The sequence below is a fragment of the Bubalus bubalis genome, chromosome 5, assembly GCF_019923935.1.
Source record: "Bubalus bubalis isolate 160015118507 breed Murrah chromosome 5, NDDB_SH_1, whole genome shotgun sequence".
Classification (NCBI taxonomy): Eukaryota; Metazoa; Chordata; class Mammalia; order Artiodactyla; family Bovidae; genus Bubalus; species Bubalus bubalis.
Genome location: NC_059161.1, coordinates 48,831,483 through 48,975,661, shown reverse-complemented (window position 1 = coordinate 48,975,661; position 144,179 = coordinate 48,831,483). Strand labels below are relative to the sequence as shown.

The window sequence follows — 144,179 nt, the reverse complement described above, 5'->3', positions numbered from 1 at the left end:
ATGCTACGGGATGAGATACTAAGAGAATCTTGTACACCTTACCTAACCCGAATAAGGAGTGAGCATTGATCGGCAAGGAGAGTTTTCCACCAGATCTAGCCCAGAAGCTGAACAGTTCAGTCCCTGATCACAGAGATGATCTTAGAGCCAGCTGCTTTCCTCTTTTGTCTTCCCATGACTCCTTCCTTAGGTCAGTGCTCACCTCCTCATAACGAGGGTGATGGTGGTGGTGTCCACACAGGATGCCACCTCAGGTCTCGCCCCAGCCCAGTAAGTCTTCCAAGGAGGTGCAGACAAGCCACCCCCTGCTTAGAACTTGAAGGGTACCCTTTATCTAGGGCACAGGGCCCTGGAGGAGGATGCCCCAGCAGACACTTTACAGCCTTTGGAGGGGCTCTTTCCAGCTACACCCTCTACTGGAGACTCTCAAACCACCCTCCTGGGGCTGTGCGTTCCCTCCCAACCTGAGAACAGTGCATCTGCACAACAAACTCCTTTGCGTGACCTTCAGGGCCCTCCACGACCGGGCGCCAACCCAGCCTCTCCACACTTAAATCTCTGCTGTTTTCTTCCACAGACCTAACATCCAACAAAGCTGAGACCCTCATTTTCCCCCCACACACTGTGCAACCTCTCATTCGTGTATCTGTTTTTGCCTTTGCCTAGAGTGGCCTTCCTCCTATCACTCCTCCACACATTCAGTCCTCCCTCCTACAACAACCCTCTTCAATGCCACCTCCTCCAGGAAGCCCTTCTCTGAGCCCTCCACCCAGCTGCACTGTCTTGCCTGAATCCCCACGTCTGTCTCATGTGGGCTCCTTTCCTGTGAGAAGGTCCTTCTCTCCTATCAGACCATGACCTCACCAAGGGCACTGGTCAGTCGCATCCTTATTGGTTCCTCTCCTGGGGCCTGACACATGTCATTAGGGTTCAGAGTTTGTTAAGTCAATGAACAGATATGACAATCATTTATGAGAGTCAAATATATAACTAGAAAATCACTCAGTACAGGGACTCCTGGAAACGTCAGGATCATATTTGTTTCCCTGCTCTATGCCTGCTGCATGTCACCTTTATGATCACATGCAAAATTCAATGAGGTAACAGAAAAACATGTCTGAACTCTTATCATAGGTTTGTATTAACTCTCAGGTTCTCAATTGCCTGTTTTTTGCCTCAGTCCTACTCCAGATTTTTAATATCTTACTGTTTATCCACTCATTTTACTTTTTTTTACAAAACAAAACCGAAAAAGAACTTTAAATTTTGCCCGATACTCCTGAGAAATTATCCTTTACACTTAAGTCAAAACAAGGGTAAGTTAACTGTAGCGGATTGAATTAGAGGTACCCCAGGAGATACAGCTAAATCCTAATGCTCCCCTCTCACCTGTAAATGTAACCTAATTAGGAAATAGAGCTTCTGCAGGTGTAATTAAGTAAAGGATCTCAAGATGAGATTATCCTAGACTTGGAGTGAGCCCTAAATCCAGTGACTGGTGGAAGATCTGAGACATAGACACAGAGGAGAAATACGGGCGAGGGCAGGCCCTGAGAAGGTGGAGACAGAGATGGGAGTGATGCTGCAAGCCTAGGAACTTTTGGAGCCTCCAGAAGGTGGACAAGGCAAGGAATGGTCCCTCCTGGAGCCTTTGGCGGGAGGATGGCCCTGTCAACACCTTGATTTGGGGCTAATGGCAGAACTGTGAGAGAATAAATTTCTGCTGTTTGGAGCCAACAGGTCTGTGATAATTCATTATGGCAGCCGCAGGAAATTAATACATTAACCCATTGTGCTGCTGCTGCTGCTGCTGTAGGTCGCTTCAGTCGAGTCCGACTCTGTGTGACCCCATAGACGGCAGCCCACCAGGCTCCCCCGTCCCTGGGATTCTCCAGGCAAGAACACTGGAGTAGGTGGCCATTTCCTTCTCCAATGCAGGAAAGTGAAAAGTGAAAGTGAAGTCACTCAGTTGTGTCCGACTCTTAGCGACCCCATGGACTGCAGCCTACCAGGCTCCTCTGTCCATGGGATTTTCCAGGCAAGAGTACTGGAGTGGGGTGCCATTGCCTTCTCCATAACCCATTGTATCAGTCCCCAAATAACACCCAAACCCAACTCTTCAGCCAGTTTCCTCTCTTCCTATTACTCTTAAAAAAAAAAAAAAAAAAATCATCCCATCTTACTCGGCTTTCCTCTCTCCCACCTTGTACTTGTCAGTGCCTGCCTCAGTGTGAGCTGTCATAAAAAAGAAAAAATAAATAAAAAACTCTATGGACTGGGTGGCTTAAAAAATAAATATTTATTTCTCACATCCTAGAAGCTGAAGTCTGAGATGAGCATGCCAGCAAATCTGGTTCTGGGTAACTTCTTCCGGTTGCAGACTGCCGACTTCTCCCTGTGTCCTTGCTTGGTAGAAAGAGGCCCATCTATCCCTCTGCCTCTTCTAAGGTCAGTGATCCATTCCAAAGGGCTCCATCTTCATGGCTGATCTTCTTCCAAGGCCCCACCTCCAAACACCATCACACAGGGGAGGGTGCATCAATATTTGATCCATAACAGTCCCCTTTCCACCTTTCGGTTTTCTTTCTCTACTCGCTGTTTCTTTCTGGTTTGGGTGCCACTATTCCTAACCTCGCTTCATCATGCAGGTGGGACTTCTGAATCACCTCCCTGGAAGTCCCTGCATGATGAATGTTGGATTTATACTGCACACTTCACCACGTGAGAGTTGAAACCTCTCATTTGGAGCAAAAGCCACAGGAAACAAGCAAAAAGCTACTCATCATGTCATTAGAGAATCTTAGCCCACTTCCAACCTATCCACTCCCTTCCCACAGCTTCAGGCCATCATCTCTCCTGATAACCAGTAATTTCAGTCATTTTCTACATGTGTTTCTGTTGGTCTTCTGAGAATTCTCATTTCCCAAAGTAGAAAGGCCACACCGTCTTTGGTGAGCCTGGGTGGTACAGTGGGTTGCTGTGCTGGGGGAGATTATAGTGTGACCAGGAAGGGGGTGAGATGGCATCACCCCACTTTCTACCCACCCTCAGCTGAAGGGAGACAGCAGAGCAAACAGCACCTGGGAGAAAGGAGAGATTTCCAGTTACTTCCTTCCCAGGTTCTTCCCCGGAGCCTCTGTTATTCCTACCCATCCTGAGCCAGAAGAGTTTAGTGAATGAAGAGTAAAATGTCTGAGCCTGGTAGGATGCATGAAGGAAGTCATCAAACCAGGATGGGAGGCCCCCAGCAAGAGTCTGTGTTCACCTGGTGAAACACCACTCAGAAGTCCCCGTGTGTGTGTGTGTGTGTGCACACGCGTGCGTGCACATGTGCAGAAGTCCTCTTTTTTTGGCATCCTTTAAATTTTCTTCATCAACGAAATACATGTACATTAGTTTAAAGTCAAATAGGCCAAAGTATTTTTACGAATCCTCTGTCCCACTCCCCTGTCCCCAACCTGTGCCCCTCTTCTCTGGAGCAACTTTTGAACTTCTTGAGGTATTTAGCTTCATTTTTTAAAATGTGCCTGTGCTCTTATTTCTGCCACCTCTTGATTTATCCATTGCAGACACTGACTCTTCACTCTGCATTGTGATGCATGAAGTTTTAGTTCTCTGCTCTCTCCCTCGTCCCAACAATGGTATTAATAAAAACCAGAACAGGCTCCTAATTATGGGGCCTTGCACAGCTGGTCACCCTTTCCTCCCAGATCCCACACTCCCTCCTTCCCCACCCCCCCCACCCCCCGCCACTGGTCACTCCCTGGGTCACCTCTGCCAGTTCGCTCTCTCTTCCCTGCCCTCTTAGGGATGGAGCATGCAGCGTTCAATCCCTGGTCCTCTCTTCCTCTCCATCCACTCTCCCTGCTTGGTGGTCTCATCTAAGCTCACAGCTCTAAGTCCATTTGTTGATGACTCCCAGGGATTCACGTCTCTAGCCCTGACCCCTTCCCTGACTCCAGACCCCTGTGCCCACCTCTCTTCTTGACCTCTGCACTTAGATGGCCAATAGACACCCCACACTTAACACAACCCAGGCCCACTCTGGCCGATCATTCCAAAAGCCGCTCCCCTTGCTGACCTCATCATCCCTGTGATGGCAGCGCTGTCACCGTGGTTGCACAGGCACAAAAGCCGCAGGAGGCTGGGGTGCAGACAGGAGAGTCAGTGAGAAACTCCCCACGCACATGTGGTACAGACATCCTTAAAACAAGCTAATGTCCCCAACATTCACAGCAGGATCATTCATAGTAGCTAAAATGTGGAAATACACAAGCATCCATCAATAGATGAATGGATAAACAAAATGATATATACCCATACAATGGAATATTGTTCTACCATAAAAGGAATGAAGTTGATAAATGCTCCAACATGAATGCACCTTGAAAACCTTATGCTAAGTGAAAGAAGCCAGACACAAAAGGTCACACATTACATGGTTCCATTTATATGAAATGTCCAGAATAGACAAAGAGCAGATTATTGGTTGCCAGGGTGTGGAGAGAGGGGGGACGTGAAGAGGAACACTGATGGATACAGGGTTTCTTTCTGGGATGATGAAAATGATATGCGATTAGACAGTGGTGATGGTCGAACAACTAAAAACCACTGAATTGTACACTTTATAAGAGTGAATTTTATGGTGTATGAACTACATCTAGAAAGCTGTTTTTTATGAGCTAACATTCAAATTTAAATAGCATGCTGTAACGTGTTACAAAGTAACTCATTCTCATCACTCCAGCCTTCAGCTAAGGACTGCCATATACACTGCTTCTCTTAGAACACGTTGAAGCAAAGTAAGAGAAAAGAATGATGTTCTGTGTTTGGGTGAATATGGAGAAAAGCAAACAGTCACACAAGGACTGTAGAGAGGAGATCAAGGGTAAAGGAAGCAAAAACAGATCAAGAAGTAACGAGGAGAAACCTAAGACCTGCGATGCTCCTACAAGGATCTGTGGTGAAAGAAAGTGAAAGTGAAGGTGCTCAGTCGTGTCTGACTCTTTGTGACCCCATGGACTGTAGCCTACCAGGCTCCTCCGTGCATGGGATTTTCCAGGCAAGAGTACAGGAGTGGGTTGCCATTGCCTTCTCCAGAGGATCTTCCTGACCAGGGAACGAACCCGGGTTTGCCGCATTGTAGGCAGACGCTTTACCATCTGAGCCACCAGGGACCTGTGGTAGGTGGTGCCAAAGACAGAACCTGCTGGTTTTCCTCCCGTTAGAGGCATGGGGACTCTAGAGATATTTGCTGATTTCCTCCCAGCCTCCAAAGTCTCTAGTTTTGTTCAGATACGTACCTCTCCCTGACAGTCCATATACTGCATGGAAAGCCTTTGGTTTTAGGGGCAGGGTATTGGCCCCGAACTAAGCTACTCAGTGCTGGTCCCAAGATGAACTCAGTGTGCCAAGTCAGAATAAAGTCAAAACAGGGGATGGAAACAGGGTTTCCTGATGCTCTATCTCTGCAAGGGAGAGTCCAGGAACTGCCTTCAGCCATCTTGAGAGGAGATGGTTTGAAACTGGAGCTAACACAAAGAAGAGAACCAAGACTTAGACACTAACTCTGACATACGAGCCGTGGGCCAAGCTGCATCTACACCTTTGTCTACTATTAGACTGTTCAGTTATACGAGCCAGTTAATTCCTTTTTATGGGGTGAGCTTTCTGTTACTTGGAGCAGCAAAGATCACATCTATAGTCAGGTGATGATGTTTGAGAGCACGCAAAGTGTGCAAACTACACCTTTCTATTTCCCTATTTTATTTGTTTTTTTCATCAGAGGTTTATAAAAAGGGGCATAAAACCTCCTGAAAATTCTGCTTATGAAATCCTTGTATGGGTTTCACGATAACTAATAGAAATCGATAAAGCTTTCAAGACTAAATAAAAATGTAGCTGACAAAATTAATTTTGATTTGTGTTAGCCTTAAATATTTTGAAAATATAAGTCTATACTTGACAAACCCAAGTTCGAGCCACATTATTATTCCTGTCAATACATCCACCATTTGGTTTCTGTGGAAGGTCAGGTGCTGTGTTGTTTTGGAGTGTGTGTGTGTGTGTGCGTGCGCGCGCGCGTGCGTGCGCGCGCGCGCTCAGTTGTGTCCAACTCTTTGAGACCCCGTGGACTGTAGGCCACCAGGCTCTTCTGTCCATGGAATTTTCAAGGCAAGAATACTGGAGCAGGTTGCCATTTCCTACTCCAGTGGACCTTCCTGCCCCAGGATCGAACCTGAGTCTCCTGCACTAACAGATGGGTTCTTTTCTGCTGTGCCACCTGGGAAGCCCATTGGAGTTCAGGGGGCTGCAAGTCAAAGTTGGCCAGTCAAAGTCAAAGGCCCAGGCTTGCCCTTAGCCTGTAATCCACCCAGACTCATTACTCCACACAGTTCATGTATCAGCCTCTAGGGGCCGTCCCATCCCAGAAACTAGCTTGGACACTTCATGTTTTGCTCCAAGTGACAGATGTCTCTGTATGGAAAATGGAAAATTACAGCAATCGCTGGAAATGTCATCATCACTGCCTGAGTATGCAAGAGACGCGCCCAAAGCAAAATGCTTAAGCAACATTGAAAATAGAGTATGAGCAAAAACCTACCAGGCAAATGAAATGAGGAAAAACATGGAATATTAATGGTTTTAACAGCATGGAATTTTCCCACCCCCACACATTGACCAAAAGCATGCGTCAGGCTCACCAACACCTCACAGTCACCAGTAACCTGAGAGCATCGAGTTCTCTACCACCTGGGCCCAGCTCCTCACTGAGTTAGTGAATCAGGCCCCTCTCCCAGCTGAGGAGCTGGTCAGCTGGCCCGGCTACTGCTGCTGCTGCTGCTACTGCTGCTGCTAAGTCGCTTCAGTCGTGTCCGACTCTGTGCGACCCCAGAGACGGCAGCCCACCAGGCTCCCCCGTCCCTGGGACTCTCCAGGCAAGAACACTGGAGTGGGTTGCCATTTCCTTCTCCAATGCAGGAAAGTGAAAAGTGAAAGTGAAGTCGCTCAGTCGTGTCCGACCCTCAGCGACCCCATGGACTGCAGCCCACCAGGCTCCTCCATCCATGGGAGTTTCCAGGCAAGAGTACTGGAGTGGGGTGCCATCACCTTCTCCACAGCTGGCCCTAGGCAGGCACAATTTTCTCTTTGTACAATATCTGCTATAAATCAAAGGTTCCAAAAAAGCCCTGAAGGTGGTAAGTAGGATGTTTCCAGTTCTCCAGAGGAAGCTGGAGGAAGCAGGAAACCTCACTGCCTCAGCAGTCCAGCCCAGTCCACCTGCCACACACTGTTCTCAGCCCCTTTTCTTTCCTTCAAGATTTACTGATGCCTTCCTGGAAGGATTGCTGTTGCTCTGTCGCTCAGTCATGTCCAACTCTTTGCAACCTCATGGACTGTATCCTGCCAGGCTCCTCTGTCCATGGGATTCTCCAGGCAAGAATGCTGGAGTGGGTAGCCCTGCCCTCCTCCAGGGGACCTTCCTGACCCAGGGATCGAACTTAAATCTCCTGTATTGGCAGGCAGATTCATAGTTTGTTCTAATTCCCTTCTTATCTATTTCTTATGGCAAATGGTGGATATATTTTTACTCTTGGATCCTTAATTTGCCTGTATAATGTAAATAGGGAGCAGTGCAGCCTGCCTCATTGTTTCAAAATTATTCCAATTTTGCTCATTCCTGCGTGCTGTAACTGCAGCTTCTGCTTGAGTAGCCACTCCCTGCCTGGTAGTTATTTCCCATTAGAGGCATATTTAAAACCATGCAGATGTGCTTTAGTCTTGCTGTTATCATTTACCAATAAAAGGAAGCCAGATTCAGTGACAACAAGCTCTCTGCAAATTGCTTCACACTGGATATCTTTGGGAGCTTCTCAAAACTGATTTTTGAAAAAAGAATGAAGAAAAACAGCAATTTTCTTTACAGTGCTTAGAGGCTTTTCCATGGATATTTCTGAATGTCAGATAAGATCATTGCTGCCTTTGTAAGTATTAGCCACAAGAAAAGAGATAAAAACAAATACTTTCTACCACCCTGCACACAATAAAGAGCTAAAGAGCCAGGATATTATACAGTTCATCCATGTATTGATATTTAGTTGATAAAATATTTCTACAAGACCAGCCTTCATGCTATTTTGACAACATGAATCTTTGTGTCTATAGATTAAGACAAAGAAAGATTTTAGCCAGATATTTAAGGTGGCTGAAAGCTTTAGAAAAATATAAATAAAGATTTTGTATTTATGGTACAAAATAGAAACAAGAAACCCAGGCACTCTCTCCTGCCCTTGGTGGATATCTTTGCTTGAGGCTTGCACCTGTTTGGGGCTTCCCAGGTGGCACTAGAGGTAAAGAACCCACCTGCCAATGCAGGTAGACTTAAGAGACGTGGGTTCGATCTCTGGGTCAGGAAGATCCCCGGGAGGAGGGCACGGCTACCCACTCCAGCATTCTTGCCTGGAGAATGCCAAGGACAGAGGAGCCTGGAGGGCTATAATCCATAGAGTCAGACATGACTAAAGCAAAGTAGCATGCAGGCCAGCTGGCTGGCTCCAGAAGTTCTGTGCCTTTGCATGTGCCATCTCTACCTGAAACAACCTCCCCTTCCCACGACTTGGCTGGAACCTCCTACTTATCCTTTAAGACCCAGCTCAGATGGCACCTCCTGATTTCTAGACTCCCCAAGCCAGGGTTGCTGGTGTCTTCTCTGCTCCAGCAGCTCTTTGGCCATCGCTTGACCGTGGCATTGGCCATTAGTATTGTGATGCACCTGTTTGCATGTATGTCCCCTTCACTACACAGCAAGCCCTGTGTGGGCAGTCTCCGCAGATTAATCTTTAAGGCCCACTACATAATTTGGTGTGCCTCACTCAAGGAAGGTGCTTATTGATGAACAAAAAAATGAATGAATGAGTGACTGAAAGATTGACTGAGACACACACATCCAAGCTGGCAAACCGCTGGCTGAGAATGATACATCAGTTGTCACCAGGTCCTGCCCACCACACTGCTCCACTTAAGAGCACACCCCTCATATCACTTGTGAGAACTGCCTTCCCAGAAGTAACAGCCACTCCTGAGGATCCAGGAAGTAACTCTCCTTCTAAAGAGTGGGGAACAATTTTTTTAATAATAATTTAAATTAGTTGATTGATAGCATTTCCCTTTAATGAATTTCTAAGAAACAAAAGCTCTGCCATAGACTGCCTTCCAATCAGGCATGCTCTTCAAGCATCACTGAATTCCCTCTTGAATAAGAATGGCGAAAATGGGCCTCTGGCCAACCACTGAGCTTTGCATGGTAACTTCCACAAGAAAGGTGTACAGGGAAGGACCTAGAGACAGCCTCAGAAGACACTTTTTAGAAAAGAACTCTGGCAGGCAGACCAGTAAGACACTTGGCAGGTGAGGCCAGGGATTGTATTATGCAAAACCTTATGTCATCTTTTCAGATGTTCTTCTAATAAATTTCTCCTGTTTCATTTTCACTTCAATAAAAAAAAAAAAAGTGCAAAATCAACTCTCTTTTCTTTCCAAACTAGACATCCTGAATGATAAAATGGTGTACCAAAGGTTGGCCTAACAATGATGATGACTATAAGCGTGGACCCTGAACTCAGACAGATTTGGGTTGGAATCCCCGTTTCATCACTTCTTAGTTCCATGCCCTTCCTCTCTGTGTGTCAGCCTTCCCCACTGTAGGATGGAGAGAACACCAACCAAGGGTAGGGTCTTGTGAGTAAAGTCCCTAGCATGGTGTCTAGCATGTGGTTAATGCTCAGACTGTTGGATCTTAATACCGTTATTGCTGCTGTTGTTCAGTCTCTCAGTTGTGTCCAACTCTTTGTGACCCCATGGACTGCAGCATGCCAGGCTTCCCTGTCCTTCACTATCTGCAGGAGCTTGCTCAAACTCATGTCCATTGAGTCAGTGATGCCAACCAGCCATCTCATTCTCTGTGGCCCCCTTCTCCTCCTGCCCTCAATCTTTCACAGCATCAGGGTCTTTTCCAACGAGTTGGCTCTTTGCATCAGGTGGCCAAAGTACTGGAGCTTCAGTTTCAATATCAGTCCTTCCAGTGAATATTCAGGGTTGATTAATATGCTAATATTCCAGAACATTAATCAGAATGTATTAATGTTCATATTGCATGTTCATAAATGGCATGTTAATTTTAGACCGGAAACCACCACGTTTTCAGTGGCCAGCTCTAAATGGAATGTCCCCTTTCTGCTGCATTTTTCCTCAAGGAGCTGCATTATTGCTCCAGAATTCTAGGTACATTCTTTTTTTTGGCCATGCCACATGGCCTGTGGGCTCTTAGTTCCTCAACCAGGGATTAAACCAGTGTTCCCTGCATTGGAAGTGCAGAATCTTAACCACTGGACCACAAAGAAGGTCCCTAGGTACATTCTTAATAGCTTTCTCAGAATCTTTATGGAGAAGTACCTGGAAACCTCATAAAACTAGCATTTCAACTGTGTCTCATTTGGCTGACTTATAAGACACTGTGAGGTACTTTTCAAGGGTGGGGAGAGACTGCATGGGAAAAATAGTCTTGAAAACACAGCATGATGAGCAAACATTATTTAAGGATCAAGTAACCTGTATCCCATTTTTCAAAATCTAAGCCTTTGTTATAAAATTCACATTCACAAAGTGTACAGTGAGGACCAAAAGTTATTGTTTCATGGGTACAGAACTTCAGTTTAGAATAATAAACTTCTAGAGACAGTTACACACCAATGTGAATGTACTTAGTGCCACTGAACTGTATGCATAAACTGGTTAAAATGGTGAATTTTGTGTTACGTGTATTTTACCACAGTAAAAAAAAAAAAAGGAAAAAGAAGTTTAACAATCATATGCTTTCACACATCTTTCTAAATGTATGAACACACACGTACAAATTTCAGTAAGCTTCTCCCACCCAGCTACAGATATCTCTTTAAAAAACTCCAATAATCTTAAAGATGACCTTAAAGGAAATAATTAAAGTAATAAAGATCATCCATTTAAAACAATGATAGTCAAATCCTTCAGATCAGCAGGTGGGCCACAGGGCTTTAAGGAAGTCCCCTGTCTGTGTTCCCTTAAATGAGCTAAGGTACAAGAGGCAGCATGTTCTTTTTTCAGGAAATTTCAAAGTCAGGAGGGAAAAGCTATCTTTTATCAAAGTGGAGAGAAAGGGGACAAAGAACGTAGGCACTGGAAATATTTTCAAGAGGTAAGGAAGCCAAAATAGAAGTCATGAAACTAAATGATTCATGCAGCCTTCATTAGTCTTGCTTTTCGCAGCCCCAAGTGCACTGCAAAGAAATTGTTCGTAGCTCCATCCTTTGCCACAAATGACTCATGGGAGACCAAGGGTGTGAGAGGCCCAAGCTTTTCCTCTACAAAGGCTCTGTCCCGCAGTCAGCAGGTGGACAGGGGCTCGGCACTGCCGTCCTCTGCAGGTCTCCCGCAGTTCCCGGCACCAACCCACCCACGCGCAGTTGGCAGTCTCAGCGCAGCGCACATGAGTGCCAGACACCCACCCAGGAAAGGGTGAAGAAAGAGGGGGAGGGCTGTCTCCCCTCTGCCTTTCTTTTGTCTTTGCTGCTCTTTCTCATTATCCCCTGTTGCCAGAGAGTAAATTATAAAGTTAGTTTTTAGCAGCAAAGTCTGTGTTTTTTGGTCTTTGTTTTCCTAGGACATATTTATCAGTAGGTTCAGTCTTTGACCGTGTAGTCAGGCTTTTATAAGTTTGCACATGCAGTTCTTTTCTTTTGTTTTTATTAAAGAGAAAAGTATCATTTTCTCAACTCTCCATGTGCTAGTCTATTACAGTAGACCTGGGTGGAAGTTTCTTCCGGTGAGAAGCTGTCTCCCTCCCATTTTAGGATGGATGGAAGGTCCACACTAAAACCTTAAACGCTTTTGCTCATGTGAATTCAATAAACTTTTACGATGGCAGAGCTCTGGAGGGTGAGTGGTCCACTGACACCTCCTCGTCTTGCCTCTCTATGACCACAAGGCACCGGCCAGCCTGACTCAAACATGTCCTGTCAACATTCCCAGGACAGGCAACAAAGGCAAAGACAGACAAGTACAACTGTATCAAGCTTTAAAACTTCTGTGCATCAAAATCAGTGGAGGGGAAGACAGCCTAAAAAACGGGAGATAATATTTGCAACTTGAATATTTGATAAGAGGTTAATATTCCTTCTCCAGGGGATCTTCCCTATTGAACCTGGGTCTCCTGCATTGTAGACAGACGCTTTACTGTCTGAGCCACCAGGGTCCCCTCTAATGATTAGTGATGCTGGCCATCTTTCTACATGCTTCTTGACCACTTGTATATTGTCTTTTGGAGAAATATCTATTCAAGTCCTTTGGTCATTTTAAAATTGGATTATCAGATTTTTTTGAGTTGTAGGAATTCTTTGTATAGTCTGAATATTAACCTCTTATCAAATATTTGAGTTGCAAATATTATCTCCCGTTTTGTAGGCTGTCTTCCCCTCCACTGATTTTGATGCACAGAAGTTTTAAAGCTTGATACAGTTGCACTTGTCTGTCTTTGCCTTTGTTGAAATCACTAACCATTAGGGAAATGCAAATATAAACACTCGTTAGAACGGCTGCTATCAAAAAACCGTAAAACAAATGTCGACAAGGATGTAAAAAAATCGGAAGCCCTGTGCATTACTGGCGGGATGTAAAATGGTGCAATCACCATGGAAAACAGTATGGCAGTTCCTCAAAACATTACTATCATATGATCCAGTAGTCCATTTCTGGGTATATGTCTGTAAGGGCTGAAGACAGGCTCTTGAAGAAATATTCCATATTCACCTTGTTAGCAGGATGATTCTCAATAGACTAAAGCTGGAAGCAACCAAGTTGTTGTTGTTTTGTTGCTAAATTGTGACTCTTTGTGACCCCATGGACTGTAACCCGCCAGGCTCCTCTGTCTGGGATTCTCCAGGCAAGAATACTAGAGAGGGTTGCATTTCTCTCTCCAAGGGATCTTCCTGACCCAGGAATCGAATCTCTGTCTCCTGCTTGGCAGGTGGCTTCTTTATCACTGAGACACCAGGGAAGCCCAACCAAGATGAACGGATAAAAAAAAAATATATATATGATATGCACATGCAATGGAGTATTATTCAGCCTGGAAAAGGAAGAAAATTCTGACATATGCTATGACACAGATAAACCTCAAGGATACCATGCTAAGTGAAATAATCCAGTCACAAAAAGACAAATAATGTATGATTTCACTTACATGAGTTATCTAGAGTAGACAAATTTACAGAAACAAAAGGAGACTGGTGGTTACCAGGGGCTAGGGCAGGGAGAAAGGCGAGTTGTTATATAAAGGATTGCGAAGATTTGGACATGATGGAGCAACTAACACTTTCACTTTTCATACCATTTCAGATATACAAGATGAAAACGTTTTGGAGATCTGTTTTATAACATTGTAAATATACTTAACTGTACACTTAAAATGGCTAAGATGGTAAATTTTATGTTATGTGATTTTTTACCATGATTTTTAAAAACACACTCTGAATCACAGAGCTTAAGAGCTTTAAGGAATTTTTTATTTAATGTTTTGGTCTTCTATACATAAACTAAGAAGAAAACAGACTCTCCCGTAATGTGAGTAAGGGTTTTGCCTCTGTCCCCAGGGGAAACCCCCTCTAGATCGAAAGCCACCTAATATTTCAGGGGCTTTCCAGAGGACCCAAACCTTGCACCAGTGGGGTTATTGTGCCTGTTTCTTTCCTGCCCAGCAAAACGTGTCCAGAACAGTCAAAGCAGGCCTCTATTTTTTTTTTTAAAGAAGTTTCCTTCCTCAGTGTTTGTGTGCATGATATTAAAATGAAAGTCCAATTTTAATATTAATTCAGCTTAATTGTAATTTTAAAAGTTAATGAAGGCCTTTAGTCCAAGTTATGCAATGGGCCAGGCATTCAAGATGAAACATGAGGGACTCAGACTAAAAGGCAAGTCAGATGAATGAATAAATAATTGTGCTACACAATAACACCTGCTATAAAAAGGCATATACACAGAAAGGTACAGCACACCATGGGAAGCTGAGGAGAGAACATTTAGTGGGGTTAGAACGAGTAAGGACAGGTCACCGCGGTGAGCAGAGTCCACAAGCATGAGGCAGTTCATCGTAGTGGTTAACCCACGACACAGACTTTGGAGCAGAGGAACCTGGATGCCAGAACACGGCCCTGCCACTGCTACCTGTGTGCCAATAAGCTTATTAGTTAACCTCTCTGAGCCCCAATTTCCTTACCTACAGAAAAGAGATAGTAATTTTTTTAAATATGTAAAGTTATTATAAGGGTTACATTAAATAAACTACCATAAATAAGTGACCCATGCTCGATACATGTTAAGTGTTTTCAGTTAGCCTAAAAGAGAAGGCTCACGTGGAGGCAAGAGCAACACGTGTAAAGGCACGGAGGCACAAGAGGTCTTGTGTTCTGGCCAGTGTGCATGGCAGGTCTTGCCAGGAGGGAGCAGGACAGGAGGCTGGAAAGGCTGTCTGTGGGCAGTGGGGCCCCGTGGAGGGTTTAATCAGGAGGATGATGAGGAGACGTTACCTGTGTCTCTCACATTGCCTCATCTTGTTGTTCAGTTGCTTAGTCGTGGCCGACTGTTTGCAACCCCATGGACTGCAGCACACCAGGCTTCCCTGTCCTTCACTATTTCTCAGAACTTGCTCAGACTCATGTCCATTGAGTCAGTGATGCCACCTAACCATCTCGTCCTCTATCATCCCCTTCTCCTCCTGCCTTCAATCTTTCCCAACATCAGGTGGCCAAAGCACTGGAGCTTCAGCTTCAGCATCAGTCTCTTCAATGAATAGTCAGGGTTGATTTCCTTTAGGATTGACTGGTTTGACCTCCTTGCTGTCCAAGGGACTCTCAAGAGTCTTTTCTCACACCACAGTTCAAAAGCATCAGTTCTTTGGCACTCAGCCTTCTTTATAGTCCAACTCTCACATCCGTACATGACTACTGGAAAAGCCTTACCATTTCAATAACTGGTCTGACTTCCATGTCTGAGGGCTTCACAAGCTCCCTTCCCCCAAGTACTGCAGGAGGATCATCCACTGCTACAGAACTGGCACCTCTCCCTGATCCAAACCAAGCCTGATGAGAGCTGGAACATAAATACCCCTGCTCTCTCACCCCTCAGGTAGGATAAATCTGAAGCATGTATTCCACAGTGACTCCACTGGCTCCCCAGCAGGACTCACATTCCAGTTACTCACATTGGTACCTGGCTTGATAACACATCCCTTACTGGCTGGCTTCCCTTCCCCATCTCACCTCCCTACTTCTATGGTACCATATCCTGAGATTACCTCCCAAATAAACCAAGAACCAGAATCCTTATCTCAGGGCCACTTTTTAACAAAACCTATACTAAGATATGTGCCATGACCTTATCTGTTTAAAAAGATGCTTCTTGAAGCAAGTGAAGAATGGATTGGACTGAGTGGAGCTAGAGGCAGAGACTCAGGAGATCCCTGCAGTAACCTAGGAAGGAGGTTGTATTATAAGAGTAGAGTGGAAGCGACACTCCGGAGACAGTGAGGCAGGTCCTTAATGATGATGCATGTCACTAGGTTGGGACAACAAGAGTTGAGGAAGAGCCTCCTCTTGCAGGTTTCGCTGCATATAAGGGACCTGCAGGACATTCACTGGTGAAAGCCTCAGTGACAGATTGGATCTCGAGGTTTACAACTGCAAGTTTTCAGCTTGGAAGTAGTAGATGAGATCATAGGGATGAATGAGGCCACGTGGAGAGAGGATTAAGGAAGAAAAGCTAAGACTAGCATCCTGGGGATGCTAATATTTAAGGATAGGAATAAAATAAGGCACCAGTCAAAGGTAAGAGAAAGTCAGTCATCAACAAAAAAGGAGAGAATCGGTCAAAAGTACGTCTTTGAATCCAACAAGCATGAAACACTGCAATGAATTCAAATTGGTTAAGGCCTGGAACAAGGTTACCAGCCTTGGCAGCTGCTGTGTTGGTGGCAGCATCTTGAGCAAAGTGATGAAGGCGGAAAGTGGGAGCCTGCGAGACAGAGGGAGATGTGGATGTGAGCTCAGAGAGGATGGAACCCTCTTTCCAATTGGTGAGCGAGATGGGATGGAGAGAGAGAAGACCATGGACCCAGAGGAGAGGGATGGGGGATAGGAAGGAGAACACCTCTAAGGGAAGGGAAAGCGGCATTTTGTTCTGTTTTGTTTTTCCCAAGCTTTAAACTTTTAATTTTTAAAGCTTAAAAAAAAAAAAAAACTTTTAATTTTATATTGGGGTATAGTTGATTAACAATGTTGTGGTAGTTTCAGGCAAACAGCCAAGGGACTCAGCCAGACACATACATGGATCCATTCTCCCCCAGCTCCCCTCCCATCCAGGCTGCCACATAACAGTGAGCAGAGTTCCATGTGCTGCACAGTAGGTCCTTGTTGGTTATCCATCTTACATATAGCCGTGTGTACATGAGGGAAGTGTCTTTTAAAAGATGGGGTAGACCTGAATAAGATTATGGTCTGAGAGAAATAAACACATGGATAAAGGTAAACACAAAAGAATAAAGAGAATATTTGATGGCGAAAGGTCAGCAGTGAGGCAGCTGGGAGTGGGGAAAACCGCACAGAAGGAGGCTGGCTTTGAAGAGGGTGGGGATGTCTGAGAGCAGAGATTAAGAGGTTGGGATGAGTGAAAACAAAGGTAAATTTAGATATTAAGAGGACTGCACACTGAACGGTTGCATGTAGATGAAATTTGGGCTGGCACAGGGTGGTAATGGAGAGTGTCTTGCATTAAAGTGCTACTTTGGGAGCCTGGGGGCTTCCCTGGTGGCTCTGATGGTAAAGAATCTGCCTGCAATGGGGAGACACAGGTTCGAATTCTGAGTCAGGAAGATCTGCTGGAGAAGAGAATGGTTACCCATTCCAGTATTCTTTCCTGGAGAATCCCATGAACAGAGGACCCTGGAGGGCTACAACCCATAGGGTCACAAAGAGTCAGACAGGACTGAGCAACTAACACTTTCACTTTCCACTTTGGGGAGCTTGTGGAGTGGGGGGAGGGCAGAGAGAACTGGAAGGCCTGGGAACCAGGAGAGGGCAGTGTGGAGGCAGGAGCTGGGGCCAAACCCACAGAGCAGACACTCCAGGACACTCCTTTGCCTGGCAGCTGCACCTTCTGGCCCTGGATCTTAAAGGTGCCATTTGGTCTTTGACGAGGGAGACTGAAGAGCATGCAAGCCTAAGGGTGTATGTTTTCTGTAAAATAAGAGACCAGGTTCTCCAATCAGAACAGAAGGCCCAGGGGTAGGGTGGGAACTTGAAGAAGAGTTGTATAGATCTGGAGCAGCCTTTGAGTTCATGTTGATTAATCAGGGGGTTAGTGATGGGATGCAGTGTACCGTCTCAGAGTGCCTGGCCCAGAGAACAGCTTGAAGGCCACTTGGCTCCATAAAGTCTGTTACCTGAATGCACACACATTTCTTTTTCCACATCTTGACTCTTGGCTCCACTCCCACTTCTGCAACTTGCAAGCACCTCAAGCCAATAAAACTCCCTGTGCTGACTTTCCCTGCATGGCACCCTGTAGGTCTCACAGTGTCCATACCCAGTTATGGACACAGTGGGATGACTCCCCAATCACCTTCCTCCCAGAATGGTTTTCAGTTACTGACTGTGCCTTTTAGGCCCATGGGGCCCACTTCTCTCTGTAGGTGGAACTGACCCCGCCCACTCACCTTCACTAGGGCTTCACTGCTCTCGGGACTAGTGCCCTGGATCTTAGCCATGTACTGGGATAACGTCCATCAAGGAATTAGAAATGCAATCTTTCTTTGGAGTTAGGTTACCACTGTTTGGAAGTAGTTCTGTTTCCTATAGCATATGAATTTTTAATCACGAAAGAGAAATTTTAAATTATCTGGTTAATCCTGATTATTACAGAAATTATCTCTAATCTCTACCTGGTTTATAACTCCAAACTCAGTGGTAACCAATATATGTTGTCAAAAGGCCAAATTTAAAATGGAAGAATGACAGTAATGATAATTTGCAAGTATGAGTTGTGTGAGTGATTTTCTTCTTTTTTAGTATATATTATTTTCACATACAATTTAAATATATTATTGATAAATATCCAAATATATTGTATGTATTAGTTGATTAATGTATTTAGTTAGGGAAGAATTGTATTCAGAATTATTATGAATTCTTGCTGTGCTATTATAATTTATATAAGTCGTTATTCTAAATCACTGCTTCCCTTGTAACTTTATGATGTTTGAAACCCGTTTCATCAACCTGCAACAGCTTTATTAAATCAAGTCAAACCCAAACACTTCACTTCCACCTACATTAAAGATAGACTCACTGTGACAGAAATAGCAGTGTAAGTGCTAATACAAACACTGTAAATGCCGGAAAATAATAAGGTAAGAATGTTACCCGATGCAGCCTTGGCGGCACAGGTGCCAAATGGGGGCTTACACTTCTGATAAGGACACAAGCAATTTCAAGCCCCACCTGTCACACACACAGGTAGAAAAATAAACTGTGTGTTTTTAAAAGAAATGAAGAAGTACTTTTGAAAAATTAAAACAATGAAGCGAACTGCTGTATCCTTGCTAGTACAAACTGCATTTCAAAGAAGCCAAATGGTCCCTGAAGGAAAATTATCCTAAACAAAGGAATTGCAGCATATATATGCAAAAAAAGGATGATAGGATTTTAAAAAATCACATTCCCCAACTCCTACTAACCCATGTTTATAGGCAAGTGTTAGGGAAAGGTCAATGAGGAACATTACTTTGGCTGGATTACATGGACAGCAATTGAACCTGAGCAAGCGACAAAAAGAGAGATGACAGACATCACGTGCCTTCACCTGAGGGAAGGCAATAAAAATACACCACCTTCAATGAAGCTATTTGTGGTGGTTTAGCTGCTAAGTCATGTTCAGCTCTTGCGACCCTATGGACTGTGTAGCCTGCCAGTCTCCTCTGTCCATGGGATTCTCCAGGCAAGAATACTGAAGTGGGTTGCCATGCCCTCCTCCAGGGGATCTTCCCGACCCAGGGATCAAACCTGGGTATCCTGCGATGTAGGCAGATTCTTTACCAACTGAGCTATGAGGGAAGCCCTACTTCCTACAAGGAAGCCTTACTTCAATGAAGTTGATTTACAAGAAAGCAAAAACAAAACTGACCTTGAACTCGATCAAGCCTCTAGATAAAACAATGGGTCTACAGAGAATACCGGGAAGAGAGGGACATGTCACTTAACACCACAGAAGTGCATTCAAACAAACCCAAAATGTGGGGAATAGAACCAATTCAGAACCAGTGGCCAGGGTTCTCAACAAATAAATGGCAAGAACAAAAGTGGACAGGAGTGTTAGAGACCGAAAGACACATTAACCAAACTCAACTTTTAGGCCTTGTTTGGATCCTGATTGGAATAAACCACTAGTAAAACGGCATTTATGAAGCAACTGTGGAAATTTGAATAATGTTTGTGTAGCAGATGTTATTAAATAATCATTGTTAAATTTTTTGTTACAAAAAGAGTTTCAAGATTGTGTGGGGAAAAGAGGAGGAGGTCCTTATCTGCTAAAGGTATTATCAAAGCCCTTATGGATGTGATGTCCTGGAATTTGTTTTGAAATAATCGAGCAAGGGTGAGGGTTGAAGGTCAGGGAAACTGTGGAGGGGGACAGATAAAGCATGATTGTTGCTGCTGCTAAATCACTTCAGTCGTGTCCGACTCTGTGCGATCCCATAGATGGCAGCCCACCAGGCTCCCCCATCCCTGGGATTCTCCAGGCAAGAATACTGGAGTGGGTTGCCATTTCCTTCTCCAATGCATGAAAGTGAAAAGCATGATTGGCCATATGTTAATGGGTAATGGCTACATGGGGGTCTATTAACTCCATTCTGTGTTGAAATTTCTTAATAGGAAGTCCTGTTTTTAATCACCTAAACTGGTGATCGGGCTTCTCTGATAGCTCAATTGGTAAAGAACCTGCCTGTAATGTAGGAGACCCCAGTTCGATTCCTAGGTTGGGAAGATCTGCTGGAAAAGGGATAGGCTACCCAGTCCAGTATTCTTGGGCTTCCCTTGTGGCTCAGCTGGTAAAAAAAAATCCTCCCGCAATGCGGGAAACCTGGGTTCGATCCCTGGGTTGGGAAGATGCCTTGGAGAGGGAGAGGCTTCCCACTCCAGTACTCTGGCCTGGAGAATTCCATGGACTGTATAATCCATGAGGTCGCAAAGAGTCAAACACCACTGAGCAACTTTCACTTTCACAAACTGGTGATCAGTCCCTTGCAAAGATAGTTCCAAAGCCACTTGAACTTGGTTGCACTCCATTCATAGACCGTTCTCTCGTGTTGCCACCTTCTCCATCAAAGCAAGCACCCTTTTAATTTTAATGTCCCCATAAAGGCACTTGAAACCAATTCCTCACTGTCTTCTGACTCTGTATGTTCAGTCTACTGCCCCATGCCTCTTTTTACTGTGTTATCCCCAAACCTACCCTCCCTCCTTAGGTCTATTTTTATGGATCTTAGACGAAGAATGTGACTTCTTTTGCAGTTACCCTCTTGCCAGCCTCCAGCAGCCCATGCTACACATAACCATTCTTCTTCTCTCCACCTTTCCTTCAATGAGTCTCACTCCTGATACCAGGGAGTTTTCAAGCCCCTCTATGGGGTCGCTGAGAGTCGGACAGGTCACTGAGAGTCGGACACGTCTGAGTGACTTCACTTTCACTTTTCACTTTCATGCATTGGAGAAGGAAACGGCAACTCACTCCAGTGTTCTTGCCTGGAGAATCCCAGGGATGGGGGAGCCTGGTGGGCTGCTGTCTATGGGGTCGCACAGAGTCGGACACGACTGAAGTGACTTAGCAGCAGCAGCACCAGTGGAAGCAAACAGTCTTAACCACTGGTCTATCAGGGAAGTCCCAACAGCCTTTCTTATTCCCAGAAATCCTGTAAGTATCTGGACCCAACCTTGTTTATAATTTTAAAAGATTGAGAACATTGGGGAAATATTTAAATTCATCATTCAAAGGATATTTCCTGAGTGCTTTGTAATGGTAGATACCACTTATCAAGTCCTAGGCAGGTAGCCCTTAATGCTCGGGGTGACCCGACTAGGGTATCTACAAGGTAGATACAATTATCGCCATTTTATACCTGGGCAAGAGGTACAGACACATCAAATGACTTTTCCCACTCACATATTCTGTACCTGGCACAGCTGTAATCCAAAAGCAGGCCTATTATCCTCCCAAAACCATGCTATCACTCTATGTTAGCATGAGCCTCAAGCCACCCCATTCCGGAACATTCTTTCCCTCCCAGGACTGCAGCAGTGCTGCCAGTAGGAACACAAAACCACTGCGGGTTCATCCTATCAGTTCCTCTAGGAAGCTCTCTGAGTTCCACCAGCAGAGCTGGCAGCTCTCTGCTCTGAATCCTAAGCACTTTGCTAGCATTGCTGAACAACCATTCCTTGCTTGTAATTGTCTCCCACAGGAAGGAAATCTCTCAAGGACAAGGGCCATGTCTCCTACTTATTTTGGCACCTCTGGTGCCGAGAACAGTGTCTGGCCTGTAGTGGGAATTCAATAAAGGTTGGCTGAATGAGCAAATGAACTCCACTGGGAAACATGTTCCCATCCCAAGAAGCTAGTAGTGGAGCAGATGGCCAGTTGGCTTCTTCTTCTGGCCTTGGTGATCATTCCTCACTCATTTGCATGTTTATTTCCCAAGGTCCTATTTCTTCGCTTGAATATCTGTGACATCTCCTGCTAACAGTTCTCTGCGACAGTGGCTCATTCTCACTAATCACCTTCTCCAAGTGTTAATCATTCAGAATGAAAGTGTACCTCTTAAATTCAGAATCTGCCCATACTGCTGTGTTTTGTGGGATCCATTTCATAGCAACCAGAGGGGTTCTTATATCTGATGGGAAACAACCTGTGAAGTTCAAATTTGGTGCCTCCTTGAGCTAATCCAATTGAATTCTTCAGTATACATGGTCATGAACCTTTAGAAAGTTCAAGTAATGAACAGAATGCAAATTTCAAGAAATCAATCAGATTATTTTTTGCCTATCAGTTTGGCAAAATTAAAAACAAAAAAAAATGCTGATGAGGTTTGGGATATGAGAACAACCTTCCTCTGAGATACCTTGAAAACACATTAACAGTAGACTTTTAAAAAGATCTCCAGCTCTTTAAAGTTGATCCAACAGTTCCACTTCTTGGAATATGTTCTAAGCAAATAATTAAGATTTAACTACCAGAAAGTATAGAGCAATTTATTATAACAGAGAAAATTTGAAAATTATTTAAATAACCAGGAATAAGAAATGCACAATGGAATATGACTCAGCTATAAAAAAGAACACATTTGAGTCAGTTCTAATGAGGTGGACGAAACTGGAGCTTAGAGTGAAGTAAGCCAGAAAGAGAAATGACCAATACAGTATATTAACACATATATATGGAATTTAGAAAGACGGTAATGACAACCCTATATGCAAGACAGCAAAAGAGACACAGATGTAAAAAACAGACTTTTGGACTATGTGGCTTGAGAAGGCAAGGGTGGGAAGATATGAGAGAATAGCACTGAAACACGTATATTACCATATGTAAAACAGATGACCAGCGCATGTTTGATGCATGAAGCAGGGCACTCAACGTTGGTGCTTGGGGACAACCCAGAGGGATGTGGTGGGGAGGGAGGTGGAGGGGAGTTCAGGATGGTGGGACACCTATACACCCATGGCTGATTCATGTCAATGTATGGCAAAAACCACCACAATATTGTAAAGTAAATTAGCCTCCAATCAAAATGAATAAATTTTTTAAAAAGAAATTAGTTAAATCAGTTAAGGTACATCCCAACAACTAGATGCCATTCAGTGATTAAAATTTGTATTTCCGGACTTCCCTCATGGTCCAGTGGTTAAGAATATGCCTGCCAATGCAGGGGACACAGGTTGGACCCCTGGTCCAGGAAGATTCCACATGCCATAGGGCAATGAAGCCCGCAGGCCACGGCTACTGAGCCCACCTGCCCTAGAGCCGGCGATCGGCAACAAGAGAAGCCATCACAATGAGAAGCCTGTGTACCTCTGCTAGAGAAAAGCCCACTCACAGCAAGAAAGACTCAGCACAGCCAAAAATAGATAAATAGTTTTTTTAAAAAACCTGATGCAGCCAAATAAATAAATATTTTTTAAAATAATAATAATTTCTGTCACACTCTAACCTTTAAAGAATTTTCACTTTCATTATCTCAGACAGTGGGTCTTACACTTTAGCATGCATAAGACTCCCCTGAGGATGTCTGTGAAAATGTGGGTTCCTAGACCTCTGGAGGGTCTATTCTTGAGGTCTGGAATGGGACCTGGGAATTTAAATTTCTAACCAGCACCCCCTCCCAGGTGCTTCTCAGCAGGTGATTGGTGACCTATACTTTCAGTAGGTGCAGCCCCAGGGGACTGTCACACCTGGCATGAGGCAGGCACACGTGACCAGGAGGTTCTCTGCCTACTTAACCTGCCCAGAAGAGACAATGTAGTAACACTGATCTTCTACAGGGAATCGGCTATATAAACAAAGTAACTTTCTTAACTGGAAGCGGCTAGAAAAGGGAAAGGAAGGAGACAGAGCCCTAAATGCACTCCATTCCACAAAAAACGGTCCTACCAGTAAAAATCCCAACAAGCCTGCTATCTTGGACATTCTTCTTCATCTCTTACCATTTGACACTTGGACATTGGGTACATGCACTGCTCTTGGAAGGTGGAAGGAGAACTAGAGTGGGGCTCTTTATTTTCCAGACACAGGCACATAGGAGGGAAGTGCCTGACCCAGAATGGGTCACAGGCGAAGCAGAGGTCAGGGCAAGAGGATCTCCCGATGCCAGGCTTGCACCCCAGCCCTGAGTGATGGAGCTTCCCCAGCCCCAAGGAGTTGAGAGCAGATTTGGGTTTCCACAGGGCCCAAGATGGTGGGCCCTGCACAAGCCTGGAGTCACATGGACAAGCAAATTTTCTACACAAGAGACCGAGCTCTCGTCTTGCCAGGAAAATGCCATTGTGACTTAAACTGGATGTTGAGGGCTAAGATGAGTGAAAGAGGTAAAATATGAATCTAAATGGTTAGAATATAAAGAAAATTGTTCCTTTTGCAAATATGCCACAATTATTCTGCAATTAGGAGATAAAATAAGAGTTTTGTGGGAAGCCTGTTGTACTTTTTCATGGCCTTATAAAAAACAAATTAATGCTAAAGATAGAAAAATGAATCATACATAAAACTTTTAATTACTAAAGAGATAAAATTTCCTTGAGATGGGGTGTGAAGTTTGACATTAGTCAGAACTTTTGAAAGTATTCTAGAAGGTGAGACTTGGGGGTACCCAATCCTGAAGCATCCTTCCCCAAAAGAGAATATGACACTTATGAAGAATGCTTATGGATTGTATGTTCAGTCATGCCCAACTCTTTGCAATCCCATGAACTGCAGCCCACCAGGTTCCTCTGTCTATGGAATTTTCCAGGCAATAATATGGGAGTGGGTTGCCATTTCCACCTCCAGGGCATCTTCCCGGTTCAGGAATCAAACCCACGTCCCTGGGGACTCCTGCATTGGCAGGTGGATTCTTTACCACTGAGCCACCTGGGAAGCCAATTTATAAAGAGACGGGGGCTGATTCACCAGCCCATATTTCTCTGTCGTGACCAGGGTCACGCATGGTAATGGGCTTAGAGAAGACAACTCAGAGCTGCCTTGTGGGCTCCAAACAAGTCTGTGCCTGGGCTTCCGCATGGGGCACCAGTGCCCACTTTCACGGTGCGTGTTGCTGCCGGCTGCTGCTGCTGAGTGATATGCCCCTGGATATGCTTCCACCTTCAAGGGTGTTGCATGCCTCTGGCACCCTCCTTCCCAGCTGCAGTGTGTCGCCTATCAGAAACAGCCTGTCTGCTAAGGCTCTGGGGGTCACCACACCCCCGCCTCATACTTCTCTGCCCTGGCGTCAGGGCACGTGGCTCATGCTCTCTCTGGGTGGTGATTCTAACATGCACGGCTGGGTGAGAGGCACCTTACACCTTCACTTGGCTCTCACCTCAGCACAATCTCAGGACACTAGTGAAGAAAGAAATGCTTCCTGAGAAGCACTTCACAGTATTCCTTCCTGTGAAGAAATACAGTCTGTGGTTACTTTTTCATAAAACCTTCTGTTAAGATGATTCCTCGCCACCGTTTTGATGCACTGTTTTTCAAATAGGAAGACCACATATTCATCATCTACACAGGGACACTTCTAAGAGGGGAGATCTGTTAACAACTACAATGGGACAACAAGTGAATGCTGAGACCAGCCCAGGTAGCCTGGGACACATGGTCACCCTGCTTAGGAAGGAGATGAGCTGCCCAAAGACGCATGTGAGGCTGAGTCCCAGCTGACCCCAGGTCACACAAAACAACTCTTCATGCAGTAAGTCACTGAGGTTTTGGGTTATTTGTTACCAGGGCATCACCCAGCACAAACTGATGAATACAGCCTTATAGCTGTGTATGTAATGGAGGTAACGTAACACAATCCACATCACTGGGCGTTTGTGAGGGTTAAAGGAGCTAATACAGAAAAAGCACTTAGTCGGTGCCTGGCACATAGTCATCAGGCACCAGATGTTAGCTAGTGTCATTAATTATAACAACAACACAGGAGAATGAAGGAACACTCTAAGAACACAGGGAAGTCAAATTTCAAACCAAGCACGCACTTACTCAGGAATGGCAGGAAGGCCAATCGCCTCTAACATCCACCCCACAAGCTGTTTGCCCCTCTGGCCATTGGAGGCCCTGCCTCCTTCTTTCAATCCAGCAGCCCACTCCTACCTGTATCTCTCCTGACCCATGGACCAGAGACCATCATTACAACGGCTCTCTTGTGAATTCCTCCGCTCCTTGACCTTGGGTTGCTTCCATCTCACCCAAATGACAAACCTTAATCCTGAATCAATACAACGATCCAACATTTTTGCTCCTAGGCCGTTACTGAACAAAATCCTCCCGCATTTCTTGAAGTCTTTATATGGGCTCTTTCTCAATTCTTTCTCCATTTCCCACAAGAGATATTTCCAAATTTCACCATTCTCCTCGAGCTCTCAGCCCTTTGAATATAAATGTGCCTGCTTGTGTCCACCTTCCAAAAGTAACTCCCTCAGCCTGCTCTCTCCAGCCCTGCGTCTCCCCTTCTTGTCACGGCCAAGTAACTGTCCTCTGCGCTCTTCTTCCTCACGCCCCCGCTCCTCCACCACTGGACTCTGCATCCTGCCGCTTCCCAGGCTTCCCCAGCAGAGGTTATCGATGAACTCTGTTGTGATGGACGTTTTCTCTGTCTTTAATTGACCTTGCCTCCCCCTGACATTTGACAGGGTTGGTTACTGCCTCCGAGTGTTTCTCTCCTACCTTGGCTTCATGACGCTTCTCCCCTGCTGGACCTCCTCTCCGACTTCTCGTTCCCAGTATCTTGTGGCTCCTCTTCCTCTGCCCTCTCTTAAATGTTGGTGTTCCCCATGCTTCCCTGGGACCCTCTTTTCTTTCCTTGCCATGGCATTAACTACTATTTAATGCCGAGAACTCAGAGATTCATGTCTCTGCCCAGCTCTTCCTCCTAATGATCCAATTGATTATTGAATGTCTCCACCTGGGTATCTCACTAGCTCCTCAATCCCCTGGTGTCCAGAGCCAAACTCATCATTTTGCCTACCAACCCTGACTGGCTTCTTGGATTTCTGAATGAATGACACTACAATTCACTCACTGTCCAAGCTAGAGACCTGGCACTCAGGCTTGACTTTTCCTAATCTTGCTCCTCCCATCAACCAAAGGGCTACATCTGGTCTCCCTACTTATAGTCTTCACTCTTCAAGTCTATTTTCCTTACTTACAAATGATCTTTCTCTGTGATCTTCAGAAGAAAGTTCAAACTCTTACACTAAAACCTTAACTGTACACTTAACCCAATACCCTTAATGATACAGCTCCTGACTGCTACCCCTCTTTCATCTCTCATGTCCCCAAATCTCCTCCATTCCAGACATACTGAACTATTAGTACTTTAAATTTCCAGACTGTTCCATGTTTCATGACACCTCTGGATTTTTTTGTTTTTGTTCTTGCTGCTCTTCCGAAATACCCCATGTCCTGCTGCCCACTTAGTAAACCACTCATCTTGAAGTGAGATGTTACTTGTTTTCAGAAAGCATTCTCTACTCAGAGTAATCTTTTGTCTCAGAGAAAGTTCCCCACTCCACGCTGTGTCAGCTGCCCTCTTTGGTACTTCCACAGTCCCCTGAACATGCCCTGTCTGGAATGTGATTGCTGACTGCCTTGCAGGTCTCTCTCACCAAACTGTAATCTTGACTAGTTAGGGACTGATTCATGTGCAACTCCAATTCCCAGTACGTTATCTAATGTTGTTGTTGTTTAGTCACTAATTAGTGTCTGACTCTTGCAACCCCGTGGACTGTAGCCTGCCAGGCTCCTCTGTCCATGGGATTTCCCAGGCAAGAATGCTGGAGTGGGTTGCCATTTCCTTCTCAAAGGGATCTTCCCAACCCAGGGATTGAACCTGCATCTCCTGCACTGGCAGATGGATTCTTTACCACTGAGCCACCAGGGAAGTCCGACATTATCTAATAATTCTCAGTAAAGGTTTCATGAGTAAATAAACAATAATAGTCTCTTGAGTAGCAGCCCCCTGCATGTCTAGGAGGAACAATCACGAGCAACATTAAATGTTTATATGTTTATATATACATGCACATGTAGTGGTGAAGCACCTTTAAATAAAGATCAGTGTGTGTATGTATGTGAAAGAGCGATACAGGTTATGGAAGATGACTCATTTACCTTTACCTGACTTTCCTCTTTGCTTTTCCATTGTGATTCTTTGTACTCAGATAACATTATTCTGCTCCTTCAACACTTGTACCTCTTATAATACCATAAAATTTCTCAATATTCTTACTCAGTATTCAGAACAATATTCTCATGCCAGGTATTCTGAATAGGTAAGATTCTAAAAACCACAAGAGGACTGCCACTTCCACACATTATCAGTTTCCAACCAGTCTTCTTTTCTCAAGGGTCAATCATCTCAACTCCTTGGTAACATGCTAGATCAGCCAATTTAAATTTTTACATACACTAAGTGACTATCATCTCAAATGAGATTTGAAATTGGCACCCACAAGAAATTAATGATTAATATCCATTTCAATGACTCTCCTTCCCCACTCTGATTGACAAAGGGTTTGTTGTTTTAAAAAGAAGCTGTCATCCCATTACCACTCATTTTCAATTTGTGGTCATCCTACCCCATCCCAAGATCTTCATATGCTAAACTTTAGGTCTTTCTAATCAGTCTTCACTTTTGTCAGCTTAATTAATTTGCAAGCAACCTGGGTTTTATTGTAGAACATTAACAATAATCCATGGATAATGTTAACTATTTTATGAATAGCTTAAAAGCAATGTGTTTAATTAGCAATGTAATGTGTCATTCCATTAGGCTAGACATGCTAAATAGATCTGTATTTTAAACTGTATGATCACCTTTAAAAAACAAAATATCTTCAAATAGTTGTCACAAGGAATTAATTAGCAATATGTAGGAGTTATAAGATAAAATGTGAAATTAACAAGGACAAGCAGTCTTTAAAATTATACTTTCAATTAGAAATGAAGTCTTTAGAGTGTTTAATTCTCATCTATCACCATCATTGTTATGTAGTCCTTATAATGAATTGAATTCGATTCTGGATCAATTGCAGCAGACAACATTTCTTCCATTTCCTCCTGAGAAAAAGGCTCACCTGGGAGGAACAAGAAGGGACACTCATCATTTGCAATCATCTGACTTTTTTTTTTTCTTTCTCTTTCCATTAGTCCACTCAATTGCCGTGGACCCCCACCATCCCACATTGTGCTGCCGGTTACTCTCCCTGGGGCCATGAAGCCAGCACATTGTGATTTGAACCAGAGGTTCAAAGAGTATGCTATCGTACTCCTGACAAATTTTGGAGTTATTTTACCTTGCAGATAGCATAGTTCAAGCAACCTTTAGCATCAATCATTTCAGCCAAAACAGCAGGAGGACATGAAAACATCATAAATAAGGTTTTTTATTTATTTAAATTAAAATCACTAAAATCACCAAAAAGGCAATTAAAAGGATTAACCTGAAGTCACAGTTTTATAGGAAGTCTAATAGTAAACATATGAAGAAAGGATTAAATGGTTGCTATGCAGAAAGGCTGAACAACAAATAACATGGTTTAAAACTGTAAGTGAAAGTGCAAGTGAAGTCACTCAGTCGCTCTTTGAGACCCCATGGACTGTAGCCCACCAGGCTTCTTCGTCCATGGGATTTTCCAGGCAAGAATACTGGAGTGGGTTGCCATTTCCTTCTCCAGGAGATCTTCCCAACCCAGGGATTGAACCCAGGTCTCCCACATTGTAGGCAGACGCTGTACTGTCTGAGCCACCAGGGAAGTCCAAACTGTAAGAATGTCTATGAATATCCTCTAACAAGGGTAGGGCAATTTAGTGACTCAGCTGCACCCAGTGACCACAGATGCCATTCACCAGTCATTTCAAATCAGTATTCTTTGTTATAGTTTGGCTCAGTGTTGCCGTCAAATGAAACCCAAAGTTGGATAGAAAATCTGTGAGCTTTAGTTGGGTTCAGATAACAACTGAAGGCCATCTTGGATACTGGTTTCACCAAGATGAAAAGCAAATTTAGGAAGAACATTGGAAAGGCTGTCATCTATTTAAGACAGAACTTTGTTCTGATATTAACCCAAAATACAGAAACATCCAAATTCTCACCTTATTCCTAAAGAGTATTAATCCAAGTAGATATTTTACCAAGGCCTGAGAGTTACCTACCTTACGAACTTAAGTCACCTGCTACTACAAACCATGCCTTCTAAGGCGGAATTCAGTTACTAATACAGAAATTATTCAAGTGGGGGTTTTTATGACAATGATGATAATATCACCAAACAATGGAACATGCTTGTGTTTTTTTGAAATCATCCTAAGGAAAGAAAGAATGCCTAAAATGTCTAAAAAGACAAATTCTGAATCTTTCTTATAACCTAATTGCTGCTGCTGCTAAGTTGCTTCAGTCGTGTCCGACTCTGTGCAACTCCACAGACGGCAGCCCACCAGGCTCCCCCGTCCCTGGGATTCTCCAGGCAAGAACACTGGAGTGGGTTGCCATTTCCTTCTCCAATGCGTGAAAGTGAGAAGTGAAAGTGAAGTCGCTCAGTAAGTGTCCGACTCTTCGCAACCCCATGGACTACAGCCTACCAGGCTCCTCCATCCATGGGGTTTTCCAGGCAAGAGAACTGGAGTGGGGTGCCATTGCCTTCTCCGATAACCTAATTGGTAAATACTAAATCCACTGCCAATGAACTTTGATGGATATGCGAGTCCTTATGAGAACACTGACAACAAATATTTATCAAGAACCACTGTTTGCCAGGCACTGATCTAAGTGCTTCACAGATATCAAGTTAATCTCCGAACCACCTCATGAGAGGTAAGAACTGTGTATCCCCGCTTAGAGCTGAGGACACCAGCACACGAGGAAAACAGGCAGGCAGCCCCAGCCGGTGACTGGAGGCACTGGATCTGCACGCCAGCAGAGCAAGTCAAGGTCCAGGAACCACGCTCGGTTGCTTGGAACGAGGCCTTGTTCACAGTGAAATTCAGAAGGTGGTCACTGCTTCCTCAAGCAAGGAAAGAAACAAGTAGTATTTGATTAAGGATGGGAGGAAAATAGCTTAATCGTTAAAAGCACAGCCTGGGGGCCAGACTGCCTGGGTCCAAATGCTCAACTGTTTCATTAGCTTTAAGATCCCGGGCAAGTCCCTGACTTCTCTGTGTCTGTTTTCCTGTCTGTAAAATACTATCTCGTGGGTTTGTTGCTGTGGTTCCAACACTCAGTCATGTCCGACTCTTTGCGACCCCATAGGCTACAGCACGCCAGGCTACCCTGTCCTTCACCATCTCCTGGAGCTTGCTTGAACTCATGTCCATTGAGGCAGTGATACCATCATCATCTCATCCTCTGTCATCCCCTTCTCCTCCTGCCTTCAATCTTTCCCAGAATCAGGGTCTTTTCTAATGAGTCAGCTCTTCGCATCAGGTGGCCAAAGTATTGGAGCTTCAGCTTCATCATCAGTTCTTTCAATGATGTTCAGGATTGATTTTCTTTAGGATTAACTGGTTTGATCTCCTTGGTCCAAGGGACTCTCAAGAGTCTTCTCCAACACCACCACAGTTCATAGGTTTGTTATGAGTATTAAAATTGTTCTTATTTGAATAGCACTTAGAACATTGCCTGGCACATAGGCAGCAATATGTGTTAGTTCAAAAAAGTTCTTTTGAGATCTTTCCTGCTAATAAATACTACTTGACACCATATACATACCTAGACACATGTGGACTTCTATCGTGTAGGAGCTTGATTCAATGTGACTTATTATGTTCATCATATAACATCCCGGGCATTTAGAATGCATTCTCAAACTGATCAATATTCTGTGGATATTGTGAAAAGCTGCATTGTCTCTGGATGCACTGCGGTCTGATTCCTCTATTTCAGTGAGTACCATTACCCTAATACCCACTACCCAGGCCAAAGCCTTGTTATGTTGACTCAGCTCCCATCTTGGTGCCCTGCACTTAGTTGCTCATCATACATAACCTGTGGATCTCTCTGCAGACAGTACTATTGTATCAAACCCTTCTCTCCATTCCCATTGCCACTGCTAGATATAGCCCTCATTGGGATACCCTCAAAATGCTGAACCAGCCTCCTAACTGGTCCCCCCAGTCTAACCTCTTTCTTGCTCTACTCACAAGCCTACCAGCACCAGGTCAACCTTCCCACAATCCCTCTTGCACTGTGCAGCTCACCTGCTTAGAACCCTACGGTGCTTCTCCATTGCCCATAAGACAAAGTTTCCAGAGCCTCAGCCTCCACAATCCAGTCCTGCCTAATCTATCTAGATTCATTTCCTACTGTTTGCCGACAAGACCCTCTGAGTTTTCTCAGTCTCCCAAAATATCAAGCTCATTCCTACCTCCCAGTCTTTGGTCATGCTTTTTATCAATCGATGTCTTCCTGTCATCAGCTCCTTCGTCCATTCTACCTCACTCACTCATTAATTTAACGAGCACTTGCTGAGACGTATGATGTAAGGGAGTGCTATAATGCATAATATTTTAGCCCTTCTCCTGATAACTCATCCATATTATTCTACCATCTTTAGAAACCTATTTTCTCTTAAAGTCTTCCCAGACCAAGCTTTCCAGGCTGGTCCAGACCACACTGATCTTCTGCTACTCACTTTTTTCTACTATCTTACATTTTGAATTGTTTTATTCCCTCCTGTAAGACTAATCTCCTTGAGAAAGGAGCAGATTTTAGTATTATTACCTCTCAGTGCTCTTGTATCCCTTACCCACACACAGTAGGCACATCCTGTTAATGATTTGGCCATTTTGACTAAATTCATATTGCCTGATATAACCTAGTATTTATTTCCCTTAGCTTAATCCCTCAGCTGATGCTTTGAAACATCACATTTCCATCAAAGTTCACCCCTGAGATAATTTTAAGAGGGTCATGCGTTCTTGGGTGGCAGCTCTAACAATCACAGCACACTCACTCTCACCCTCTGCATTCTCACCTAATGCTGGAGCAAGTCAAAATGGTCAAACCAGCGGCACATGGAGATGCAGTCTTAGTCTTCCGTACTCAAAATTTCATGCACTTCTGATTGTCTCAACTGATTAGCAGCTCTGAATTACTCAGGACTCATCTGTGAACTAGTGAACTGAACAGAGAAAGAGTTCTAACTTTATATGGGAAGAGGGCAGGTGAGACCATGAAACCATATATATATGAAACCATGAGAATGGTTTCAAGAGCATGTCCATTAGGCTACTGACATTCAGGGAAAACAAGTTTACACATCAGACTAAATAGAGAGAATTCCTAAAGAAAATATGTTGGCCTACAGAGGTGTGCAGGTATTATGTATAAATATGTGTGTGTGTGTGTGTACAGTTTAAGTGCAAAGCAAATATATTCACTGTCATTAGCATACAAATGAAAAATTTAATGGAATTCATATATACATTTGAGGCTGTATTGCCCCTAACTTTACCAACTGAAAAGTTCTCTAAAAAACAAATTTGGGGGCTTCCCTGGTGGTCCACTGGTTAAGAATCTGCCTTGTAATACAAGGGACACCAGTTTGATCCCTGGTCCAGGAAGATTCCACGTGCTGCACAGCATGCTGTAAGTGCCTGTCCACAACCACTGAGCCCACACACTGCAACTCCTTAGAGCCCATGCTCTGCAACGCGAGAAGCCACTGCAATGAGAAGCCTGTGCACGGCAACTAGAGACGCAGACCCTACTCACCCACTGCGACTGTAGAAAGCCTGCACATAGCAACGAAGACCCACCACAGCCAAAAAGAAATATGAACAAACCTTTTTTTAAAAAAAGGAATTTTTATAGACTCCAGTTGAAATCTTCAATCTAGTAACAAGAGTGATTGATAGTTCATGTTTTCCTGGTGACATACCTTTTATTCTGGAAATACTCTAAGTGAATGAAATGACTTCAATTTATAGAAGTATCATTATACTTTACAAAATCCTATAAGGCAATAATCTATCCCCTCTTAACTTACCTTTTGTCCTCTTATCCACCACAAAACTCCAAAACCAAAGTGATAAGAATACTAAGTAAATTCTTTTAACTGGAATGATTAAAGTATCTGCTAGAACTTTTGCATAATTGTTTTAAAATTATTAATCACTTAAATAAGTCATTGTTAACAAGTAATAAGACTTCCCTAGTGGCTCACACAGTAAGAATCTGCCTGCAGTGTAGGAGACCTGGGTTTGATCCTTGGGTGGGGAAGATCCCCTGAAGAAGGGAATGCCAACCCACTCCAGTATTCTTGCCTGGAGAATTCCACGGACAGAGAAGCCTGGTGAGCTACAGTCCATGGGGTCGCAAACACTGAGACACAACTGAGCAACTTTCATTTATAAGTAACGAATCACTCTCACCTTCTTCAGTCATATACTTTATCAGTTCATCCTTAGAAAGAAATCCTCGTTTAGCTGGATCTAATACCTAGGGGGAAGGAAAAGATAGATACTCTATTTTTTGATGAAAATTCCACATGATGATTTTTTTCACATAAATATAAATATATGTAAAATTTGTGGTTTACATACCTCAAAAGCTCGAAGAAGGATATCTTCCGGAATTGGTCTGTATCTAATTATGCAATAAAAGAAGTAAACACCACAGTATTTAGCTCAATCTCCAAATAACAAATGATCACATTTAAAAAAATAAATAAAGCTGCTAGCATACTAGGATAATAATTCATCCTTCACTGAAATATTTTTGGATTTCTAGATAATAAAGTTGAAAGTACCCATACCCACAAGGAATACTTACTTAAATGTTATCTGTTAGCTTTTTTCATCATTATAGGAACAAAATTCCTACAGTAAACAAACTATGGTAAGCTAATGCTACATTTTCTCTAGAAAAATAATTAGGCTTAATTCTTATTTATCATTGATAATTCAAACAGAAGCTAATAAGAATGTTGTTGATTTATGCTTTTTGCAGCTTATGTGCCCTTTAATTACACTTTGCTTATTAGATTAATACTGAAGTGGTGGATATTTCTGAGAACATACCAACTGGCAGTTCAGAAGTGTAGAGAAAAACTAGGAGGAAGCAATTCTGTGATAAACATTGGCTGAGTATAACATACAAATTGAAAAGGCCAAGTGTTTTGAAATTAATGCAGTTCTAATCATTACCTTAACAATTCTATTTACTTTCTTACCTTCTTTCCAGTAGCACTTCAGTCATCACTGGTAGAAATTTTTCAAATCGAATGTATCCGGTGGGTTCTTCTTCCTCTACCTGGACAGTCAGTAAAAAACAGCCTCCTATTCATTCAGCAAATGTAAGTGAGCAGCTACTTTTTCCAAGCACTGTGCCAAGTACTGGGGATTTGATAATAGGGAACATTTCATGCAAAGATGGGCTCGATAAAGGACAGAAATAGTAGGGACCTAACAAAAGCAGAAGATATTAAGAAGAGGTGGCAAGAATACACAGAAGAACTGTACAAAAAAGATCTTTACGACCCAGATAATCACGATAGTGTGATCACTCACCTAGAGCCAGACATCCTGGAATGTGAAGTCAAGTGGGCCTTAGAAAGCATCACTACGAACAAAGCTAGTGGAGGTGATGGAATTCCAGTTGAGCTCTTTCAAATCCTGAAAGATGATGCTGTGAAAGTGCTGCACTCAATATGCCAGCACATTTGGAAAACTCAGCAGTGGCCACAGGACTGGAAAAGGTCAGTTTTCATTCCAATCCCAAAGAAAGGCAATGCCAAAGAATGCTCAAACTACCACACAATTGCACTCATCTCACACGCTAGTAAAGTAGTGCTCAAAATTCTCCAAGCCAAGCTTCAGCAATACGTGAACCGTGAACTTTCAGATGTTCAAGCTGATCTTAGGAAAAGCAGAGGAACCAGAGATCAAATTGCCAACATCTGCTGGATCATCAAAAAAGCAAGAGAGTTCCAGAAAAACATCTATTTCTGCTTTATTGACTATGCCAAAGCCTTTGACTGTGTGGATCACAATAAACTGTGGAAAATTCTGAAAGAGATGGGAATACCAGACCACCTGACCTGCCTCTTGAGAAATCTGTATGCAGGTGAGGAACCAACAGTTAGAACTGGACATGGAACAACAGACTGGTTCCAAATAGGAAAAGGAGTACGTGAAGGCTGTATATTGTCACCCTGCTTATTTAACTTCTATGCAGAGTACATCATGAGAAACACTGGGCTGGAAGAAGCACAAGCTGGAATCAAGATTGCTGGGAGAAATATCAATAACCTCAGATATGCAGATGACACCACCCTTATGGCAGAAAGTGAAGAGGAACTAAAAAGCCTCTTGATGAAAGTGAAAGAGGAGAGTGAAAAAGTTGGCTTAAAGCTCAACATTCAGAAAACTAAGATCAAGGCATCTGGTCCCATCACATCATGGGAAATAGATGGGGAAACAGTGTCAGACTTTATTTTTCTTGGCTCCAAAATCACTGCAGATGGTGATTGCAGCCATGAAATTAAAAGACACTTACTCCTTGGAAGGAAAGTTATGACCAACCTAGATAGCATATTCAAAAGCAGAGACATTACTTTGTCAACAAAGGTACATCTAGTGAAGACTCTGGTTTTTCCAGTGGTCATGTATGCATGTGAGAGTTGGACTGTGAAAAAAGCTAAGCGCCGAAGAATTGATGCTTTTGAACTGTGGTGTTGGAGAAGATTCTTGAGAGTCCCTTGGACTGCAAGGAGATCCAACCAGTCCATTCTAGAGGAGATCAGTCTGGGTGTTCACTGGAAGGACTGATGCTAAAGCTGAAACTCCAATACTTTGGCCACCTCATGCGAAGAGGTGACTCATTGGAAAAGACCCTGATGCTGGGAGGGATTGGAGGCAGGAGAAGAAGGGGATGAGATGGCTGGATGGCATCACTGACTTGATGGACATGAGTTTGAGTAAACCCCGGGAGTTGGTGATGGACAGGGAGGCCTGATGTGCTACAGTCCATGGGGTTGCAAAGAGTCAGACACGACTAAGTGACTGAACTGACTGACTGATACTTGGACATGGTCCCCACTCACAGGGTTTATATTCTGGTAGTGGAGACATAAATCCATCAAAAAAACAACAAAGCTGAGTGTCTAATTATAAGTTTATATAAGAAACAATGAAGTAAAGGAGCAAGGGTCTACTAGAGCATAGAAAAAAGAAAACTTTTCTTGGCCAAATTATCAGGAAATGCATTCATAAAGAAATCACACTTGAGTTGATTATTATAAAGGATGAGCAAAAGGTAATCAAAAACGGCAGGGAAAGACACTCCCAAGTAGATGAAATTACAGGTACTAAGACCTTGTGGGATGCACCAGAGGCCAAGAGACTGAAACATACGGAGCAAGGAGGAGAATGTTTTCAGATGAGGCTGGAGAGAGAAATGGAGACTAGACCATGCAAGGTATTACCATCCATGAACATGACTTTGGTTGTTATCCCAAGACACTGTTACCCTAAATCACTGAAGGTCTCATAGATGTGTGTCTAAAAGATCACACTGGTTGTGGGTAAGGCAGCTTCTGCAGTAGTCTGAGCAGATATGATAAGGGCTTGGATTAGAGAGTGGTGGCCATGGAGACAAAAGGGGGTGTTTTCTAGAAACACTTAAAATATAAAACCAAGAAAACCTGGTACTGTATCTATTACAGGCAAGGATGAGGAAAAAAGAAGAGGGTCAAGGACAACTCCCAGGATTCTGACTTGCACAAATGAGATGGACTAATGCTTCCCCTGACATAAGGAACACTGGCTAAGAGACCAGATTAGGGGACCAATCAATCTCAAGGACTGTACTATTCATTAAATAACTAGATGCTCTGTGGAACACTGTTACACCACCACTAATTAGGAGAAGACAACACCTAACAATTTTGGTACCCAGAGCTATTAGATGAGAATGAGGAAGACTCATGCTCACAAGGTTTGGCTTTGATGGTGTGGCTGAACAGTACCTTATTGATTTTAAATTTCATGTCAGGCTATTTATGAGAAGTTGTGCATTTTCCACTCCCTTTCAAAAATCCTATTAAAAGGCTCACACATCCCAATTCAACAGTGGCGATTTTAAAAGATTTATTCTTTGAGCAAAAGATAAGAAATCTATGGGTGCTGCTAAGTGGAACACACTGTCATCAAATGACAACTATTTTTTAATGTTTATACTAGATTCTCACCTAGTATGAGGCAAGCCCTTGAACGCCACTATCAGTAAAAAATGTCATCCATCTAATGACAAAATGATGTGTTTCAGAATTTCTGAGGCCATCGATACATGAGCAATTGCTTTCAGCTGCCTCTAGATCCAAGGCAAGCAATTTGCAAATCAATGGTCATGTGGCTCTGGTTCAGATGTGCTTAAGTAGCACTCTAACTCCCAGGCCCACAAACTGCTTAAAACTAAAATGCCAATCTCATGAGACTGCCTCCAGAAGGATAATTTTTAAATTAAAATGTTGTGTTTCTATTCTGATTAATCCAGAAATCTGCTCCAGAAGCTAGAGCTATAGTTTGTTTCCCTTTCCCTGCACCCTCAACAAACTGCGGAGCCAACAGTTTTGACCATGGAAGATCAAAAATCCTATGTTATGAGCATCCTCATCAATCCACAAACGGTTCATAGTTTTTCCAAAGGGAGTTCAACTCTACAGCACGCTCTCCATCATGTGAGAAGTCACAGACACATCCTATGTCCCTCATAACGCCTACCCCACCGTGGTCATGCTCCTGGACAACTTCCACAAGCCCTTGGTGCTCTGAACACAGCTGAAACGCTATTCTGTGTACAGCCAAATGGACTGATGGATCTGTATCGAGCTAAAACTTCACAAAAATAATAAGTTAAAGCAAAACTCCAATGAATCAGGATAGCAGATGAGGCATATATTTTCCTTGATTTTTTTTAAAGACTGATAATGAACAAATAAAGGCCTTGGGGTTAAAAAAGGAAGAAGAAAAATATGTAAGTCCATCTTCAACTTGGACAGATTGTGAAAATCTTTCTATGACTCAACACTGTCCTCTAGAGGCCACATCTAATCTGCTCTTTTTGTATTAGAGAGATAAGCAATGGCATAAAAATAGTACAATTATATAATATTTCTAAATACAGCATTAATGAACTGTATAACATATACTAGACACTACCTTAGAGAAGGCAATGGCACCCCACTCTAGTACTCTTGCCTGGAAAATCCCATGGATGGAGGAGCCTGGTAGGCTGCAGTCCATGGGGTCGCTAAGAGTCGGACACGACTGAGCGACTTCACTTTCACTTTTCACTTTCATGCATTGGAGAAGGAAATGGCAAGCCACTCCAGTGTTCTTGCTTGGAGAATCCCAGGGACCGGGGAGCCTGGCGGGCTGCCGTCTATGGGGTCACACAGAGTCGGACACGACTGAAGTGACTTAGCAGCCGCAGCAGACACTACCTTACATTATTAAAAGTTTTTATTATTTAAATAAATGTATTTTAGAATAGATTTAGATTTACAGATAGCAGAGAGTTCTCATATACCTCCCAGTTTCCTCTGTTGTTTACCCTTGCATTATTATGGTACAACTATCCTTGGTTCATTGTAACATCCATTGAACCAATACTGATGTATTATTATTTACTAAACTCCATGTTTTATTGTGATTCCATTGGTTTTTTAAAAGGCATTTTAAAAATATGGTACATTTCTCTATCATAGAAGAGAAGCAAGAAAAGCAGGGTAGAACAACCTGCCTGACAATCTGGAAATGGGTGGATAGAGGGGAAGATAATAAGTGCTTCTATTACTTCTGGTGCAGGACAAACTAGTTGACTTTATGAGGCCATGAGTAAGACAGGACAAAAACACTACTTTCTATAAATGTTATGCAATAATGGCTCAATGATTATTTAAATGCCTTTAAAATTTAATAGAAATATATCAAATATTGAACCACACTCTATCATATATTGTATATAAATATATATATAGATAGTTATGCATTGAGTTATATCTTCCCCAAGTTCATATGTTGAAGTCCTAATCTCTGGTACACCTCAGAATGTGACTTCTTTGGAGACAGGGTAATCAAGTTTATCCTCAGTGAGGTAATCAAGTTAAAATGAGGTCATTAGGGTGGGCCCTACTCCAATATAACTGATGTCCTAATGAAAAGAAGAAATCTGGACACAGAGACATGCACACAGGGAGAATGTCATGTGAACATGAAGACAAGCCTCTACAAGCCAAGAAGAAAGGCCTAAAACAGATTCTTCTCTCCTAGCCAACAGAAGGAACCAACTCAGCTAACACCCTAATTCTGCACTTCCAGCTTCCAGAAGTGTGAGACAATAAATCTCTGTTGTTTAAGACACTGTCTGTGGTACTTTGTTATAGCAGTTCTACCAAACTTTATACGCTTGCACACAAACGTTCTGAGAGATATGACATAAAGGCACTTTGTAAACCTTGAGTTATTATGATTATTATTATTTAATCAGTAGTGTACACACTTCTGGTTCTATATTCTGCAATGACACCTCCTCCTAACAGAATCGATCTCTGGTGCTAAAATTTTAGACACAGCCTCCTTGACCCACCATAGGGAGCCATTTTTTACAGAAGTCTGATCCTGCCTGCTCTCTGTAAAATGCCACGTGGAATGTGGCATGAATGTATTAAACTGCTACGCATATCTAATCCCTTGTCCCTCGCCCCTGAACCCTGGCCTAGAGGAGAGGGTTTGTAGATCAGCAGCCAGGATGTCTCCACTCTGCTGTTCCCCTACTTGCTTCCTGGACTGAAAGGAGAGGAGAGCCATCTGTCACATCTTCCTCCTCTTCAAAAGACAAAAACAAAACAAATATATCTTGTTATTGTGTACGTGAATGAGGCAAAGTAAGTTCTAATTTGGTCTGTTTCATCTAAGAGAAAGGCTAATGTGCTAGAAAGGAGGTAATAATTAGAAAGTAAGCTCGGGAGCATTTATGAATGCAGAGAAAATAAAACCTCTTTGTAGGAAGACCTCCAGCTTAGCCTTCAAGTACCATTTATAGGAGGAGCTCATCTTAATAGCCAGCAGGTGTCTTCCTGGAAGAAGACTGAGGCCCCAACACACCTGGCTTCTCTTCCTCCAAAGAACTATGGTGGCAGAGGCAATCGGAAGAAAATACCCTGCTTCCCTGACACACGAAGGGGCCCGCCTCCACAGGCTAGCACAGGGCCTCCAGCCATTCCACAGCCTCTTTGCTTCCTCCGGCCCAATAAGGAGCCAACTCAATAAATATGTAAATACTGTGGTATTATTTTTAAATCAACATTTATCTAAGTTTCAAAGCATGAGGCAAATACTCTTTCTCACTCTACCTTGGTAAAAGACAGTTTTTTTCACCTGTTTTGCACCTGAGGCCATTCTGGCACAGAGAGGTAAAGCACCCCTCGTGGTCCTCAAGGGCAGTCAGGTGCTGTGATGGGACCACAGCCCAGAGTTCTTTCTCCCATTCCCACAGTGAAGTCATCAGGCCATCTCTTTTCTCATTAAAGCATTATTTATTTTAATACTGAATTCTCTGAATAGGCACAATAAAACACACTGAAAATTCATTTCTCCCCAGGGACATACAATCTGTCAATAAACTGAACTATTTCACGCTTCACAAAAGCAAGATAATACCAGTTAGTTTAGATGGTTTATAAAGCACCTACATTTCATCTAGCTCCAGGTCACCAAATCAGACATACATATGAATTTTTCAACTATTTGTAGTAAAAATATAAAAACAATGAGATATTTCAAGTTAGACTTGAATATCACATATGCAAATTTTGACATAAATTGTGTTTCAAAACCAAAACACTAATACAATTTAGAAAATACTTCTCTGCCTTGGATAGAATAAAATGATAACAAAAATTCACTGGCATTTACCAATTAGTCCTACAAATAAAAAATCCTAAAGTTACCTGCTTTAGAAAAATTATTTACTCCAAACATTTCAGATGCTGTTGTGTAAAAATTGGGATAAGTACTTCTTTGGGGTTATAAGTCCCTTTCTTATTATAAGAGGTATCAAAAAAGACTAACTCATCTTTTGGGTGGACTATCAGAGAGTCTAAGAATCAACAGGTGGCTAGACCATGTAATCAAAAAGGTCCTTTCCAACTGTACATTTCCATAATTTGAAGCAATGGCAGTCAGTTTCTGTCAGGCTATTAATCCCCCCAATTTACCCTCAGGCGCAGCAGGGGCAGGAGAGTCAGGGCTCCACTTACACTAATTTGTTTCACACTAATTTGTTTCACACTAATTTGTTTCACACCCTTCAGTCTCAGTTTCTCACCAACCCTTCCCGAGTGTCCCTCCCCACCCCACGTAGACAGAGGCAGTAAGTGTTGAAGCAATTGTCCCTCCAAGGTAATCTACTATTTATATCAAAAGTAACTATTTAAAATTGTGTTTCAATAAGATTCGAGGAAAACTGGATTGAGACTTGGTTAGCATAATGAATATCCAATATCACATAAGCTTTATTAGGTCCAGAGACAGTTCTAAAATCACACTTATAACAACATGTTAGTTTAAAATATTACTTATTCTTACATTTCATGAAGCAATTCAAACCCTCAACATATCTTCAACAACAGACTTTCTAAGAGTTTGACTACTTTAGATACCTCAACTAAGTGGAGTCATGAAGTACTGGTCTATTTTGTGACTAGAATTTTCACATAATATCTTCAAGTTTCATCCATGTTACAGTATATGACAGGATTTCCTTCTTAAAATGTTAGTTTTCCTTAAATTAGATAACAGTATGAAACAATCACTTTGATGTAATATTGAGTAAAAAGGTAAAATATTCTGGTTGTGTTTGAGTGATGGAAACAAGAGCAATCACTCCTCTATTTTTTGAGCATCCAATTTTAATCAGCATGCATTTCTTAAAGAATGAAATTTTTATAATAACATTGGAAATGATTGTGATATAACTAGCAAAAAAAATCAAGGCTGAAATTGTACATACTAAATTGTACTATAAGATTGCTGCTAAGTTGCTGCTGCTAAGTCGCTTCAGTCGTGTCCGACTCTGTGTGACCCCATAGACGGCAGCCCACAAGGCTCCCCCGTCCCTGGGATTTTCCAGGCAACAACACTGGAGTAGGTTGCCATTTCCTTCTCCAGTGCATGAAACCGAAAAGTGAAAGTGAAGTCGCTGAGTCTTGTCTGACTCTTAGCGACCCCATGGACTGCGGCCCACCAGGCTCCTCCATCCATGGGATTTTCCAGGCAAGAGTGTTGGAGTGGGGTGCCATTGCCTTCTCCAACTATAAGATTACTATTATGCTAAAAACATGTCAAGGAAAATAATATGGGAGGAAGTGCACTAAATTACTAATACTGATTATATTAAGGTGATGGATTGGGGATGTCACCAAGATGGCAGAGTAGGAAGACTCCATGCTCCCATCTTCCCACAGGCACATCAAAATCCCAACTACTTGTAAAGCAACTCTCTATGATAATAATTTGAAGACTATCAGGAAAGATGTTTCACAACTAAAGATAAAGAAGTAACCATAACAAGGGGGCTTTCGAGGTGGTGTTGGTGATAAAGAATGTGCCATAACAAGACAGTTAGGAGGACTGGAGACACTGCATTGCCAGGACCCACACTCCCAGGTGTATGACACACGCCCAGGTGTATATACGACAAACCGAGACAGAGTATGAATCAAGGCAAATTGGAAGTGGTCAAACAGGAGATGGCAAGAGTGAATGTCTACATTTTAGGCAAACTAAAATGGACTGGAATGGGTGAATTTAACTCAGATGACCATTATATCTACTACTGTGGGCAAGAATCCCTTAGAAGAAATGGAGTAGCCATCATAGTCAACAAAAGAGTGAAATGCAATACTTGGGTGCAATCTCAAAAACGACAGAATGATCTCTATTCATTTCCAAGGCAAACCATTCAATATCACAGTAATCCAAGTCTATGCCTCAACCAGTAATGCTGAAGAAGCTGAAGTTGAATGGTTCTATAAAGACCTACAAGACCTTCTAGAACTAAAAAAGATGTCCTTTTCATTATAGGGGACTGGAATGCAAAAGTAGGAAGTCAAGAAATACCTGGAGTAACAGGCAAATTTGGCCTTGGAGTACAGAATGAAGCAGCGCAAAAACTAATAGAGTTTTGCCAAGGGAATGCACTGGTCATAGCGAACACCCTCTTCCAACAACACAAGAGAAGACTGTACACGTGGACATCACCAGATGGTCAATACCAAAAAAGATTGATTATATTCTTTGCAGCCATAGATGGAGAAGCTCTATACAGTCAGCAAAAATAAGACCGGGAGCTGACTGTGGCTCAGATCATGAACTCCTTATTGCCAAATTCAAACTTAAATTGAAGAAAGTAGGGAAAACCACTAGACCATTCAGGTATGACCTAAATCAAATCCCTTAGGATTATACAGTGGAAGTGAGATATAGATTCAAGGGATTAGACCTGATAGAGTACCTGAAGAACTATGCACAGAGGTTCATGACATTGTACAGGAGACAGAGATCAAGACCATCCCCAAGAAAAAGAAATGCAAAAAGGCAAAATGGCTGTCTGAGGAGGCCTTACAAATAGCTGTTAAAAGAAAAGAAGTGAAAAGCAAAGGAGAAAAGGAAAGATATACCCATTTGAATGCAGAGTTCCAAAGAACAGCAAGGAGAGAAAAGAAAGCCTTCCTCAGTGATCAATGCAAAGAAACAGAGGAAAACAATAGACTGGGAAAGACTAGAGATCTCTTCAAGAGAGTCAGAGACACCAAGGGAATATTTCATGCAAAGATAGCTGCGATAAAGGACAGAAATGGTATGGACCTAACAGAAGCAGAAGATATTAAGAAGATGTGGCAAGAAGACATAGACGAACTACACAAAAAAGATCTTCATGACCAAGATAATCACGATGGTGTGATCACTCACCTAGAGCCAGACATCCTGAAATGCAAAGTCAAGTGGGCCTTAGAAAGCATCACTACGAACAAAGCTAGTGGAGGTGATGCAATTCCAGTTGAGCTATTTCAAATCCTAAAAGATGATGCTGTGAAAGTGCTGCACTCAATATGTCAGCAAATTTGGAAAACTCAGCAGTGCCCACCGGACTGGAAAAGGTCAGTTTTCATTCCAATCCCAAAGAAAGACAATGCCAAAGAATGCTCAAACTACCACAAAATGGCACTAATCTCACACGCTAGCCAAGTAGTGCTCAAAATTCTCCAAGCCAGGCTTCAACAGTACATGAACTGTGAACTTCCAGATGTTCAAGCTTTAGAAAAGGCAGAGAAACTAGATATCAAATTGCCAATATCTGTTGGATCATCAAAAAGCAAGAGAGTTCCAGAAAAACATTTACTTCTGTTTTATTGACTATGTCAAAGCCTTTGACTGTGTGGATCACAACAAACTGGAAAATTCTGAAAGAAATGGGATTACCAGACCACCTGACCTGCCTCTTGAGAAATCTATATGTAGGTCAGGAAGCAACAGTTAGAACTGGACATGGAACAACAGACTGGTTCCAAATCAGGAATGGAGTACGTCAAGGCTATATATTGTTTATTTAACTTATATGCAGAGTACATCATGAGAAACCTTGGGCTGGATGAAGCACAAGCTGGAATCAAGATTGCCAGAAATATCAATAACCCTTAGATATGCAGATGACACCACCCTTATGGCAGAAAGCAAGGAGAACTAAAGAGCCTCTTGATGAAAGTGAAAGAGAGTGAAAAAGTTGGCTTAAAACTCAACATTCAGAAAATTAAGATAATGGTATCTGGTCCCATCACTTCATAGCAAATAGATGGGGAAACAGTGGAAACAGTGTCAGACTTTATTTTGGGGGCTCCAAAATCACTGCAGATGGTAACTATAGCCATGAAATTAAAAGACGCTTACTCCTTGGAAGAAAAGTTATGACCAACATAGACAGCATATTTAAAAGCAGAGATATTACTTTGCTAACAAAGGTCCATCTAGTCAAAGCTATGGTTTTTCCAGTGGTCATGTATGGATGTGAGAGTTGGACTATAAAGAAAGCTGAGTGCCGAAGAATTGATGCTTTTGAACTGTGGTGTTGGAGAAGACTCTTGAGAGTCCCTTGGACTGCAAGGACATCAAATCAGTCCATCCTAAAGGAAATCAGTACTGAATATTCATTGGAAGGACTGATGTTGAAGCTGAAACTCCAATACTTTGGCCACCTGATAAAAAGAACTGACTCACCTGAAAAGACCCTGATGCTCGGAAAGATTGAAGGCAGAAGGAAAAGAGGACGAGAGAGGATGAGATAGTTGGATGGCATCACCAACTCAGTGGACATGATTTTATGTAAACTCCTGGAGTTGGTGATGGACAGGGAAGCCTGATGTGCTGCAGTCCATGTGGTCACAAAGAGTCAGACATGACTAAGTGACTGAACTGAAGTGAACTGAACTGAGACAGAGTATTAAAAAGCAGAGACATTACTTTCCAACAAAGACCCATCTAGTCAAAGCTACGGTTTTTCCAGTAGTCATATTCGTATGTGAGAGTTGGACCATAAAGAAGGCTGAGCACCGAAGAACTGATGCTTTTGAACTGCGGTGTTGGAGAAGACTCTTGAGAGTCCCTTGGACTGCAAGGAGAGCAAACCAGTTAATCCTTAAAGGAAATCAACCCTGAATATTCATTGGAAGGACTGATGCTGAAGCTGAAGCTCCAATACTTTGGCCACCTGATCCACAGAGCTGACACATTAGAAAGGACCCTGATGCTGGGAAAAATTGAAGGCAGGAGGAGAAGGGGACAAGAGAGGATAAGATCGTTGGATGGCATCACCAACTCAATGGACATGAGTTTGGGTAAACTCCGGGAGATGTTGAAGGACTGGGAAGCCTGGCATGCTGCAGTCCACGGGGTCGCAAAGAGTTGGACATGACTGAGAGACTGAACAACACTCCCAGGTAAGTCGCCCACAAACAGGAGGGCAGTCACAATTGCAGAGGTTCCCACCAAGGAGTAAGAGGTTCAAGCACCACTTGGGCTTCCCAGTTCAGGGTCCTGCAGCAGAAGATGAGCCCCCAGCACGTCTGCCTTTGTGAACAGGAGAGCTGGAGGGCTATAGGAAACAGAGACTCCTCTCTTAAAAGGTGCACATAAAATCTCACACTCTGAATGCTCAGAAGCAGTAGTCAGAAGGAGCCTAGGTCAGACCTACTTGCTAATCTTGGAGAGCCTCCCAGAGAGGCAGGAAGCAGCTGGACGTCCAAGGGGTGAAGACACTGGTAGCAGCCTTTTCCGCGAGCTTCTTCTACCACAGTGACCCCAGCACTGCCGAGCTCCATTTCAGAACCCTTCACTAGCAAACCTCTGCTGGGGGCGTATTCACCCGCCAGTGGGCTGGCGGCAGCCCCTCCCCCACGTGTTCTCCCCAGGCCACACAGACAGCTGCGGATGGACTCAGCCCTGCCCTCCAGTGGTCCAGCAGCAGTTGCACCCCTCACAGGGCTGCTCAGCCAAACCACACAGGAAGCCTATCCTACCCTCCAGTGAGAGGCAGGGCCTTGCAACCAAGTGAACTGGGGGCCAGTCCCCTCACCAGCATGCCCACAGTAGTCAGCCCTGCCACAATAGAAGGGCACACGCAGCCCACACAGGGGGCATACAGCTCTGGTGATCAGAGGGGAGCATGCTGCTGAGCCCCCAGGACATCTACATAAGGCCACTACTCCAAGATTGGGAAACAAAACTGACCTACTTAACACATAGAAATAAACAAAGAAAATTAGGCAAAATGAAGAGAGTGTAACAAGAGACAGAGAAAGACATTACATAGTGGTAAAGGGGTCAACCCAACAAGATATAACAATTGTAAATATATATGCACTGAACCCAGGAGCACCTAAATACATAAAGCAAATATTAATAGACATAAACAGAGAAATCAACAGTAATACAATAATAATAGTAGGGAACATTAACACTCCACTTTCGTCAATGGGCTTGCCAGCATTTAACATTTCAGACTCAAATCTTAGACATTCTAGCGGATGTGTAGTGGCACCTCATTATCCCCACTGACTAGAGACATTCATCATCTTTTTATGTGCTTATTGGCCACTGATACTTTTTCTTTCACGAAATGGCCATACAAATCTTTGGCTATTTTAAAAATTAGGTTGAAACATTCATATGGGCTTCCCTAGGGCACCCCACTCCAGTACTCTTGCCTGGAAAATCCCATGGATGGAGGAGCCTGGTGGGCTGCAGTCCATGGGGTCGCTAAGATTCGGACACGACTGAGCGACTTCACTTTCACTTTTCACTTTCCTGCATTGGAGAAGGAAATGGCAACCCACTCCAGTGTTCTTGCCTGGAGAATCCCAGGGATGGGGGAGCCTGGTGGGCTGCCATCTATGGGGTGGCAGAGTCGGACACAACTGAAGTGACTTAGCAGCAGCAGCAGTAGCTCAGCTGGTAAAGAATCCGCCTCCAATTCAGAAGACCCCGGTTCAATTCCTGGGTTGAGAAGAGCCCCTGGAGGAGGGCATGGCAAACCACTCCAATATTCTTTCCGGGAGAATCTCATGAACAGAGGAGCCTGGTGCGCTACAGTCCATGCGGTGGCAAAAAGTCGGACATGACTGAGCGACTAAATGCAGCACAGACATTCATATATTATCAAATGAATTATACAATATCAAATAAATTATCTTTCAAATATTTTCCCCTAATCCATGACTCAAATTTGTTTATTTTTACTTTTGGCTGTGCTGGGTCTTCATTGCTGCGTGTGGGCTCTCTCTAGCTGCGTGAGCAAGGGCTACTCTTTGCTGTGGTGTGCAGGCTTATCATTGTAGTGGTTTCTCTTGTTGCAGAGCATGGGCTCTAGGGCGCATGGGTTTCAATGGTTGCAGCTTAAGGGGTCTAGAGCTTGGGCTCAGGAGTTGCGGCACACAGGCTTAGTTGCTCCACAGCATGTGGGATCTTTTTCAGGCGAGGGATTGAAATAGTGGCCCCTGTAATACAAGGTGGACTCTTAACCACTGGACCACCAGTGAAGCCCTGTATGTTTTTGGCTCTGCCCTTTGATGGGCAAAAGTTTTTAATGTTGAGGAAATTAATCATTGTTGTTCCTTTATGGTTCATGGTTTCTTGTCTCTCTATCTAAGAAATCTTTGGCTAACCCAACATCACAAAGTTTTCCCTATGTTTTATAGATTTAGCTCTCATGTTCAGTTCTATGATCCATTTCAAGTTAAAAGAATGTTGAAAAGAGTGTTGTTTCTTTCTATTCAGATAATCATTTGTTCAAACGCTATTTATTGAAATGATTACCCTTTTCTCATTGAATGATGTTGGCACCTATGTCAAAGATATCTGTGGTTCTCTTTCTCAATTCTCTAGTCAGTTCCACTGATCTGTATGTGTACCAGTGTACAAAATATCACACTGTGCATGATACCACACAATATGTGTACAAATATAATACTCAAGATTACTGAAGCTTCATAGTAAATCTGCAATCAGTCCAGTTCAGTTCAGTCGCTCAGTCGTGTCTGACTCTTTGCAACGCCATGGACTGCAGCACGCCAGGCCTCCCTGTCCATCACCAACTCCAGGAGCCTACCCAGACTCATGTCCATTGAGTCAGTGATGCCATCCAACCATCTCATCCTCTGTCATCCCCTTCTCCTCCTGCCCTCAATCTTTCCCAGCATCAGGGTCTTTTCAAATGAGTCAGCTCTTCGCATCAGGTGGCCAAAGTATTGGCGTTTCAGCTTCATCATCAGTCCTTCCAATGAATACCCAGGACTGATCTCCTTTAGGATGCACTGGTTGGATCTCCTTGCAGTCCAAGGGACTTTCAAGAGTCTTCTCCACCACCACAGTTCAAAAGTACCAATTCTTTGGTGCTCAGCTTTCTTTATAGTCCAACTCTCACATCCATACGTGACCACTGGAAAAACCAGAGCCTTGACTAGACAGACCTTTGTTGGCAAAGTAATGTCTCTGCTTCTTAATATGCTGTCTAGGTTGGTCATAACTTTCCTTCCAAGGAGTGTCTTTTAATTTCATGGCTGCAATCACCATCTGCAGTGATTTTGGAGCCCAGAAAAATAAAGTCAGCCACTGTTTCCCCAACTTTTTCACTCTCCTCTTTCACTTTCATCAAGAGGCTCTTTAGTTCTTCTTCACTTTCTGCCATAAGGGTGGTTTCATCTGCATATGAGGTGGTATAAATCCATCTTTGTCCTTTTTGTCAAAATTATTTTGGTTGTTTAAGGTCTTTCACGTTTCCATTCAAACTTTAGAATCAGTTTGTATATTCCTTCAGAAAATGTTGCTATGATTGGTTGAAAATGTGTTGAATCTAGAGATCAATCTGAGAAGACTATCTTAAAAATATTGAGCTTTCTAATTCACAAATATGTATATCTATTCATTTATTTAGATCTTAATTTCCCTCTACAATGTTTGCTGTTTTCAGTATATGAGTCTCGTCTAAAAAAAATAATAAGTCTCATCTATCTTTTGTTAACTTTATTATTTCACTTTTTAGGCTATTATAAATGGAACTGATTGCTTAATTTTTCTAATTGTTAACTTATAGTTTATAGAAATATAATTAATTTTGTATGTTGACTTTATAGCCTGTAGCTTGGCTAACTTCATATATTAGTTCTAATGGCTTTTTGGTAAATTTCTTAGGATCTTCTACATGCACAATCATCTTGAAACATAGTTTTACTTTTTATTATCCAAATTGTGTATTTGTTGTTATTGTTTCTTGCCTTGTTGCACTAGCTAAGGTTTCAAGCAGCATGATGACTAGGAGTGATGAACATAGACACTCCTGATTTTAGGCAGAAAACACTGAGTTTTCACCAATGAGCAAGATGTTAGCCTTAGGGCTTTTTGTAGATGTCCTTAGCTAGGTAAAGAAGCTTCCTTTTCTTCTCATATTGCTGGGTATTATTATCTTCAATGAGTGTAGAATTTTTTCAATGTTTTCTCTGTATTTATTCAAATGATCATATCATTTATCTACTTTGTTCTATTAATGTAGTAAATTACATTGATTAATATTAAGCTAACCTTAAATTTCTGGTATAAACGGCACTTGCTCATGATGTATTATCCTTTTTAACATATTGTTGAAATTAATTTGATAAAATTTTATTAAGGATTTTTTTGCATCTATGTTAATATGGTCCATAGTTTTATTTCTTGTAATATGATTGCTTGGTTTTGGTATCAGAGTGATACTAGCCTCAAAAACTGAGCTAGAAAAGTGTTCTTTCCTGTAATATTTTCAGAAATATTTTTGTATAGAATTGGTACTCCTTCTTCCATAAATGCTAGAGCAAATTCACCAGTGAGTTCATCTGAATCTCTAGTTTTCTTTGTGAGAAAAATTTTAATTATAAATTTAATTTTGGTAATCGATATGGGACTATTCAAATTCTCCAGTTTTTGTTGAGTCAGTTTTGGTCATCTCTATCTCTCAGGGGATTTATCCATTTATCCAAGTTGTCAGACTCATTGGCATAGAGTTTTTGATAATGATTTGTTATTATTTGAGGATAATGAAAACCCATTCTTCATCTTAAAAATTTTTTATACAGAAGCTACTCTTTAATTTCTGTTTCAAGAAGTGACTATAGCTCTAGTACTATTAAGAACTGGTAGAAGGGAAGTTTCATAATTAAATAAAAGATAATTTAAAACATTTTTTATTGAAGTATAGTTGATTTACAATGTTATGTTAGTTTCAGGTATACAGCAAAGTGATTCAGTTTTATATTTATATATACATATGTATGTTTATATATATTCTTCTTCAGATTCTTCTCCATTATAGGCTATTACAAGATATTGAATACAGTTCCCTTTAATCTTGATATTGATAATTTGTATCTCAATGTACTTAGCTATAAGTTTATCAACTGTATTTGAACAGATTCATGTTTCCTTTCAGTGATTTTTCTCTGTCCATTTTCTATTTCACTGATTTCTGATCTTTATAATTTTCTTCCCTCTATTTATATTGTGTGTATGTTGGTCTTGTTTTTCTAGTTTCTTATGATGAGAATTTAGATGATTATTTGCCGATTTTTTTGTCTTTTCTAATATAAACACTTAAAAGTGGTAAATTGTCCTCTAAGGGATGTTTTACCTGCATCCCACAAAGTTTGACATGTTGTATCTTCACCATCACTCAGGACAAAATGTTTTCTAATTTCTTTGTGATTTCTTCTTTGATTCATGAATTATTTAGAAGTATGTTGCTTATGGGGAGACGAGAGGAGAGGTGAGATGTATGGAAAAAGTAACATGGAAATGTACATTACTATATGTAAAATACATAGCCAATGGGAATTTGCTCTGGGCTCAGGAAACTCAAACAGGGGCTCTGTATCAACCTAGAGGGGTGAGATGGGGAGGGAGATGGCAGGGGGTTTCAAAAGGGAGGGTATATATGTATACCTATCACTGATTCATGTTGAGGTTTGACAGAAAGCAACAAAATTCTGTAAAGCAATTATCTCTCAAAAAATAAATAAATAAAATTTAAAAAAAAAAAAGTATAATTCCAAGTACTTGAGGATTTTCTAATGATCTTATTCTCAATTGCTCTCTATTTAATTCATTTTTTGGGGTACTAAAAGCTACTAAGATTTGTTTTGTGGCCTAGTACTTAAACTTCTTAATGAACACTCCATGTACACATGGAAAGAACATGTATATTGCAGTTATTCAGGGTTCAGTTCAGTTCAGTCGCTCAGTTGTGTCCGACTCTTTGCGACCCCATGAATCACAGCACGCCAGGCCTCCCTGTCCATCACCAACTCCCGGAGTTAACCCAGACTCAACGTCCATCGAGTCAGTGATGCTATCCAGCCATATCATCCTCTGTCATCCCCTTCTCCTCCTGCCCTAATCACCCCCAGCATCAGAGTCCTTTCCAATGAGTCAACTCTTCGCATGAGGTGGCCAAAGTACTGGAGTTTCCACTTTAGCATCATTCCTTCCAAAGAAATCCCAGGGCTGATCTCCTTCAGAATGGACTGGTTGGATCTCCTTGCAGTCCAAGGGACTCTCAAGAGTCTTCTCCAACACCATAGTTCAAAAGCATCAATTCTTTGGTGCTCAGCCTTCTTCACAGTCCAACTCTCACATCTATACATGACCACAGGAAAAACCATAGCCTTGACTAGACGAACCTTTGTTGGCAAAGTAATGTCTCTGCTTTTGAATATGCTATCTAGGTTGGTCATAACTTTCCTTCCAAGGAGTAAGCGTCTTTTAATTTCATGGCTGCAGTCACCATCTGCAGTGATTTTGGAGCCCAGAAAAATAAAGTCTGACACTGTTTCCACTGTTTCCCCATCTATTTCCCATGAAGTGATGGGACCAGATGCCATGATCTTTGTTCTCTGAATGTTGAGCTTTAAGCCAACTTTTTCACTCTCCACTTTCACTTTCATCAAGAGGCTTTTTAGTTCCTCTTCACTTTCTGCCATAAGGGTGGTGTCATCTGCATATCTGAGGTTATTGATATTTCTCCCGGCAATCTTGATTCCAGCTTGTGTTTCTTCCAGTCCAGCGTTTCTCATGATGTACTCTGCATATAAGTTAAATAAGCAGGGTGACAATATACAGCCTTCACGTACTCCTTTTCCAATTTGGAACCAGTCTGTTGTTCCATGTCCAGTTCTAACTGTTGCTTCCTGACCTGCATATAGATTTCTCAAAAGGCAGATCAGGTGGTCTGGTATTTGCATGTCTTTCAGAATTGTCCACAGTTTATTGTGATCCACATAGTCAAAGGCTTTGGCATAGTCAATAAAACAGAAATAGATGTTTTTCTGGAACTCTCTTGCTTTTTCCATGATCCACCAGATGTTGGCAATTTGATCTCTGGTTCATCTGCCTTTTCTAAAAGCGGCTTGAACATTAGGAAGTTCACGGTTCACATATTGCTGAAGTCTGGCTTGGAGAATTTTGTGCATTACTTTACTAGCGTGTGAGATGAGTGCAATTGTGTGGTAGTTTGAGCATTCTTTGGCATTGCCTTTCTTTGGGATTGGAATGAAAACTGACCTTTTCCAGTCCTCTGGCCACTGCTGAGTTTTCCAAATTTGCTGGCATACTGAGTGCAGCACTTTCACAGCATCATCTTTCAGGATTTGAAAGAGCTCAACTGGAATTCCATCACTTCCACTAGCTTTTTCATAGTGATGCTTTCTAAGGCCCACTTGACTTCACATTCCAGGATGTCTGGTTCTAGGTCAGTGATCACACCATCATTTAGGGTAGTGTTCTATAAATACCAGTTAGGTTGGAGTGGTTGATGGTATTGTTCATATCTTCTATATCTTTGCTAATATTTTATATAGCTATTCCATCAGTTACTTAGGGAAGTCTACTGTAGTCATCATCTGGGATTATGGAATTGTCTGTTTTTCCCTCTAATCTATCTATGTTTGCTTTATGTATACTAAAGCTCTGTTATTAGGTGCACACACATTTTTGATTTTTAGACTTTCCTGATAACTTGACCTTTTTAAAAATCACTGTGCAATGTAATAATCTCACCAGCATTGATATTATTTTCCAAACATCTTTTAGTTCTCTTTTGTAATTACTTTAAATTCTCCATAAGTACACTTAGGTTTGAACTTCAAAGGACGTAGACCACTAAATATTCTTTCCACTTGTACTGAAATGTCATTATCTCCTCCCAGCTCTTGCACACTGAAGATCCCAGGTGGCTCTAACTTAATATCAAAGGAAAAATTGTTTAGTAACCTGTATGTTGATAAGATTTTCATTAACCTTTCTCATTTTTGCTGGGTTTGTGACATTCCAAACAGACAGAGATTATGTGGAACCAGTGGTTAACTACAGAATATTAAGTAGAGGGATCAATGCAGAGTGATTTTTTTAAATGATCTATTTCAAGAGAAACACTGGATTTCAAATTGATCTCCAGGAAGTGGACAACTGAAAGTTAGTATGTATCTACAATAAAATTCAATTAAATGACAATTAGAGAACCAAACACAGACTCCAATTTTTTATAGAAGAATTTTAAAGTATAGTCACTATTTCACTTCAGAACAAATGAGGCAGAAACAGTTTCAGTTCTGAAACTACTACAGAGCATTTAACAATATGACATCTACCTCTAGACATTTACTATTATGTAGCTTTGTATGTGGAGAAGGAAATGGCACCCCACTCCAGTGTTCTTGCCTGGAGAATCCCAGGGACGGGGGAGCCTGGTGGGCTGCTGTCCATGGGGTTGCACAGAGTCAGACCCAACTGAAGCGACTTAGCAGCAGCAGCAGAGCTTAGATAGCTCAGTGATCTTCATGAGACCATAACTGTTCTAAATATCTGTAATTTTCAAAAGTTGTGTCAATGTACCTAAGAAAACAGTAAAGACAAAATAAAACACTGGGACCTGAACACCTACTGTGGCTAACTGCTCAAATTGTGTGGGTGTTTTGGTAGCAAGTCATCTACACAGCAAGCAAATCCAAATATGCAGAGTGCCCACCAAGCAACAGCTGATTCCTTACAGTTATTAAATTTAATACTCATAAATCACCATGGTATTGCTGCATTCCTTTTGCATGTGAAACCAGACTTCGAAAGATTAAGTGGCTCACCAAAGGCCACACAGCTGTAAGCAGTAGTTATGGGATCTGAATTCCAATCTCCTAACACTAGACATAGTATTTGGTCTACTTTGCCAGAGAAACCTATATATAGATCAGGAGTTGGCAAACCTTTTCTGTAAAAGCCACAGCCTTTAAGCTTTGCAAATCATATGGTTTCTTAACTCCACTCTTGTAGTAAGTAAATAGCTATAGATATTATGTAAGTAAATAAGTCTTACCCTGATGATGGGAAAGATTGAAGGCAAAAGGAAAAAGGGGCAGTGGAGGATAAGATGGTTAGATAGTATCAATGACTTAATGGACATGAATCTGAGCAAACTCCAGGAGCTAGGGGAGGACAGAGGAGCCTGGCGTGTTGCAGTCCATGGGGTTGCAAAGAGTTGGACATAACTTAGCGACTGAACAACAACAACAACAAAATGAGTCTAGTTGTGTTCCAATAAAACTTTACAGAAGTAGGTTGTGGACTGGATTTGGCCCAGGATTTGTGGTTTGCTGATCCCTGCTATAGATTAAAACACACAAGCAAACCATAAAAGAATTAGGTTCTAAAGTTTCAGAGGTATTTTTCATTACTGCTCCACTTAGTCTACTCAATTACAAACAATAATTGTGATTTCACTGTAAATTCATCTTCCAGTTCATAGCTCTTCCACAGTGCCAACTTTCCTCTCCGCAATACAAATTCTAGCTTTGATGATAGTCACTTTAAGGGAGTGATCAACACTTTTTGTTAGTGAGGACCAGTGCAGGAGATGCTTTTTCCCACTATTCAGGAAAAATGACTTTGCTGCTGCTGCTAAGTCGCTTCAGTTGTGTCCAACTCTGTGCAATCCCATAGACGGCAGCCCACCAGGCTCCCCCGTCCCTGGGATTCTCCAGGCAAGAACACTGGAGTGGGGTGCCATTTCCTTCTCCAATGCATGAAAGTGAAAAGTGAAAGTGAAGTCACTTAGTAGTGTCCATACTACTATGTATAAAACAGATAATAAACAAGGACCTACTGTATTGCACAGGAAACTCTACTCAAGATTCTGTAACAACCTATATAGGAAAAGAACCTGAAAAAGAATGTATATATGTATGTGTATAACAATCACTTGCTGTACACCTGAAACTAACAACACTGTAAATAAACTATACTCCAATACAAAATAATTAAATTTAAAAAGTGTTAATGTGGAGCAACAGTCATCTTTCCAATCTATGTACTTTAGGATTCAAAACTTGTCTTCTTATACATTATTTCATTTATCTTTGAAGCAAATTCTGAAGTAAGTATTATTATGGAGAAACTGATGCAGAGGTTAACGACTCACCCAGGGTCACTTACTTCTCTTCTGGGTAAAACTGAACAGGCAAGTACTATGCTGGGTGCAGGGAATAAGGAGATAAATAAAATCATACATGCTTGCCTTTGTCCCTATCCTCTTTGTTGATACTTGGCCTTCACCAAAACCCACATACCTAATAAGCAAGTTTGAAAAGAGTTTTCTAGTGGCTGCCCAGGTAGTTTTTTTCCCTCCAGGCCTCTGCCTTGTTGAACTGAAAGTTGTACTTGAAATCTGATCAGATACTCTTCTGGAAAACCAAACAAGGCATGAAGCTCTCTGGTTTGGGGCTTCTCATCACCATTTATAAGATAAGTCCCTCCAGCAACTCATCTACACTATTACAAATAAGCATTTTCAAAATTCAATGTTAAGTGAGTTATTATTTTATTTACTACTATTTCGGGAAGTTAGTTTTATTTCCTCAAATAAATTCTGTACAGTCTCTACTCTTTCTATTCCCTGTAAACTGACATTTACTATATTCTTTTCATCTGTCAATATTCATTCTGCATACAGTCAGTCCTCTGTGTCTACTGGCCTTTCTTCAACTAATTACAAAGAGTGTAATATCTAAAGTGAGGTCCTTACTTGATCCATTGCATTACCTGGTCATAAACATTTCTTTAAGATCTGATATCAATTCTTGCAGATTCTGTTGATTTGCTAATTCACATAGCTGTCCTAGGGCTTCCCTGGCAGCTCAGCGGTAAAGAATCCACCTGCAATGCAGGAGTCACGGTTTTGATTCCTGGGTCAGAGAGATCCCCTGGAGGAAGGCGTGGCAACCCACTCAAGTATTCTTGCCTGGAGAATCCCATGGACAGAGGAGCCTGGCGGGCTACAGTCCATGGGGTCGCAAAGCGTCAGACGTGACTAAAGCGACTTAGCATGCACGCACATTCATAGCTGTCCTAATGTCTTCACTGAGTACATTTGGTAATTTAGGGCATTTTTCACTTCAGGTAAGGATTTTTTTTTTCTTATTACAAGAAGATAGATCCACGCTAAGAGTCATTCCATTTCAATCAGCCATGTATGAAAGTTTCTTAGCCTACTTACCTCTGCAATCAGATCATGTAGCTCTCCTTCACTAGGGCAGCATCCTAATGACCTGATAATTGTTCCGACCTCTCTGTGGGAAAAAAAGTAGTCAATTGTTTTAGAATATAAACTCTGAAAAAACAAGCACTATGTTTCTCTAAATTATTTCAGAGCAGGTGTAGCACAGCAAACAAAGTCATGTAATAAACATTGCCTCAAGAGGATGGAAGATACTTTCTGAGGAAAGGAAAAGGCAGACAAGTGAACCCAAGAGAGAAGAAAGAAGTGTTTGTGCTGACCAGCAGGCACAAACCCTGCCACTTCCTAACTGGTTTTTAAGTGTTCGCTAATTCTTTTGAGCCACAGTTTCCACATCTGTAAAATGAGGATGATAATGTCTAGTGAGGGGAAGTCTAGAGGCAGGGTGCCTAAAAGTAGGGCCTCTAGAGGCAGACTCCTGTTGCTGTTTAGTCGCTAAGTCACGTCCAACTGTTTTGAGACCCCACCGGCCATAGGCCACCAGTCTCCTACATCCTGGGATTTCCCAGGCAAGAATACTGGAGTGCGCTGCCATTTCCTTCTCCCGGGGATCTTCCCAACCCAGGGATCAAACCCTCGCCTCTTGCATCTCTTCCTTTGCAGGCAGATTCTTTACCGCTGAGCCACTGGGGAAGCCACTGGCAGACTGCTAGGGTTCCAACTCCAGCCCTCTAATTTGCTAGACTGGGCAGGTTAATCTGCATGCATAAGCCTTCCTGGTAGGTGAAACACAGATTCTTCCTTGAAATACTCAGAACTGGGCTGAGAACACTCTAATGGTCAAATAATATGAGCCACCATAACATAAAGCACAGCTGTTGACAGAGTAGCCACTCAACAAATATTAGTTATTCCTCACCCCCTCCCCCATAGGAATGTAATTCAATTTAACAATAACCTAAGAAAAGTATAAGCTATATTCAGTACTCCCTGGATGCTCAGACAGGGGATTTATAACAGATTATTAAATGTTTTCATTTAAAATGGTTAAAAAAGTTGTGATATTTTGAAAGTTAACTTGTTCAACTTAACTAGATGTTAATGTTAACTAATGTTAACAACTTAACTAATTACAAAGAGTGTAATACCTAAAGTGAGGTCCTTACTTGATCCATAGCATTATTGGATGGATCAAGTAAGGTAGATAGATAGATCAAGTGAACTAATGTTCACTTAACTAAAATATTTAACTTCTTACCATTCTGGCTAATATCTGTGGTATTATATTTACTCTATTTTACAGAGAAAACATTTTAAATAAGAATTTTTAAGTTCTTCACTTCAGGAGGCTTGAAGGATGAGTATCAAGAGAAAAAACTGAAGTCAATAACCGTGGAATACAGGATTCTTGGTGTTCACTGATCTGAGAGCCAACTAAACATGTAATGTTTTCATGTCAACCTCCCTGAGCTCCTTAGTCTCACTGCTCTTCATGCCCACATGCCTCTCTGAGGCAGGATCTGAACATGATGCTGTTGCTAGAGACTAAAAATATTTTACGAGATTATACTTTCTCTCAAGCAGCAGCTAAAGATGACCCATGAAACTGGCTAACACCAATGTAGTAATATTCTTATAACATCAGACTGGCTATTGCATACATCAGAACAAATAGTTAATGAGGCAGGGACAAAAAAATATAATTTGATAAACAGTCATGGATTTATCTCCTCCGTAACCTTCTAGGCCTTCTGCTCTGTGAATCAGAGAACCGCTTCAACTCCAAACTCAGAAGGATAAGGATAAAGGCTGCCTTAACTCACAGAAACAAAGGGAAGGCAGGGAAGTGAGGAGGGTAGCGTTTGTATGCCCTTGCAGGCTAGAAATCTTGGGGAGGTGGGCTGGGGGGAGAAAGAGAAATTTCAGGCCTGCACCATGCAGTACGGCAGCCACGACCTCTACTGGCTATAGAGCACCGGAAACGTGACTAGTTCAGATTAAAATGGGCTCTAAGTGAAAAATCTATATGCATTTCAAAAACTAGTACAAAAAAATGTAAAACATCCATTAATAATTTTTAATTGATTACATGTTGAAATCATATTTTAGACATATTGGTTAAATAAAACACATTGCTTAACCTGTTTCTCTTTTACTTTTTGAAAATACAACTACTAGAAAATTTTAAATTATATATGCAATCCTCCTTTTGCTGGTTCTTTTCTAGGGAATAGCTGCCATCATGAGGCACTTTGTGAAGACAGGTACAGCACATAAAGAGAAACTTAGAATTGCATCGTGCCATGTCAGCAATGTAACTGATCCCCCGTGCCACTATGAGAAACTTTCAACCTTATTTATTTATTTACTTATTTACTGGCCACATGTCAAAGCATGCAGAATCTTAGTTTTCTGACCAGGGGTCAAACCCATGCCCCCTGCAGTGGAAGCACAGAGTCTTAACCACTGGACCTCCAGGGAATTCCCTCAACCATATTTAAATGAAGTCCTGGGTCGCTGACCCAGGTCTCATGTCTTCTGCCTATATCCAAGAAACAGTAACAGGCTAACTTACTAGCTTTCTAAGGGGATAAAATCAAAGGGTAGACTTGACATGTATAAAGATGCATAGGAGAAAATCTGGGCTGGAAACCCAGATCTGGTAACAAAGCCACAAGAGCAGAAGAGCTCCTCTAAGAAGAATGCCTTGGCTGGAAGGATGGTGACCCAGGAAGAGCTCACAGGAGTACCCCCACTGACACAACGGTCCAAGGATGAGGAATCTGCACTAGACTCAGAAAAGAGGAGCCAGGAAATAAGCTAAAACTCAGGACAGGGTGATGTCATGGAAACTAAGGAAAGAGATGGAAAAAATTGAGTCATCTTTGGTGTTAAATGCTGCTGAAAGGTCAAGGAAGATAAGTTCTGAAAAATGTCCACTGGAATTAGTAAAGAAGGAGATCAGTTCTGACTTTTGACCAAGGATATTTCACTTGAAGGCTGAGGAAAAATCAGGGTTGAGGTGGATGGATCTGTGCAGTGAAGGGGAAGAATTGATGTCTGGAGGGGGACATGGTGTCAAGGAAGATTTTCTATTTTTTAAGACCAGAAAGATGTGAGCATGTTGAAATACCAATGAGAATGAACCAGGGTGAAGTAGAAGACTGATTAGGGCACCATCAGCTGAACAGATGGGCTTCCCGAGGAGGTAGGAAGGGCTGGGTCGGGTGCTTAGTGCTATATCCACATGGCCATCTCATCTGAAGACCTGCCACCAGCAAGCTGCTTCCTATGAGAAGGTGGTAGATTCCTCCTTGCAGTCTTAGAAAATTTTACTGTCCCTCTTTCCACTTTGCTCTGAAGAACCCATCACCATCTTCTGCTTTCTGAGGGCATTGAGCTAGACTGTCTCACTTTGCCCAGGCAGACCACAGAAAACAAAGCCTAATGTCCTCTGAGCATCAAGGAACTTCTTTCTGTCTAGTCCTGATGATATAAGAGAAAAGGGCAAAGACCCTTCGGCTGAGGAGTCCACAGTGGCCTAGAGAACAATACAAAACCTCAAGAGCTCACGTGTACTCAAACCACAGGTTCTCTAGCTCGCCCACCCTCCCTTTCAGTGGAAAGCTAATTCCTCCTCTGTGCTCTGGGCTCTGGAAGCTGTGGTCCGGATCCCTGCAGCCGACCTGGGCACAGAGGAAGGGGGTGATGCCCGTGCCTTCAGGCCTAGACATCTCAGCAGCACAGTGGTTTTCTTGCCCTTGTTTTCCCTAAAGACTGCATTAGCCTCCTAGTACAATGTGGTCCCTGGTGACTCAGACAGTAAAGAACTGGCCCGCAATGCGGGAGACCTGGGTTCAATCCCTGGGTCGGGAAGATCCCATGGAGAAGGGAACAGCAGCCCACTCCAGTATTCTTACCTGGAGAATTCCATGGACAGAGGATCCTGGTGGGGTACAGCCCATAGGGTCGTAAAGAGTTGGACAGGACTGAACGACTAATACTAACTAACTGAGGACAATATGAGAGAAGAAGAGAAGGAGCCACCAAATTGCTAATGTTGAACTTTTCTGGTCTTGCACATGGTGAAATGGAATTAGATTCGATTTAGAAAAATACAGGAACGTGACACATCTTTTACCTCTAGCCTACTAGACCACTCTAGATACAATTCATGTCTATAACCCTAGTTCGTGGTTTGGGAATGGGATGCGAAGTCTTCTCTTTCTCTCTCCATTCTCTTCTGCTCCGCTTCCCCAGGGCCTGACCTACTGCACCAGCTCCCTTGCCCCCAGGCTCCCGGTCCCAGCTGCCCAACACGAGGTAGAGCATTGCAGGTTTCCATTGCTGGATCACACACTGCCCAAAATGTGGGGGCTTAAACAACAACGAGTTCTTATTTTTCATAATTCTGTAGGTTGGCTTGATCGTTCCTCCACCGGTTTCCCCTGGGGTTCACTCATGCAGTGTTTAGCACTTAATTAATCTACACATCGGGTTGCTCAATATTCCACAGTCAACTATTCAAAATTTCCATTATCACAGCCCCGGATTCTGGGTCCCTTAACGTTCCATCCTGCCTGCTCTATTGATCCATAACCCTGAGCATCTCTACGTCTCTAATTTTAATTTCCTGTTACTGCAAAGCACTGCTGGAAGAAAACAACAAAAAACTTGTGGCCCACTACAGATTCATGCCATCTAGCATCAAGTGTCCTGGACGGTGCCTGACAATCCATTCTCTCATCTCCTGTTGATGCCCTAGCAAACTTCCCAAAGAGCTATCCTGAATCCTCTCTGGTCTCAAGCTCCAAAGCATGGCCTCCCTTAATCTCAGCAGAAAACCCTATCACCTACTTCACCGAAGAAATGAAAACTGCTGAAGTCAGCACCATCACCGACCTTCCTCACTCAGCTCTGGTTGCTCTAACAACATGCCACAGACTAGGGAACCTAAACCACAGACACTCATTTCTCCCAGTTCTAGGGGCTTAAAGTCCAAGATCAAAGCACTAACTGATTTGGGGTCTGGTGACAGTCCATGCCCCAGCTTGCAGATGACCTTCTTCCTGCTGTGTCCTCACAGAGCAGAAAGAGAGCAGGCTTGGGTCTCCCTCTTCTTTGAGGGGCTCCACTCTCATGACCTCATCTAAACCTAATCACTTCTTAAAGGTCCCACCTCCAAATACCATCCTGTTGAGGGTAAGGGCCTCAGTATATGCATCTGAGAAGGACTCAAACCTTCAGTCCATACCACCACCTTTCCATACACTTCTCTCACACCACCACAAGTGTGTACATGAAAGTGAAAGTGTTAGTCACTCAGTTGTGTCCGACTCTTTGTGACCCCGTGGACTGTAGCCCAGCAGGCTCCTCTGTTTATGGAATTCTCCAAGCAAGAATGCTGGAGTGGGTTGCCATTCCCTTCTCTAGGGGATCTTCCCAACCCAGGGATCAAACATGGGTCTCATGAATTACGGGACTCTTTACCATCTGAGCCACCAGGGAAGCAAACCTCCTTCCTTACGCTCTCAACCGTGGCGGGAAAAAAAGCACTCTTCCTAACAAAGCTAACCCCACTCTGTTTTTCTTAGTTCCAGTCTTGGCTCTTGTTCTTGACATACATGCCTCTCTTTCAGCATCTTCATTCTTTCCTTTATTATTTGCTACCTCTTTGGCTGTAAAACATTTACAATCTTCCTTTTCTTGAAAGAATTTTGATGGGTGCCCGACCACCTCCAACTATTCTATTTCTCAGCTTCCTTTTGCTATTACAATACTTAGAAATTATTCCTCTTGTAACTGTCGACTCCATTCCCCACTCATCCTCTCCATGTCTAACCCCTCTGCAAAATACTTCCATCACTGGCTCTCTACTCATCAGTCAGTACAGGTCTCTCTCACTCCCTCATCTCTTCCCTTCCCTTCCCTTCCCTTCATCCGACCCTCTCTTCTTCCCATAACCCCTTTAAGTGTCCCCTGCTCAGTACCTCTGTTGCAGGATGATCTCTACTGTTAAAAATATTAAAAATGCCCAAAAGAATAAGAACTATCTTAGATTTGGACCAAAGAAGACCACTGGTATCTTAATATGGAGTAGGAAATGGCAACCCGCTCCGGTATTCTTGCCTAGAGAATCCCATGAACAGAGGAACATGGTGGGCTACAGTCCACAGAGTCACGAAGAGTTGGACACCAACTGAGCAACAGAGCACGCACATGCGGTATCTTAGTGACAGCATTCATAGAATAAAGAGGAAGAACCCCCCCCACCACCAGCAAGAGTGCCAGTGCTAAGAAAATCTAGACCAGAAGTACAGAATACACAGTTGTGGGGGATGCCCACTGAAGGGGACGCAGATCACACCTGACAGCCCACAGCTCCAGAGCGCTCACTCCGTGTCCAGCACGTTCTACCAACTCACTTCATCCTCAGGAAGTAGGCACTACTGTTACCTCCATTTTCAGAGGAAGAAATTAAACCCCAAAAGCATTAAGGAATTGGCCCGAGGTCACATATAGCCAATATGTTAAAGCAATGACTTCCTTGGGACTAGGGAAATCTCGGGAGCTGTGGAGAAGTCTGACAAGGGGGCTAAGCAGAGAACAGGGATGAGAACAGAAACTAAAGCCCTCACGATGTGAGAAAAGTAGATTAACTAGCCTTCTGGCTTAGGAATGGACATCTCCTCTAAGACTTCTAGAAAGAACAGACTTTACATCTCATTCATCTCCCTTATAATATGATCATGACCTGTATGGATATGAGAAAAAAATATCTCCTCACAATAGCTCTGTGGGGTAAGCACTGTTATTTTACATATGGGGGAAACTGAACCACAGAAATGTCTGGTAATTTCCCCAAGATCCTAGTAAGTAGTGGAAATGGGATTCAGACACACACACAGGCTGGATTGGACTCCACATTCTTAACCACTGCACACCACTATCTCTCATAAATCACAACTGCATAATTAGTTAGGCTTAAAAAAGAACTTGACTGTAACAAGGTGCTTCTACAGAAAGCTGTGGGCATGCCACCCCATGAGAGCCTTGAAGATAGATCCAGAGATCACAAACTGATGACCAAAGGAACAAATGTGGCCCTCAGATAAGATTTTGTTTAGCATAGCATTCGTTTGTTTCTTTGTTTACAGGGACATATGTAAACATCGTAAGAATGGTCCTACACTTCTGATTCACATACTCTATTACAGGCATGTTCCATGTAGAAATCTGTATATAGCACTCCTGAAAAATACCAATTTTGTACTGTTTAGGAATTTACCTGCAAGAAGCAGGGGAAGGAGCCAAATGGCTTCTTAAAGTTCTCCTCAAGTGCTTGACTCTAAGATTATTTTTAAACACACACACACACACACACACACACCCCACACACACAACCTATGGCTTATAAAAGAGAATGTTCTTGTTCTCAGAGGATTTACACTCAAGTACTTAAGAGAAAAGGTCTCAGTGTCTACAACTTACTCTCAAAGTCTAGTAAAATGATACAAATCAATACCAGAAAAACAAACAACCCAATCAAAAAGTGGGAAAAAGACCTAAACAGACATTTCTCCAAACAAGATATAAAGATGGCTAATAAACACATGAAAAGATGCTCAACATTGCTCATTATTAGAGAAATGCAAATCAAAGCTACAATGAGATATCACCTCACACCAGTCTGAATGGCCATCATCAAAAAATCTACAAACAATAAATACCAGAGAGGGTGTGGAGAAAAGGGAATCCTCTTGTACTATTGGTGGGAATGCAAATTTATACAGCCACTATGGAGAATAATATGGAGAATCCTTAAAAAACTAGGAATAAAAACACCATATGACCCAGCAATACCACTACTAGGCATATACCTTGAGGAAATAAAAATTTTAAAAGACACGTGTACCCCAGTGTTCACTGCAGCTCTATTTACAATAGCTGGGACATGGAAGCAACCCAGATGTCCATCAACAGATGAGTGGATAAAGAAGCTGTGGTACATATTTAAAATGGAATATCACTCAGCCATAATAAAGGAACACATTTGAGTCAGTCCTAACGACGTGGACGAACCTAGAGTGAAGTAAGTCAGAAAGAGAAAAACAAATGCCATATACTAACGCATAAATATGAAATCTAGAAAGATGGTACTGATGAACTATTTGCAGAGCAGCAATGGATATACAGACATTGAGGATAGACTTATGGACACAGCTGGTGGGGGAGGAAGGAGAGTGTGGAAGGTATGGAGAGAATAACATGGAAACATACATTACCATATGTAAAACAGATAGCCAATGGGAATTTGCTACATGACTCAAGGAACTCAAACTGGGGCTTGGCAACAACCTAGAGGGGTGGGATGGGGGGGAAGGCGGGAGGGATGTTCAAGTGGGAGGGGACATGAGTTAACCTACGGCTGATTCATGTTGATGTTTGGTGGAAACCAACACAACACTGTGAAGCAATTATCCTTCCATTAAAAATAAAATTAAAAAAAGAGTCTAGTAAAATGAAAATAATAATAAAATACAAACATAAATATAAACATAATAAATATATAGGGAGACAGCACACACATCAAAAGCAAGCGTGGCAAAAATGTTGGGAACTGGTGAATCTCAGTGAGAGTACACACGAGTTCAGTGTACCACTTATTATTTGTCTGTAAGTCTGAAGTTTTTTAAACTTCATTTCATTCTTGAAATCAAAACCAAAGTAGTAAGAAACAATAACTGAAATTCTGCCTTGTATAAACTATTCATGAAACAATTTGCTCCTTTCATGTTATACAGTTTTTTATCATTTTGACTTAAAAAGTTGATTATTAAGGATGTCCTAGCCTTCAGTTTCACAAGAAAATGTACTAGTTATAACCTTTTCCCTCAGTATTTTAGAATTTAATATTGAAAACTTAGCAAGATGATAGATCTGTTTCCAGAAGTACAGGTAGAGATGAAGCTGGATACCAGTCTACCGTGTTTGCAGGTAGAAGAAAAGTGTATGGAAAGGATGGAGCCCTTCTCATCCCTTCACCAAATACCAAGAAGGCAGCACCTGAACTGCTCCTGCTGTTGCAGGGAAACAGCTGGTTTTTGTGTGACTCTAACAAGCACTGGGCTCAAGCTCTCCAAAGACAAGCAATGGCCAGGTCAGCCTCTGGCCCAGAAGGCAGCTTACTGGGAGGTGCCCTTCTGTGGCAGCCCGTTGGTTGCACTGCCCAGCAAAGGCCACAGAGAGGGCGACTAAGAAGAAAATTACACAAAGGTGAGTGAAGTGGAGAAGGGAGGTGATGTTTAATACATAGCCCCTTTCTCTCACATGTGCTCTTTCTTCAAATGACACCGGATGAGGTGAGCATATTTCAGGAGGCCTCTCGAGTTCCTAAACAGAGCCCCCGAGAGGACAGTAAAGGGAAATGACAGCAGAAACAAACGTGATATGAGCTTTTGTTTCCAATGTCCTGAAATACGAGGCCAGAGCACTGAAGACCACGTGATCCCCTGAGCTACTCTCACATCATAATTCTAGTGCCAGAACAAGGGACATAATAGGAGGGTTAAGGTGCTCTGAAAAACTCCAGATGGATCTGAGACCCTGGCCATTCTGAAGGAAATCATACTGCAAACATCCAGCCCCAGGTGTTGTAAGGCTCCTGAGAGTGAGCTAAGGAAAAAAGAGAAATGTAAGAAAGAACAGAGGATATAAAAACCCAGGCCATTAACTTTTTAGAAAGAGAAAGAGGTCTGGAAAGAAAGACATCTGAAAAGGAAAATGTAAGAAAACACTGAAAGAGATGAAAATATAGTTTTAAGAGATAAGGAATAGAAATGTCAAAGCTTAATGATGAAAATTAATGAAGCTCAGAATTAAAAGGAAGTATGTATTAGATAGGAACTAGAAAATGAAATAAAAATATTAAAAAGAAATATAAAAAATATGAAATAAAATAATTATATATAATATTAAGGCAGATTGGACTATTGAACTTCGACTAAATAAGATTTTGAATCAAGCTAATTGATTGAAAAATATTTCAAAATAACCTTTTAAAATTATTGTGAAAGTGTTCAGTTGCTCAGTCATGTCTCACTCTCTGTGACCCCATGGACTGTAGCCCACCAGACTCCTCTGTACGCGGACTTCTCCAGGCAAGAATACTGGAGTGGCCTAGGCAGATACCCTAAGGAATCCAAAACTGAGACACATGTATCCCATTGTTCACTGCAGCACTATTTACAACAGCTAGAACATGGAAGCAACCTAGATGTCCATGACATCTAGACAGGTGAACGGATAAAGAAGTTGTGGTACATATACACAATGGAATATTACTCAGTCATAAAAAGATATATATTTGGGTCAGCTCTAATGAGGTGGATGAACCTAGAACCTATTAATACAGAGTGAAGTAAGTCAGAAAGAGAAAGATAAATATCATATTCTAATGCATATATATGGAATCTAGAAAAATGGTACTGAAGAATGTATTTGCAGGGCAACAATGGAGAAACAGACATGGAGAACAGACTTATGGACATGGGAGAGTGGAGGAAAGGTTGAGATGTATGGAACGAGTAATATGGAAACTTACACTACCATATGTAAAATATATAGCCAATGGGAATTTGCTATACAGCTCAGAAAACTCAAACAGGGGCTCTGTATCAACCTAGAGGGGTGGGATGGGGAGGGAGATGGGAGGGAGTTTCAAAAGGGAGGGGATATATGTATACCTATGGCTGATTCACGTTGAAGTTTGACAGAAAACAGCAAAATTCTATAAAGCAATTATCCTTCAATAAAAAATAAATTAATTAAAAAAAAAAAAAAAAGAATACTGGAGTGGGTTGTCATTCCCTTCTCCAGGGGATCTTCCTGACCCAGGGATCAAACCTAGGTCTCCTGCATTGCAGGCAGATTCTTTACCATCTGAGCCACCTGGGAAGCCCTACTATTATTAAAACGATTAAAGTCCTAAAAATCATTAAAGTCATCATTTAAAAGAACTATTAAAAACATATTGATGTCAATGCAATAAAATTAAAATAGTTTTTAAATTTTAATAGTTTCTTTTAAAGTCTTTCTGACAGGCTTTTGGAAAAGGAGAGAGAGAGAGAAGGCAGAAACAAACTTATTTGTGTACAGTAGTGTACGGGTGATCAAGTGGTTTCCTCAGGAGAAAAAGCCCTGATCAGGAGCATCTGCATCTTCATTGTGCAAATCTACCCACCATGGCCAGTTTCAAGCTACCAATCTGACGTCACTCACGATGGACTTAGTGACAATAGCCCTATCACATGGTACCCTCCCACACATATATCATCTCCGGAGCATAGATAAAATAGAAACATATTACAGTAATTAGGAAGTGGCAAGCTCTCAGTGTTTGTCACCTTTGTTATTTTTTCACTGGTAATCAAACGACAACTTGAAAAAGCATAGAACCCTTCCTGAGTTTGTGTGTCACCCTTGTGCAGGGGCCACACTGATTTCTCTGCACCTGGCTTCCCTGGTGGCTCAATGGTAGAGAATCCACCTGCCAATGCAGGAGACACAGGTTCCATCCCTGATCCGGGAAGAGCCCACATGCGGCGGAGCAACTAAGCCCGCGCACCACAACTACTGAGCCTGTGCTCTAGACTCTGAAAGCCGAAACTACTGAAGCCCGTGCGTTCTAGAGCCTGTGCTCCACAAGAGAAACAACCGCAATGAGGAGACCATGCACCACAACTAGAGAGTAGCCCCCACTCTGCAACTAGAGAAAGCCCACACAGCACAGGCAAAGATAAATAAATAATTTTAAAAATTTCTCTGCACCATTCCAATTTTAGCATAAGTGCTGCCCAGTGGGCTGCCGTCTATGGGGTCGCACAGAATCAGACATGACTGAAGCAACTTAGCAGCAGCAGCTGCCCAATGGAGCACATTTGTTTTTAATAATAATTAACGTGTAAGTTTATATAGCTTATTTTTTACATCAATTAGGTTTAACAGGGGCTTACAGAATTCCTGAAAACTTACTCATCAGCTCTGCTAACCTGGTACAAGTCAACATGACTTCACTCCAGCACACCACTGATCCTGTGAGTCCCAACCACCTCATGTAACAGGTCAAGTGACTTCTGCCCTGCCATCTCAAGACAGGAGCATCTTCTGAACAACCAGCACAGTTAGGTCCAACTCACTTAGTGTTCTATACACATGTATGCAAAACAGAAAGCAAATACAATCTATGTTTAAAACAAAAAAAAAATTGAAACTTTTTCCTTTGGAAAAAAATTTTTTTTCTTTTAGATAAATTTCATGAGATTTTTTAAAAATTACCAACACCTCAATTTTGATAGGCCTTTCAGAGAAAATGAAAATCAACTGTCGTCTCATCTAAAGTCCTTAAAATTTGCAGAGACTTTTTTTTTGTCAGAGGTCCTATATTGATAAGAGCTAAAAGTCAGTCAGTCAGTTCAGTCACTCAGTCGTGTCCAACTCTTTGCGACCCCATGGACTGCAACACGCCAGGCTTCCCTGTCCATCACCAACTCCTGGAGCATGCTCGAACTCATGTCCATCGAGTCAGTGATGCCATCCAACCATTTCATCCTCTATCATCCCCTTCTCCTCCTACCTTCAATCTTTCCCAGCATTAGGGTCTTTTCCAATAAGTTAGTTCTTCGCATCAGGTGGCCAAAGTATTTCAAGAGCTATAAACTTAAGTCCAAAAGCCTTTTTGGTTAAATACTAAGAATTTGTTTCCACTCCTGCGTTATGTAAAGAATAGTAGACATGGAGGTGAAATCATTTCACAACAAATGAGTCACAATAAGGTTGTCCAATAGTGGCATCATCATTTAGTTTACACACAGCAACTGGACTATTTAAAACGTTTGGCCAGGGGCAGGCGGGCTCTTGGTAGGCTGACTTTTGGTGAGTGCAGTACCACGTTCCTGACACAAGGTGGAGCCAGTGGCATTGAGTTAGGTTGTGAGTCTTCAGTTTGAGGGCAGTCTAAGGTCAAAAAGATCACAAAGTGAAGACTCGATCCTGCAGGTCTAGGAGAGAAAAGAATTCTAGACAAGAAAAGATTAGGCAGAATATTGCACCTTCTCTATGAAATAGCCGACACTAGGCTAAGTACAAGAAAATGTTTAAAGCAATTCAAAAATGTCTTAGAAGGAACAAAGGATTTGAAAATGATTTTTATTGATGTAATAAATATTTATTGAACACTACTATGCCTAGCATATTCAAAAGCAAAGACATTCCTTTGCCAACAAAGGTCCGCCTAGTCAAGGCTATGGTTTTTCCTGTGGTCATGTATGGATGTGAGAGTTGGACTGGGAAGAAGGCTGAGCGCCGAAGAATTGATGATTTTGAACTGTGGTATTGGAGAAGACTCTTGAGAGTCCCTTGGACTGCAAGGAGATCCAACCAGTCCATTCTGAAGGAGATCAGCCCTGGGATTTCTTTGGAAGGAATGATGCTAAAGCTGAAACTCCAGTACTTTGGCCACCTCATGCGAAGAGTTGACTCACTGGAAAACACTCTGATGCTGGGAGGGATTGGGGGCAGGAGGAAAAGGGGATGACAGAGGATGAGATGGCTGGATGGCATCACTGACTCGATGGACGTGAGTCTGAGTGAACTCTGGGAGTTGGTGATGGACAGGGAAGCCTGGCGTGCTGCGATTCATGGGGTCGCAAAGAGTCGGACACGACTGAGCGACTGAACTGATGCCAGGTACAACAGAAAACAAATGAAGACTTTGCCCTTGTGGAAGTCACTTTTTCACCGACTAATTCCTGGCAAAGCCATGAAATGAAGCTTAAAATCATGCCTCATAACACCTATGGCTAATTCATGTTGATGTACGGCAGAAAATCAAGCCAATATTGTAAAGCAATTATCCTTCAATTAAAAATAATAAATTTTAAAAAGAAAAAAAAAAGGAGAATCAAAGCATTAATTCCTCTGCCTAAGAGCCCCCAGCACGCCTCATTGCACTGAGAATCTAAACTTTTTCATGGCCTATAAGGCTGTACATAATTTGGCCTCTGCTGGCCTTTGCAACTCGATTTGTACCACTCTCCTCAAAGCTACACTGTCCTTAATGCTTCTCTCCAACACATGAACCCCTTCCCTTCATAGGGCCTTCATATTTGGTCTCCCCTAGTTCATCACATGGCAGGCTCCTAGTCTTAAAGATCTTAACTCAAAAATTACCTCCGGAGAAACTTTCCCTGACCAGAATGTTTAAACTGTCCCCACAGAAGTCATGTATGGATGTGAGAGTTGGACTATAAAGAAAGCTGAGCGCCAAAGAATTGACACTTTTGAACTGCGGTGTTGGAGAAGACTCTTGAGAGTCCCTTGGACTGAAAAGAAATCAAACCAGTCCATCCTAAAGGAAGTCAGTCCTGAATATTCATTGGAAGGACTGATGCTGAAGCTGAAACCCCAATACTTTGGCCACATGATGCAAAGAACTGGCTCAATGGAAAAGACCCTGATGCTTGGAAAGATTGAAGGCAGGAAGAGAAGAGGATGACAGAGGATGAAATGGTTGGATGGCATCAACAACTCAATGAACATGAGTTTGAGGAAGCTCCGGGAGTTGGTGATGGACAGGGAAGCCTGGCGTGCTGCAGTCCATGGGATCGCAAAGAGTCGGACACGACTGAGCGACTGAATGGAACTGAATCCCATCTAAGCACCCCTCTGTCTCTAATACATCAATCCTATTTTCTCTATACCATATTTTATTTCCTCATCCTGTTTTATTTACTTTATGACACTTATTATGTGAAATTGTATCTATTTATCTGTTTGCTTGTATACCATCTGCCTCTTCTTTCTAAAATACAAGTTCCATAAGGACAGAAGCCTTTCACTGTTATATTCCAACCCTCAGAAGGAGCTCACACCTAATAGAGACTCAGTAAATATTTGTTAAATAATAAATGAATACTTTTCTATTTCTCTACATTCACTCATTTAATTCTCACATCAATCCATATCTCATAATCTCCACTTTAAAAATAAGGAAACTGGGACTTGGAGAAGTCATACTGATGCACTCTCTAGAAACATAACTAGTATGGAGCAGAATAGGAAGCTGGTTCCCAACCTCTGACTCCTGCGAGTCTATCTCTCCGCTCTCTACAGTAACATCTTAGAACAAATCATGGTGGTGAGTGTAATTTGGGAGGAAAAGTAGTGACAGAGAAAAAGACTCAGATGCAGATCGGAATCACTCTGCCTTTTGCATATTTCTCATGGATGTTTTGGTTATAACAAGAGTTTAATAAATGCTAACTAAATTGACTTAAACGTTTTTCAATATTGCAAAAGGTCTAAATAATTCCAAATTCAACATTGCCAAATGGCAATAAGTGTCATAAAGTAAATAAAACAGGATGAGGAAATAAAATATGGTACAGAGAAAATAGGATTGATGTATTAGAGACGGAGGGGTGCTTAGATGGGATTCAGTTCCATTCAGTCACTCAGTCGTGTCCGACTCTTTGCGATCCCAATGTTTACTGCCCAAACAAAGCAAACAAATAAAATGTCCAGTCTCATGGAGCTTCCTGTTTAAGAAGCAACACTGAAACGCCTTTTGGCAGACACTACAGTCATGGGGGGAAAAAAATCAACCAATAAATGCTAAAATTAGTGGGCAAATTTGGAGGAGAAATAGGATGTTTGCGTGGTCTTGACGTATCTCCCCAAGATATTTACTAATTAACAAAGTGAAAAATAACAGCCTCATAGTGGGAAAACCTGGCAGACACTATCGTAACCAAGACAGCAAGGTTATAACATTGAGCACAGCATCACCCTGCGTGGTGCACTGAGAAAAATACAAAACCACTTCTGCATTATTCTTGGCAAAAATGCATTAGCTCAATCTACGCGTGAGAAAACCTCTAATACACCCAAACTAAGGAACATTCTACAAAATTACTGAGCAGGACATTTTACAAGTATCAAAGTCATGAAACAAAGACTGAGGAACTGCCACAGCATGGAGGACCTAAAGACATACAATAACTAAATGCAAACAGGATTTTTAATTGGATCCTGGAAGAGAGAAGGGAGATTAGCAGAAAAGCGGGTACAAATCAGTAAGATCTAGCATTTTTGTTCACGATTCTGAAAAAATGTTAATTTTTCTTGATTTTAGTAATTGTACTACAGTTATAAGACGTGACCATTAGGAGAAGCTGGTTGAAGGAACACTCTGTACTATTTTTGCATTTCTGTAACTACAAAAGCAATTTCAAAATAAAATGGTTTTAAAAACATTGAAAGAATTAAATTTTAAAATATTGGCATTATAAGGTCCTTTCTGCTCTATGGGCAAGGAGTGGAGATTTCTGGTTAATCAGATATTTTTAGAGTTACCACTTCTACATGTTAGGGATATCAGTCATTTGTAATACAACATTTTCTCAAGTTGTCATTTATCTCTGGATTTAAAGTTTTGTTTTGCTTTTAGCTAAAAAAAAACTTATATGTGCCTGAATGTGTCAGTCTTTTTACTTCTAGATGTTATTTTGAGTCATTTTTCTCTACTCCAAGTTCATAAAGGAATTCACCCACATGTTTTTTAATACTTACACAAAATTTTGTTTTATGGTTAGATTTTTTGTTGCCTACAACCTTAACTTGGTACATAACCTGAAGTACAGATCTAATTTTACACTTTTCAAATGGCTATCTAGCTATTAAGTCTATCTTTTCCCCACTTACTGGAGATGTCACCTATATCATGTATTATATCATTAATCATTAATTGCCATTGGCACTTGGCAATTATTTCTGAACCTTCTGTTCTATTTCATTGGTCTGTCATGCCACACTTTTAATTTTGTAAAGGACTGATAATATGTTTTAATATCAAATAAAGCTAAACTGGAGCTTCCCAGGTGGCCCAGCGGTAAAGAACTTGCCTGCCAACGCAGGAGACTTGAGTTCAATCCCTGGGTCAGGAAGATTCCTTGGAGAAGGAAATGGCAACCCACTCCAGTATTCTTGCATGGGAAATCCAATGGACAGAGGAGCCTGGCAGACTACAGTCCATGGGATCGCAGAGTCAGACACAACTTAGGAACTGAACAACAGCAACAACATAGCTAAACTTACCTCCTTGCTCTCCTTTGTCCGCTTTTTATTGGCCATTCTGCTTATTTATTTTTTAACATGAACATTAAATTCACTTGTCTAGCTCCAGAAAAGTCTTGTTGGTATTTTAACTGTGTTTATAAGTTGATTTAGGATTACTTGACACCTTTATGATTTCAAGTCTTCCTATCCAAAAACATGGTATGTCTGTCCATTTGTTCAATTCTATTTGTATATATTTTTCAGGTTTTCCTAATGTAGCATTGTATTTTTTGTTATGTCTATTAAATTTAAACTTTTTTGTTGCTATTGTAAATGGGTCTTACCTCTGATTATGGGCTTCCCAGATGGTGCTAGAGGTAAAGAACCTGCCTGCCAATGCAGGAGACACAGGAGACATGAGTCCAATCCCTAGGTTGGGAAGATTCCCTGGAGTGGGAAAAGGCAACCCAGTCCAGTATGCTTGCTTGGAAAACTCCATGGACAGAGAAGCCTGGCGGGCTTCAATCCACAGGGTTGCAAAGAGTTGGACACGACTGAAGCAACTTAATATGCATGCACCTTTCATTATATATCACCTAGCAGGTCATTATTTGTATAATTGAAGGCTTGATTTCTGTATATTAATTTAATTTCCTACAACTTTATTAAACTTTGTGGTGATTTTTCATTGATTTTTTGGGGTTTTCTAGATATTTCCTGATTTCCTACATGTAAATAGAGACTGTTCTTTTTCTTCTACCTTTTCGTGTCCAATATTTATGCCTCTGTTATTACTTGTCTAATTGCTGGCTAAAGTCTCTAGTTAATACTAAATAATAATGATGAATATGGATATTCTTATTTTGTTCCCGACTTTAGTGGAAACGCTGATTGTGCTTCTTCATTAAGTAAGAGACTGGATTTTAGGCTGAGATACACGTATTTCATGTTATGGAACTATTTCCTCAAGATGTACTTCACTGAGTGTGATGGCTAATTTTGTGTCAACTTGATTGGGCTTAAGGGATGCTCAGTTGGCTGACAAGACATTATTTCTGAGTGTATCTGTGAGGATACCTCCAGAATCCAGCATTTGAACGGGTAGACCTAGTAGAGAGTGTGACTTCCCTGGTGACTCAGACGGTAAAATGCCTGCCTACAGTGCGGGAGACCTGGGTTTGATCCCTGGGTTGGGAAGATCTCCTGGAGAAGGAAATGGCAGCCCACTCCAGTGCGCTTGCCCAGAAAATCCCATGGACGGAGGAGCCTGGTAGGCTACAGTCCATAGGGTTGCAAAGAGTCTGACACAACTGAGAGACTTCACTTTCACCTAGTAGAGAAGATCACCCTCACCAACTTGAGTGGGCTTCATTCAAGTTGGTATGCTAAGCAGAACAAAAAAGCAGAAGGGCAAATTTTTTCTCTCTGCTTAAGCTGAGACACGTATGTTCTCCCATTCTTGGACAACCATGCTCCTGGTTCTCAAGCTTTAAGGCTCAGAATGATTTACACCACTGGTTTTTTATTCTCCAGCTTGCAAATGTCAGATCATGGGATTTCTTGGCCTACATAGTTATGTGAGCCAATTCTTAAATTCCTTCTTCACTTTTTGTGTGTGTATTTTAAAGATACACATATCATCAAAATTAGGAATGTGTGCTGAATTCTACCAGATGCCTAAGTATTTATAAATATGATCCTACGCTATTTCTTCTCAGATCTACTAGTATGATGAAATACACGTATACTTCCCAACAGAGAACTATTCTTTTATTCTTGATATAAACCCCTTTTTGCTTTAATGTGCTATTGCATTTTGTTGCAAGTAATTTATTTGTAATTTTTGTATAGAAGTTCTCATAAGTAAGATTGTTCCTTAGAGTTTTTTTTAATGCACTCTTTATTAAAGTTTTGGGTATCACTATTATATTCATTTCAGAAAAATAATTTGGAAGTTTTTCTTCTTTTCTTATTTCCCAGAAAAGAGTAAGTACCATTGTGACTAAAATTTTTTAAGTCTGATAGAATTCTCCTATGAAACCATTGGTATTGAAGCCTTTCTGTGAAATAACTCTTTGAAAACTTGCCTTTTGATTCTATGGAATTTAGTATGTTTAGATTTTCTATGTTTACTGGGATCAATTTGTTTTGTTTTGCTTTTTATTTTTGGTAATTGACTCTTTTTTTAAGTGTATAATCCAGTGGTTTTTAGTATATTCACAATGGTGAGCAGCCATCACCACTACTGATCCTAGAACATTTCATCACCCCCAATAGTATCCCCATACCGGCCAGCAATCACTTCTCATTCCCCACTCTCCCTGCCGCCTCGTAATCATTAGCCTATGGTCTGTCTCTATATATTTGTCTGTTATGGGCATTTCATACAAGCATAACACAATATATGGCCTTTCCTGCTTGGCTTCTTTCACTTAGCATAATGCTTTCCAGGTTCCACCATGCTGCAGCACAGGTCAGTACCTCATTTGCTTTTTATGGATGAATAATATCCATTATATGGATATATCACATTTCTTTATCCATTCATCAGTTGATGGACATTTGAGTTGTTTCTGCTTTTGGAATATTATGAATAATGTTGCTATGAACATTTATACACAAGATTTTGTGTGAATGTATTTTTTCGTATCTCTTGGGCATACCCTTAGGAATGAAATTCTTGGGTCATATGGTAACCATGTTTAAAATTTTGAGGAACTACAAAACTGTTTTCTAAAGTGACTGTACCATTTTAGATCTCCACCAGCAGAGTATGAGGGTTTCTAATTTCTCCACATCCTCACCATCTTTTGTTATTTTACTTTTTAAAATTACCTTAGTAGATCTGAGGCAGTATCTCTGTAGTTTTGACTTTCATTTCCCTAACAACTAATGATGTTTTGCATATTTTCAGGTAAGTAAGTAAGTAAGTAAGTGTTAATCGCTCAATCGTGCCTGACTCTTTGTGACCCCAAGGACTGTAGCCCACCAGGCTCCTCTGTCCATGAGATTTTCCAGGTAAGGATATTGGAGTGGGTTGCCATTTCCTTCTCCAGGGGATCTTCCCAATCCAGGGATCGAACCCAGGTCTCCTGCACTGCAGGAAGATTCTTTACTGACTAAGCTACAAGGGAATTCAGGTGTGTATTAACCATTAAATGTGTTCTTTGGAGAGATAGCTATTCAGATCTTTTGCCCACTTTATAAGTGGGTTATTTGTATTTTTATTATTGAGATAAAGAGTTCTTATAAGGGACTTCCCTGGTGGCTCAGACGGTTAAGCGTCTGTCTACAATGTGGAAGACCCAGGTTCAAGCCCTGGGTCGGGAAGATCCCCTGGAGAAGGAAATGGCAATCCACCCCAGTACTATTGCCTGGAAAATCCCATGGACAGAGGAGTCTGGTAGGCTGCAATATATGGGGTCGCAAAGAGTCGGACACAACTGAGCGACTTCACTTTAACAGTTCTTATATATTCTGGATGCTGGACCCTTATCAGATATGTAATTTGCAAATATTTCCTCCCATTCTGTTTTATTTTCTTTATTACGTCCACTGAAGCATGTAAGTTTTCACTTTTGATGAAGTCCCACTTACCTGTTTTTCCTCCCTAGGTTGCTTATGCTTTACTTGTCATATCTAAGAAACCACTGCTTAATCCTTGGTCATAAAGATTTACGCCTGTGTTTTCTTTCAACAGTCCTATAGTTTTATTTCTTACATGTATGTTTTTTCCTCTATTTTTAGTTAATTTTTATATATGGTATGCTATAGGAGTCCAACTTCATTCATTTGCATATGGATATCAAGTTGTACCAGCATTATTTGTTGAAAAGCCTATACTTTCTCCATTGAATTGACTTGTCAACTTCATTGGAGATCAGTTGACCATAATTGTAAGGGTTTATTTCTAGATTCTCAACTCTATTCCATTGATCTACATATCTAGCCTTATACCATAGGCCAGTATCACAGAATCTTCATTACTGTAGCATTGTAGTAAATTTTGAAATCAAGAAGTGTGAGTTCAACTTTGTTCTTTTTCAAGATTGTTTTTGACTATTCTAGGACCCTTGCAGTTCCATAGGAGTGTTTAAAAGCGATTTATTTATCTGTGGCTACACTGGGTCTTGGTTGTGGCGCACGGGCTCTCTGCTGCTGTGCACAGGCTTTCTCGAGTTGCGGTGAGCCAGGGCTATTCTCGAGTTGTGATGTGCAGGCTTCTCCTTGCGGTGGCTTCCCTTGTTGCGAGCGTGAGCTCTAGGCTGCGCAGGCTTCGGTAGCTGTGGCACAGGAGCTTAGTTTTCCCACATACGTGGGATCTTAGTTCCCAGACCAGGGATTGAACCCACGTGCCCTGCATTGGCAGGTGGATTCTTAATGACTGGACCACTAGGGAAGTCCCTCCATATGAATTCTAGGAAAAGGCTGTCAATTACTGAAGGAAAAAAAGATGGAGCTTGGATTTTGATAGGGATTGTGTTGAATCTGGTGATTAATTTGGGGAGTACTGCCATCTTAACAGTATTAAGTGTTCCAACTCAGGTACAAAAGACTAGAACAAGCTTTGACAAATAATTTTTAACTAGAAAGTTGCTTTTTTCATTTGGATTCTCAAATTTGCTTATCTAAGTTGTACATACCGTTCTCTTATGATATTTTAAAATTTCCTTTGTTTTGATGGTTATTCCTCCCAAGTCACCAATGCATTTGTGCTTCCTAAAAAAAAAAAAAAAATGCCAGTGGTTTATTGTTTTTTTTTTTAAAGCCTTTTGTAAAAATCCGTCTTTTCATTTTATTCACTAGTTCCGACTATTGCTCTGTTTTCCAGTCCCATTAATTCTGTTTTTATCTTTTCTAATTCCTCCCTTTTGCTTTCTCTCAGCTTACCCTTTTCCCCTAGCTTTTTGAGTTGAAAGTTCTATTCATTTTTTATGTCTTTCGTTTTTCTTTAGATAGGCATTTAATTTGGTTACAACACATAGATTCTGCTGTCATTTCCATTTTCATATCTCATTTCCATTACAGCTGTTTTCTTGATGTTTTCAATTTCATTGTCCTAAAATTTCCCCTTTGACCTAAGAATTGTGCCTGCGTGCATCTGTGTGTGCTAAGTCACTTCAGTCATGTCCAACTCTGTGTAACCCTATGGACAGCAGCCCGCCAGGCTCCTCTGTCCATGGGATTCTCCAGGCAAGAATACTGGAGTAGGTTGCCATGCCCTCCTTGTGTATAGACTTTAAAATTTTTCTAGGTTGACTTTGAAATTTGGGTGTAAATGAGATTTCCCAGAAAAGGGTGTAAAGTAAAAAGACAGAAGGAGATGAAACTCTGGTGGACATTAATAAGTCAAATGGAGGGATCAGTTCAGTTCAGTTCAGTCTCTCAGTCGTGTCTGACTCTTTGTGACCCCATGGACTGCAGCACGCCAGGCTTCCCTGTCCATGACCAACTCCTGGAGCCTGCTCAAACTCATGTCCATCTAGTCGGTGATGCCATCCAATCGTTTCATCCTCTGTCATCCCCCTCTCCTCCTGCCTTCAATCTTTCCCAGCATCAGGGTCTTTTCCATTGAGTCAGTTCCTCACATCAGGTGGCCAAAGTACTGGAGCTTTGGCTTTAGCATCAGTCCTTCCAAAGAATATTCAGGACTGATTTCCTTTAGGATTGACTGGTTTGATCTCCTTGCAGTCCAAGGGACTCTCAAGAGTCTTCTCCAACACCACAGTTCAAAAGTATTAGTTCTTCGGGGCTCAGCTTTCTTTATAGTCCAACTCTCACATCCATACGTGACTACTGGAAAAACCATAGCTTTGATTAGACGGACTTTTGTCAGCGAAGTAATGTCTGCTTTTTAATATGCTGTCTAGGTTGGTCATAGCTTTTCTTCCAAGAAGTAAGCATCTTTTAATTTCATGGCTGCAGTCACAATCTGCAGTGATTTTGGAGGCCAAAAAAATAAAGTCTCTCACTGTTTCCTTTGTTTCCCCTTCTATTTGTCATGAAGTGATGGGACCAGATGCCATGATCTTAGTTTTCTGAATGTTGAGCTTTAAGCCAGCTTTTTCTCTCTTCTCTTTCACTTTCATCAAGAGGCCCTTTAGTTCTTCCTTGTTTTCTGCCATAAGGGTGGTGTCATCTACATATCTGAGGTTATTGATATTTCTCCCAGCAATCCTGATTTCAGCTTGTGCTTCATCCAGCCTGGCATTTCGCATGATGTACTCTGCATTTAAGTTAAGTAAGCAGGGTGACAATATACAGCCTTGATGTACTCCTTTCCCAATTTGGAACCAGTCTGTTGCTCCGTATCCAGTTCTAATTGTTGCTTCTTGACCTGCATACAGATCTCTTAGGAAGCAGGTAAGGTGGTCTGGTATTCCCAACTCTTTAAGAATTTTCTACAGTTTGTTGTGATCCACATAGACAAAAGCTTTGGTGTAGTCAATAAAGCAGAAGTAGATGTTTTTCTGGAACTCTCTTCTTTTTTGATGATCCAACAGATGTTGGCAATTTGATATCTGGTTCCTTTGCCTTTTCTAAATCAAGTTTGAACATCTGGAAGTTCACGGTTCATGTACTGTTGAAGCCTGGCTTGGAGAATTTTTGAACATTACTTTCCTAGCATGTGAGATGAGTGCATTTGTGCAGTAGTTTGAACATTCTTTGGCACTGTCTTTCTTTGGGAAAATAGAGGGATAGTTGACCTCAAAAGAAACTGGGAAGGAACAGTCAGAGACATTGGATGAAAACAAACGGTGATGTCATGGAAAACAAGGCATAAGACAGTAAGTGACCTCAGGCAACACAGTTAGAATGGGAATAGTGTTGAGAGATAGAAGCCAAATAATAAATTGCATGTTGAAGAATGAACAGAGTGATGGTTATCATTAAAGTAAACTCCTTTTCTTATTAAGATTCTTGGCTATGAAGAGAAAAACACAGAACATTAGCCTGGGTGTTACTGGGTAGAAGTTGTTGTTGTTTTATGTTTTACATGGAAGACACTTACACAGTGGGATAGTTTAGAACAATAATAGAGGTTCTTCCATTCTTAATTCTTTGTACCCTTCCCCCAACCTAGGTGGCTAGGGCATTCCAGGTCACTGCCTCAGGGGAGATGGAGAAGGCAATGGCACCCCACTCCAGTATTCTTGCCTGGAAAATCCCATGGACGGAGGAGCCTGGTAGGCTGCAGTCCATGGGGTCTCGAAGAGTCGGACACGACTGAGCGACTTCACTTTCACTTTTCACTTTCATGCATTGGAGAAGGAAATGGCAACCCACTCCAGTGTTCTTGCCTGGAGAATCCCAGGGACGGGGGAGCCTGCTGGGCTGCTGTCTATGGTGTCGCACAGAGTCGGACATGACTGAAGCGACTTAGCAGCAGCAGGAGCAGCAGCCTCAGGGAAGAAAATTTAGCAGAATACAGAGATCAGCATGAATGCCAAAGCTTAGTTATCAAGAGATCATTACCTGTGTGGGTGTGGCTCAGGCACTTCCACTATCCATGCATGCCCCTACAGACATCCCTATTTCTGCCTGGCTTTAGGCCAGGGCTCAGAAAGCCACCAGGCTTTGTTAGCTTGGAGAGCTCTCAGCTGCTCGACTGCTTTCAGTCCTAACAAATGGGGCTTGTGGGCAGCGCTGTAAGACCACCACATAGATAGGGTCATCCAAAATTTTTCCCAAGCTCTAATTAAGATTCCTTTTCGCAGAGTATGGGACTCCCTCTTGCTCCATTATACCCTTGTCTACACCTGATACTGTGAGACTTTGTAGCGTTGAAGTTTGTTCTTCAGGTCCCTGGTTCAAGTCTCCGCCAATTTTTCTGTAGTTTTTAGCTCCCTAGCACCCGGAACTAAGAACCACTGCTCCAGTCCATGCGCCGACTCTCCCCCATCCTGCAGCTAGTTTCCTTTCTAAAAACTCAAGTCTGGTCTTATCACTTTTCAACATTTATGAATTTATTTTTCCTGTATAACCAAATCCAGTCTCCTTAGGGCAGCAAGCAATCACTCGCTGTCTGGCCCCTAACACACCTTAACACTTTCATTTTCTAATAATTCCTCACAGCTAGTTACATACCTTCTGCTAACATCATCAATGCTGTATATACACAAAGACAGTGTTGTACATATTACACAGCCCAAATATTAGATACATTTGTCTTCAATAAGTTTATAACTTAAGAAGACAAGAAATACAAACTTTCAGGTAAAAATATAAATATTTAACTTAGAGTTAAGTTAGCAAAGAAAAGCCTAAAATGAGCTCTCAGAGGAAGGTCAGAAACTATTATAAAATGCATAAGTAGTTTTCAGAAATAAAATAGACATTTGCTTGTCACTTCTCAGCAATTCAAAAACTAGAAAGAAGAAGGCAAAGGGTTAGGAGCTGGTATGACTACCATGCATTTAAATTAACCAAGAGTTGACTTAAATTACACCCTGGCTTCCGGCCTGGCTTCATTACTGCATTATACAGTGGCACCTCTAAACACTTGTTTCTGAACCCTTCGAAGACAAAAATAATGAATTCCCATGTTCCTTGGGACCCTACTATTGTAACCGAATCTTTTCCCTTTCATAGCCACCTGAATAGAACCCACATGGGTACTGATTTTCTCACCTCCCCCAAGGGAAAGGACAGTTTAGACATCTTGCCTTATTATCTCTGTAGATAAAATGGATGAGCTTTCTGGCACTCACCCTATCTAGAATATATAGAACACTGAATCCCACTGCTGCAACTGACTACTGTTCAGACAAAGCTCTGTGTAACAAGGTAGAACCATGAGGTACTCCTATTGCCCTCCAACTAAATTGAGGGCAATTTCAAACACTGAATCTGATATATGTAGCTTGCAATTTGTAGAAGAGATCTTAGAGGGAGACATTCTTCATGCCACGTTTGATGGAGGAGCAAAACAATGATGGCTCTTCTTCTCTACCCCAGCAGCCCCTTCTGAAGGTGGTGCCCTCCCAACCAACTTCATTCAGCCTAGGACACAGCTTAGTCAGATATCTAGGGGACCAAAACCCTTCCTTGAGTTCCTATGAAGAATACTCAATAACAACAATCTGTGAGGGAAATGGTCACTGTTACAACAAACTCCCACACCCAGTGACATAATGCTACTGTCACAGGAGTGGCTTATGTTAAATCCAAAATGAGTTTTTCTCAAAATAGGTGGCCTTCCTCAAAAAAAATCACTCAGAAGCCCAGCTCATTCTGTCTTGTGGATCTATCCCTCTCAATGCATGACTTCCAATGTCACTCCACTTGTCTGTTTCAAGCTAGAAGGGGAAAAAGCCTGAAGGGTTACATATGGAAGCTTTCATGGATCAGACCTAGAAGTGACACGCATCAATTCCACCTACATCCCACTGCCCAAAACTCAGTCACATTCCAAGCCTCCCTCTATCTTTAAGAGAGTCTAAGAAGTACAGTGTAGCTACATGCTCAGGAAGCAAGGAAACAGAACTAGACCCCTCAGTCTCCACCACAGTCGATCACCCTGACATGAATCATTAGCAGTATCAAGGAAGGGGGGTGTTAAGAAACCAGTGAGTTTAACACAGACCTCCAAGGGGCCTAGAAATTGGGTTGCAATAGACTAATAATAGGCTTGTACAACCTCATCAGGATTTGAGGGACCTGACAAATGCACAGTCCTCCTGAGAGTTTCTTAGTGGACAGGTAGTTATGCTTTGTACCACTTGGACTGACTCCCTAAGCACAGCTGCTTTAACCAGAGATAGCTACTTAACCCAAAAATTCTCTCTCTCTATAGGCCTACAAAAGCAAGGCCTATGAAGTTGCTTACTGTAAGAGCTCTGCTCAACAAAAGTTCTCTCCACTCAGTATTGACAAACAGCAAAAGCAAATTTTTCTCTCTCCTTCGTTGGGAGTTTTAAAGGAAGACAAACAGAGAGGGACACAGATGACAGAGAGATGGAAGAAGAAAAATACACAGGAAGCAATAAGCAGAATCAGAAGGAATCAAAAGCCATAAGCAAATAGAAGCAAAGGAACAGGAGACACACAGTGGAGGTTAAATTAGCAGCAAAGTAGTAAGAAGAATCTGGAAGAGAAGACACGGAAGTATATGAATAAACAAAGGGGAAAGGTGGTGGGGAGGGATAAATTAGGAGTTTGGGATTAACATATACACACTACTATATATAAAATAGATCACCAACAAGGACCTATAGGGAACTCTACTCAATATTCTATAATAACTTATATGGGAAAATAATCTGAAAAAGAATAGATGTACGTATAGGTATAATTGAATCAGTTTGTTGAAACTAATACAACATTGTAAATCAACTACTGTTGTTCAGTCACTAAGTCGTGTCTCACTCTTTTCAGCCCCATGAACTGCAGCACACTAGGCTTCCCTATCCTTCACTATCTCCCAGAGTTTGCTCAAATTCATGTCCATTGAGTTGGTGATGCCATCCAACCATCTCATCCTCTGTTATCCCCTTCTCCTCCTGTCCTCAATCTTTGCCAGCATCAGGGTCTTTTCTAATGAGTCAGCTCTTTGCATCATGTGACCAAAGTATTGAAGCTTCAGCTTCAGCATCAGTCCTTCCAATTCAGTTCAGTTCAGTTCAGTTGCTCAGTTGTGTCCGACTCTTCGATCCCATGAATTGCAGCACGCCAGGCCTCCCTGTCCATCACCAACTCCTGGAGTTCACTCAGACTCACATCCATCGAGTCAGTGATGCCATCCAGCCATCTCATCCTCTGTTGGCCCCTTCTCCTCCTGCCCCCAATCCCTCCCAAAATCAGAGTCTTTTCCAATGAGTCAACTCTTCGCATGAGGTGGCAAAAGTACTGGAGTTTCAGCTTTAGCATCATTCTTTCCAAAGAAATCCCGGGGCTGATCTCCTTCAGAATGGACTGGTTGGATCTCCTTGAAGTCCAAGGGACTCTCAAGAGTCTTCTCCAACACCACAGTTCAAAAGCATCAATTCTTTGGCACTCAGCCTTCTTCACAGTCCAACTCTCACATCCATACATGACCACAGGAAAAACCATAGCCTTGACTAGACAGACCTTTGTTGGCAAAGTAATGTCTCTGCTTTTGAATATGCTATCTAGGTTGGTCATAACTTTCCTTCCAAGGAGTAAGCGGCTTTTAATTTCATGGCTGCAGTCACCATCTGCAGTGATTATGGAGCCCAGAAAAATAAAGTCTGACACTGTTTCCACTGTTTCCCCATCTATTTCCCATGAAGTGATGGGACCAGATGCCTTGATCTTCGTTTTCTGAATGTTGAGTTTTAAGCCAACTTTTTCACTCTCCTCTTTCACTTTCATCAAGAGGCTTTTTAGTTCCTCTTCACTTTCTGCCATAAGGGTGGTGTCATCTGCATATCTGAGGTTATTGATATTTCTCCCTGCAATCTTGATTCCAGCTTGTGCTTCTTCCAGACCAGCATTTCTCATGATGTACTCTGCATATAAGTTAAATAAGCAAGGTGACAATATACAGCCTTGACGTACTCCTTTTCCTATTTGGAACCAGACTGTTGTTCCATGTCCAGTTCTAACTGTTGCTTCCTGACCTGCATACAGATTTCTCAAGAGGCGGGTCAGGTGGTCTGGTATTCCCATTTCTTTCAGGATTTTCCACAGTTTATTGTGATCCACACAGTCAAAGGCTTTGGCACAGTCAATAAAGCAGAAATAGATGTTTTTCTGGAACTCTCTTGCTTTATCTATGATCCAGCAGATGTTGGCAATTTAGTCTCTGGTTCCTCTGCCTTTTCTAAAACCAGCTTGAACATCAGGAAGTTCACGGTTCACGCATTGCTGAAGCCTGGCTTGGAGAATTTTGAGCATTACTTTACTAGCATGTGAGATGAGTGCAATTGTGCGGTAGTTTAAGCATTCTTTGGCATTGCCTTTCTTTGGGATTGAAATGAAACTGACCTTTTCCAGTCCTGTGGCCACTGCTGAGTTTTCCAAATTTGCTGGCATATTGAGTGCAGCACTTTCACAGCATCATCTTTCAGGATTTGAAAGAGCTCCACTGGAATTCCATCACCTCCACTACCTTTGTTCATAGTGATGCTTTCTAAGGCCCACTTGACTTCACATTCCAGGATGTCTAGCTCTAGTCAGTGATCACACCATCATGATTATCTGGGTCGTGAAGATCTTTTTTGTACAGTTCTTCTGTGTATTCTTGCCACCTCTTCTTAATATCTTCTGCTTCTTTTAGGTCCGTACCATTTCTGTCCTTTATCGAGCCCATCTTTGCATGAAATGTTCCCTTGGTATCTCTCACTTTCTTGAAGAGATCTCTAGTCTTTCCCATTCTGTTGTTTTCCTCTATTTCTTTGCATTGATCGCTGAGGAAGGCTTTCTTATCTCTTCTTGCTATTCTTTGGAACTCTGCATTCAGATGCTTTTATCTTTCCTTTTCTCCTTTGCTTTTCGCTTCTCTTTCCAGTATAAAATTAAAATATTTTAAAAAGAAGCATATGAATAAAATCCCCAGCATGTCGGACTACTAGAGTTGAAGTGGAGTCACAGAGTGACTGCCGAAACACTGGAGCCCTATGGTCCCTTTGCAACAAATGTTATTCCAGTGGGCTAAGAGGACTGAATACCACTGCAGGTTTTTACTTATTCCTTATGAATATAAGAAATAATTACTTCTTATACCATTCATTTCCAAGTATAGCCTTACAATACACTTGGATTAACTGAGAAAACATAAGGATTATTTTGGTCCCATGCAGCCTGAAAGAGTGTAAGCAACAGAATGATGAGAGGGAGCCAGATTTCCAAATATGCCTGTAGCTATCTAAGCACATGGTAATTAATGCTTCTTGAGTTTGTGTCCCCTCTAACTTTCAAAGCTAAGGAAGATACTGCCATGAACTGTTCTTTGTTATGTATCTGTATTAAGTCTTCCACATTTAATAATGCAGACAGTTTTCAAATGAATCCATTATGTTATTTCCTATGCTAAGGAGAACAGGTTGAGGCTGCAGCTGTCCAAACTTGGAAGCCACAGAGGGTACACACCCAGAGGCCACAGGAATTATATGCCCAGAGGCCCCAGGAAGTACACTCCCTGAGACCACCAATAATCAGAAAGCCTCTGGCTCCCAATTTTTGTAGACACACAGCAAACTCTGCGCCTGATCTAGATAACACAGTAAGTACAACAGACAGATACCTACCAGCCAGAATCAAGCGAAGTTGATCACCAAAGATATAAAATACAAAAAGGGTCTCCTAAAAACAGGCAATTAAGTACCCTGTACAGGACAGCCTGACCCAAGTGTTATTTTTCTGTCATAGTGCCATCGTATTACTAAACTTTCATCTATAAAGACGCATAAAAATACATAGCTTTAGGAAGCAGAATTTGGGATAGTTTTTTAAACTTTAACTGATTTTTTAAACTGATTGTTTAATCATAGTTTATTAAAAGGGCTATTACAAACAAACCAATTTTTTACAAATCATCTTGAAAGTGAGATGGTAAAATAACAAGATATAAATCACCCTTTAAAACTATTTATTTTTATGTGTAATTGTTAAATATTTCAGAGAAAAGTAAAGAAAAAAGGATTACACGGAATTCCCTGGAGGTCCAGTGGTTAGGACTCTGGGGTCTCACTGCCAAGGGCCAGGGTTCAATCCATGGTCATGGAATTAAGATCCCACAAGCTTTGCAATGTGGCCCCCCAAAAAAAATTATAGATTTCATATATCCAATACCAAGATTAAATAGAAGTTAACATTTTGCCACATTTGTTCCCTAACAATAAAACATTGCAGAAACAGCTAAAGTTCTGCTCGTCATTCCTGTCCCTCCATCTTCAGATGCAACCACTACTCTGAGGATACTGTTTATCACTCTCATGAATGTTATTTGTCTTCATAAACAATAGACTATCACTTTGTATATTTAAAATTTACATTATGTGGTTTTCATTGTTGTAGCCACGCGTTCCGGGAAACAAACTCACTCAGAAGGACAGTGCAGACAGTCGAGTGCAGTTTATTACACTGGCGGGTCCAAGGCAGAGTCTCCTCTTAGCCAAGGACCCCCGACCAGTTTTTGTGAAAACCTTATATACCCTAAGTGTATGTGCTCAAACCCACCTCCCCAAATTCCCTGAAACTAGTCTGAACAAAGGAAAAGAAGGATACAATCAAAGTTAACCCGTGATTCGTATGCCTTAAACCCGTGATTCGTATGCCTTAAGCCTAGGTAGTTAACAGTGGACAATTATCAATAGGCCTGTGGTCATACCCCAGTAAGCATAATAGAATTTATGATTCTATTCAGTTACACAGATAATTAGGGTATTGTTTCAGCCGCAGGAGAGTCTAGGTGCAAGCCCTGCGGCTCTTCCACCTGGGGATCTGGTTTTCCAGTTAGTATGTTTCCATAGATATTGGGCACATAGCTCAAAGTTCACAGTCCGGCCCAAGATGAAGTCCTGCTTTCAAGATGGAACCTGTTCTGTCTGTTTCCTCCTTCATCATAATTTTCACTTTCTTTTGTAATATTTTAAACTTAACATTTTTCAAATTTATCTAGGTTACTCAAGTGGTTTTATTTCATCATTCATTTTATTCATGCATGTGAATTATCACTGTATGAATAAAATTATACAAATTTACTCCCTATCAACAGGTCTGTGGGTCCAACAATCCCATTCCTCTTTTTATAATATACTTTTCCAAGCCACAGATGCACATCCATTTACCTATGCAGTTTTTCAAAAGCTCTTTGAGTGACCCCAAGCTTTTTCTGATAGTAATTGCTTGGGGAAACTGTCCATGCAATTTCTCTATACTCCTCACGCTTTTACAACCTGATAAAGATGAACTGTGAAATGCTGTATTAACTTCTCTTCAAAAATAGTATTAAAAGTGAAGAAGTAGAAGTAATATTTATGGCACCTCCAATCCTCTTAAGAGTTATTTCTAAATCATTACAAAAAAGTTCTTATCATATACTTCTTACTGAATTTTAGACAAGATCTAATACACTCAAGGTTCTTGCCAGTTGCTTAAGAAACTTAAGTCTCCTTATCAGTAAAATAGATGAATACTGGGTGTTGTGAGCCCCAGAGACTCATGCTAAGTTCAAATAATAGCAGTGAAAAAGAGATTCTCTGCATTAGCAAAAGGCTACCTGGGGTTGCTGGACCGCATAAAATTTGCATTATTCAAACAGCCAAAAGGTGGAAACAACCCAAATGTCCATGGACAGAGAGCTGAATAAACAAAGTGTGTTATATACACACATTGGAATATTATTCAGTTTTAAGGGATGGAATTCTGATATGAGTTACAACAAGGAAGAACCCTGAAGACATTATGCTAAGTCAAATAAACCGGACAGTGAGTACAGTCAAACTCATAGAGACACAAAGTAGAATCGTGGCTGCCAGGAACTAAGGAGAAGGGAGAATGGGGAGGTGCTGTTTAAAGGGTATGGAGTTTCAGTTTGGGAAAATAAAGATGTCCTGAAGATGGATGGAAATAATGTAAATATACTCAATACCACTGAACTATACACTTAAAAGAGCTTTCCTAGGGGCTCAGACAGTAAAGAATCTGCCTGCAATGAGGGAGACCTGAGTTTGATCCCTGGGTGGGGAAGATCCCCTGGAGAAGGGAATGGCAACCCACTTCCCACTCCAGTATTCTTGCCTGGAGAATTCCATGGACAGAGGAGCCTGATGGGCTACAGTCCATGGGGTCGCAAAAAGTCAGACATGACTGAGCGACTTAACACACACCCACACACACTTAAAAATGGTTAAAATGGTAAATTTTGTTACATATATTTATCAAAATAAAAAATACACACACATATATACACATCTGTACTTGCATGGACTATCTCTGGAAGTATGAGAAAATTATAATGAATCTTGCCTTTAGAAAGGGGAACTAGAGAGCCAAGTGAAAGTCTACCTATCACTATATATTCTTTGTACCTTTAGAATTTTACCTTATATATCATCTAGTCAAAAATTTAATTTTCAGTCATGCTTTTGATTGAAATCTGAACACAGAGCAGGAAAATGTATGTAAGTCAAAACGTATAATGGTCTATGTTTGTATGAGGCAAAATAAAAATCCCCCTAATTGATACTATTAAAAACCTGCCATGATGTTTTTCAAGATGCAACCTTCAAAAACTATTTTACAAGGAAAATAAAACAAACTGCTTCAGAACTGAAAAGATCAAAACAGAACACAGATATATGTAAAATGTTCTTAGGAGAATACAATATAACATTGCTAATCCAGATTAAATAGAGGAAAAACAAGTCTAAATTATTTACTTAAGAATATAGAGTAGAATAATAATACGAGCTAATATTGTTCTGAGCTGTAAATACCAAGCTACTTTGTCCTGAGTTAGTATTGTTCTAAGAGCTTTAGAAATGTCCACCGACAGCAGCGGCTCTGAAACTCGGTGGTCTCGGAAACTTTTACACTCTTAAACTTACTCAGACCACCAAGGGCTTTTGTTTATGTGAGTTATATTTAATATTAAAAATTAAACCTCAAAGTTTAAAAATGTTTATTATCCATCCAGTTCAGTTCAGTTACTCAGTCACATCCAATTCTTTGTGACCCCATGGACTGCAGCACATCAGGCTTCCCTGTCTGTCACCAACTCCCTGAACTTGCTCAAACTCATGTCCATCAAGTCCAAACTCATGTCCATGAAGTCAGTGATACCATCCAACCATTTCATCCTCTGTCGTCCCCTTCTCCTCCCACCTTCAATCTTTCCCAGCATCAGGGTCTTCTCCAATGAGTCAGTTCTTCAAATCAGGTGGCCAAAGTATTAGAGTTTCAGCTTCAGCATTGGTCCTTCCAATGAATATTCAGGACTGATTTCCTTTAAGATTGACTAGTTTGATCTCCTTGCTGTCAAATTCATAGAAATAACAATAAACTCATTATATGTGCTCAGTGGCTTCAGTTGTGTCTGACTCTTTGGGACCCCATGGACTGTAGCCCACCAGATTCCTCTGTCCTTGGGATTCCCCCAGTAAGAATACTAAGTGGGTTGCCATTTCCTCCTCCAGGGGATCTTCCCAACCCAGGGACTGAACCTGCTTTTCCTGCACTGCAGGTGGATTCTTCATTGCTGAGCCACTGGGGAAGTCCCATATTTGCTTACATAAATATTTCTTGTGTGTGAAAAATTAACTATATTTTCCAAAACAAAAAATAAATTTAATTAGAAGAATGGTAGTGCTGTACATGTCTGCTTTAACGTCTGGCTTAACAGAAGACAGCTGGATTCTCCTATCTGGCTCTGCCTTCAATCTGTTGCAATATCACACATGCAGCTTTTGAAAAAACTCCAATATACACTTGTGAAAAATGAGAATGAAAATAGCAAATACTGTCTCAGATTTATTACGAGAATAGCTTTGATTTCACAGACTCCTGAAAGAATCCTAGGGATACACAGGATTCTCCAAACCATTTTGAGACCTACTAATTTACATTAGTCCTATGTGGCAAATGTAAAAACTGAGGCACAGAAAGAGTAAATAAGTTACTCTTATTTAAATAAGAGTAAACAAGTTACCCTTCGATCCCTGGGTTGGGAAGATCCTCTGGAGAAGGAAATGGCAACCCACTACAGTATTCTTGCCTGGAAAATTCTATGGACAGAGGAGCCTTTTAGGCTATGGTCCATGGGGTCACAAAGAGTTGGACACAACTGAGTGATTTCACTTTCACTTTCAAATAAGTTAGAGTGAGTAAATAAGTAATAAGTAAATACGTTACAGTGACAATGCTAGGAATGAACTCAGAAGGTCTGATTCCAGTCCCCAGGTTGTCCCTCAGAGCCACGAGGAAAGCAGCAGGAGCTCATTTAATAATGTTTTACACATGATGAAAAAAGACAAAACCCCACTGGCTGCCTGGCACTCACAATACCACACCTCCACTCCACCTAAAGTAATAACATTTCAAATTAAAGTTTTCAATTCATGCAAAGAGCACATGAGTAGGCAGAAAACAGTCAAAAAGCCCAGTAAGTATCTCAGGGAACAACTCTCTCTTCCAAACCAAGCTATTTCGACTGTCTCTGGAACTCTTACTCCATTCAGACACCTCTTAATTCAATCTACCCAGAATACTTCCTTCAATTCTTTTTTTTTTTAATGTTTAAAGTCTTTATTGAATTTGTTACTATATTGCTTGTTTTTATATTTTATTTTCTATCAGATAGTAAAACATACTACATAAATTGAGAGCAATTAATATAGGAATGTCCTAGTATGGCTTCCTTGGTGGTTCAGACGGTAAAGAATCTGCCTGCAATGCAGGACACCAGGGTTCGATCTCTAGGTTAGAAGATCCCCTGGAGAAGGGAATGGCAACCCACTCCAGAATTCCATGGACAGAGGAGCCTGGTGGGCTACAATCCATGGGGTCGCAGAGTTGAACATGACTAACACTTTCACTACTTGTCCTAGTGTATGATCGTGAGGTAAGGCAATAGGTCAGAATACATAGCCCAAATCAGACCCAATTATACAAAATGTAGCTGGAGAAGGCAATGGCACCCCACTCCAGTACTTTTGCCTGGAAAATCCCATGGATGGAAGAGCCTGGTAGGCTGCAGTCCATGGCGTCGCTAAGAGTCGGACACGACTGAGCGTCTTCACTTTCACTTTTCACTTTCATGCATTGGAGAAGGAAATGGCAACCCACTCCAGTGTTCTTGCCTGGAGAATCCCAGGGACGGGGGAGCCTGGTGGGCTGCTGTCTATGGGGTCGCACAGAATCGGACACGACTGAAGTGACTTAGCAGCAGCATATTATAAAATGAATCTAATAATTCAAGAGATAAACAAATGGAATGGTTTAGTAATTTGGAAAACGTGAGCCTATTTAGACCTTCACTTTTAACCATAAGCCAAAATAAATTCTAGCAAGATTAACTGTTTTTACAAATAGAAGAGCCTGCTAAAGCTAGGAAAAGCAGGACCAGACTTTATTTTAGCACTACATCCCCTGAGCCTCTTCCAGGGCTGAGGCACAGCTGCCCCAAACAGAAGAAACTAATCTGAGTTTTGACTGTGTCGTTATCCTGTTATTCCATCTTTGGCAAGTCACTTTGCTTCCTGGCTGATTTATAAAAAGCAGATAGTAATGATACTGGCAGCATGAGAATGCTCACTGTAAACTTTAAAGTGCTATACAAATTAGCAGAAGGAATAAAGACTAGAAACTGCATTCATCCATGTTGCTACCCCTCGGATATTTCAATGCTAAAAACTATGCCAATTTTCCTGGTAACTTTCTTTCTTTTATAAAGTAGACAATTTAAGTAAGAACATACACTTTCCCGCTGGGTCTCAGTACAATTATTTTAATTCTGAGTGGGAAGAAAGACGCATCCCATAAGCATGTTTGGGTGTGTGCGTGTGCGCTCAGTTGTGTCCAACTCTTTGTGACCCCCTGGACTGTACCTGCCAGGCTCCTCTGTCCATGGGATTTCCCAGGCACAAATACTGGGGTGTGTTGCCATTTCCTTTTCCAGGGGATCTTCCCATCCCAGGGATAGAACCCCGTGGTTCTTTACTAGCTGAGCCACCAGGGAAGCCCATGAGCATTGCTTGCATGCGTGCTCTGTCGCTTTAGTTGTGTCTGATTCTCTGTAATCCCATGGACTGCGGCCCACCAGGCTCCTCTGTCCAACGGATTCTCCAGGCAAGAATACTGGAGTGGGCTGTCAGGCCCTCCTCATAAGCATGTTTATGTCCCCTGAATTGGCTCTTTTACCAAAAAATGGCGGGCATCACTGCTCTAAGGGAATTGGGAGATTTTCTCTTTACTGCTACTTTTTGGAAGCCTCCCCTCAAAGCAGAAGACTATCCTGTGAAGTCCGTGAAGGGTGGGGTGGAGGGGAGGAGGGTGGAGGCAGGTGTCTTGGAACCAATACCTTGTGGATACTGAGGGATGACTGTAGCTACAATCGGTCATACTCATATTGTTCATTCAGTCTAGCTCAAATTTAAAGCATTTAGTCCTCTGACCAGTCTGGAAGTGATGGGACTGGTTTATAAGCATCAGATGCTTCTTGCCAAAACCATTTAAAAATCATTTCCCACTGTTTTGTTGGCCTCCATCACTCTTGAGATTGTGATCCCATCAAATATTTCTCAATCAGTTTGGCCTCCTGGAAGGATGATTACATTATCTTTCTTTGATGTACATGTGTGGCACAGATTGTACAACATGCATAATCTCCTCTATCTTTTGCCTCTTTTTTTCTAACTATTCTTTGTCTCCTGTCGTCTATTCTAAATCTACCAGTATTCGTGTTTTTTTCTCATCTTTTTATGTTCTTTTGTTTTGGTTCTTTTTGTTATTTTACTTGAGGTGTGTATCATGTTTGAGAATTATTAATCCTTCTCTGTAATATCCTATTTATGCTTGATAATACATATCTATGGGTTTTGGTTTTGTTTTGTTTTTTTGCCACACTGCACTGCTTGTGGGACTTCAATTCCCCGTCCAGGAAATGAACCCAGACCATGGCAGTGAAAGTTCAGAATTCTAACCACTAGGCCACCAGTGAATGCCCCATATCTGTGTATTCTAAAAGTAAATTCTGTTCATTCACTCAACAAATATTTACTGAGTGCCAACTGTGTGTCCAGCACTAAAGCTATAGTATACAAGTTTGTCTCATTCACAGAATTTAGTCTATAGATTAGAATAGGCAATGTGGATATATAGTCTTTCCACTAGATTATGAAGAATAAGAAACAGTACTAATACAAAACAGCAGCTAGAAAAGACCTTTTGCCAAGCACAGAAACATAAATACTTTAGCATAATAAATTCAAAGAATGTAGAAAGAGAAATGAACCATCTTCTACTTCACGAGTTGTATCAGCAATTTAGAATTAGAAGGAAACATCTCCAAACCTCACATCCACTGTATTATTTGACTCATGGTCAAACACTTCAAAAGCTTCTTTGATTTTTTTGTGAAATTCTGCTACAGCTACCTCTGCAAAAGAAAAAGTAAATAAAAATTATTTTACTCTAATTTTAAATTCAAAACAAAAAAATTCAACAACTAGACATTATTAATAAGGAAGAACATGCAGCATGCTTCCCTGGTATTCTTTTTTGGCAGGGAGGGGAGTTATGCAGGAGAACGTCTTTATTCTTAGGAGAGGCATGCTGAAGTCTTTAAGAGTGAAACGTTACAAAATCTGCAATTTACTTCACCCCTCCCCTTCCCAATATTCTTTTTGTTTGTTTGTTTGTTTAATTCTTAGTTTTATTTTTAAATTTATTTATTTAATTACTTTATTTATTTGGCTGTGTTTGGGCTTAGTTGTGGCATATGAACTACCATTCATTCTACTATTTCACTCAGATGCTCTATTTTTCCAGGTTGCAACATAACCTTCAATTGTGAAAACTATCAAAGGGATGTAACAATTTATTGATATTTATTAATTTATTATAATAACATGGTGGCAAACTTCTAGTTTGATAAACAAATAAATGTTATCTCATTATTTAAATGCACAGTTCCTTGCTTACAAGTAAATCTGTATAGTGATCCTTAATGCTTGTTTATCACCTCTGTTTTCTGTTTTGAATTGTCTGTTCAGGTTCTCTGCTCATCCCTACTGGGATCTTCCATTTTTTTTCTTAACAATTTGTATGAGCTCTTTAAATAATAAAGACTTACTGAAATTCTTACTTAATTCTTACTGAAAGAATTACTGAAAATAATTTTAAGAAGTATTGAAAACAATATTCCAGGTCAGTTGTTTGCATTTGCTTCCCTAAAATGAAAACAGTTCCACCTCCCTTTTGATCATCAAAATCACACAAGATTATTGAAGACAAAAAAAGAGAAGTTGAGATCAAGTAAACATTACTTCAAATCCTAACATGCAGAGTTAACTACTCTTAATGTTGCCCTCTAATCTAATGTTTCACTCAACAGTAAATTGTGAGCATCTTTTCATTCTCAAAAAAATATTTATTACATTATCATTTTTAGTGGCTGATAATCCATTATAGAACTTTATCATAGTTTATTAAACCAGCTCCCTAACTGTAGACATTTAGGTAGTTTCTAAATGTTTTTGTTGTTAAATATATTAATTTTTGAGTGAACCATTCTGCCCAATTCATCTTTGTGCATTTGTCGTCTTATCTCACTGAAATACGGTAAGTTGAATGCAGGTGAATTTGTGTTATATAGTGGGAACGTTCTTACTAGTTCTAATAGTAACTTGGGAAAAATCTCACTGGTTATAATACTGTCATTACACAAAGCTGATATTTGCTTTTTAAATTTAAGATTACCTTTTAAAAGTATGTTATTTTTAATTTTTATTTTAGTCACATCTGTTGAGATTTCTTATCCTTTAAAGTTTAGAAAGATAGCCTTTGAAAGAACCACCAAAAGAGGGAGAAAATTATCCTTTTTCTACAGGTTTGGTAAACTCAATTCTATTTTCTTCTACAATTTAAATATATACTTTTTAATCCATCTGAAAGTTATTTTGGCACGATTCAAAGTGAAAGATTAACTTCTAATCTGATTTTAACGATTTTTAATTTACTAAGCACTTGAACTCTTTCCTCCTACTTTACAATGTGTTATAGTCCTTTATGTGATGGAGACTACTTCCATTGTCTATTCTACTGATTCCATTCTGAACTGTATTTCTACTGTTATGGCATTACCATCCCATTTCACTTATTAATATTATCACTGTTCCTGGTCTTCGTCTTAGGAATATTCATTAATATACTCACCAGTGTAAGTCTTCCAAATGAAATTTAGAAATTCAAATAAAATTTAGAAATTCCAAATAAAACACCATTGGGATTGCTACTGCAATGAAGCTATCCACTGAGAAAGAATGAACATTTTAAAATAGTTTTCACATCTAAGAGATCTATATTAGCTATATAGCCCTTTTTATATCTCTAAATTGAAGGTTATACATTATGGCTTTCCTCATACGAGCCACACACAAATTCTCCAAGATTGTGCCTCAGTATTTTATGGATTTTGTGGATATTGTGAAGGAATCTTTTTGGAAACCTTGAAATTTCTAGAAGTAGAGGTAAATATTAATTTTTTAAAAATTTGCTATTGATCTTATACCCATCTATTTCCCAAAACTTTTTATAATCCCTCTTCAGTTGGTTACTTTGTATTTTCTGATAATTCATTTGGTCTCTTCTTTCCAAAATGCATACTTTTTTATTTCTCCTTCATGATTTAGGACACTGGCCAGAACTACCAAAACAAATTGAATTCATAAAATGATAATGATAATCTTTGCTCTTTAAAAACATTATTTGATAGATTAGAATACTAGTCCTTTACCAGTAAATACAATGCTGATTTGTGTTCTGAAATAGGTATTATTAACAAGTCTAAAGCAGTATTCTTCCCTTCCTATGCCCAATTTTATATTAACAACAATTACTAACTTTTAACAACCTCTAGTTAATATTGATGCAAAGAACTCACTCATTGGAAAAGATCCTGATGCTGGGAAAGATTGAAGGCAGGAAGAGAAGGGGATGACAGAGGATGAGATGGTTGCATGGCATCACCGACTCGTTGGACATGGGTTTGAGCAAGCTCCGGGAGTTGGTGACGGACAGGGAAGCCTGGCATGCTGCAGTCCATGGGGTTGCAAACAGTCAGACACAACTGAGCAACTGAACTGAACTGAAGTTTTCTAAAATGGGTTCTGTTTCATACTCATTCCTCAATGTGTTTCTCAGTAAAAGGCTTCAATGATCAAAAATGCCTGAGAAAGGCATTTAAAGGGTGTGTTTTTGACAAAAATAGACTCACAATATTACGTTCTCCTCTTGGGGATTAATCATGCATATTAGCATATTAAAGTCTTTGAGATGTTCTAAAGAAATTAATGCAACATTTTCCAAATTTACTTGATCATGAAATCTCCTTTTTCCAATCGTCATCTGTCAGGAATAAATAATGCTTTAATCGACATTTGGAACTTCTGTAACTCAGGAATCCTCACCCAATGGACACAGGTATGATGTGAAAGGATTACAAGAGCATCCAAAAACACTGATCCTCTCATCTCTCAGTGTGGCCAGATCAAAGTTAGATCTGGCAAAGTTAGGCAGCTGAAAGAATCTATTTCAGCGATTCCTGGCAGGAGGCTCAAAGCAGAACAGGCTCTGACGGCAAGCCCCTTGGTCTACACAGGTAGCAAGCACAACAAATACAAAAGCAAGCAGGGCTCCATGCTTGCCATGAAAGTGATCTACCTCATACCCTCCTATTTCAGAAAACAGAAATCAAATGCACCACTGCTCACCATGGACAAATGGACAAAGAACCCATGGAGCTAGTAGAGTAGTTCATGTTCCACATGCCCAAGGAACACAGTGTTGGGACTGAGGGGTCTTGTGGCTCTAAGAAACAGCCCATAATCTTTATCTTCATATACGCTAGCTAATTCTACCCTTCCATGGATGATACGAACTTTCAGTAGCAGCCAAGCTTGCTGCCTGGCTCTAACAACACATAACATGTTATATAAATTAAATCTACACCACAGTTTTTAAATAATGATATGAGGAAGTTCAACTAGATTAAATAACCATTTACAGGGACTTCCCTGGTGGTCAGCTGCAGGGGCCCGGGTGTCATTCCTGGTGTAGGGAACTAGACTCCACATGCTGCAACTAAGACCAGGAGTAGCCAAATAAATAAATAAAAATAAATATATTTTTTTAAAAACATTTGTATTACATCACAAAATTTTCAATTGTATTTTTCAATTAAAGGGTGTGTTTGACAAAAACAGACTCACAGATACAGAGAGCAAACTACTAACTAGTGGTTATCAGTGGGGAAAGGAGTGAGGGGTGAAATAGGAGAATGAGATTGAAAGACACAAACTACTATATATAAAATAAATAAGCACCAGTCAGAATGGCCACCATCAAAAAGTCTACAAACAGTAAATGCTGGAGAGGGTGTGGAGAAAAGGGAACCCTTTTACGTTGTTGGCGGGAATGTAAATTGGTACCACCACTGTGGAAAACAATACAGAGGTTTCCTAGAAAACTAAAAATAGAGGTACCTCATGACCCAGCAATCTCACCCCTGGGCATATACCCAGAGAAAATCACAATTGGAACAGATACATGCACCCCAACGTTCATGGCAGAACCATTTACAATAGCCAAGGCATGGAAACAATCCAAGTGCCCATCAACAGACAATTGGCTTAAGGAGATGTGATATATATATATACAATGGAATATTGCTCAGCCATAATAAAAAAAAAAACAAAAATGAAATAATGCCATTTGCCACATGGATGGACCTAGAGATTGTCATATGGAGTTAAGTAAGTCAGACAGAGAAAGACAAATACCATATGATATCGCTTATATGTGGAATCTAAAAAAAGGGTACAGGGCTTCCCTGGGGGTCTAGTGGTTAAGAATACACCTGCCAATTCAGGGAACATGGGTTCAATCCCTAATCCGGGAAGATCTCACAGGCTGTGGAGCAACTAAACCCATGTGCCGCAACTATTGAACCCATATGCAGCAACTACTGAAGCCCACATGCCTAGAGCCTGTGGTCCACAACAAGAGAGGCCACCACAATGAGAAGCCGGCACACCTCAACAAGGAGTAGCCCACGCTTGCCACAACTAGAAAGCCTGAGCCCACGTGCAGCAATGAAGACCTCCTCCTCCCCCTAAGTCGCTTCAGTCGTGTCCGACTCTGTGCAACCCCATAGATGGAAGCCCACCAGGCTCCTCTGTCCTTGGGATTCTCCAGGCAAGAACACTGGAGTCGGTTGCCATTTCCTTCTCCAATGCATGAAAGTGAAAAGTGAAAGGGAAGTCGCTCAGTCGTGTCTGACTCTTTGCGACCCCATGGACTGCAGCCTACCAGGCTCCTTCATCCATGGGATTTTCCAGGCAAGAGTACTGGAGTGGGGTGCCATTGCCTTCTCCGAATGAAGACCTAGCACAGCCAAATAAATAAATAATTAAAAAAAAATAAAAATAAAAATGTTAAAAGGGTACAAATGAACTTATCTACAAAACAGAAATAGTGTTACAGATGTAGAAAACAAATTTAGGCTTCCCTGTGGCTCAGTAGTAAAGACTCCGCCTGCCAATGCAGGAGACATGGGTTCGATCCCTGGTCTGGGAAGATCTCACATGCCCCAGAGCAGCTAAGACTGTGCACCACAAGCCTGTGCTCTAGAGCCTGGGAACCACAACTACTGAGCCAACAGGTACAACTACCAAAGCCCGAGAGCCCCAGAGCCTTTTCTCTAGAAGAGAAGCCACCGCAATGATAAGCCTGAGCACTACAACAAAGAGTAGTCCCTGCTGGCCACAACTAGAGAAAAATCTGAGCAGCAGCAACGACCCAGCACAGCCAAAAATATATAAATAAAAAATTTTAAAAAGAAAAACTATGGTCACCATCGGGTAAGAGGGGGAAAGACAAGTTGAGAAATTGGGATTGACATATACACAGTACTATATGTAAAATAGATAACTAACTGTATACCACAGGAAACTCTACTCAATACTGTACAATGGCCTATATGGGAAAATGATCTAAAAAAGAGTGGGTATATGTAGATGGATAACTGATTCACTTTGCTGTACAGAAGAAACTAATTTACAGTATTGTAAATCAACTATACACCAATAAAAATTATAAACAAATAAATAGGATATATTATATAGCACAGGGAAATATGTCATTATTTTATAATAACATTAAATAGAATATAATCTATAAATACTGAATCACTATGTTGTACACCTGAAATGAAATGAATATAACATTGTAAATCAACTACAGTTCAATTTAAAAAGGATGAGTTTTTGAAATTATAATTTCAATTATTTTAAATTTTTTAATGGCTGAGAAAAATGCTTTCACATTTTTATATAAAGTTTCTCACTGGTAATAAACTATCTAAAATTGAGGATCTTATACTTTAAAATTTGATCAGGAATTGAAAAAAGTCATCCCTCAGAATCCATGGGGAGAGTGGTTCCAGGACCTGCAGATACCAAAATCTGAGGACACTCAAGTCCTTAATATAAAATACCGTAATATTTGCATATAACCTACATGTATCCTCCCATACAGGCTAAATCATCTTTAGATTACTTATAATATCTAATACAATGTAATGCTACATAAATAGCTGCTGGCATGGCAAACTGAAGTTTGAATCTGAAACTGAAAGCTTAGTATTGTAAACAACTCTCTACCCACCACCTGTATCAAACTATTATTAATGTTTTGCCATTTTTTTCTTCTTTCCTAAATCCCTGTCTCTAATTACAGACATTACAATTATTCATCCCTAAATACTTCAACATGCATCTCCTAAAAATAAGGACATTCTTCTACATAATCCCAATATAATTATATCGTTAAAATTCATAAAAATTCACTAAGAATATCTAATATCTATTCAACATACAAATTTCCAAATTGTATCATAATGTCTTTTTTACAGTTACTTTTTCAACCTACACTCTAATTAAAGTTTATGTCATACATTTGGTTTTAAAATTTTTTGGTCTCTTTTAATCTAAAACAGTCTTTCATTCTCTCCTGGTCTCCTGTCCCCCAATGAAATTAGCTTGTGGAAGAGACCAGGCTATGCAATGTCTTATAAAATGGCCTAACTTCTGGACTTGTCTGATAGCGTTCTTATTTCACCCTGAAACTACTACTCCGTGAAGTTTCATTCCTTCAGACATACCACCTGCTACTCCTTCTCACTACTGTGCTCTCCTGATTCTCTGATCACTTTCCTCCAAATTTATCAAGCCAACCAATTTAATTTCCAACAACCCATCCTCACAGTTCTATTTGATCATCAACACCTTTTGATTCTAATTATTAAATACTTTCAAAATCAGTCTCCCTCTTCCATTTCCACTGCCACAGTTTAAGTCTAGACTTTCATTGCTTCTGGCCTGGATTAATGCAGTCACTTCCTGTCTTTTTGCCTTTAGTCTCCTTTCCCTCCATTTCCATTCCATCCTTCAAACCATAGTCCACATTTTGCTAGGATTATCTGTCTAAGACAAAAATTTGTTCATATGACTTCCTGGTTTAAAATCTTTAGATGATTCCCAAGTTCTTTCAAAAAAATAAAAAGCATTCGAGCTCCTAAATCACATCTACAAACTAGCCCTTCCTTATCTCAAAAATGTCATTTCTCAATACTTTTTCATACAGATTCTCCACCTTGGAAATCTTTGTAGTTTTTCAATTATTATGCTTTTTCATTGTCATTATGATTGATAGTCCCCTGTATGAAACAGTCCTCTCCTTTTTCTGGATAATTCCTACTTATCATTCAAGACAGTTTAAGAGTAACACACTTTTCTTTCATCTTCTTTTTGAATTAGGTACCTTCCTGTGTAATCATGTAGCACCCATGGATATCTCTATTATAATATTATATCAAACTGTATTGTATTCAGTGGTTAACTAGTCTCCCCTTCCACATTTATAAACACCTTGAGAACAAATTTGACACTGCCTGGAACATACTAAATTCTCAATAAATGCTTACTAAACAGTTAATAATTATATATGAGACAATCCATGTCCCATTTGGATATGACAACTCACAATTTCCCTTTTTGATGTTTTGTTGGGTATTGTTAACAGAATTATATTTATTTCCTTCATATAGCAAAACTGGGGAATGCTTAATTGTTTTTTTATGTCACAGAAAAATTTGTATAGCAAGGGAACTATCTTTTGGGTAAGAAACTGGCAAGGAAAGAATTAAGTTACTATTAAAAAATGACAGTAAAATGTAGTGGTTAACAAATTCAGCAATATATTAAAAGGATTAAACATCAAGACCAAATGAAATTTATTCCAGAGACACAAGACCGTCAATTAGAGTTACATACTACATTCATAGAATGAAGGCAGAAAAGCCACATGATTAGGATAATTGATATAGAAAAAGCATTTGACAAAATTCAACATCCTTTCATGATAATAATTTTCTGAAAACTAGGAACAGAAGCAAACTTCTTCAACATGATAAGGGCCTATATGAAAAAGCCACAGCTAATATCATTTTTAGTGCTGAAAAACAAAGCTTTTCCTGTAAGATCAGGAATAAGATAAAAAGGCCTCCTTTACCACTTTCCAATATAGTATTGGATGTTCTAGTCAGTTAATCTGGGCAAGAAAGAGAAATAAAAGGCATCCAAGTTGAAAAGAAAGAAGTACACTCATTTCTGTTCATAGATAACAATCTTATTATGTAGAAATTTTCAGTTTAAGAAAAAAAGGAAATCTGACAGAGCAAATAAATACATTCAGCAAAGTTGCAGGATATAAAATCAACACACAAAAATCAGTCACATTTCAACATAATAAAAACAAACAATCTGAAAATGAATTTTTTAAATTCCATTTGTAATATCACAAAAATATCAATCAAACAAAGATACATAAGTTGGATGTCATCAAAATTAAAATTTTTGTGAAATCAAAGGACACTACTAAGAGAGTGAAAAAACAACCCACAGAATGGGAGAAAAATTTGCAAAGCACATATCTGATAGGGATTAATATTCAGAATATATAAAGAACTCCTACAACTAAACAACAACAGAAAAACCAACCCAATTTAAAAAGATGAAAAAATTTGAATAGACATGTCTCAAAAGAAGTTATACAAACGGCTAATTAGTACCTGAAAAGATGTTCAACGTCACTAGTCACTCAGTTCGGTTCAGTTCAGTCGCTCAGTATTGTCTGACTCTTTCTCAGCTTTCTTCACAGTCCAACTCTCACATCCATACATGACCACAGGAAAAACCATAGCCTTGACTAGACGGACCTTTGTTGGCAAAGTAATGTCTCTGCTTTTCAATGTGCTATCTAGGTTGGTCATAACTTTCCTTCCAAGGAGTAAGTGTCTTTTATTTCATGGCTGCAGTCACCATCTGCAGTGATTTTGGAGCCCAAAAAATAAAGTCTCACACTGTTTCCACTGTTTCCCCATCTATTTCCCATGAAGTGATGGGACCAGATGCCATGATCTTTGTTTTCTGAATGTTGAGCTTTAAGCCAACTTTTTCACTCTCCACTTTCACCTTCATCAAGAGGCTTTTGAGTTCCTCTTCACTTTCTGCCAGAAGGGTGGTGTCATCTGCATATCTGAGGTGATTGAGATTTCTCCCGGCAATCTTGATTCCAGCCTGTGCTTCTTCCAGCCCAGCATTTCTTATGATGTACTCTGCATGTAAGTTAAATAAGCAGGGTGACAATATACAGCCTTGAAGTACTCCTTTTCCTATTTGGAACCAGTCTGTTGTTTCATGTCCAGTTCTAACTGTTGCTTCCTGACCTGCATATAGGTTTCTCAAGAGGCAGGTCAAGTGGTCTGGTATTCCCATCCCTTTCAGAATTTTCCACAGTTTATTGTGATCCACACAGTCAAAGGCTTTGGCATAGTCAATAAAGCAGAAATAGATGTTTTTCTGGAACTCTCTTGCTTTTTCGATGATCCAGCAGATGTTGGCAATTTGATCTCTGGTTCCTCTGCCTTTTCTAAAACCAGCTTGAACATCTGGAAGTTCATGGGCACATATTGCTGAAGCCTGGCTTGGGGAATTTTGAGCATTACTTTACTAGCGTGTGAGATGAGTGCAATTGTGCAGCAGTTTGAGAATTCTTTGGCATTGCCTTTCTTTGGGATTGGAATGAAACTGACCTTTTCCAGTCCTGTGGCCACTGCTGAGTTTTCCAAATTCACTAGTCATTCAGATCAGATCAGTTGGTCAGTCGTGTCCGACTCTGCAATCCCATGGATCGCAACACGCCAGGCCTCCCTGTCCATCACCAACTCCCGGAGTTCACTCAGACTCACGTCCATCGAGTCAGTGATGCCATCCAGCCATCTCATCCTCTGTCGTCCCCTTCTCCTCCTGCCCCCAATCCCTCCCAGCATCAGAGTCTTTTCCAATGAGTCAACTCTTCTCATGAGGTGGCCAAAGTACTGGAGTTTCAGCTTTAGCATCATTCCTTCCAAAGAAATCCCAGGGCTGATCTCCTTCAGAATGGACTGGTTGGATCTCCTTGCAGTCCAAGGGACTCTCAAGAGTCTTCTCCAACACCACAGTTCTAAATCATCAATTCTTCGGCGCTCAGCCTTCTTCCCAGTCCAACTCTCACATCCATACATGACCACAGGAAAAACCATAGCCTTGACTAGACGAACTAGTCATTAGGATATCTATTATAAAAATAGGAAATAACAAGTCTTGGTGAAGATATGGAAAAATTGGAACAGTTGTACATTACTGATGGAAATATAAAATGGTTCAACTGTTGTGGAAAACAGTATGGTACTTCTTCAGATAATCAAAACCTAATAACCATAAAACCAAGCAGTTCCACTTTTGGGTATACACTCAAAATAATTGAAAACAGGGTCTCAAGTATTTGCAGACCAGTGTTCACAGCAGCATTATTCACAGTAGCCAAAAGGTGGAATCAACCCGAATATCCATTGACAGGTGGATACATAAATGAAAGTGGCATATATATACAGTGGAATAGCATTCAGTCTTAAAAAGGAACAAAACTATGAAACTATGACACGTGCTACAACATGGATGAACTCTGAAGATGTTATATGCTAAGTGATATAAGCCAGACACAGAAGGACAAATATTGTATGATTTCAAACACATGAGGGACGCAGAATAGTCAAACTCATAAAAACAGAAAGTAGAATGGTGGTTGCCAGGAGCTGGGAAGAATTTGTCAGGAGATAAGAGGAATAGGCAGTATGGCTGGCCGGACCCTGTGGGCCGAGACCTGGAGCCAGGCCAAGGATGACATCAAGAAGGTAATGGTGACCATTGAGAAGGTCCGGAGATGGGAGAAGTGCTGGGTGACTGTGGGTGACACTTCCCTTCGTATCTTCAAGTGGGTGCCATCAGTGGACTCCCCAGGAGGAGGAGCGCTGGAGGGCAGGTGGAGGGGCGGAGAGATCCCAAGGCCGGGAGCAGAGGGGCAGAGGCGCCAGTCCCCGAGGGGGCAGCCCTCTCATCCTGCTGGATCTCAATGAAGAGAACAGTAACCAGAGTTACTCAGTCTTCCATTCAGAAGGCTCCCTGCAGAAGGGCATGGAGCCCAGCCCTGGGGGCACCCCCCAGCCCAGCCGCCCTGTGTCACCTGCTGGACCACCAGAAGGAGTCCCAGAGGATGCTCAGCCCCCACAGGTGGACCAGGAGAGAGATCCTGGGGGCATACCTGCGGGCAGCATGGATGAACCCCCTATGTTGACTAAGGAGGAGCCTGTTCCAGAATTGCTGGAGGCTGAGCAGGATTCTAAAGAACAAGGACAAGATCATGGAACATGTGAAGTGAAGTCTGCTGTGCCGATGATATCAACAATAATGTCAAAGAAACATGGAAGATTGATGGAGGAGATGGAGAAACTTCTCAGAGTGTGGATACAGGATCAGCATCAGTGTCGAATCCTGCTCAGCTTAATGCTGATTCAAGAGAAAGCTAAAAAGCCTTTATGAAGGCTTGGAGAAGAAACAGGGCAAAGAATCAGAGGGTGCATCTCTAATGCCAGCCATGGTACAAGGCTACAGTCAACCTTCACAATGGAAAAGTGGCGAGGTCACGCCTGCAAATATGGTAGCTGCCTGGGAACTTCCTGAAACCCTTGGAGAAATTATTGTACTGTACTAATGACTTCCCTGGTGGCTCAGATGGTAAGCGTCTGTCTACAATGCGGGAGACCCAGGTTCAATCCCTGGGTTGGGAAGATCCCTTGGAGAAGGATCTTCAGTACTATTGCCTGGAAAATCCCATGGACAGAGGAGCCTGGTAGGGGTCGCAAAGAGTCGGACACAATTGAGCAACTTCACGTTCAAGAGGAATAGGAAGCTAATGTCTAGTGGGTACAAAGTTTTTGTTTGGGATGATTAAAAGTTCTGATAACGGAGAGGGTGATAGTTGCAGAGCACTGTGAATGTTCTTTGTTGTTGCTGTTCACTCAGTCATGTGTGACTTTTGTGACCCCCACGGACTGTGGCACACCAGGCTTCCCTGCCCTTCACTATCTCCTGGAGTGTGCTCAAACTCACGTCCACTGAGTCAATGATGCCATCCAACCATCTCATCCTCTTTCGCCCCCTTCTCCTCCTGCCTTCAATCTTTCCCAGCATCAGGGTCTTTTCCAGTGAGTCGGCTCTTTGCATCAGGTGGCCAAAGTATTGGAGCTTCAGCATCAGTCCTTCCAGTGAATATTCAGGGTTGATTTCCTTTAGGATTTCCTTTAGGTTTGATCTCCTTGCTGTCCAAGGGACACTCAAGAGTCTCCTCCAGCAGCAATGTCACTGAATTGTGCATTTTTAAAAGGTTAGAATGGTTTTTAAAAAATCCTAAAAATTGAAGTTCAAAAAAAAGAATCAACCATTCTAATGACACTGTTCTAAAACTTGCTGGTAATGGGTGCACATACCTATGAATATATTAAAAACTGAACTGTGTATCTTGAAAAAGTGAACTAGATGGTATGTGAATTATATCTCAATAAAGCTTCTATTTAAAAAAATGGAAGGGATATTATAATTCTTACACTCATAGGTAAGATAATTATGTAAGTAAACATTCCTCTTATTCTAATGACTAATTTTTTTTAAAGTTACTAAAATATTTTTAAAACGCTAATTAATGCAATTTTTAACATGTTTGTGAAACATGCAGTCCTTCTCAATCTGAACTCTTATTTCCTCTTCTTGTATCTTGCATTAGCTGTCTTAGTCTATTGGCCTAAGATATTGGGCTGCTGTAACAAAGTATCACAGACCAGGTAGTTTATAAATAACAGAAACTTATTTTTCACAGTTCTGGAGGCTGAAATTCTAAGACCAGGATGTCAGTATGATTCAGTGAGGGCTCTCTTTCAGGTTACAGACTTCTCATTGTATTTTCACATAGTGGAAGATGGTAGGGACCTCTGCACGATCTTTTTTATTAGGGCAGTAATCCCATTCATGAGGGCTACATCCTCATGACCTAATCATTTGCCAAAGATTCCACCTACCAATAACATGACTTTTGGGAGTTAGGATTTCAACATATGGTCTGGTGCTCAAAAATGCAGACCACAGCCCTATTACTTACTGTATCTTGTGAAAGGGTGTGGCTAGATAGGACATTCTTGCCTTGTTCCTGATCTTAGTGGGAAAGCCTCAAATTTCTCACCATTAAGTCTGATGTTAACTTTAGGTTTTTGTAGATGCTCTTTCTCAAGTGGAGGAAGTTCCCTCTATTCCTACTCTACTAGGAACTAGTAATTTTTCTTTTTTACTCTGTTGATGAGATGAGTTACATTAAATGACTTTTGAATGTTGAAGCAGTCTTGCATTCCTGGGATAAATCCTACTTGTTTGCAGCATATAATTGTTTTTATATATTATTGGATATATATGTATTAGAAGCACTTAATATGGATCAGGCAATAATCTAAATTCTTTACACATTTTAACAAATGTAATCAAGCTGGAATCAAGATTGCTGGGAGAAATATCAACAACTTCAGATATGCAGATAATACCACTCTAAGGGCAGAAAGTGAAGAGGAACTAAAGAGGCTCTTGATGAGAGTGAAAGAGGAGAGTGAAAAGGGTGGCTTAAAATTCAACATTCAAAAAACTAAGATCATGGCATTTGGTCCCATCACTTCATGGCAAATAGACAGGGAAATAGTGGAAACAGCGACAGATTTCATCTTCTTTGGCTCCAAAATCACTGCGGATGGTAACTGCAGCTACGAAATTAAAAGACACTTAGCTCCTTGGAAGAAAAGCTCTGACAAACCTACACAGTATATTAAAAAGTACAGACATCACTTTGCCAACAAAGGTCCATATGATTAAAGCTATGGTTTTTCCAGTAGTCATGTACGGATGTAAGAGTTGGACCATAAAAAAGGCTGAGCACCAAAGAACTGATGTTTTCAAACTATGGTACTGGAGAAGACTCTTGGGAGTCCCTTGGACAGCAAGGCGATCAAACCAATCAATCCTAAAGGAAATCAACACTGAATACTCATTAGAAGGACTGATGTTGAAGCTGAAGCTTCAATACTTTGCCACCTGATGTGAAAAGTCAACTCATTAGAAAAGACCCTGATGTTGGGAAAGACTGAAAGCGACAGAGGATGAGATGGTTGGATAGCATCACTGATTCAATGGACATGAACTTGAGCAAATTCCAGGAGATGGTGAGGGATAGCAAGGCCTGGGGTGCTGCAGTCCATGGGGTCACAAAGAGTCAAACACAGTTTAGTGACTCAACAACAACAACAAATCATTAACCAGACTTACACGTGTGTACTTGCTAAGTCACTTCAGTCATGTCTGACTCTTTGCAACTCCATGTACTATAGCCCACCAGGCTCTTCTGTCCATGGGGATGCTCCAGGCAAGAATGCTGGAGTGGGTTGCCATGCCCTTCTCCAGGAACCAAACTTATCAGGATGATGCCATTATTTTTTTATTGTAACAAAATATATATAACATGAAGATTTCCACAGCCATTTTTAAGTATACATACAGTTTAGTGATATTAAGTACATTTATATTAGTATGCAGCTATCATCATTGTCTATCTCCAGAACTTTGTGCTATATATGCATTAGATGGGCTTCCTAAGTGGCTCAGTGGTAAACAATCTGCCTGCCAATGCAGGAGCTGCAGAAGAAGTGGGTTCAATCCCTGGGTCCGAAAGATCTCCTTGAGAAGGAAATGGCAACCCGCTCCAGTATTCTTGCCTGGGAAACCCCATAGACAGAGGAGCCTGGTGGGCTATATAGTCCATGGGGTCGAAAAGAGTCAGACACAACTTAGCGACTGAGAATGTATGCACATGTATTAGATACTAATTACTATGATTAAATCTGAGCTTAAATAAGTTTCTATTTCAAAATATTGTATCACAGGATCAAGACTATTCAAACTGATGAGACTAACATGAATGAAGTCTTATGGAGAAAAACAATTTAAAACCTTCGACGAGTCTATTATTTAAATAGATTAAAATAAGGCAAGGTTGATTTTTTTCATGCAATTATTCTGGCAGACTCCAACAGTCATAACTGGTGGCTGAGAATGCTACCTGAAGAGTAAACCCAGAGCTCAAGATGAAAATAGCAACTATTGTACAGGCTGCCTATGGTATTTCAAAACTAGTAAGAAAAGCAAATCTTTAATAAAGAAGCATGCATGCATGCTCAGTAGCTCAGTCCTGTCCGACTCTTTGTGACTCCATGGACTGTAGCCTGCCAGATTCCTCTGTCCATGGAATTTTCCAAGCAAGAATACTGGAGTAGGTTGCCATTTCCTTCTCCAGGGGACTCTTCCTGAGCCAGGGATCTAACCTATTTCTCTTGGGTCTCCTGCATTATCAGGAGGATTCCTTTCTACTGTGGCACCTGCAAAGCCCCTGGATAGAATAGACACAACAGTAATAAATACACTTCGGCCTAATTCAGATGTCTTGTTGGTTATAAAATGAAAGCGCACATCACGGGGCAACTAAGCCTGAGCACCACAACTACTGAGCTGGTGCTCTGGAGCCTGCTAGCTGCAACTACTGAGGCCCGAGCACCTAGAGAAGCCTGTGCTCCTCAACAAGAGACGCCACCACAAAGAGAAGCCTGAGACTGCAACTAAAGAGTATCCCCTGCTCAGAGCAACTTGAGAAAGCCCGTGCGCAGCAACAATGGCCCAGCACAGCCAAAAATAAAATAGATAAAATTTTACAAAATAATAAAGGGCATACATATTTTAGACAATAAATCAAGTTTAACAATTCTAACACTCCTTCTGAATACTACTATCAAAGGTTCCAGGTAGTTAAGCCAATCAAGAAGCTAAAACCAAACTAAAGCATCACTTTCCCCTCTTGCCCTTTAGTATCCCTGACTTCTTTTGTTTATTTAGATTCTTCATCTTCAAAATACAAAAAGCCAGATTGTGTATATCATTGCCAAAATATAAGATCCAGTCTCATAATATTTGGCTAAAATACTGTGGCAACAAGTCAGAAAGCTATATTAACCTATTTACATGCTAACAGCCTAATGGAAGCTTTAAAAAGTTTTTACTGTTGTCAGAAAATAATATAAACTATTTAAATTAAAATGAAAGTACAAGAATATGTCTTTGCAACAATGGATGTGAATGTATGCCAAAAATATTAATATTTGGCAACTTATACTGATTAAGTCAGTATTTCAAAACAACAATTAAAATAATGCCTGATGGAAAGACAACTTTTATCAGGAAAAAATCTTGAGGATTAGAATATAACAAATAAGATACTTGAGGAAATAATTATGTCTTAAGAAAGAAACAGACCTTTTTTAACCTAAAAGTATATTAAAATGGAATGTAATGTGATCAAATGTGCTATCACTAATTTTTAAAATGATTTTGGTAATCAAAGTACTTCTCTCTATGAATTCGTGTGTATATAACATTATTGTAAGTTGGTACAAGTTTAAGTTGGTCCAGTATATCTTCATTAGCTATTAACATACAGATTATGATTTTATGCAAATTTTTGAGAAATTTCCAAAACGTTTGGCTGATGACATATTTAGGTCAGTAGAGAAAAAAAAAGACAATTGAAAACCTCAGAATCAAGAACTGAAAGAAAATTTAGAAGTCATTTAGCCCTCTCAACTAATAAGAAAATTCCCTCTGAAATGTGCTTATGTGGTTGTGGATCAAGGTTTGGTTTATTGTCCTCCACAATGTGACTGATCACTCATTTTTGTTTTTGTTTTTAAGAAGCAGTGCACTTAAAAAGGTGACCAAGACCACCATTAAAAATGGTGAAAAATATGTTCACATAGGTCTTAAAAAAAAGGAATCCATACTCAGTCCTCATTCACAAGGCATAAAGTTTCAATTAAATTTAACTCTTTATTAGTCATATCAATAGAAAAGTAAAGTCATAATTCATAAATGTGACAAATGTGCTCTGGAAATAATAAATCTCTTGCTACAGAATATGTTTAAACTATAACTTTAACATATATGAATAAATGCTTGGGAATTCCTTGACAGTTCAATGGCGAGGACGGGGCACGTTCACTGCTGTGGCCTGGATTTGATCCCTGGTAAGAACTAAAATGCCTCAAGCTGCACGGTGCAGCTTTAAAAAAAAATGCTTGGTTGATAATCCAAGTAATTCCACTTACTTAATTCATGGTTACATCTAATTCAACATCAAAAATGTTATCTCAAAAATCAAGTAAAGCTAAAACATAATATGCACGTTTTCAGCAAAGTAGAGGTCTTTTTGTGACGCTTGGGAAAAATATTAGCAATAACATTTAATTTCACAGAAATGTCACATTCAGCAGGTGTTCTAAAAAATGTTACTTTTTATAGCATGCTCACTTAGCAAAATATGGAATGACCATATGTGAAAATGAGCACTTTCATAAAACGGTCAGATGGTGAAATAATATCAGAAATACTAGTTAACAAGCACATTTTTTAAGTGTAATTAATTAATTTATTTTAATTGGAGGCTAATTACTTTACAATATTGTGGTGGTTTTTGCCATACATTGACATGAATCAGCCACGGTGTACAGGTGTTCCCCCATACTGAATCCCCCACCCTATCCCTCCAGGTTGTCCCAGAGCACCAACTTTGAGTGGCCTGCTTCATGCATTGAACTTGCACTGGTCATCTATTTCACATATGGTAATATACATGTTTCGGTGCTAGTCTCTCATATCGTCCCACCCTCGCCTTCTCCCAGAGTCCAAAAGTCTGTTCTTTACATCTGTGTCTTTTTTGCTGTCTTGAATATAGGGTCATCATTACTGTCTTTCTAAATTTCATATATATGTGTTAATATACTGTATCGGTGTTTCTCTTTCTGACTTACTTCACTGTGTATAATAGGCTCCAGTTTCATTCACCTCATTAGAACTAACTCAAAGGTGTTCTTTTTTATAGCTGAGTAACATTCTATTGTGTTTATGTACCACAACTTCCTTATTCATTCGTCTGCCGATGAACATCTAGGTTGTTTCCATGTCCTGGCTATTGTAAACAGTGCTGCAATGAACACTGGGGTACCTGTGTCTCTTTCAACTCTGGTTTCCTCAGTGTGTATGCCCAGTAGTGGGATTGCTGGGTTGTATGGCAGTATGGTTGTAAGCCTTTGACTGTGTGGATCACAATAAACTGCGGAAAATTCTGATAAGAGATGGGAATACCAGACCACCTGACCTGCCTCTTGAGAAACCTATATGCAGGTCAGGAAGCAAAGGAGAAAAGGAAAGATATAAGCATCTAAATGCAGAGTTCCAAAGAATAGCAAGAAGAGATAAGAAAGCCTTCTTCAGCGATCAATGCAAAGAAATAGAGGAAAACAACAGAATGGGAAAGACTAGAGATCTCTTCAAGAAAATTAGAGATACCAAGGGAACATTTCATGCAAAGATGGGCTCGATAAAGGACAGAAATGGTATGGACCTAACAGAAGCAGAAGATATTAAGAAGAGCTGGCAAGAATACACAGAAGAACTGTACAAAAAAGATCTTCACAACCAAGATAATCACGATGGTGTGATCAACTCACCTAGAGCCAGACATCCTGGAATGTGAAGTGAAGTCAAGTGGGCCTTAGAAAGCATCACTACGAGCAAAGCTAGTGGAGGTGATGCAATTCCAGTTGAGCTCTTTCAAATCCTGAAAGATGATGCTGTGAAAGTGCTGCACTCAATACGCCAGCACATTTGGAAAACTCAGCAGTGGCCACAGGACTGGAAAAGATCAGTTTTCATTCCAATCCCAAAGAAAGGCAATGCCAAAGAATGCTCAAACTACCACACAATTGCACTCATCCCACATGCTAGTAAAGTAATGCTCAAAATTCTCCAAGCCAGGCTTCAGCAATACGTGAACCGTGAACTTCCTGATGTTCAAGTTGGTTTTAGAAAAGGCAGAGGAACCAGAGACCAAATTGCCAACATCCTCTGGATCATGGTAAAAGCAAGAGAGTTCCAGAAAAACATCTATTTCTGCTTTATTGACTATGCCAAAGCCTTTGACTCTATGGATCACAATAAACTGTGGACAATTCTGAAAGAGATGGGAATACCAGACCACCTGACCCGCCTCTTGAGAAATCTGTATGCAGGTCAGGAAGCAACAGTTAGAATTGGACATGGAACAATAGACTGGTACCAAATAGGAAAAGGAGTACGTCAAGGCTGTATATTGTTACCCTGCTTATTTTACTTATATGCAGAGTACATCATAAGAAATGCTGGTCTGGAAGAAGCACAAGCTGGAATCAAGATTGCCGGGAGAAATCTCAATCACCTCAGATATGCAGATGACACCACCCTTATGGCAGAAAGTGAAGAGGAACTCAAAAGCCTCTTGATGAAGGTGAAAGAGGAGAGTGAAAAAGTTGGCTTAAAACTCAACATTCAGAAAACGAAGATCATGGCATCTGGTCCCATCACTTCATGGGAAATAGTGGAAACAGTGTCAGACTTTATTTTTGGGGGGCTCCAAAATCACTGCAGACGGTGACTGCAGCTGTGAAATTAAAAGCCGCTTACTCCTTGGAAGAAAAGTTATGACCAACCTAGATAGCATATTCAAAAGCAGAGGCATTACTTTGCCAACAAAGGTCCGTCTAGTCAAGGCTATGGTTTTTCCTGTGGTCATGTATGGATGTGAGAGTTGGACTGTGAGGAAAGCTGAGCACTGAAGAATTGATGCTTTTGAACTGTGGTGTTGAAGACTCTTGAGAGTCCCTTGGACTGCAAGGAGATCCAACCAGTCCATTCTGAAGGAGATCAGCCCTGGGATTTCTTTGGAAGGAATGATGCTAAAGCTGGAACTCCAGTACTTTGGCCACCTCATGCGAAGAGTTGACTCACTGGAAAAGACTCTGATGCTGGGAGGGATTGGGGGCAGGAGGAGAAGGGGATGACAGAGGATGAGATGGCTGGATGGCATCACTGACTCGATGGACGTGAGTCTGAGTGACCTCTGGGAGTTGGTGATAGACAGGGAGGCCTGGCGTGCTGCGATTCATGGGGTCGCAAAGAGTCGGACACGACTGAGCGACTGAACTGAACTGAGGTCCCATTTGTTTATTATTGTTTTTAATTCCATTATTCTGGGAAGTGTGTCATAGAGGATATTGCTATGATTTATGTCAGAGAGTGTTCTTCTTATGTTTTCCTCTAAGAGTTTTATAGTTTCTCACTTATGTTTAGATCTTTAATCCATTTTGTTTATTTTTTGTATGGTGTTAGAAAGTATTCTAGTTTCATTTTTTACAGGTGGTTGACCAGTTTTCCCAGCATGACTTATTAAAGAGATTGTCTTTTCTCCATTGTATATTTTTGCCTCCTTTATCAAAGATAAGGTGTCCACAGGTGCATGGATTTATCTCTGGGCTTTCTATTTTGTTCCACTGATCTATATTTCTGTCTTTGTGCCAGTACTATACGGTCCTGATGACAGTATGTAGCTTTGTAGTATAGTCTGAAGTAAGGCAGGTTGATTCCTCCAGTTCCATTCTTTCTCAAGATTGCTTTGCCTATTCAGGGTTTTTTGTGTGTGTGTTTCCATACAAATTGTGAAATTATTTGCTCTAGCTCTGTGAAAAATACCACTGGTAGTTTGATATGGATTGTGCTGAGTCTATAGATTGCTTTGGGTAATATACTCATTCTTCCAATCCATTAACATGGCATATTTTTCCATCTATTTGTGTCATCTTTGATTTATCAGTGTTTTATAGTTTCCTATATATAGGTCTTTTGTTTCTTTAGGTAAATTTATTCCTAAGTATTTTATTCTTTTCATTGCAATGGTGAATGGGATTGTTTCCTTAATTTCTCTGCCTGTTTTCTCACTGTTAGTGTATAGGAATGCAAGGGACTTGTGTATTGATTTTATATCCTGCAACTTTACTTTATTCATTGATTAGCTCTAGTAATTTTCTGGTGGTGTCTTTAGCGTTTTCTATGTAGCGGATCATGTCAGCTGCAAACAGTGAGAGTTTTACTCCTTCTTTTCCAATCTGGATTCCTTTTATTTCTTTTTCTGCTCTGATTGCTGTGGCTAGGACTTCCAAAACTATGTTGAATAGTAGTGATGGGAGTGGGCACCCTTGTCTCATTCCTGATATTAGAGGAAATGTTTTCAGTTTTTCACCATTGAGGATAATGTTTGCTGTGGGTTTGTCATATATGGCTTTTATTATGCTGAAGTATGTTCCTTCCATGCCTGCTTTCTGGCGAGTTTTTATCATAAATGGGTGTTGAATTTTGTCAGTCGAAGACTTTCTCTGCATCTATGGAGATAATCATATGGTTTTTATCTTCCATTTGTTAATATGGTGTATCACATTGATTGATTTGTGAATACTGAAGAATCCTTGCATCCCTAGGATAAAGCTCACTTGGTCATGATGTATGATCTTTTTAATATGTTGTTGGATTCTGTTTGCTAGAATTTTGTTGAGGATTTTTGCATCTATGTTCATCAGTGATACTGGCCTGTAGTTTTCTTTTTTTGTAGCATCTTTGTCTAGTTTTGGTATTAGGGTGATGTTTGCCTCATAGAATGAATTCAGGAGATTACCTTCCTCTGCAATTTTCTAGAAGAGTGAGTAGGACAAGTTTTAGCTCTTCTCTAAATTTTTGGTAGAATTCACCTGTGAAACCATCTGGTCCTGGGCTTTTGTTTGTCAAAAGATTTTTGATTACACCTTTGATTTCCGTGAACAACCACATTTTTATAACAGAATGACTGTAATATATGTCAGAGTATCTTGTATATTTTTTAAACATACTGTATACTGACAGAAGGTTTATTTTTATAAAATAAGAATCTTAGAAGTATTTTTAAGAGTGTCAACAAACAGGAACACTTTTCAGTTATTGTGTAACCTCCATTTTCCATGCATTCTTATGGGTATTTATTAGAAACTAATTCTTAAATGTGCTTTTAAAAATCATATCCTGTATGTTAACTTTGGTCAATTTTTTTCTCCTCCTTAAAAAATAATTCAAAATAATAAAATTGTATATCAGTTTTAGAAAAGAAACTAAAAAGCATGAGAAAAAGTTCAAGTTTTTGCTCCTTTACTTCCTTATAATTGGATGTAACTAGAGAAAGTGTAGGGACAGACTTGATATTATTAAGGGTCTTTTTCAGTAATACACATTAAAGGAATTTGGATTTTATTCTAAGGGCAACAGGTATCAAACCAGGATTTATCAAGTAGGGAGTATCTGACTAGATTTATTATCAAGAAAGATCACTCTTGTTGCTTGGAGGAAAACTCAATTGGAAACAAAGAAATGGCTAGTGATCTGGAGAAACTGTATCCTCAGTGTGTCCTATTCTTTCCCATAATGCTGTAATCACTTGATGGGGGTGCCCAAGTTGTCCTTCCCCAACCCCCATTAGACTGCAAATTCAGTAAGTCATAGGCTTCATTGGTTCTCGTCACTTCTAGATAGTATGTATCCCAGGATCCCAACAGAGGGACATTCTACCAAAAAGCTGACCATTAATCTTCAAAGCTATCAAAGTGATCATGAAAAATAAGGAGAGTCTGAGGCTGTCACAGCCAAGAGGAATGTAAAGAGACATGACAGCTAAATGCAATGTAGTATCAGAGGTGGGATCCTGGAACAGAAAAGGGCATTAGGTAAAAATTAAGGAAAACTGAATAAAGAATGGCTTTAATAAATAAAAAAGTTACTAACTTCTTACTTTGAAAAAATTTTGCCACCATTTCTAGGTTGCAGCACAGTATCAGACTACCTGGGTTTAAAGATCAGATCCATCCATTATTAGCTCCATAACCTTTTGGACAGGTAACTTAACTGCTCAATACTCAGTTTCTCTCATCTGCAAAAAGGTATCAAGACTGTCTTAATGTCACAAGGTTGTTTTGAAAGATACTACCAGAACTACAGTAATATTCAATAAAAGTTACTCATTATCAGACTATTTTTTTCTAATTTGAGCAAAGTTCCTTAGTATCTCAAGAAAGCAAGTTATATAAATTTGACTGAGAGAAATTAAGTTTTCTGTTACAGTTGACCCTTAAACAACAGGAGTTTGAACTGCACAGATCCACCTATATACAACTTTTTTTTTCAACTGTAAATACTACAATACTACAAGGGTCCAGAGTTGATTGAATCTGAGATGCAGACCATGGACAAAGGAGAATCACCCATATAAGGAGGACCAATATAAATTATATGCAGATATGCAAGTATGCTGTGGGTGGCACCCCTAACCCCACATTGTTCAAGAGTCAACTGTACTCATTTACATGAAATGTAATGAAAGAGAAAAAAGGAAAAACTCCATTAAATAATTTCACCCAGGATTATTAGCATTGGTTTGCGTGTGTGTGTTAGTCGCTCAGTCGTGTCTGATTCTGCGAGCCCATGGACTATGGCCCACCAGGCTCCGCTGTCCATGGAATTTTCCAGGTAAGAAACTGACTGTAGTTGGTACCCATTCCCTTCTCCAGGGGGGATCTTCCCGACCCAGGGATCAAACCTGGGTCTCCTGCATTGCAGGCAGCTTCTTTACCATCTGAGCCACCAGGGAAGCCCGAGCTTCCTACACTGGTTTTCATGAAGTCGTAAACCTTACTAGAAGCTTTTGGTATTTCACTAATAATATTTTTTGAACTAGTAATTATTGGGTTAGATATGTAAATTATCTTTTTAAAAATACTAAATAGGGACTTCCCTAGTGGTCCAGTGGTTAAGACTTCATGTTCCCAATGCAGGAGGTCCAGGTTCATTCCCTGGTTAGGGAACTAGATCCCACATGCTGCAACTAAGATCCAGTGCAGCCAAATAAATTAATGTTAAACAGAAAAAGATAAAAAAATACTAAATAAAATGTATATATTTTATATTATTTACATTATTCATAGTTGTTCCTACCCTTCTAGGTCACAAAAGCATACAGCAGACATCTTTTTTATAAAATAAATAACTAAATTAATACGATACAATAATAAAATACCTTTTAATTGGTGAAATCTCAGAGGCAAGTTATATTACTGCACAGTAATTCCTTTTACCTTCTTCCCATATTACACATTACCAAAGCCAACAATTTGACATATTTGTTTTTCAGCAATAGAAATACTAGGGCTAAAAATGATCTATTATACCAAGTTAAAATCAAACCATATAAGACAAAACCAAAACTGTGCTATGCTTAGTTGCTCAGTCACGTCCGATTCTTTGTGACCCCATGGACTATAACCCACCAGGTTCCTCTGTCCATGGAGATTCTCCAGGCAAGAATACTGGAGTGGGTTGCCATGCCCTCCTCCAAGGGATCTTCCCAACTCAGGGATTGAACCCAGGTCTCCAGCATTGCAGGTGGATTCTTTACCATCTGAGTCACTGGGGAAGCCCCAAACCAAAACTACTTAACATTTAATTTCAAGAGGAAATTAATGATAATAAATACAGAAGGAGCTATATTAACCAATATATATGTCAAACTGCCTAAGAAAACAGAGAGGTTTTTGTTTTGTTTCCTTTCCCTCTGTCCCACTGAGTGACAGTGGCCACTGACACAGTCCCAGGGCAAGGATATAATCAAGGGTTTTCAATTTCAGCACCAGCTACCAAATACTGGCCCCACTACCCAGGGAGAATAGAGAAGTTTTTAAATATCACAGCTGGGTTTTTTTCTAAAGCTAAGATTTGTCTGTATATATATTTAAATACTAGGTACTCAAAATCCCACCTTCATAAATTAAGAGAAAATAATAAGCCCCAAGAGAAATCCTTATCATGAGACCTGTTTTAAAACACACAACAAAGAAGGTAAAGAAATGCATTCCAGGTTAATTAACTAGAAGTATAAATTATGTTATTGTTCTATTTGACCCAAATAATGCCAATATCTATTCCAGAGATATGCTGTTTTAAAAAAAATGTTAAGAACCCATTAAGGTGTTTTGGGGGGAGGAGGAGTTCTTAATGAATTCTTATTTTATAAATGGCTTGATCCAAAAACAATATATCACCAAAACACCTGGCTTAAAATACTGTATGGTATTCGCTCATGATCTAACTTTATGTTACTATGTGCTTTGATTTATCAAATATTTATTGATCATGTACCACAAATACATTTTAATTTAAAAGGAAAATAAATCAGCTACAGTAAACTATAATAGAAGATGTGCTAAAACTCAGCAAAGTATGTAGACAGTGTTATAGAAGCACAAGAGTGACACCCCATCTTTTTAGAGTGAGACTTAGGTAGAGATGATGAAATAGTCAGAAATTGAAATGGAGAGGCATTAATTCATCCCTAACCCTCTTCAAATCTCAACATCCAGTCACAAAGAAATTTAGAATCCCTAGGCTCTAAAACCTTCTTATTTCCTCTGCTACCACCTAGTCCAAGATAACACCATCATCACCTGCTCTTGCCCTGGTCCAATCTGCCACAGTGTAGGCAAGGGACCTTGGACCTCTTAAAAACATAAACTGAATTGTATTATCTCCCTAGTTAAAAGGCTTCAGTGACTTCCTCTTGTTCTTGGATAGAGGTCAGTACCCCTGACCTGGTCATCTAATACGTGTGGTCTTGGCCTACTTTATAAACCTCATTTCACACTAGTCTTACAGTCTCACCCACTCTCACTTCTTTACACCAGCTACACTGACCCTTATTCAATATTTCTAGTAAGCCATGCTCTTTTATTTATTCAGGCTTTTGAATCTGCAGTCCTTTTAGCTGAAAACTAGTAGGTTTGGGGGGCTTCCTCGATGACTCAACGGTAAAGAATCTGCCTGCCGATGCAGGAGACATGGGTTCTATCCCTGGGTCAGGAAGAACCCCTGCAGAAGGAAATGACAACCCACTCCAGTATTCCTGCCTAGTAAATCCCCTGGATAGGGGAGTCTGGTGGGCTACAGTCCATAGGGTCGCAAACAAGTCGGACATAATTTAGCAACTACACAACAGCAACAGTAGGTTTTTCAGAATAGGGAATGCCACACTCAAAGCCCCTGAAGTAAGAAGAAATTAACTCAGGGGTCCCTCTTCTAGAACTTTTTGAACTTATCCCAAATATCACTGAATTATGGTTCTCTTCTCTACGGTATATAATCTCTTAAAACGGTAAGACCCAAATATGTTCTATTAACCAATGTCCATCACAGTGCCTGACACAGTAAGTAATTACTGATAATAATATATAGAACTCTTACTACATGTGAAACTCTCTGCTACATGCTTTACCACTGTATGAGGTAGCTTCTAATTTACTCCTCATTTAACATGCAAAGAAGTTAGAATAGTTATGTACCTAGCCTAAAATTCTTGCTATTGTTCAGTCACTAAGTCATGTCCAACTCTTTTGAGATCCAGCTATTAAGAGGTGGAGCTGGAATTCAAATCCATCAAGAATTACTATCAATTTCATGTTCTGAACCACTAAACAATACCATTTATTCAAGGAAGCCCAGGATAAGAAAACAATATATACAGAGGCTTAGAACTTTCATTATGGAAAAAAACACATAAACTGTTCATTATGGTACAATATAGAAGGCATGGAGGGTGGCACCTACCAGACTTGTGATTAGAGCAGAACCTGGAGAAATAAAACACCATAGTCTGCTCTATTAGAGAATTAATACCATACTAAGGCAATGGTGATGGACAGGTAGGCCTGGTGTACTGTGATTCATGGGGTCACAAAGAGTTGGACACGACTGAGCAACTGAACTGAACTGAAGGCAATGGGAAACATGAAAGGTTTTTGACAGAGAATTCATCACCAGATAAGCAGACTTTCAACATGGTAAATGAAAATAAGTAAAACAATTAAGAAGCTTTTGCAATAATTCAGTAGATGCACATGTACGTACGAACAAATTGAGGAAGCTCCTATTTTTATGACTTGTATTTTCTCTGTCATATAAGAAGTGAAAAAATGAATAGGGAGGATGCCCACTCTTATCACTTCTATTGAACATAGTATTGGAAATCCCAGCCACAGCAAGCAGAAAAAAAATAAAACATATCCAAATTGGAAGGGAAGAGGTAAAACTGTCACTATTTGCAAATGAAAGATACTCTATGCAAAGGCATTAAATTCTCCACACAAAACCATTAGAACCAATAAATGAATTCAGTAAGGTTGCAGGATACAAGATTAATATAAAGAAATTTGTCACATTACTTTATACTAACGATGAAATATCAAATAGAATGCAAAAATATAATCCTGCTTAAAATTATGTCAAAAAGAAATACCTAGGAATAGACTTAAACAAAGAGATGAAAGACCTATAAGCTGAAAATTATAAAACATTGATAAAGGAAATTGAAAATTATTAAAAGATAGGAAAGATCTCCCATGCTCTTGGATAGGGAGAACTAATATTGTTAAAATGGCGTATCCCACACAAAGCAATCTACAGATCTCATACAATCACTATCAAAATACCCATGACATTTTTCACAGATTAGAACAAATAATACTAAAATTTACATGGACCCACAAAAGACCCAGAATTGCCAAAGCAATCTTGATGAAAAAGAACAAAGCTGGAGGCATAATCCTTCTACACTTCAGAGATTACTGCTGTTGATGCTGCTGCTGCTAAGTCATGTCAGTCATGTCTGACTCTGTGCAACCCCACAGACAGCAGCCCACCAGGCTCCCCTGTCCCTGGGATTCTCCAGGCAAGAACACTGGAGTGGACTGCCATTTCCTTCTTCAATGCATGAAAGTGAAAAGTGAAAGCAAAGTCGCTCAGTCGTGTCCGACCCTCAGCGACCCCAAGCACTGCAGCCTTCCAAGCTCCTCCATCCATGGGATTTTCCAGGCAAGAGTACTGGAGTGGGGTGCCATTGCCTTCTCTGTCAGAGACTACTACAAAGCTACAGTAATCAAAACAGCCTAATGTTGGCATAAAAAAGATATATGGATCAATGAAACAGAATAGGGAGGCCAGAAATAAACCCACATATTTATATAGTCAATTAATATACAAGACAGCAATCAAATACAACAGAGAAAAGATAATCTCTTCAGTAAGTGGTGTTGGGAATACTGGGCTGCTACTTGTAAATTAATGAAATTAGGACATTCCCTCACACCACATACAAAAATGAACTCAAAATGTTTTAAAGACCTAAATATAAGACATGACACCATGAAGAGACTCCTAGAAGAGAACATAGGCAAAACATTCTCAGACATAAATTGTAGGAATATTTTCTTAGATTAGTTTCCCAAGGCAAAAGAAATGAAAGCAAAAATAAACAAATATAACCTAATCAAAATTAAATGTTTTGCAGAGCCAAGTAAACTGTCAACAAAATGAAAAGATAACCTATGAAATGGGAAAAAATATTTGCAAACGATGTGACTGACAAGAGTAAGAGCCAAGAATATAAACATCCCATACAATTAACTGTCAAAAAACAAACCACCTAACCAAAGACCTAAGTAGACATTTCTCCAAAAAAGACATACAGGTGCCCAACAGGCACAAGAAAAGACGCTCAACATCACTAATTATTAATGTGAATCAAAACCAGAATGAGGTATCAACTCATACTGGTTAGAATGGCTATCATCAAAAAAAGTCTATAGATAATAAGCGTTGGAGGGAGTGGTAAAGGAAAGGGAACCCTCCTACACTGTTGATGGGAATGTAAATTGGTACAAACACTTTTGCAAACAGTATGGAGGTTCCTTTAAAAACTAAAAATAGAGTTACACACACACACACACACACACACAAAATGGAATATTACTCGGTCATTACAAAGAATGTCATTTGCAACAACATGGATGGGCCTAGAGAATATTATACTAACTGAAGTCAGTCAGAAAAAGACAAATGTTATATGATATCATTTATATGTAGAATCTGAAAAACAATACAAATTAATCCATATACAAAATAGAAAGAGATTCACAGACACAGGAAACAAACTAATGGTTACTAAAGAGGAAAGAATAGGGAGGAGGAATAAACTAAGAGTATGGGATTAACAGACACAAATACTATACATAAAATAGATAAGCAATAAGGATTTACTGTATATAGTACAAGGCACTATATTCAATATCTTATAATAACCTACAATGGAAAATAATCTGAAAAAAAGAAATATATATATATCTAAACTATTGCTATATACCTGAAACTAACACAATACTATAAATCAACCATACTTCAATTTTTTTAAGTGTATCTAAATTAAATTTCATAGAGATTTTCCATAAGAGATTATCTTTGTTCCTAGGAAATATATACAAAAGTATTAAGGAAGAAAGCAGTACAACTGTAACATACTACTCTTAAATGTTTCAAGTAAAGAATATACATATATAACAGATACATACAACAAGTTATATGTATATATATGAGAGAGAGTGATAAAATGTGACAAAATATTGAAATTAATCTGGGTAAAGGGAATGTGGGAATTCTCTGTACTATTACAATTTTTCTGTAAATTTGAAATTATTTTACAAAATTATTATTCAAAATTATTCTTAAAAATAATCAGTGCTGAATAAAAAGGCAGTTCAAGAATAAAATATCTGAATTGAAGATGTCAGAGGTCGTACAATCCTAGATGTTATAAGATACAAGTTCGGCCACAAAAGTGAGCAGTTGAAGTATAATGCAGATAAAGTCACTGAAACTGGTCACATTTGAAACACTTTCCCTCTCATTTTATTATATTGCACAGTTTCTATGAAACTTCACTTACTGATTTCACCTGAAGTTCTTTAATCTCTAAAATTCCTTTCACTCTTCTTTTGAAGCCTTTAGTGTTTATACTATTTTATAATGAGTTACCAATGCAAATCTACTAACCAATTAAAGAGCTGCATAGTTCCCTTTCCTTATAACTAATCAAGATCTTAATTAACAGAATTTCAAATCTCTCTCTCTTTGACATTCTATTAAACAGACTACCACTTTTCAGGTTTATTATCTTGGGTCCTACTCAGAAGTATTTGAGAGTCTCGTGGACTGCAAAGAGATCAAATCAGTCAATCCTAAAGGAAATCAACCCTGAATATTCATTGGAAGGGCTGATGCTGAAGCTACAATACTTTGGCCATCTGATGAGAAGAGCCAACTCATTGGAAAAGACCCTGATGCTGGGAAAGACTGAAGGCAAAAGGAGATGCAGGCGGCAGAGGATGAGAAGGTTAGATAGCATCACCGACTCAACGGACATGAATCTGAGCAAACTCTGGGAGATAGTGAAGGACGGGGAAGCCTGGTGTGCTGCAGTCCATGGAGCTGCAAAGAGTCAGACAAAACTTAGCAACTGAACAACAACAACAACAGAAGCATTTAACCTATGTGATGCTATTAAACTGAATACAAATGTTAACGTCAGCTACTATATCAAAGTTGGAGATGATAATGGCGCATCACCCCCTACTGTACCAGGCATCCCTGCATCCCGGATCTCTCTGACTTCAATTTCCAGAAGTTATCATCTGGTTACTCCAAAGGATGAAAGATCCAACCATCTGCCTTATGACTTTCATCCAAACCTTCCATATTTAGTTTCACTCCACACACAGGCCATCAGAGGTGGCTGCTGCCTCCAATTTTAAAAATTACCAGGATTTCACAGCTTCCCTTGGTTTGTTTCTTTTTGGCTCCCTCCTCCACAGGCTTATGTTTATTTTCTTTGGTTCTGCTATGTTAGTGGCCACTCATTCATCCATTTAATAAATTATTATCTTCTCTAGTAATGTCTGTTTATAAACCCCTATTATCTCTCTCCTATTCTCTTTATCTTTGTAAGTCTATGCCTTTTTTTTTTTTAATTCTTTTACTGTCATTCTGTGGGATTTCAGTAAGGGCAAAAATAAACATGTGTACGCTATCATCATGTTGAAGCAGAAGTGCCATTCTAGCATTTTAAACAATGAAGTTGGATTTAAAATGTAATTTCAAATCTGAGTGCTTCTGCAAATGTAACGAGGGTAGCTCTGAACTATTTTCAATATTTTTAGAAGGTTAACAAAAAACACATTTACCCATGAAAAGACCATGCAAGATGACACTAAACTACTCTACTCATTACCCTTGGTTCATTTATTCCTTCAACAAAGATGTACAGACTGATTACAATAAATTCTATAACTGTTCTAAATCCCAGGGAATTAATAGTAAGTGAAATAAAGTCTCTGACTTCCTGAAGTTTCCACTGTAGCAGGATAGACAAACAATAAGCAAATATGTATCTTATTCTAATCATAAGCTCTGACTGGCGATTGTGTATCTTCGATTAATTAATCATTTTTAAAAGAAAATAATGTAATTAGTAAAAAAGATCACAATAAGTACTCATAGAATTTAGAAATGAGATTATCTTCTGTAACTCATAAATAACTAGTATGAATGAACAAAGAGGAGAAGGAATGAAGTCATTTTTCCAAAGGGGATAGATGGTGGGGATCTATGCTGTATCAAAAGATTCTTGATACAAGACATTTATTGACCATTTACTGTGGTGGCATTATTCTGTAGCATTATTTATAGCACAGAAAATTTGGAAACAATGTAGACAACCAATAGTCAGGGAAAGCTTAGGTAAATATAATTCATAAATATAATAAATGCAGCTATTAAAAATAATGCTGAGAAATACTGATGACATGGCAAAGTGCTTATAATAGTAAGTACAAAAGCTGGATATAAAACTATATACAACGTAATCTCAAATCCATAAAACAAAACAAAATACAAATCTGTCTAGAAAAAACCTAGAAGCAAATACATTGAAACTTTACCCTAGATTCTAGATCAATGGTTTTTAATAGCATCCTCATCCTCTGGTAACTGTTAGAAATGCAGAGTCTCTCTTTTTTTTTTTTTTTAAAGAAAAGAAATGCAGGTTCTCAAGAGCCCCCCGTCAGCCCACCAGCCCCAGACTTACGGGTTCAGAAACTCTGGGAATGGTGCTTAGCAATCTGTGGTTTAACTAGCCCTCCAGGTGAGGCTGAAGTTCATTAAAGTTTGGGACTACTGCTCCAGATAAGGAGATCATGGGCCAAGTTTTCCTTCCTTTTGTAATAAAATTCCCCTGACTTCTCTATGTGGGGTATAGAGGCTAAGAGCATTGGCTTTGGAGTCAGACAGACTTGAACATGAGTCCTTGTTTCAGCAGTTAGCTAAGTGGCAGGCCACGGTCATACTGCTTTACCTGTCTATCAACACTACTCCAATCCACTCTCTCCTGCTTTACATAGTTTCTGACAAGAAGCCTAGATAAGGCTTCTTACTTTTTTTCTGACTTCTTTCAGGATTTTCTTAACTTTGGTTTTCTGCAGTTTGAAATATAATATACCTAGGCATAGCTTTTTGGTATTTATCCTGATGGTGTTCAGTTAGCTTCCTGGATCTGGTTTGGTGTCTGTCATTAATTTTGGAAAATTCTTGGCCGTTATTTTTTTTTAATATTTACATTTATTTAGTCGCACTAAGTCCTAGTTGTAGCATGTGGGATCTAGTTCCCTGACCAGGGATCGAATCTGGGCCCCCTCGTATTGGGAGTGTGGAGTTTTAATCACTGGACTGCCAGGGACATCTCTCCTCTTGGCTGTTATTATTTTAAATATTTCTTGTGCTTCATTCTTTGATTGCTTTTCTTCTGGTAATTCCCAATTATGTGTATTTTAGACCTTTTAAAATTGTCCCAGTTCTTGGATGTTCTGGCTTTTCTTTGGTTTTTCATTTTCTCTCTCTGCATTTCAGTTTGGGAAGTGTCCAGTGGCATCATCTTCAAGCTCTATGATTCTTTCCCCAGTCACATTAAGTCTACTGATGGGCAAATCAAAGGCATTCTTTCATTTCCGTTACAGTACATTTGGTCTCTGATATTCCTTTTTCTTTCTTGGAGCTTTCATCTCTCCACTTGAAATACTCATCTGTTCTTGCCTGTTGTCTACTTTTTCCATTGCAGCCCTTAACATATTAGTCATAGTTATTAAATTCTTTATCTGATAATTCCAAAATTTGTACAATGTACCTGAGTCTGGTTCTGATACTTCCTTTCTCTTCAGGTTGTTTCTCTTATCCTTTAGCATGCCTTGTAACTTCCTGTTAAAAAACACACCTGATGCATCAGGTAGTAAGAACTGAGATAGAAGGTCATTAGTATGAGGATTAGCTTCCCAGATGGCACTAGTGGTAAAGAACCCACCTGCCACCAGGAGGAGACATAAGAGACGCAGGTCCATCCCTGGGTCGCAAAGATCCCCTGGAGGAGGGCATGGCAACCCATTCCAGGATCCTTGGGAGAATCCCCATGGACAGAGGAGCCTGGCGGGCTACAGTCCCTGCAGTCACAGAGAGTCGACATGCCTGAGGCCACTGAGCACACAGGAGGGTGTGTGCACCGTTTCCTGTTTCCTGTAGCTCCAGTGCCAGGTTCCTGCCAGAATTCTGCCTTAGATACAGTTTGCATTTACATTTTTCAGTTGTAAAACACTGGTATTACACTGAGTCCTATTTATGTGGTGATAAGATGTGAGTGAAGAAAAGCAATCTATAATCTCGTGGTTAATTTTTTTTTTTTTAATAGGCCAGGGTTTCTGGAATGTGAGCCTTGTAACTGTATTTTAGCTTCTCCCCATCCTCTTAGATGAGACAAGAAGGCTATGGGGCACTGTGGCTGGCTAAACACAGATAGGTAGGACAAGGCTCTGGTAATGTCTTTTCCCCCTGGAAAGCACATCTTTTTATGAAGAATGTTCTGGAGATTTCAAAATGGTTACTTTCCCCTTCTGCCTGCTAGAGCAATAAGGAGGTCTTTCCTGTCCCTTTACCAGATAGCCTGGTGGGGTTCCTGGAAGTAAAACCCAAAAAAATATGAGGGACTTCCTAAGACTGTAGGTTCCCAGAAGTTTCTCAATATCACAGCTTCCACATAGCCTTCAACTATTTGCCAAAATCACCAAGTTTTCTTCCAGTTTACGGCAACAGGGGTGATGACTTCCAAGCTCTTAGTGTTGGAGCTGAAACTAGAATTCTGCTTTACCATCCAAGCCCCTGTTATTCATTTGTAGAAAGGGGATAAAAGGGGTCTCCCTCACATAGCTTTGTTCGAAGAATTAAATAACATAATTCATGTAAAATATTTAGCCCAGTGCCTACTCCAAAGTGCTGATGAGATCAAGAACTCTTTAAACTGAAGTCTAAGGAAATTAAATGACATGCCCAACGATATCTGGAAAACAAAACAAAACAAAACAAAAAAAGCAGTGTCCAAGTTCAAGCCCAAGTCTTAAGCTCCAAATTTATTGCTACATTTTAAAAATAAGTTATTTCTTTACACTCATTCATTCCTTCAACAAGTATTTACAGAGTGACTACAATACATCCTACAACTGTTCTAAATCCCAGGGAATTAACAGTAAGTGATATAACTCTTATTGGGAGAGTCAGTTCCTAGGTAGGTTGATAAGAAGTCCAGGGTTCCTGAGGAGAAAGGGGTCCGGAGCCCTTGAGAAGGAGAAAGAGGTATGGGGCTCTCAAGGAGAAAACGACAAACATTCTTTTCTACATTGCTTTGTCTTAGTCAATGTAACAATGCATCTTGCTTGAGGACATGTTTCTTCTTAACAAGAACCTTTTCACTAACCCTGTCATCTTAAAATTATATTATGGGAGTGGGTCTGGTAAAATCTTTCTATTGTTCATTCCAATCTTGTTAACTTAAGATGTATGTTGTGGGAGTGGGTCTGAAAAAAATATATAAGGACTTGATAAGACTAGTCAAAAGCCAAGGAGAAAGGGAAAGATATACCCATTTGAATGCAGAGTTCCAAAGAATAGCAATGAGAGATAAGAAAGCCTTCCTCAGCGATCAATGCAAAGAAATAGAAGAAAACAACAGAAAGGGAAAGACTAGAGAGCTCTTCAAGAAAATTAGATATACCAAGGGAACACTTCATGCAAAGATGGGCTCGATAAAGGACAGAAATGGTATGGACCTAACAGAAGCAGAAGATATTAAGAAGAGGTGGGAAGAATACACAGAACTGAACAAAAAACATCTTCATGACCCAGATAATCATGATGGTGTGATCACTCACCTAGAGCCAGACATCCTGGAAAGTGGACCTTAGGAAGCATCACTATGAACAAAGCTAGTGGAGGTGATAGAATTCCAGTTGAGCTATTTCAAATCTTAAAAGATGATGCTGTGAAAGTGCTGCACTCAATATGCAAGCAAATTTGGAAAACTCAGCAGTGGCCACAGGACTGAAAAAGGTCAGTTTTCATTCCAATCCCTAAGAAAGGCAATGCCAAAGAATGCTCAAACTACTGCACAATTGCACTCATCTCACACACTAGCAAAGTAATGCTCAAAATTCTCCAAGCCAGGCTTCAGCAATACGTGAACCGTGAACTTCCAGATGTTCAAGCGGGATTTAGAAAAGGCAGAGGAATCAGAGATCAAATTGCCAACATCCACTGGATCATTGAAAAGGCAAGAGAGTCCCAGAAAAACATCTATTTCTGCTCTATTGACTATGCCAAAGCCTTTGACTGTGTGGATCACAATAAACTGTGGACAATTCTGAAAGAGATGGGAATACCAGACCACCTAACCTACCTCTTGAGAAATCTGTATGCAGGTCAGGAAGCAACAGTTAGAACTGGACATGGAACAACAGACTGGTTCAAAATAGGAAAAGGAGTACGTCAAGGCTGTATATTATCATCGTGCTTATTTAACTTATATGCAGAGTACGATCATGCAAAATGCCAGGCTGGATGAAGCACAAGCTGGAATCAAGACTGCTGGGATAAATATAAATAACCTCAGATATACAGATGACACCACCCTTGTGGCAGAAAGTGAAGAACTAAACAGCCTCCTGATGAAAGTGAAAGAGGAAAGTGAAAAAGCTGGCTTCAAACTCAACATTCAAAAAACTAAGATCATGGCATCTGGTCCCATCACTTCATGGCAAATAGATGGGAAAACAATGGAAACAGTGACAGTCTTTATTATTTTGGGGGGCTCCAAAATCACTGCAGATGGTGACTGCAGCCATGAAATTAAAAGATACTTGCTCTTCGGAAGAAAGGCTATGACTAGCCTAGATAGCATATTAAAAAGCAGAGACATTACTTTGCCAACAAATCCGTCTACTCAAAGCTACAGTTTTTCCAGTAGTCATGAATAGATGTGAGAGCTGGACTATAAAGAAAGCTGAGCACCGAAGAATTGATGCTTTTGAACTGTGGTGTTGGAGAAGACTCTTGAGAGTACCTTGGACTGAAAGGAGATCAAATCAGTCAATACTAAAGGAAATCAGTCCTGAATATTCATTGGAAGGACTGATGCAGAAGCTGAAACTCCAATACTTTGGCCACCTGCTACAAAGAACTGACTCATTGGAAAAGACCCTGATGCCAGCAAAGATTGAGGGCAGGAGGAGAACAGGATGACAGAGGATGAGATGGTTGGATGGCATCACCAACTTAATGGACATGAGTTTGAGTAGGCTCTGGGAGTTGGTGATGGGACAGGGAAGCCTGGCGTGGTGCAGTCCATGAGGTCACAAAGAACTGGACACGACTGACCGACTGATCTGAACTGAACACTTAGATTTTATGTGATACATATGGAATCTACTAAACAGCCACTAATTCCCTAAAATGTACCAACCACTTTTCTTCCAATTTATTTAGCATTCCTTTAATGCCAGGCATTGTGGTGGGTGATGAATGACCAAGAAGATACTGTCCACATTACAACAGATTATGAAATAGATATAACTATTTCCAGTTTACATTTGAGGAACCTGAAGATCCCTAGATTTAGTATCTTGGCTAAGATCAGATAGAGCTTGAGGAAACTATGATTTAAATTCAGATCTTACTTCAGTGCTCACGTTTTCTACTATCTTGTACTACACTCTGTACTATCAACAGTTCACTTTTCAAAAAGTAGTATTAACCTATAATCTCAGTTTTTTACTTTAGATTTCCAAATGTTGGGTTTCGAGAGGAATGGCACAATACAGGGAAACAAACACAAAACAAAATTATAAAACTTCTTCCGTCTAGGAGCGGATTCCTCAATTGGAAGTACTTTACCAAGCAATATTATGAAAGCATGCAAAGTAAAAAGAATACTTTAATACAAACAAAAATCATAAATCCTAGAAAGAACTTTGAGTACCTGAGTCTTATTTAAAAAACAAAAAACAAAACTGACATGCCTTCCAAAGCTCAATGGCCTGCCAAAAATTAGAATGTTATTCCTAAACAGTCTGTTTCCTAGACATGATTTTAATCACAAATAGAAGATTCTTCCAGTCCTATATAAAAGTCTCTAAGAGATAGAAACATTAAAATAAGATTTAAAGATCCAAAGAATCAACAACTACATTGATGCCTCATTTTAAACAAAACAAAGGAAAAGAAAAAAATAAATAATGCTCTGGCAGAGGAAACTTATACAGAAATAAAAGAACTTCAAAAATAATCTTTCCTATCCCATTCCAAACATTCTCCTTTTAGTAAAACAAATAAAATTAAGTACTTAAAAAAATCAACTTGATTCTAGAATTTCAAATTCTTCAGCTAATATATGTTACATTTTTTAATCTAGGAAAAAAGATAAATTATACTATGTATAAAGTACAAAAATGTTACAAATTAAGGATGATTTCAATGTACATAATCTTACAGGAAATGTTTATAAATAGAGCCCATCATAGATTTAGTTACTATTTACCAATATTCTCACTATTTGTATCAAGATTAATCCCTAAATGTTGAAGAAGAGCTGGATATGACTACCCAGAAACTTAATGCTTCAGAACTTAAACAAAATTCAAGATTAAATCTGAACAACTTAAAATATATATGTGTTGTTATTTTTTTAAAGACATGCCAATGAATTATTTTGGCTCTCAAAAAAAATGTTGAGCCAGATGAAATAAAAGCATATAGCTTACTTGAAAGGAAGAGCGGAAAAGTCTCTAACAATAATTGTATATGCTTTTAGGTGTAGATCTTTGGGGAAACACTAAATAATGCTTTGATTAAAACAAACACTTTTAATTAAGTTATCTGAATGTGACAATATTTATTGAATTCCTACCATGTGCTATACACTCTGCAAGACACTGAGTATAAAGAAATGATTCCCACCCTCTTTGAGCTTATAAGGTAATGAATATAGCCTTCAAAACTATCCTTTTCTTTTGCTTGATTCCATGTTCATTAAGCAACTTTAGAAATATAAATCTACCCTCTACAAAAGCTTAATACACATAAAACAGTATACAACATTGCAGAGGTCAGCTTCCTGACCGATATATCAACATACCCAAATTTAAATTAATAAATCTTTATTCAGGTTTGTACATCACTCTTTATGAGTTTAGTTAGCTTGAGTGAATCCTCAAAGCCTAGCCTATTCGGATTAATTGGTCAGGCGTAATTTCTGAAACTTCAGAGCAGAGAATCAAATATATGAGTGAAATATGTGTATACAAAGATGGTTATCAGCAAATGAGTCTCTAGTTTATCCTTATGATAACATACCTTTATTTCACTCTCGAGACAACATACTTCTATTTCATCATGCCCTTCAAGCTGCAATTACAATTAACTCATAGGACCGTTGTAAAGAGTAACTGAGATATACCGTGTAACAGTGCTTCTCAAACTTTAATGTGCATGTGGAACGAGCAGGAATGCATAAATGCTGAGTCTAATTCAGTAAGTCAGGGGCAAGGACTGCGCTCCTTCCTTTCTTACAAGCTGCCAGTGATACCAGGCTGCTGCCCACATCAGAAGGGGCTACAACACACCTGGCAAGCAGCTGGCACATGGGCTGCTCATACCAGTCCAGCTGACTGCTCTCTCCCTTTTGTGAATGTCTTATATAGCTCACCTTCTTTGGGAGAAAAAAATACCCTCCCAAGTTCTAACCTAATCAGAATGCCTTCCATATGGCGGGCATTAAACACATGTCAACTGAATGAATGACACCCAGTCTGATTTTAACAGTCATTACTTCTATGGCTATAGACAGAATTGTTTCTTCTCTGATATAGTTTATTATAAATAGGAAAGTATCTTTGAAAACTGAAAAATCAAAAAACCTTTCAATCTATTTTTTTAATGAAGAAAAACAAATTGTATTTGCAGCATAATCCAGTGTCTTTTCCTCAGGCTGACCTAATCAAATTTTTTTAAATCCATGATTAACTTATCTCCTGAAAGTCTTCCTTTTTTTTTTTTTTTTTTTTTTTGTACATAAGAATTTTAATAAATAAAGGTAAGTCTTTCTGGGTAAGTTTTTTTTTTTTTTAGCTGCACTGGGTCTTCTCTAGTTGCTGCCAGCGGGGGCTACTTTTCATTGGGTCGCAGGAGCTTCTCATTGCCCGGGCTTTTTTTTGTTGGAGAGCCCAGGCTCAGTAGCTGTGGCGCAGGGACTTAGCTGCTCCCTAGCATGTGCAATCTTTCCCCAAGAGGGATGGAACCTGTGTCCCCTGCACTGGCAGGCGTATATGTAACCGCTGGACAACCAGGGAAGTCCCTCTGGGGAAAGTTTTAAAACTAATATTAAAAAAGTAATCATTTTCTTAGGACGTACCTTATACTTTTAAAACAGCACAATAAAATTATAAGGACATCTTAGGAAGGTAACATCTATAAAATGTCTGGCTTTTCAGACTAACGTAATCATAAAAAAAAAATAGTATTATTGCTATCACTACGTCGCTCTTTGGCACAGTGCCATGTGTTTCTCCGCCTTTTTTCTGTGATCACCATGACAAGTGACTGACTACCTCAGCGCTGGCTTCTACACTTGTAAATATCACTTAATTACATCTTTGTTCCATGCTGAGAAAAATGGTATGCTGATATGTTTCAAGCACTCAAAAAAAGAACAAAGGTGCGGTATTATTTTACCTCTACCGTTTCAATGGCTTGACATTTTAGCGACGAGTTCATCAATTACTGAAATAGACTTATTTTTGAGTAACGGAGGACGGTTAAAAAAAAAAAAGCATCAACCTTTTAATCAAACTGCTGAATTAAAACAACGTTAACAGTCTTACAAATAAACATGGATAAGCGGGTTTTCTTTTCCCTAATGATGAAAACATATAAATGCCTCCCACCCAGCGACCGGAGGCCCAGTCCCGCCTCTGCCGCCGCGATCGCGCTGGGCCGTCTGGTGCCGCCGCAGAGAACAGGCCTGCGCACCGAGCTCTACGCGTTCCCTCTAGAGTTTGCTCTTTCATTTTTATTAAAATTTTTTGTGTTTTGTCTTGTTTTTCGCTTAAAAAAAGACACCAGGCGGGTAGCGCGCGCACTTCGGCTCCTGGAGGCGCGGACGCAGTCGCGGTGACCTCGAAGCCGTCCTCCCACGTCCCCGCTACGAAGGCAAAATGGTGGCCGCAAACGCCAGCAGTCTGGGCCCGGCGGGGTTTCAGCGCAGCCGGGGAGGAGCACGGCAGACGCCCGCAGCCTGATCCGTCCTCACCCAGGCCGCCGCGGGGGCCCAGAGCCCGAGCAGCTGCCGGCGTTGCGCCTGCGGCAACGAGAGCCCAAGCCAGGGCTTGGAGGCGGTGTCCTCGAGACCGTGAACAAGGACGCCATTATGGGGCTCCAGGCCGGCGCCTCGACCGCAGCCCGCGCTGGAAGCGAGGCTCGGGGCTCCGAAGGCGGGACGACGGCGGGGGGGGGGGGCGGGATGAGGGCCCGGGAGGCGGGGCGAGGGAGGCAGGAACGGGGGAGGGGGCCTCCGCTGCAGGGCGGGCGGCGGGGCCTGGCTGTGTCAGCCTTCTTCCTGAGGGTTGGCCTCCAGAGGTAGGGGGTCCCACTCTGTCCGGAGATCCCCGGTGCGGCCCGGGGTCGCGGTGGGCGGCGAGGGCTGCGCTTCGCGGTGCCTCTTACCTGTGCCGTCCCTGTCTCTGTCGTCCGCCATCTTGTTGCGGCGCCGTCGCCGGGGAGAGGCCTGTTGCTAAGCTAGGTCACGGCGTCCTGACCCCCTCCAGCCCCGCGGCGAGTCGGCCCTGGGGGATGGGAGGCTCCGAATCCCGAGGGAAGGAGACCTCGGGGCGGGGGGCGGGGGAAGGAACGCTCCGAGCGCGCGCGCCCCCCGCGCCCGCTAGGACCCTGTGGCGCTCGGAAGCCCGGATCCGCGCCCGCGACCCCTTTAGTCGCGTCGGTGGCTTCAGCCTATTCTGCCCAGTACCGAGCCCTGAACACTGATTTTTCTGGCATAGAGGAAGTATTTAATAATAAAGTTCGGAACCCCTCCTTTCCCATGTTTCTGACCCATTTGGGGACACAGTGCTCTCCTCGTCCCCTCCAGTTTGTAGCATGTGGCGTTGTTCGACTTTTTTTTACCGCAGATTTAAAAACGCAGCTGGAGAGCTGGTGCAGAGCTCGACTCCGGAGGGGTAACAGAAGCAACCCGCAGTGCCGCCGCCGCCTCCCCTTCCCATCTGCCCCACCTCCGGCCCACGTTTTCGCCAGTCCAGTGCTCGCCGCCCGCTCCCAGAGACCGGGACTGCAAGGCGGGCGAGCGCTGGAGCTGGGACGGAAAACTGGGCTGGCAGGGAGGAAACCAGAGAGCCATTAGAGTGTTACTGGTGGAGCTGAACCGCTGTAGAAAAACATGTTGTAAAATCGGCGCAAACATTGCGTCGTCAAGGCTGCGATTTCCCATACAAAATAGAGGTTCTCATAGCAACAAAGACGTGCCTGTATTGTACCCACTGTTACGTACATGAAGATGTTCCTACTTGTGAAATTTGACAAGATGTCCAGCTGAATTACCGAGGGAAAGTTTTACATCTCGCTTTTCTGAAATTTGGAAGCTGTAACATGTTAAATGTTTGTCTCATTTTAAGGAAAAGTTCACTAGAATATTTTCTTTTAAAAATGATTTTTGAATAATATGCCTAATGGTATGGTTCGAGCGAATATATATATGTTTTTAAAACTAGTTTTAGATAGTTTTTTAGTCCATGTGCGTGCTAAGCCGCTTCAGTCGTTTGACCGTTTGCGACCCCCATGGACTATAACCCCCCAGGCTCCTCTGTCCATGAGGTTTTCCAGGCAAGAATACTGGAGTGGGTTGCCATTTCCTTCTCCAGGGATCCAACCCTGGGTCCCACGTTGAAGGCAGATCCTTACTGTCTGAGCCAGGAGGAAAGCCCCTTTAATGCATGTGTATATTAATTTAAATGACTTAATTTTATGTAAAAATCATTTATAAACAACTTTAAATATTAAGAGGCCTTCAAAATATAAGGTATTTAATGGTTTGATTAGCTGAGTTTTTTTATTTTTTATTCTGGTTCTATAATCCCTCAGTAAACCCTAAAGAAAACTAATATTCTTTATTAAAATAAGTATTTTTTCTGTAGAAGATATTCCTGTGGTGCTCCAATCAGCATTCTCTTTGAAATTGACTACAAACAATTGAATCCTCACAAAATGGCTCAGAAGATAGATATTTATATAAAATGAATATAATCATGAACAATAATTTCTTAATGCCAAAAAGTAGAGTAATCATTAGCACAGACTTCCCTGGTGGCTCAGTGGTAAAGAATCCACCTGCCAAAGCAGGAGATGTGGATTCAATCCCTGGGTTGGGAAGATCCCCTGGAGAAGGAAATGGCAACCCACTCCAGTATTCTTGCCTGGAAAATCCCTTGGACAGACCTGGTGGGCTACAGTTCAGTAGATTCACAAGAGTTAGTTGTGACTTGATGACTGAACAACAACAAATGATTAGCACTCACGTATATTTAAATTTCATGATCATTATGGTCTAGTTATTTGTTTTTTCAAGACCCTCTTTTCATACAGGTGATGAAGGCCTTTGAAATAAATGTGGGAAACCCCAGCTTTAGTCTTCATGCTCACTACTCACGATACCTTTTCCTGTGCTGGTTACAGTTTCCTTTTTCTGGAATGCCTTTCTCTCCTCTCTCGGCTCTAACATTCACCCTCCCACAGACACACGTTTGTCCCCTCCCTGTTGTCAGTGACCTCCTTGAAGGTCATGTGCTCCCTGAGGCTTTCCCCTTCTTCTGAGGTGTCAACCCCTTCTTCTGAGGTGTTATCTATAGACCCTCACAAGGACTTCCCTGTAGCTCAAACAGTAAAGAACCTGCCTGCAATGCAGGAGACCAGTGTTCAATCCCTGGGTTGGGAGGTTCCTCTGGAGAAGGGAATGGCAATCCACTCCAGTATTATTGCCTGGAGAATTCCATGGACAGAGAAGCCTGGTGGGCTACAGTCTGTGAGGTCGCAGAGTCGGACTAAATCGGACTCAGTCAACTGAGCAACTAACACACACACACAGACCCTCACGTTGATTTATAGTGATTCTACTTGTTTCCCCCTACCAAACTGTAAGCTCTTGAGGATGGGAAGTGTTTCATTTGTCCATATTATCTCCATTGCCTAGAACAACTTTTCAATGTTTATGTCTAAAATAATGTGCATTTCTAGGGCTTTCCTGGTGGTCCAGTGGTTGAGCGTCCACCTCCCAATGCAGGGGACATGGATTCGATCCCTGGTCCAGGAAGATTTCACCTGACATGGGGCAACTAGTCGTGTATGCCACAACTGTAGAGCCAATGCTCCACAACTAGAGAGTAGCTCCCGCTCACTCCAACTAGAGGAAACCCACATGCAACAACGAAGACCTAGCACAGCTGAAAATAAAGCTATTTAGAATATAAAATGTGTGAACTCTATCAAAATTGAAAAAATAATGTGCATTTTTAAAATTAGGACAGAATTTAGTCTTCTCGACATTAATGGTAAGAAAAGCTTTTTATTTTTTAGGTTATTTCAAGCCACATTAACCTCTAATTCTTAACTCCTACAGCATACTTAACACTCTAAATTTGGATGAGTACAAACTATTTATGTTAATTAACCCCTCCACCCAATTAGATTTGAAGATGTATCCTAATATATACATCTTTTGTATCCCCACAGTACCTATCCCAATTTGGGACACATACTAGGAGCTTAATATATACTTTTCAGTTGACTGCTGCTACTGCTAAGTCACTTCAGTCGTGTCCGACTCTGTGCGACCCCATAGACGGCAGCCCACCAGGCTCCCCCGTCCCTGGGATTCTCCAGGCAAGAGCACTGGAGTGGGTTGCCATTTCCTTCTCCAGTGCATGAAAGGAAAAGTGAAAGTGAAGTCGCTCAGTCATGTCTGACTCTTAGCGACCCCATGGACTACAGCCTACCAGGCTCCTCCATCCATGGGATTTTCCAGGCGAGAGTACTGGACACATATAAGTCTGTTATTATTCTGGAAAACTTTCCACAAAGTGAAAAAAAGGTTATCCAAGTGACAAAAGCCCACTATACCAATGAGTGGGGCCAGAGGGATATGTATGGGTTATGTCTTTTTGTGTGATTGAATTTATAGTGTGATAAATTTGTTCACACAGGCATGAGTTGTGTGCCTATGAGGGACTCAGAAAATGTTTCTTCTGAATACAGTTGACTCAGTTACCTAAGATGTGGGTAAAGTGAAAGGGTAAGTGGTGTGAATAATGCAAAATGATAGTAAAAAAAAAACCTTTACAGCACTGTTACTTTCCTAGGATGGGGATAATTGACATCCCCTTGGACTAAGAATAATTTTTTTTAAACCAGATTTTCCTTAGCTATTGCCCTGTACTGACCTCATGATTCTAGGCAAGGCATGTAATCTCTTTAAAACCTAGTTAACTTAGAGAAATGGAGATAGCAACATCCATGCTCCTTGTCTTAAAGTTTTCATAAGACTCAATAGATGTAACTGAAAGCTTTGAAAATTTTAGAGAACTTGTGAAGAATCCCCACTTTCATGTAGGAAGAAGTACTTAGGGGGTCAAACCCCAACTTCTCTCCCAAGATTCAGCTTCCACTTGGAGAGTTTGCTTTTCCAGGTCTTCAACAGGAGGTTGACTTCAGGTCTTAACACTTCAGAGCTTCATGTTAAGTTTGTGGCCCCTTCCTGATTTCCCACCTTTGATTTTTAATTCTTATCAAGCATGAGTGGCTTTAAGGATATCTAGATTCTTTGGGCTCTAGACTCAGGAAAATGAGAGGGAGGTTGTTACTTCTCAGATCTAATTCCAGTTTTCTAATGGAAGATATATCTTTCATCCTCCTCTGGATGATTAATACCAAGAATGTCCAGCCCTACAAGAAAGACACTGCTCCTAACCTACCCCTACCCATAAGGGGAGTAGCCTTACTCTGTGATCTCAAAAGGAAACATCAGAATATGATAGAATAAGGATACAGTTTTCTTAAAATAATAAAAACAACTCTAAATACTCTGTATATATTATCTCTTTTAATCCTTCTCAGGCTGATAGTATCTCCATTTCACAGATGAAAAAACTACATCTTCACATTAATGGCCTGTTTAAGGTCTCACAGCTAGTTGGTAAGAGAGAGCTGGCAAGGAGTCTAGTTCTGGTTCCAGAGCCACTGTGCTTCTCTATAAATGTAAGATACCATTGTTATATTCTATTTAGTAACCTGAATATTTAGAGAAGAATGTTAAGGGCAAAAATCCTGGACAGAATTAGTCACCTTCCTCACCCTTTTTTTTTTTTTTCACTGCTTCAAAACATCAACCAAAGCAACTGGCAGAGACCCTTAGGGACTTGAAAGGAACCAGATAATGGAATGCATGATGCCCTTGTCCGGACAAAAAATTAAATGTAAGGCCTAGCTTTTGGGTGGCAGGAGAGGAGGTGAAACCATGCCCCAGTAGTCTGCTCACCTTCTTTTCTTTCCTTCCCGTCTTCCAGCAGATTGAGGTTTTAAGGCCCCTTGGTAATGAGGGAGAATTGTGTTAAATCCTTGGCTCTGGACAAGCGCATTTTCAGTGCCAGAGTTCCTTCAGGCTTTTCAAGGAGACCCAGGGCAGGAAGCTGGAACTGCAGCCCTTGTGGGCAACTTGAAAGTAAATCTTACATGAAACCACAACTCTTAAAGCGTTTGGAAAAACAACTGTTTCTGGCGTTACTTCTCTCAAAAGTACATGTTTCTTTCTGTTTTCCTTAAGAAGGCATATTGACACAACAAGTTACTGTTTAATTCATTGCTTAAGCATTTCCTGTTCTAAGCACCACTTTTCAGGGACACTCATTGCTAAGCAACTTTTGACGAGTCTCTGGTTCTTTATTCATTGAAAATCAGACCTGAAAGGGGCAGGGTGGTAACTGACCCAGAGACTCAAAAAGTGTTCATGATCTCTGATACAACCTCTTTCCTCTTAAGTGTGAAAATAGAGGGAAAGTGTAGAATTATATAGGTGGTTAACTTTGGAATATGGTTTTTAGTTCCAGCTTCAAAAATTGATCTTTGAACTTAACTTTCATTTCTTATTATATTTACATTAGGAGACAGAACCGTACAGAAGAGTTAAGCCTTAGGAGGTAAGTGGACCCAGGATTGAACCTCAGTCCACTGCTCATTAGCTATATGAGTTTAGACATTATTTCTCCTCTGTAACCTTGGTTTCCACATCTAAGGTTTTTGTTATTCAGTTACTAAGTCATGTCCAGTTCTTTGCGACCCCACGGACTGCAGTACACCAGGCTTCCCTGTCCTTTACCATCTCCCAGAGTTTGCTCATGGAGAAGGCAATGGCACCCCACCCCAGTAAAAATCCCATGGAAAATCCCATGGATGGAGGAGCCTGGAAGGCGGCAGCCCATGGGGTTGCTGAGGGTCAGACATGACTAAGCGACTTCACTTTCACTTTTCACTTTCATGCATTGGAGAAGGAAATGGCACCCCACTCCAGTACTCTTGCCTGGAGAATCCCAGGGATGGGGGAGCCTGGTGGGCTGCCGTCTATGGGGTCACACAGAGTTGGACACGACTGAAGCGACTTAGCAGCAGCAGCATCAGCAGAGTTTGCTCAAACTCATATCCATTGAGTCGACGATGCCATCCAACCATCTCATCCTCTGTCATCCCCTTCTTCTCCTGCCTTCAATCTTTTCCAGTATTAGGGTCTTTTTCCACTGAGTCAGCTCTTCGCATAAGATGCCAAAGTATTGGAGCTTCAACTTCAGCATCAGTCCTTCCAATGAATATTCATTCAGAGTGGATTTACTTTAGGATTAACTTGTTTGACCTCCTTGCTGTCCACGGGACTCTCAAGAGTCTTCTCCAGCACCACAGTTCATGGAGATAAGGAGACGATTGACCAGTTGGGGCATGGAGGCCACCTCTGCTTCTCCCTTGACTTCTGGCCTGATTTAATTTCTTTAGACTGTGGCCACGCGTATCTCTTCTGAAACTAGGGCCAATAGTGATAGTATTTGGAGCACTTACTATGTTTTAGAAACTATGCCCAATATTTTACACCATCACAGTAACCCTATAAGGATACTGATATAGTTCCCTTTTAAAGATGGAAAACAACAACAACAACAACAGAGTTAAGATCCCAAAATTGCTTCTCTGAGAGGAAAAGTGGCTTTTCTGCTGCTGAGCCCCAAAGCCTTTCCTGAGATGCTCCCTCAGAATCTTATTCTGAATTTTCCATTTCCTACCTGTATCAGTCCCCTGGGACGCGACTGCTCTCCTGTCTAGCCAATGCAGTGAAGAGGGACTGTGAAGGAGGCTGGCGCATCCCGATGTCCACTTTCCCTGCCACCCTGGATACGAACATGCAGGCTAAGAGTTTCACTACTGACAATGGAGAAAGAGATAGGATAATAAAGTTGGCAAATGGGGATGTTATCAATGTCCTGGAAACTTAGAAAAATTTTGCAGACCTGGTTCCTGATTCATAAAGCTCTTGATGCTCTCTGAGATGATTAGAGTGTGTG

At 40.8% G+C, this 144,179-nt stretch overlaps 1 protein-coding gene, 2 long non-coding RNA genes and 1 pseudogene across 7 annotated transcripts; 2 read left to right on the top strand and 2 right to left on the bottom strand.

The window, feature by feature from the left end:
* Window positions 1–2,280: 2,280 nt before the first annotated feature.
* Window positions 2,281–6,131, bottom strand: LOC102401328. Of its 2 annotated transcripts, XR_327996.3 has the most exons (3): window positions 5,304–6,131; window positions 4,082–4,254; window positions 2,281–3,080 (listed from the first exon to the last, which is right to left on the bottom strand). It is a non-coding gene; the product is annotated as an uncharacterized LOC102401328 (long non-coding RNA). The 2 variants fall into 2 exon arrangements; XR_003109482.2 differs by having other exon boundaries at window positions 4,082–6,131.
* A 22,406-nt stretch (window positions 6,132–28,537) lies between these two features.
* Window positions 28,538–137,777, bottom strand: EFCAB2 (EF-hand calcium binding domain 2). Of its 4 annotated transcripts, XM_006063531.3 has the most exons (8): window positions 137,242–137,777; window positions 96,059–96,143; window positions 58,007–58,079; window positions 35,061–35,140; window positions 34,432–34,474; window positions 34,261–34,327; window positions 33,602–33,621; window positions 28,538–28,967 (listed from the first exon to the last, which is right to left on the bottom strand). In XM_006063531.3, exons 1-8 carry the CDS (start codon window positions 137,270–137,272, stop codon window positions 28,878–28,880), a joined length of 489 nt encoding a protein of 162 aa, XP_006063593.1. In that variant the 5' UTR covers window positions 137,273–137,777; the 3' UTR covers window positions 28,538–28,877. The 4 variants fall into 4 exon arrangements, with proteins under 4 accessions (XP_006063593.1, XP_006063592.1, XP_025141803.1 ...); XM_006063530.3 differs by lacking the exon at window positions 33,602–33,621 and having other exon boundaries at window positions 137,242–137,705; XM_025286018.3 differs by lacking the exon at window positions 33,602–33,621 and having other exon boundaries at window positions 96,064–96,143; window positions 137,242–137,262.
* Window positions 106,998–107,742, top strand: LOC102400460 (annotated as a pseudogene).
* On the top strand, window positions 137,064–137,788 carry LOC123333708. Its single transcript, XR_006551184.1, has 2 exons — window positions 137,064–137,154; window positions 137,703–137,788. It is a non-coding gene; the product is annotated as an uncharacterized LOC123333708 (long non-coding RNA).
* Window positions 137,789–144,179: the final 6,391 nt, after the last annotated feature.

Excerpts from the sequence above, each read along its gene's own strand:
- EFCAB2 (XM_006063530.3), bottom strand. The coding sequence starts at position 137,272 with ATGGCGGACGACAGAGACAGGGACGGCACAG. Across the intron at positions 58,080-96,058 it reads AATAATACAGTGGATGTGAG|AGAGGTCGGAACAATTATCA; the intron begins GTTTGGAGATGT and ends TTTTTCCCACAG. Across the intron at positions 34,328-34,431 it reads TCCTTCTTCGAGCTTTTGAG|GTATTAGATCCAGCTAAACG; the intron begins GTATGTAAACCA and ends CCTTCCCCCTAG.